Source organism: Peromyscus maniculatus, chromosome 3, assembly GCF_049852395.1.
Source record: "Peromyscus maniculatus bairdii isolate BWxNUB_F1_BW_parent chromosome 3, HU_Pman_BW_mat_3.1, whole genome shotgun sequence".
Lineage (NCBI taxonomy): Eukaryota > Metazoa > Chordata > Mammalia > Rodentia > Cricetidae > Peromyscus > Peromyscus maniculatus.
The window spans coordinates 169,271,955-169,416,133 of record NC_134854.1 but is presented as its reverse complement, the minus strand read 5'-3'; the positions used below and the strand labels follow the sequence as shown (position 1 = coordinate 169,416,133).

The 144,179-nt window shown below is 40.7% G+C and overlaps 2 protein-coding genes and 1 long non-coding RNA gene across 21 annotated transcripts; 2 read left to right on the top strand and 1 right to left on the bottom strand.

Moving 5' to 3' along the window:
* The first annotated feature begins 6,211 nt into the window (after positions 1-6,211).
* Caprin2 (caprin family member 2) lies at positions 6,212-53,132 on the top strand. Of its 17 annotated transcripts, none has more exons than XM_076568371.1 (19): positions 6,212-6,382; positions 7,194-7,409; positions 11,062-11,124; positions 16,655-16,741; positions 21,195-21,433; positions 22,834-22,916; positions 26,221-26,376; positions 28,664-28,707; positions 29,545-29,736; positions 32,506-32,640; positions 35,237-35,306; positions 36,510-36,574; positions 39,040-39,144; positions 41,083-41,217; positions 45,462-45,630; positions 47,898-48,083; positions 49,850-49,950; positions 50,841-50,904; positions 52,235-53,132. In XM_076568371.1, exons 2-19 carry the CDS (start codon positions 7,233-7,235, stop codon positions 52,801-52,803), a joined length of 2,640 nt encoding a protein of 879 aa, XP_076424486.1. In that variant the 5' UTR covers positions 6,212-6,382; positions 7,194-7,232; the 3' UTR covers positions 52,804-53,132. The 17 variants fall into 17 exon arrangements, with proteins under 17 accessions (XP_076424486.1, XP_076424481.1, XP_006986735.1 ...); XM_076568366.1 differs by having other exon boundaries at positions 29,545-30,201; positions 52,238-53,132; XM_006986673.4 differs by having other exon boundaries at positions 29,545-30,201.
* A 16,701-nt stretch (positions 53,133-69,833) lies between these two features.
* Positions 69,834-136,537, top strand: Ipo8 (importin 8). 3 transcript variants are annotated; one of them, XM_006986670.4, is made up of 25 exons: positions 69,834-70,146; positions 76,293-76,374; positions 80,170-80,326; positions 83,636-83,794; positions 85,098-85,254; positions 89,799-89,888; positions 91,463-91,557; positions 92,287-92,371; positions 97,470-97,604; positions 100,248-100,347; positions 104,606-104,682; positions 104,980-105,096; positions 105,772-105,861; positions 106,759-106,924; positions 107,852-108,012; positions 109,620-109,745; positions 115,772-115,838; positions 117,513-117,638; positions 118,276-118,373; positions 120,460-120,555; positions 123,654-123,874; positions 125,448-125,653; positions 127,476-127,673; positions 131,060-131,176; positions 134,426-136,537. In XM_006986670.4, exons 1-25 carry the CDS (start codon positions 70,063-70,065, stop codon positions 134,443-134,445), a joined length of 3,030 nt encoding a protein of 1,009 aa, XP_006986732.1. In that variant the 5' UTR covers positions 69,834-70,062; the 3' UTR covers positions 134,446-136,537. The 3 variants fall into 3 exon arrangements, with proteins under 3 accessions (XP_006986732.1, XP_006986733.1, XP_006986734.1); XM_006986671.4 differs by having other exon boundaries at positions 69,835-70,146; positions 134,429-136,537; XM_006986672.4 differs by having other exon boundaries at positions 69,835-70,146; positions 131,060-131,202; positions 134,429-134,920.
* On the bottom strand, positions 129,345-131,165 carry LOC121828179 (uncharacterized). Its single transcript, XR_006070703.2, has 2 exons — positions 131,027-131,165; positions 129,345-129,583 (listed from the first exon to the last, which is right to left on the bottom strand). It is a non-coding gene; the product is annotated as an uncharacterized LOC121828179 (long non-coding RNA).
* Positions 136,538-144,179: the final 7,642 nt, after the last annotated feature.

Genomic DNA, 144,179 nt, shown 5'->3' with positions numbered 1-144,179 from the left:
TCCGTATACCAAAGCTTCATATTATAAGTTCCCCAGAGGAACAATGCCAAACACAAATTCTCATTAAAAGAATACCACAGTGTTCTGTATTGTTCTTAAACTAAGTTTGCCTTGACCCCCTAGGAAAACTCTCAGATAAGACTTCCAACAGCAGGTAAGGAGACAGGAGGTAACAATCACAAAAGGCAGATCAAAGCTGGGTGCTAACACTCTGGAGTCAAAACAGTTGTAGGTCGGTGGGAATTCTCCCATCAAGAAGTTGGTACCACGAGTTGGGTACTGCTATGATAGGCTTGACCATGTGTTTGTATGGAGGAATTTGGACTTTGGTACTTTGGGTTTGGAAAGCAGTGGAATGCTTGAAGTGCTGCTTAAAGGGCTGTACAAGTAGCATGGAAGACAGTGTTGCTAAGAGTTATTGAACTATGTGGACTCGATCAAGAGGTTTCAGAGAAGAATTTTAGTATGTTGCCTAGAGATCATTTTTGTGATATTTTGGTGAAGAACTTTTGGACTTGTCTGAAGAGTATTCCTGAGGCTAAGGAGAAGAGTTTTGGATTAATTCTATTGGCAGAGGAAATCTCAAAACAGCCTAGTATAAATTCTGTCATGTGTTTTTTTTTTTTATTGGTAACTCTAATGAAAATTTATAATGAAGAGGAGCAATCTGAGCAGGATAAATTACAAAATGAAATTTTTGAGAAGAGCACCAGGAAGTGGAATAGAGCTAAATTCTATAGTCAAGGAGATAAGTAGATTAAGAAATGGAATAAAGGGAGTGGTGACCTCAGTACAAGATCCCACCCAGCTAAGTTTCCAACTTTTGAAAAGGAACTGAAGAAAAGCTTAGGGCCAGGTGTGGTGGTGCACACCTTTCATCTCAGCACTGGGAAGGCAGAGGCTGGCAGATCTGAGTGTGAAGCCAGCCCCTGGTCTACAGAGCAAGTTTTAGGACAGTTGAGGCAGTGAATGACAAAAAGCTGGTGAAGATGTAATTGAATGAGGGGGCCATGTTCCAGCCCCAGCAAGCAGCAGAATGTGGCAGCTTCTGCCACGTGGTTCTGGCTTTAGAATTAAGGATAGAAGAAAGGGGTTATGGGATGAACCCAGGTGTGTGTATGTCAGGAGTGTCCCTGAATGGAGGCCTAGTAGAGAGGCCATTGAGTGAAGCTGAGAAGTTGAAGCCTGGATTGCCTCTAAGAACCCAAGCTGTTAGAGATGCCAGAGTTTTGGGACAGCTGCTGAGGAAAGCTGCTAACAAGGAGTAGAAACAGCCCAAGAGAAAGACGTGTGTTGCAGTCAACAAAGCTGAATGGAGTTGGAGATCTGAAGAGCGTTTTGACATCAGACATGCAGAAGCAGAGTTTAGAGTTTTTGGGTTTGGTCTGGCTTTTGTCCAGTATTTCCTTGTTATGCTCCCTTCCCTGCCTTTTGGAATGGTAAAGTATAACCTGTGCCATTATATGTTGGAAGTATTGCCATGTATCTCAGAAGATACTTTGAACTTTGAAAGAAGTTTGAGACTGTTATAGACTATGGGAACTTTTGGAGTTAGACTGAATGCATTTTTTTTTTTTTTTTTGCATTTAGATATGGATATAAGCCTTTGGTGTTCAGGGTATGGAATGTGGTGGTTTGAAAGAAAATTGCCCCCAAAGGTAGCAGCACTATTAGGAGGTGTGGCCTTGTTGGAGGAAGTGTGTCAGTGTGGGGGGTGGGCTTTGAGGTCTCTTTCGCTCAAGTTTCCTTCATGTGACAGTCAGTCGATTTCCTGTTGCCTGCAAGATGTAGGACTCTCAGCTATTCCTCCATCACCACATCTGTCTGCATGCCACCATGATCTCCGCAATGATGATAATGGACTGAATATAGGGAAAAGGGGCCAGCTAAAGAAACCTACCCTGACCCTGGAACCTAGAACCAGTGAAAAAAACACAGCCTAGAACTGGGACCTGAGTCAGAGAAAGGAACATTTTATCCCCAAACCCAGAACCAAAGAAACATACTTTATCCCTAGAATCAGAGCCAGTGAAAGAAATATACCCAGGCCTTAGAATTAGAGCCAGAAAGCTGTCCCGGCAGCTCGAGGTATCCGGGATACCTTTCCCTCCAGGGCTGAGCTGTCCCGGCAGCTCGAGGTATCCGGGATACCTTTCCCTCCATCGCAGCTCAGTTGTCCCAGTTGTCAGAGCTGTCCTAGCAGATCAAGGCGTTGCCTAACTCCCCAGTCAGGTACCTTTCCCCCAGAGTTGCAACATTGCTAACACTGAACTGCCAGCCACCACTCAATTGAATGTATTCCTTATAAGAGTTGGCTGTGGTCATGGTGTCTTTTCACAGCAATAGAAAGTCAAACTAAGTGCCAGGCAGTGGTGGCCCATGCCTTTAATCCCAGCACTCAAGAGACAGAGGCAGGCGGATCTCTGTGAGTTCAAGGCCAGCCTGGACTACAGAGTGATTTCCAAAAAAGGTTCCTAAGCTATACAGAGAAACCCTGTCTCAAAAATAACAAACAAACAAAAAAAAAAACCCCAAACAAACAAACAAAAAACAAAAAACAAAAACCAAAAAACAAAAAACCAACAACAACAAAACAAAACAAAACCCCAAAAAACCTAAGACACATGGTTAGGTTCAAATCTATAAACACTTTGCTTCTGAATTGGCAAGACAAATAAAAGCTTTATGGAAATTAAGGAATGGAAGAGGGGCAAATAAAACATATTTTGAGAAATGAAATTCTAGGGGTATGTGTAAGCATTGCAACTCTGATGGAAAGGGATCCTGGCAGTCGGGAGCCAAGGAGTATCACAAAGTCACCACAAGCATAGCAGCCCTGCTCCAGGGAAAGTTACATTACAGCTCTTCCCCAGCAGGGGAGGGTTTCTCCAGCAAAGTTGTTAACCAGTTCTGCTCAGGTCCCCCAGAGTGTAACAACTCCGCTCTGCTCCGGGAAAGTTTCACCAGTGAAAATATTACTGTTATGTTCTGCCCTTTTCCATTCTGCTCGGTTCTTGTCTGCTCAGGCAAAAGATGCTACTTCTCTGCTCCCGCTTGCTCCATTCTGGCAAATGAAGGTCTCACCCAAACCTCATCCGAGAGATTTATTGAGAGGAAGGAATCCAGGAGGGCGGCTGCCTCTGCTGGGGTGGAAAAGGGCAGCAGCAAACTGAACAGGACAGGGCTTATATAGGACTTCTTAAGGGCAGCAGTTTTTCAGGGTGGAGATTTAAAGGGTGGGAGTTGGTTGGATTTCAAGCCCTTAGCTTGGACAAGCTCAGAGACTGGCTGGGTTTCATGCTCAGGAATTGGCTCGTGTCATGCTCAGGGATTGGTTGGTTTTCCTGATCAGGGCTTGGTTGTCTTTTGTACTGAGTTAGTCAGGGGCAGAGTGTGTTTCTTTGGCTCTGGTTTCAGGGCCAAAGTGTGTTTCTTTCACTGGCTCTTTTTAACCTTTTGGCTCTGGTTTCAGGGCCAGGGTGTGTTTCTTTCTCTGGCTCTGGTTTTATGATGAAAGTGTGTTTCTTTGGCTCTGGTTTCAGGGCCAAAGTGTGCTTCTTTCACTGGCTCTGGTTTCAGAGCCAGAGTGTGTTTCCTTGGCTCACTCTTTCACCCTACATTGTCTTTCCAAAATAAAAAGATTGATTGTTTTATTGCTTTGCAAGAGGGTCTCACTGCTAAGCCTTGGCTCTTCTGGAGCTCTATGTAGACCAAACTTGCCTTGAACTCACAGTGATCTTCTTGCCTCTACCTCCCAGACTGCTGGGATTAAAGGTTGCCCCACTACACCTGGCAAACTTTTTTTTTTAAATTTTAATTAATTTATTTTTTTATTTTTTATTTAATTTATTTATTTATTTTTTTGCCAGCATGTATGTCTTTGAACCGTATTCATGCCTGGTGTCCACAGAGGCCAGGAGAGGGAGTTACAAACAGTTGTAAACCCTCATGCAGGTGCTGGGAGTTGAATTCAGGTCATCTAGAAGAGCAACTTGTGCTGGTGATGGAATCATGGGCCTCATACATGGTAGGCAGGCAGTCTATCACTGAACTCCACCTTCACCCATCTGTTTGTTGTTTGTATGTAAGTGGTACAAGTTGGCCTGGAACTTGTGATTCTCTTGCCTCAGCTGCCTAAGAGTTGGTATGAAAAGCGGAGACCTTTGTTTTCCCTAAATTTCCCTTTTTTTAATTTTCAGGAGACATTGCTACATCATTGTGGGACATTCTCTTACCAGTGTTATTATAGGCTTATACAAACTATACCTTATTACACTTGAATTTTAATTATTTTTGCTTTTCTATTGTTTTGATTTATCCTTACAATTCATATTGAAAAATGAATTAGTATAGATTTATTAACAATTCTTCCATTGAGTAGTTAGGATTATAGCTGGATCTAATAGCCCAAATGCTAATTCTGGAAGCCCCCCCTTTTTTTGAGGGGATTCAGTCTCCTATGTAGCCCAGGTTGCCCTCCTACCTCAGCCTCTTGAGTGCTGGGAGGTACATGCCTGTAAAGGTATGTGTCTAAAAAAGTGTGTGCCACTATTCCTGGTTGGAAAATATTATTTTTAGGCTCATTATTAACACAGGCTAACAAAGGTATAAATGCTAATATAAATATGTCAGTTAAAGTTTCCAAAGATGTGCTCATCACAGGCTTCATGTCCATTCTGTGTGGCAAAAGGTGAGTATATTAGCTTTCCTTCTCTCAGTTCAGCAGTATGTTCTTTCTCTGGTTATAAATAAGGAGGAAACAGACAATGTTTGCCCCATGTTCAAGTTACTTATGGGGTTCAGAAATTCAAAGCTAAAGTGCAAAATTAAGGTACATAATAGGAGAGGGAGGAGAGATGTCTCAGTGGTTAAGAGCACCGGCTGCTCTTCCAGAGGTCCTGGATTCAATCACTGGGACCCAGGTGGTGGCTCACATACATTTGTCTGTAACTCCAGTTTCAGGGGATCCAACACCCCTTTCTGGCACCAGGCAACCATATGATATACAAACATATATGCAGGCAAAACAGCCATACACATAATAAAATAGAATAATACACATAATAAAATAGAATAAAACGAAGATGTATATAATACTACCAGGATGAACTCTAATGGTAAGTGGCAAAATACAGTATCAAGAAATGCCAAAACCAAGGTGATTTTTTTTTTTTTTTTTTGTGGTCTTGGCCAGACTTTAAAATAGCTGGGCCTTTGTTTATTTGATTATTCTTTTGACTGCCCTGTTCTAAATATTTATCATTGCCTCATGGATAGGACTAAAAATCTATTCTATTTGGTAAAATACTTGGACACAAGTTGGGGGCAAGTCATTGTTTTTTATTTATTAGTTTTATTATTTTGTCTGTTTGGTTTTTGAGGTAGCATTTTGCATAGGCCTGTCCCTGCCTCCCTAGGATTAGGGAGTAAGCCATCCCCCTAAAACTTCCATTTGATACAGGAAACACCACCAGCCCTTCAGAAGCTGAGTCTTTTCTACTAACTTTATGCAACTCAATAAATAATCTTACCAGCTCTTTCAGTGCCAAAGAAACGAGTTATTTCATAGCAACACATAGCCTTGCCGCACACCCTCCTAATCACAACGGTTGCAGCCATCTGTTCTGCTTTTATGGTAGGGCTGTCCCAGAGCATTCTGCTCTTATAGGATGAGTCCGGAGAGGAAATGCTCTTCCTCATTCTACAGTGAAAAAAAAAAAATCATCTGAGGGGGCAAAGATGCTCTTGTATTTTAAATGTCCCCACCTAAACCGTTAGAGCCTGGAGAGTGGTTTATCTGGTCATTCTGCGCACGACTTTTTGCCTCTTTTTCAGGGATTGGAATCATCTGCACAAGGTCAGGTAATCAGCTAATGCTGGCTGAAACAAGCAGGCTCATCTAGGCTACCAGGTGCAGAGCCTCAGGAACAGCAGAAAAGCGCGGGAAACGCACGAGCTTAGTGGAAGCCTGCGGAGTGGAGCTCCGGGAAGCGTCTCTCTCCCGCAGGTCCAGGGTACCGGAAGGGGGCGGGTCGAGGAGGCCCGTACCCGAGAGGGGAGGGGCGGGGAGTGGGAGGGGACACCGGAAGGCGAAGCTTCCTAAGGGGAGCGCGCTAGGGGGCGGAGCAGAGGACAGGAAGTAGGCGGTATCTGGGCGTGGTCGCTCTGTGCGCGGCCTACATAAGTTGCGCGCGCCGGGCTGGGCGAACTTGGGCGCGAGCGGCGGAGTCGGATGGGTGCTCTCTCGGCTGCCGCCGCGGGCTAAGCTGAGGAGGGCGGAGGGAGGGAGGGAGGGACGGGAGGAGGAGAGGGGAGTGTGGGGTGGCGTCGGCCTACGTCGCAGCGCGCCGGGCTCCCGCGCGCTTCCGAGGCAGCCGGGGAGGTGAAGCAGGGCGGCGGCGGGGTGGGCGGGTCTGCGCGGCCGCATCTGGGTGGAGAGGCGCGGCGCCTTAGCCTCCTGTGCTCGGGCTCTCTCAGCGGCCTTGCAGAGCCTCTGCGTCTGGTGGGCTGCGTGGGCCCGTGACCCCGGCTGAGGCGCCGCTGGGCTCTGAGGGCACTAAAGAGCAGTGGCATGCAGGGTCTGTCCGGCTGTGCTCCTTCAGGGGAGGACTCCTGGATGGAGCACTGGAAGGCTTGCCGGTATGGGAGTGGGTGGTTGTGAGTTGGTGTAAATACATCCGGAAGCCACCTCGGCGTGCAGTTTGTGAGAAGACTTGGTTAGCCAGCGTGTCCAGGGGTGATGCACTTGCTTAGGCTCTGGGCAACCAAAGAGACGAACATTCTTCAAGAAACTTGGTTCACTTAGACTCTGGGGGCTCTGGTAAAGGCTCAGGTAAAGAGGTGCTAATGTGGAAACTGGTTGTACCCCCACTTGGGTGATGACCGTAGAAACTATTGAGAATGAGGAGGAGTCAGAAGCCTTTGCTTGCTTGGCAGTTCTCCGTGTGGGAAATAGAACTTCTGGAAACGTTCCTATAGTGTAAATTTTGCCTGCGCATAGGCTATCGTTATTGGCCATTGCTTGCGGCCAGTGACCGCAGTAGGGAGTGGAAGTACGCTGTCTGAAGCACCATTGTATTTTAAAGAAAGGCTTTCCAGAGAAGTTAAAGGTTGCTGTGCACCTTTAGTTTACATTTGTACTTAATCTGCTCCCTCCCCCCAATCCTTCAGCGACCTCTGTTTTCGCTTACCAGTCACCTTCAGGCCATTCAGAGGAGAGAAGAGTGGGAAATATGAAGTCAGCCAAGTCCCATGTGAACCACAGTCAGCACGGGGAAAGCCAGCAGGCCCTGAGCCCCCTGCAGTCTACTCTCAGTTCTGCTGCTTCTCCTTCCCAGGCGTATGAAACCTATATTGATAATGGACTCATATGCCTTAAACACAAAATTAGAAACATCGAGAAAAAGAAGGTAACTTTTACCCCCTCCAAGCTCTGAATGTTCATGACCCTAAGCCAGGGTTAAGGTGCTGACATATTTTTTATCATCGGAGAACATAGGTCTTCCAAAAACTTTGACCGTGATACTTAGTTGCCTGCGATTAATTAAGCATCCAGGCTAAATGCTCTCTTCATTTACCAACATAGCTGAGTAACAATATTCTTCACAGTAAAGTTGTTACATACTGCTTTTTAAATATTTGAAAAATTTGCTATTTTAGGTCTGATTAATTTCTTGAGTTTTTTTAATTGTTTCTTAGATTAGGAATAGCTTGATATTTTAACTTCATTTTCCTTGTGACTGCATCAAATGATACGGCAGTACAGCTGCTGCAGTCATTGGAAGCATTTTATCATGAGCCAGAAAATATTTTAACGTTATTTTTTCCACCGCTAGACACTGGCTTAAGATTGGTTCATGAAAGTATTGTAGACAGCTTTGTAAAGAAACTTGGATTCTTACCAGACTAACATTACAGTAAGTGTTATGGTAAAGATTCAGATAATTTCTCATTTCCTGAGTCATTTAGCCTGAGAAACAGTCCCTGGGGATGCACTGTTGTGTTGTGATTCTCATTTGCTTTTGACAGGTAAGGCTGAATAAGTATCTGGACCTACATTCGCTTAAAATGTGTGTTGAAGACCTACTAAAACATTAGGAAAGTTTTTTTTTTCTTTCTTTTTTTTAGTGGAGGGATATGAGATTTTTGAGTTTTATTGACTATGTCTTCCTTGCTTCCCTTGGAAGTTAGAAGGGCCGGTGGCTGGTAGTTTCTGTTTATCTTTTTCCAGGCATCTTTTGGATACATGCATTTGATTGCTAGTGTCACAAGATGATTGTGCCTGGGTCAGCACAGGTTCCTTAACACTGAGAGCTAGCCAATGCAGGGTCTGTTAGTGGAGATTCATGAATGACTTTTCTAGTGGAGAAATTGAATATGTGTATTCCTGTATTATCTAGCTAAACCATTAGACTTCTTTAATTCTGAATGTCTGTCTGCTAGCATCAGTGCCTTTGTTTCCAGCTTCTAGGAAAGCATTTTAAGATCTAAAACCAATATAGGTGGAGCCTGTAAAATGCTTGTGGTTTATGACATGATAATGGGGCTAATAGATACAATTTATTTTTTATGTATTTTCTTAAATAGTAAATTTAGTATGAAAGATAGAATAATATCTTGGTGTTTCTGTTAGATAATTAACTATTATGAAAATGCCACACAGGTAACAATTAGTAGTATAAGTAAGTATGAATTGGTACAGAACTTGTCAGCCCTGATGCTACTGATCCATTGTGCTAGATCAGTGGTTCTCAACTTTCCTAATGCTGTGACCCTTAATTCAGTTCCTCATGTTGTGGTGGCCCCCCAACCATAAAATTATTTTTTTTGTTTCTTTATAACTGTAATTTTGCTACTGTTATGGATTGTAATATAAACATCTGAAATCTGACCCCCAAAGAGGTTGTGGCCCACAGGTTGAGAACCACTGTGCTAGATAATCCCTTGTTGTGAGAGGCTGCCCTGAGCATTGTGGGATATTTACCAACAATCTTGGCATCTGCCTAAAAGATACCAGAAGCACTGTCTACCTCCCCCAGACTCTGCAAGTTGTGATAACCTCAGATATCTCTGGGAATAATAATAATAATAATAAATAATATAAAAATAATAATCCTGGCAGAGCACCTCTAGGTTGGGGTATATGGTTGACTTTAGGCCCTGTTTAAGTAGACTGATCATAACTAGAAGCCATTAAGAGGAAAGAATCCAGGCTGTTAGATGGCTTAGCTAGTAAAGCTGCTTGCCGCACAAAACCGGCGACCTGAGTTCAGCCCCAGGATTCTGCAGTGGCAGATCATCAGCTCCCAAAAGTCCTCTGACCTCCACACATATTCAGGGCTGGAGATGGCTCAAAGGTTAATGTATGTACAGAAGCTGTGTGTGGTTGTGAATGCCTTTAATCTCTGCACTCAGGAGGCAGAGGCAGGCAGATCTCTGAGTTCCAGGACAGCCAGTGCAATGTAGAAAGACCCTGTCTCAAAAACAACAAGAAAGAGTAGTACCTAAAGCTCTTCTAGAGGACCTGGGTTTGATTACCAGCGCCCACATCAGGCATCTTACAAACCACCTGTAACTCCATTTGGTGGTGGTGGTGGTGGTGGTGGTGGTGGTGGTGGTAGAGTAATGTCCAATGATGACTCTGGCCTTACTTGCATAAACCCTCACAGATACACATAATTAAAATAAGTCAGGTGTGGTGGCCCATGCCTTTAATCCCAGCACTCATGAGGCAGAGACAGGCAGATCTCTGAGTTCTAGGCCAGCCTGGTCTACAAATCGAGTTTTGGGACAGCCAGGACAACAGAGGAGAGCTCTGTCTTGGAAAACCAAAAAAAAAAAATTCAAGCACTAGACTTATATACTAGTTTATAGTAATGAACTTATAGCATGCTGACAGCTCTGTATATCTTGCTAGTTTGCCACATATTCTTCCCGTAAAATATTTCTTCATTGCCGATATTTTTATATTCTAATTAGGTAGCTCCAATGTAATCCTTTAAATAACCTCTTTCATACCTTATTATACTACACACATTAAAAGCTACTGACCTGCTTTTGTGCTTCATTTTGGGAAACTTCAGGTTCAACAATGCTTTTAAATACAATGAGGCACTTACTTTTTTTTTTTTTTTTTGTGACAGTTTCTCTGTGTAGTCCTGGCTGTCTTGGAACTCACTTGTAGACCAGGCTGGCCTTGAACTCATAAAGATCTGCCTCTTCCTCCTAGGTGCTGGGATTAAAGGCATACATCACCACTGCCCAGCTGGGAGCTTATATTCTTAACAGTGCTACTGTAGTTTTTTTCCCCAAAATGAGCCTTAACTGTTGAATAATTTTTACTGGGATACCAAATTTCTAGGAATGCTATTGTTCATATGGAAAGTTATTTCTGTGAGGCTCTTTGAGTTAATACATGGCAAAGACTCAGTCCTCTAATCTGTTTTTTTTTTAATAGTATATATTTAAGTTGAAAGTCTAGTCCTTGTCTCAGAATTGTGAATATTTTAATGAGTGGGGAATGAAGCATCTGCCACACTGCCCTGTCACCATAAGCACTGTCTCCCTGCTTTAACTGCTATGCGGGTTTGCCTTCTGATATATGACTCTTCAATCTCTTCAGAGGCATTTTGCTATTTCAAGAGTAGGGAGATAATTGAGATAGTTGAAATACCATCATCAATGCATTCCAGCTACAGTGGTTTGTACCTATAGTGTTCAACTTATTCTTAGAGCAGCCTCAGCTCAGCCTCAGCTGCATTTTTTGAGATGCAGACAAATTTTTGGAGCACAAGGCAACCCTGGTTGGGTGGAAGTTCTTTTTTTCCATTGGTCAAGTGCCTGAAATAGCTACCAAGTTGTGGTAAGTTTATCTGGAATCTGCTGGACTGATTACATGGGACAAAGAGCAGACTGATACTGCTCTGTTTTGTTTTCGCCTGACTTGGAACTCAAGTACAGTTGTGAAATTGTAGTCTGGCATACTAGCTTATTTCAAGAATCTTGTTTGCTTCAGTTCTTTCTATCAGACTATACCATAAACTACATATTTCTCTTTTATAGCTCAAATTGGAAGATTATAAAGATCGCCTAAAAAATGGAGAGCAGCTTAACCCAGACCAGTTGGTAAGTTGAGATCTTTTGTTAGATGTACTGGTCTGCTTCCTTCCTTCCTTCCTTCCTTCCTTCCTTCCTTCCTTCCTTCCTTCCTTCCTTCCTTCCTTCCTTCCTTCCTTCCTTTCTCTCTCTCTTCTTTCTTTCTCTCTCTCCTTTTTTCTTTCTTTCTTTCTTTCTTTCTTTCTTTCTTTCTTTCTTTCTTTCTTTCTTTCTTTCTTTCTCTCTCTCTCTCTCTCTCTCTCTCTCTCTCTCTCTCTCTCTCTTTCTTTCTTTCTTTCTTTCTTCCTTTCTCTCTTTTTTCTTTCTCTCTCTCTTTCTTCCTCTCTTTCTTTCTTTCTCTTTCTCTCTTCCTTCCTTCCTTTCTTTCTTTTTTTTTTTTGAGACAAGGTTTCTCAGTATAGCCCTGGCTGCCTTGGAACTTACTGTGTAGACCAGGCTGGCCTTGAACTTACAGAGATCTGCCTGTACAGACTATTAGATGATATTGGTTGGATATGGGTTAAATAGAGCAAATTAGATTAGGTGAGTTACTATATACATTGAAACTTAATTTATGCTAGGAAGACTGAGTATACTCAAGTTAGTTTTCAACTCTTCACTGCTTTAATATAAACTTGACATCTTTTTGTTCTAAAATCTGTTTAATGTAGCTTTGTCTCATGATTCTGAGTTGTTCTCTTTTAATTTCTTTCATATTTGAGCTATGTCTGTAGCCTTTTAAAAACTTAACTTCACTATAAATATTGACTACAATTTTTCTTTTGATCTCATAGTGGTACTCTGTATCACCCTATGAAATTCTGGCATTACAGGCATATGAGGCACCATGCCCAGCTACAATTTTTTTCTTTCACATGTTTGGCCTGTTCATGGAATACCTGGTAATTCTGATGTTTATTTAATTTGTGAAGGAGAGTGTTTGCAAAATGGACTAAAAAAATTCTATTGTTATTTGCTGTTTTGGTCTGATCACATTTACTGCCTTTTAAGAAGGGACAAATGTGCTTGAAGTTACTTAAGATTTAAAAAAAATATATATGTGTATCCATGTATGTCTGTGTGTGGGTATGTTAGTGCAGGTGCCTGTGTTGGAAGAGGCTAGAAGAGGGTGTTGGATCCCCTGAAGCTGTAGTTACAGGCAATTCTGAGCTGCCCAATGTGGGTGATAGGGACCAAATTCAAGTCCTCTGGAAAGAGCAGCAAGTGCATTTTAACTGCTGAACAGTCCCTCCAGCCCTGGAGTTATTTGATCTGGCTCATGGGCCTGTTAACTTTTTAACTAAAATTTGGCTTTGTAGTAAAGATTTTAGGCCTTCATGGCATTTCCCTCCTTGCCGTACTGTCGTTGTCTCTGACCCAGAAGTTCTACGGTGTAGTAATTAGGAGTCCATTGAGGCTTAGCTTTGAATTGTGTGAGCTCTGAGCATGGTATACCTTCCAGCTAGTGAAGGGACTTGGCTAATCAGCCAGCATTTACTTCCTTGGTTTTGTTTTCATGCTCTGTCCATCAACTTAAAATGTGGAAGCTGCTCTTTTTGTAAGAATTCCAGAAATTCTGTTAGAGTGGCATCACTGAGGGTTTTTTGATCTGAACTCAGGTAAAGTGCATGTTGCATAAGCATGAGATCCTGAGTTCAGTCCCTGAGTCCAGGTAAAAACCTGGGTTTGGTGGTGGTGCCTTCTTGTAATCATAGCCCTGCAGTGGTAGAGACAGATCCCTGGAGCCTGCTCGCTAATCAGGCTAACCTATTTGGCAAGTTCCAGGCCAGTGAGAGAACCTGTTTCAAAAAACAAAACAAGGCAGGGCGGTGGTGGTGCAGGCCTTTAATCCCAGCACTTGGGAGACAGAGGCAGGTGGATCTCTGTGAGTTCGAGGCCAGCCTGGTCTACAAAGTTAGTTAGTTCCAGGACAGCTAGGACTGTTACACAGAGAAACCCCGTCTCGAAAAATCAAACAAAACAAAACACCCCCAAAACCAAAAACACAAAACAAGCCAACAAAATAAAAACAAAACAAAAACAATGGAGAACTATAGAGACTGTTTAGTGGTTAAGAACTCTTACTACTCTCCCAGAGAACCTGAGTTCAGTTTTCAATACTCATGTCAGTCAGGCAGCTCACAACTGCCTGTAACTCCAGCTCCAGGGGATCTGATACTTTTGCATCCTTGGTTACCAGTATTCATATGAACATACCAATATACACACATATATCTCATTAAAAATAAATGTTGGGGTCTGGAGGGATAGCTCTGCAGTTCAGAGCACTTACTGCTTTCCTAGAGGACCAGGCTCAATTCACATCACCCACATGGTGGCTCACAACCATCTGTAACTTCAGTTCCAGGGTATCTGATGCCATCTTCTGGCCTCAGTGGCCACCAGGTACACAAGTGATACAGAGACATACATATAGGCAAAACACCCATACACATTAAACTAAAATTAAAAAGAAAAAATCCTAACAAACATTAATGGGCTAGGCTTGGTGGTGCACACCTTTAATCCCAGCACTCTGGAGGCAGAGGCAGGCGGATATCTGAGTTTGAGGACAGCCTGGTCTGCACAGTAAGTTCCAGAAAGCCAGGCTACATAGAGAGACCCTGTCTTGAACCAAACCAAAACAACAACAAAAACACCAGTGTGGACAGTGCTTGAGGAATTACATCTGAGGTTTCTCTTTGGCTTCCATATATATGTGCTCACATGAGAACACACACACACGCAATAGTATTAAAGAGGAATCACAGAGTAAGGCTTTCTATGAAGGCAGAATTGGATTTGGTCTAGGACCCAGATAGAAAGACCTTTCATCACTGGGCAGAGAGAAGGAAGAATGTACACATTGGTAAATTGGTATAGTATCTGGCTAATTATTGCTGCCTCTTGAGAGAGGGTGTGGAATGGTATTCCTTCTAGTTTTATAGCCCTTTGAGGATTATGTGCTGTCATTTTCTGCCCATATAGCTGGAGAGTTTCTTTGTCTTTCCTATTATGAAATATATGGTTCTGACAAATGTTCCTCATAAGTCATAATGGATAGTAAAACAATTGTAAGTTGCCTGCATGTATGTCTGTTTGAGGGTGTCTGATCCCCAGGAACTGGAGTTACAGACAGTTGTGAGCTTTCATATAGGTGCTGGAAATTGAACCTCTTTCCTCTGGAAGAGCATCCAGTGCTTTTAACTGCTGAGCTATATCTTTAGCCCCATAAATAATCCTTCTATGTATGTTGACATATACATTTATGTAGATATGTTTTCTTTTGAGTAATACCTAGGAGTAGAATAATGCACTGTCTATAAATATATGTATGTGTTTTTTTAAATATATATTTACTTATTTTGTGTTCCTTTGCTATAGCATGTATGTGAAGGTCAGAGAATAACCTACAGTAGTTAGTCCTTTCTTTTCTCCTACTGTGTGGGTTCTAGGAGTTGAACTCAGGTTGTCAGTTGTGGCAGCAAGCACATTCATCCACTGAGCAATCTGTTGATCCTACTATACTATCCTAATTACTGAGACTCCAGTATATCTCTAACTGCTTGAATAAGTTCCTTAAGTTGTTCTGTTCCAAATGGACTTTCTTCTTCATTTTAAATTAAAAAGGGGCTGGGCATGATGACACACACCATTAATCCTAGAATTCAAGAGGCGGAGGCATGTGTAGATCTCTGTTAGTTTGAGGCCAGCCTGGTCTAAATAGTGAGTTCTTGAACTGCCAGAGTTACATAGTAAGATCTTCTCTCAAAAACAACCCTCCCAATCCCCAAAAAAGCCCAAAACAAAAACAAGGACAACAAAACAAACCAAAAAAGCAAAACATTTATTTGTTTTATTTGTATGGGTGTGGTGAGGAGGTCAGAGGATAGCTTGTGGAGTTAGTTATTTTCTTCCACCTTGTAATTCCTGGGGATCAAAGTTGGTAGTCAGGCTTGGGCAGCAAGTGCCGTTACCCACTGAGCCATCTCATCAGCTGGCCCCAGACTGACATTTGTTTTCCTCCACAAAGAATTCATTACCAAGACTAACTCATCTCTTCTCTGATTACTGGTTTTGTTCAAGTATGAAATCTTTTATTTATTTATTTTTTAATTACTTTATGTGTATGAGTATTTTGCCTGCATATGTATATGTCCATCTTGTGTGTTCCTGGTGCCTGTGGAGGTCAGAAGAAAGTGTTGGATCTCCTGGAATGGAGATGATGTGAGCCATGACACAGGTGCTGTGAAACAAACCCAGGTTTCCTGAAAGAGCAACAAGTGCTTTTACACCCTAAACCACTTCTCCAGCCCCTCTAGTATGAAATCTTTTTTTGTTTTGTGTTTTCATGATTTGTTTGCTTGTTTGTTTATTTAGATAGGGTTTCTTTGTGTAGCCTTTGTTGTCTTGGAACTGGCTCTATAGACCAGGCTGGCCTCAAACTCATAGAGATCTGCCTCCCTCTGCCTCCTGCACACTAGGATTAAAGATGTGTGCTACCATCTCCTGGCGTGGTATGAAATCTTAAAAGAAAAAAAAAATGCTTCTTTAATTTCAATAGGATAGTGCTTGTTATAATACTTACGCTGTCTGGTGCCAGGCGATGGTGGCGCACGCCTTTAATCCCAGCACTTGGGAGGCAGAGCCAGACGGATCTCTGTGAGTTTGAGGCCAGCCTGGTCTACAGTGTGAGATCCAGGAAAGACACCAAAACTACACAGAGAAACCCCCGTTTCAAAACAAACAAACAAACAAACAAAACCCCGAAAAACCCAAAACTTACGATGTCTGTTACAGGTAATTATTTACAGGTAATTATTTACACGTATTTTAGATATTTCACAGTTGCTGTTCTCCTGTTGATATGTATTATTCCTGTAGTGCATTTGAGTGGTGAATGATGTTGACTGAGGAATCCTAATGGCTTAGTGAGATGACAGCTTGCTGCAGTTGGTTCTCTCCTTCTACCACGTGGGTCCTAGGGATTGAATTCAAGTCTTCAGGTTTAGCAGCAAGAACCTTTACCCACTGAAACTTCTTGATGGCTCAGGGCTCTGATTTCTAATGTCAAAATTGAGGTCAAGCATGGTAGTATATCTAAAGATATGCTTGAGGGATTGAGGCAGGAGAATCACAAGATCATAGAGTACATACGAGTTTTAGGCCAACCTGAGATATAGTGAGAGCCTGTCTCAAACAAACAAAAATTCTAGCATTAAAATAGACTTTTTTACATTACTTTATATAACTTGTAGATACCTTTTCTTTCAGTAAGCACTTTTCTAGCTTATGAAGTCTTGTCTCCTTTATCAATTAATAATGATTTATGTTTATTTGTATGTATCTTATGTATGTGAATGTGTATATAGGTGTCCATGGAGGCCAGAAAAGGATGTCAGATCCTCTAGTGCTGGAGTTATGGAAACTCAGATCCCCTGGAAGAGCAGCATTGTGCTCTTAACAACTAAGCTATCTCTTCAGCCCTTTAGCAGTTTAAGGAACACTTATTTATTCTGAGCTTATCACTGATTTGCTGTTTTTTAATTCTATCTGGTAGGAAGCAGTGGAGAAGTATGAAGAAGTACTGCATAATTTGGAATTTGCCAAAGAGCTTCAGAAAACCTTTTCTGCACTGAGTCAAGATGTGAGTATGTCTTCATTACTTTTCTTAGAACCACTTTAACCACTGACCTTGAAGAATATGCCACTACCTAAAATAGTATTTGCTTATCGGTTATCTGATACCATGCTGATAGTATACTGAAGAAGACTCACTAAGTTGCCTAGGATATCTTTGAACTCACTATACAGACCAGACAAGCCTGAAATTTGTGATTCTCCTGAGTATCTGTGATTATAGGTATGTAACACTGTGCCCAGCTCTAGGCTATTTTTAATTTTTTGCTAAATTTAATTAGGTTTGTTCTACTTGACTATGAAGAGATTTTTCATACCTTCTTGTTTCGATAGGTAGAAATACCTTTGTATATATTTTCCATCTTCTCAAAACTGCTTTGTCATATTTTAGTTTCTACTCAGGTTTTTTTCCCCCCTCATCTATGATGTTCATTTCTTTTTCTTTTTTTAGATTTATTTATTTCATGTGTATGACCTTTGCCTGAATGTATGTTACATATACCATGTGCATACCTGGTGCCCACAGAGGTCAGAAGAGTGTGTCAGATCTCTGAGCTGCCATATGGATGCTGGGAATTGAACTCAGGTCTGCTGCAAGAGCAGTATGTGCTCTTAACTATTGAGCTACCTCTTCTGCCCAAGATTTAAATCTTTTAAACATAGATGCTAGGTGCCTGTGTAGTTCCACTCAAACAGTGTAGTTGGAGATATAATAGCCCTGTTTTATAGGTTTGGGATCTGAGGCTCATCTCTCCAGTCCTGAGCTTGCCCTCTCGAGTCAAGCCCTCAGGGTGTTTGTCATTACCTTCCTGTTCCCTTTTCTGGTAGTTTTTGGGCTGCTGTTAAACTTTTGTTGTTGTTACTTTTATAGATTGTGGAACATCTTGTTCTTTTATGCTCAGTCTAACTACGTTCTCCTTAGTTTCATGGGGTGATTTCTATCCTTAGGCAAAAATCTATTATATTAAGTAATGGCTTAGAAAATAAACTTTCATTAAGTATTGCTGATTGAATTGTTTATGTGTTCTCCTTTCCAAACTGATCAACAAAGCAGAAGAAAAAGGTCTAAGGTCTTCTTAGTTCTACATAGATAAGGAAAAGAAAGCTGTTAGTGGCTTCTCATGACATCTGATATGAGCTAGGAGATAGTGTACTTAGTTGACTTGATTTATTTAACAGACACTTGAGTTCCTGTTATGTTTCAGTCTCTGTGCTGGGCAGTGATGTATGGATGAATAACCAAGATATACATCGTTGTCATTATAGATGCAGAAAAATAAGAGAGATACCTAGGGACTGGAGGTGTAGCTCATTTGTGGTAAAACACTTGCATAGCATGTGCATGGCCCTAGGTTTGATTCCCAGCACTGCCAAAAAGTAATAAATACATACATGAATTGCACATATGACTATTTGATGTGACAAATACTTGGCTGGAGGACTTTCAGGTTGGCATAAACCCATAAAACACCTAATCTAATTTTGGGAAATAGGCTAAAGAGAAATATGAAGTGATGATGTGGTATGTATGTATTTATTTATATTTGTGTGTTGTGTGTGTGTTCGTGTGTGTATATACATGTGCATGTGTGTGGAGACCCAATGTTGACTTTGGGTTTCTTCCTTGATTATTCTCTACTTTATTGAGATAGGGTCTTAATTGAATCCAGAGGTTACTTATCAGCTAGTCTGGTAGCCAGATTCATCAGGGATCCAATCTTAGCCTTGTGAGTGCTAATGTTACAGGCAGCCACCATGCCTTTCTGGCTTTTAAGAGGATCCTGGGGATCTGAATTCTAATCCTCACACTTGCTCTTGGGCGAGCAGTTTATACACTGAGCCATCTCCCCAGTTCTGTGATATGGTATATGTGGATGTGAAGACAATTCAGATAATTATTTGCGTTTCTTGTATATACTAAGATGAAATGTCTCGGGGGTAGAAGTAGCACCTCTATCTTTCCTCCGTCAGGCAGAAACACAGAACCTGTAGCTTTGGGAAGTGTGACTGGTGCAGTCCATATCTAGGTCTCAGAAAAAGCCTTACTGGGCCTTTCCCATCTTTAGAACACAGCCCTGTTCACATAACCCCTTCCCATTGTCTCTTTTCTCCACTGGTAAGCAAATTTAGTAAGTTACTTCTGTACCCTTAGAAAGGAATCAACTGAATATTTTTTGTGTTTCTTTTTAATCCTCTAATCTAAGTTAATTTATGAACATCTGTCTTAGTTAGGGTTTTTGTTGCTGTGAAGAGACACCATGACCACAGCAACTCTTACAAAGGAAACATTTAATTGGGGCTGGCCTACAGTTCTGAGGTTCAGTCCATCATGGCAGGGAGCACGGCAGTGTGCAGGAGGTGTGGTGCTGGAGCTGTCAGTCCTTACATGGTGACTCAGAGGCAATAGGAAGTTGACTGACAGTCACACTGAGAGACGCTTGAGCAAGAGAAACCTCAAAGCCCAACCCCACAGTGACACTTCCTCCAGCAAGGTCATCCCTAATAGTGCCACTCCCTTTGTGGCCATTTTCTTTCAAACCACAACGTCTTTTTAAAATTTCTTTTTGTTTTGCTTCTTTTCTTTATACTTTCCCCCTTATTTTCTTCTTTATCTTTTTCCCTTTCCTTAGTCTTGCTGGGTAGACAAGGCTTGTTTGGAACTTGTCATGTAGTCGGGTATGTCAAATTTGTGATTCTGCCTTAGTCTTCTCAGAGCTGAAATCTTAGGCATGCTTCACCATGCCTGGCTGGATATATCATTATAAACTTTAACATATTGATACTTGTATCAGTAACCCATTTATTGGAAAAAAGTCCTGAGTTTTTTTTTTTTCTTTCTTTGCTGTTTTGTTTAAAAAAAAAAAAAAACAACCAATATTATAGAAACATGATCATAAAAACTGTGTGGAAAAACTATATTTTCTTAGTGGAAACAGGTACACTATTATTTAAAAAAAAATTTAGACTTGTTTTTTATTTTATGTATTTGAGTGTTTTACTTGCATGTATAAATGTGCACCATGTGTGTGCCTGGTGCTCAAGAAGTTCATTTAAAAGAGGGTATAAAGTTTCAAACTGGAGAAACAGGAAGTTGTGATCAACCTTGTAGTGTTGGGACTGAACCTGAGTCCTCTGCAAGAACAAATGTTCTTAATCACTGAGCCATCTCTCCAGCCCCTAATTATTATTATTTTTGAGATGGGGTCTTCCTATGTAGCCCAGGTTGTCCTGAGCTTCCTATGGACACCAGGCTGGCCTTGAACTCAGAAAAACCTACCTTCCTGTGCCTCCTGAGTGCTGAAATTCAAGGCATGTGTTACCATGCCTAGCAATACACTTTTTATTTAAATGGTGTATATACCTTGCTTATATAACATGTTAAGCTTCAAGGTATAGTTTTGAACTGGGCAGATCCCAGCACTCAGGAGGCAGAGGCAGGTGAATCTCTGAGTTCGAGGCCATCCTGCCCTACAGAGTGAGTTACAGGACAGCCAGGGCTACACAGAGAAACTCTGTCTTGGAAAAAAAAGGTTAAAGAAAAGTTGGCAAGGTTGATATGTTAGGGATGGGTAGGTGGATGAGGTGAGCTAGAGGGAAGGATTAGGAGATAGCTGTGACTAAGGTTCGTGTTGTATTATACATGAACGGACTTTTCAAAACATAAAAATTAAAGAAAAATCCCTAATTCAGTTAAAAACTTTAATGGTGGAAGTGGGGGGCACAACACATTTGCTGTGGGTATTTTTAGGAAAAGGTTGAATTTTTTGTCCCAAATACCTGTGGTTAGAAGTGTTTGGTTTTTGGAATAATTAATTACACATATAAAATGAACTATCTTGGGGATGAGACTTAATTCTAAATATGAAATTCACTTATATTTAACATAGCCTGAGGGTAATTTTATACACTCCTTTTAGTATACTTCTGTATTTAATTTTATATTTATTTATTTTGCGTGTGTGTGTTGGGTGGTGGTGGTGGTGTGTGCATGCCACAGCGCATGTGGAGATCAGGGGCCACTGGTGCTTCTGTTATATGGAGTCCAGGATTGAACTCAGGGAGGCAGGCTTGCAGGCAAGTGCCTTTAACCACTGTGCCATCTTTCTAACTCAGTGCACCTACATTTTTTACTGTGACCCATCACATGGGATTAGATATGGAACTTGCCATTTGTATTTTCACATTGGTACTCAATTCAGATTTCCTCCCCTCTCTGTAGCCCTGGCTGTACTGAAACTCACTTTGTAGATCATCAGACTGGTCTCAGACTCATAGAGCTCTACCTGCCTATGCCTCCCAAGTGCTGTGATAAAAGGCGTGTACCACCACATACAGCCTCTGTTCAGTTTTTCAGTTGCAAAATGTATCATCTAATTCCAGGTATTTGGGGTTAGATTGTGTTATATATGAATTGCTAACATGGGTGGTTGAGATATGTGAACCTGCATTTGTTTTAACAGCTACTGAAAGCACAGAAAAAGGCCCAGAGAAGGGAGCACATGCTAAAACTTGAGGCTGAGAAGAAAAAACTTCGAACTATACTTCAAGTTCAATATGTGTTACAGAACTTGACACAAGAACATGTACAAAAAGACTTCAAAGGGGGCTTGAATGGTGCAATGTATTTGCCTTCAAAAGAACTTGACTACCTCATTAAATTCTCGAAACTGACCTGCCCTGAAAGAAATGGAAGTCTGAGGTAAGTCAGTCAGTGACATGATTTTCCTGAAATAGAACTTGTAGCACTTTTAGCTTTTCTATTATAGGCAGTTAGGAATTAACTAAGAAAATGTTAATTTGATTCAATATGAAGAACTTAGATATGTTTGATAGGTCATTCAGGAATTCAGTAAATTTGAATGTTCTCATTAACATTGTCTTTAGTGTAACACTGATTTTAAAAATAATGCTTGGCCAGGTGTGGTGAGACCTTCTCTCAAAAACACAACACAACACAACAAAACAAAACAAAACAAAACAAAACAAAACAAAACAAAGCAAAAGAGCTTGATCATTGTCTTAACCCTATGCAGATATTAACTGTGATACTAGTTATAAATGAACTGATAATCTAAAACTGTGGCTGGCGAATTTCTTTTCAGCTCCTGCCAAGTCCTAGCAGTCCAACAGCCCACTTATAAAATAAATACACAGACGCTTATATTATTTAAACTGTTTGGCCTAATGGCTCAGGCCTCTAGCTATCTAATTCTTACATCTTAAATTAATCCATTTCTATAAATCTTGCCACGTGGCTCGTGGCTTACCGGCATCTTTACATGTTGCTTTTCATGGCGGCGGCTGGCAGTGTCTCCTTCCTCAGCCTTCCACTTCCCAGAATTCTCTCAATTGCCTGGCCACTGGCCAATCAGTGTTTTATTTATTGACCAATCAGAGCAATTTGACATACAGACCATCCCACAGCATAAAACTGCAAAATTGAGACTACCTAATATTTCCTTCCCCAGTTAGCTACTGTTTTTGTATTAGAATATATCAGCTAACAGACAGATCTTTATGCTTTTGCTTTGTTAATATGGATAGGTCCGACTGTTAGCTATCAAAACAGAATTCGGCTCCTACTAAAAACCAGCTTTGTGTAGGGAAAAGCTGGATAAACTCAGTGCACCCAGGAGAGCTGCGTGCCTCGCTCACTGCTGTGCTCTGTTCCATTGTCATCTGCTGGTTGCCTGCTGGTTGCTGCCTTCTCACTGCTGTTGGTTCAAGGAATGGAGCTTTCTTCATGTTGAAAAATAAGCTGCCCTCTGTAAAGTGGAGTTAAATGAAGCTTTGAGTGTTTCCATTTTATTTTGATTTCTGAGGCACATTTGATAACTAATGATACTACACTGGTAGCTTAAACTCTTGGTCTATTTCTTGATAGTTGTATTTGGTAAAATCTTTTTTTATTCCTTTTAAGGAAGACGTTTATTTTTGATAAATATATATAAAATTCAATATTTTGCTCCAAATAGTAAAAGGGTTAAAGTAGCGTATTTGACTATTGATGGATTATATTTCATATGTACATTGTACTGTTCCTCATGTATATGTGTATGTCTAAAGCCACTCTGTTCTGCTGCTGCTTTTCCTTGTCAGTGTTGAAGACCAGATGGAGCAGTCATCCTTGTACTTTTGGGACCTTTTGGAAGGTAGTGAGAAAGCAGTGGTAGGAACGACATGTGAGTTTTCTCTACTCTGGACTTAGGCAGTAAATAGTCAACTTTTTGTCTAGAAGTTCAGTGTGATATGGAGGGTCTAAACTGTGTCAGTCCATCAGAATTTACATGTCTGACAATGCTTTATTCCTTGGAAGAATAATCCTTTTATTTATATTAAAAGAAGCTATTTTACATTGCTGTTTACTGAAAGGCAACGAACAAAATTTTCAAGTGAAAACCCATATCATCTGGGAACAAAAGCTAAGTACTAGTTCTCGTGTCAATACTAGCTTAATTATTTTGGAGTTTAGTTTCCTGTTCTGAATACTGGTACATGTTCTATTTGAGAACTTTAAATCCCTACATTGTTAATATAAGGCTTAATTTAGTAGGTCATTGTAAGAAATGACAAGTGGTTTGTCTAGTCTTTTGGACAGTCAAATGACCACATTCAAATTGCCAGACATGAAATATGAAGTACACAGCTTAGGATCATGAAAACTCCCTATAAGCTAATAAATATTTCCATCCTTAGTTAATTTCTTCCTCTTTAGAAAATATCCAAGTCTAGGGCCTGGGATATGGTTTAGTAAAGTGCTTGCTGTATAAGCGTGAAATCTGAGTTTGATCTCCTGATACCTATATTACAACAACAATAACAACTGGGCATGCAATGGCTGAAATCCCATCACTGGGGAGATGAAGAAAGTAGGATCCTTGGAGCTTGCCGCCCAGCCAGTCTAGCTGAATCAGCAAACTCCAGGTTTAATGAGAGAGTGATTGAAGAAGACTCCTGATATTGACCAATAGCCACATGCACATACAACCACACACAAGTACATAAACCTACATTTTTGATCCAAGCATTGTAGAATGCACTCTAGTCCCAGTCAATCATGAGGTTGAGGTCAGAAGGTAGCTTGAGTCCAAGAATTCATGACCAGCCTGAACAGCATGGCAAATCCTGTCTTGGAAAATATAAAACAAAACTAAGAAGAAAGTGTTTTGGAAAAGGGTTTTGGCACTTCCTCATAAAATTAAGTATGTGCTTCTTATATAGCCAAATAGTTACATGTCTATAACCCAATAGAAATGAAAACAAGTGTGCACATAAGTACCTGTATACAATGTTTATACTATTTATTCATAGAAGTTCTTGATTAGAGTCAGTGTAGATGCACAGCAATAAATTGATAAACAAAGTATGGTCTTTTCATCCAGTAGAATTTTAGCATTTAAGAAATGTCTGGGTCTGGTAGTCCATGGCTGTAATCCCTTGGGAGGCAGAGGCAGGAGGATCATTACCAGTTTGAGGCCAGCCTGATCTACACAGTGAGTTCTAAGCCAGCTGGAGCTACATAGTGAGAGCTTATTTCAGAAAAAACAAACAAAAATCCAAACCAAAACAAACAGTAAAACCAAAAAAACATTAATACATGCTAGAGCATGGATGAATCTCAGAGTAATTATGCTCAGTGAAAGAAGCCGACAATACATGAAAATATATATATTGTATGACTTTATTTATATGGAATTCTAGAAAAGGTCACTAAGTTGCTAGGGGAGGGGACTAATTTGGGAGGGCCTTAGGGGATTTGTGGTGGGTGTTAAAAATGCTTTGAAATTGTGGTTCTTTTGGTGGTAGCATGATTTTGTATCTGTTAAAGCTATGAATTTGAAATAGGTGAAAAATTTTGTTTAAAAGTAATACCTCAAAGATGACTAAAATATAGCCATGGTGGTACATACTTGTAATCCCAGAATTCAGGAGGCTGAGGCAGGAGAATTGCTGTGAGTTTGAGGCCAGTTTAGGCTACAAAGTAAGAACCTGTTTAAAAGGAAAAAAAAAAAGCTAATTAAAAAGAGAGAAACAGAAGCCGGGCAGTGGTGGCGCACACCTTTAATCCCAGCACTCGGGAGGCAGAGGCAGGCAGATCTCTGTGAGTTCGAGGCCAACCTGGGCTACCAAGTGAGTTCCAGGAAAGGCGCAAAGCTACACAGAGAAATCCTGTCTCGAAACCCCCCCCCCCCAAAAAAAAAAGAGAGAGAGAAACAGACTGGATGGTGATGGTGCATACATTTAATCCCAGCACTCAGGAGGCAGAGTCTGGCAGATCTCTTGAGTTTGAGGCCAACCTGGTCTACAGAGTTATTTCCAGGATAGCTAGGATTACACAGAGAAACACTGTCTAGAAAAAAAGCCAAAACCAAACAAACAAAAAAAGAAAAGAGAGCGAATCAGAGTTACAATATTCCTATGAATAATAGGCACACACTATGGATGTTCTGCCTGGTTTGGAATAGGGTTTTATTGTACATGTAAAATAAAATATATGCAACTTTAACATTACTTCTACAATTTTTTAAAAACTGGAGTACCAGTTTGTTGGGAATGACATACAGCATAACTTGAATGAAATCTTCATGAAGGAATTTTGTAATTTAAAAATACTTAAGCCAGTTCTGGTAGCTTAGGCCTGTAATCCCAGCCCATGGGAGTGTGGGAGGGCTAAAGCAGGAGAATAACCAGTTTAGACTGCCTGGGCTATTTAGTGAGACCTGGGTTCCACTTAACCAACCAAATAGAACAACAGCAAAAACAGGAGTGTCCAAGATAAGGTTTCCTGTTGGTTATGGTGGAGGAACTAGCTTTTATTTCTGCACATCCTTAATTAATGGTCCACACAGAGTAGTGGCTAGTTATAATATCTTGGAGACAGATGGGGAAAATGTCTCAGTCAGGGAATATGTGACTTGTCATGCTCTTTGATTAGCTTCGTTGATATTTAGTTATTTTTCAAATGGTAAAAATAGAGACCCAGAGAAACTTCAGTAATTTGTTAAATATCTAGTCTTATTTTACTGTTTGTATTGATTCAGCATAAGTGTAAAGATGAATTACTCTTTATTTTCATGGCACAGACAGTTCCAAGTGTCCCCCATCCACTCTTGTGATGGCTGACTGTAAGCAGGATAACATTGAGATTCTTTTTTCTTTCTTTCTTTCTTTCTTTCTTTCTTTCTTTCTTTCTTTCTTTCTTTCTTTCTTTCTTTCTTTCTTTCTTTCCTTTCTTTCTTTCTTTTTTTTTTTTTTTTTGGTTTTTCGAGACAGGGTTTCTCTGTGTAGCTTTGCACCTGTCCTGAAACTCACTTGGTAGCCCAGGCTGGCCTCAAACTCACAGAGATCCGCCTGGCTCTGCCTCCTGAGTGCTGGGATTAAAGGCATGTGCCACCACCGCCCAGCAACATTGAGATTCATATTCTCCATAATTTTCAATGAAATCATAGGTTATATGCTAACTAAATCTTAATCACTCTTTCTTAGACAAACATGTGAAAGATCTGCTGTCTAAACTGCTGAACTCAGGTTATTTTGAAAATGTCCCAGTTCTCAAAAGTTCTAAGGAAAAAGAGGAAGAAATGCTAATGCAATCAGAAAAGAAGAAACCGTCACTGACGACTGAATCTATCAAAGAGTCAGGTTTGTTGTAATCTTTTAAGTTCTTTAGCTTGCTATTTTATTTTATTTTATTTTATTTTATTTTATTTTATTTTATTTTATTTTTTGAGACAAGGTATAACTAACTATGTAGCCTGGATTGACTGGATTTACTTTGTAAAGTAGGCTGGTCTTGAACTTGGATGATTGTCCTTCCTCTACATTCTGAGTGCTGAAATTAATAGGTTTAGACCAGGACTCCTGTTTTGTTTTGTTTTTAAATTTTTGCTTAGCATACAAAGAAATGGGTTACACTATGCCATTTTCATTTTTATACATCTATCATAATACTTTGTTCCTAATAACTCTGTACTCCCTCTTGGTGGTGCCTTTCTGCTTTCATGACATACATTCCATTATAGAGGTTGCATTTCTTACTGCATTTTAGGACCATCATCTTGAAATGACTTAGTTTGTTGGATTCTATATGAATGGAGGTTTTTATTTGTTGTAAGATAAGCCTAGGTTTATTTTGGAGCCAGCCAACGAGTCGACTAGGGTAGCTGAGTAGGGCGTGAGGCTGAGGAAAAAACAGAAGAATAGATGGAGACAGAAAATCAGTGCTGGGAAGACTTCTGGTCAGTACCAAGCAAGCCCTGAGTTTGTTTCACAGCAAGCAAGCTTTGAACTCTTTTGGGTCAGAATGGACTTCAGCTTCAAGCTGAAGTCACTGTGGGCTCCCACAGGCTTAGAAAACAGATTACTAGGGTTTGGAGAGATGGCTCAATGGTTAAGAGTATGTGCTGCTCCTATAGAGGACTCATGTTTGATTCCTAGCAGCTTGTAACTTCAGCTCCAGGGGAATCCAATGCCCTCTTCTGGCCTCTTTTGGAACTGCACTTTGACACAAATACACAAAAATTAAAAATAAAATGTTAAAGAGAGAGAGAAAACAGATTGCTGTAATTTACAGTTTAACTTCTTTTTGTTTGGTTGAGATAAGGTTTTCTGTAGTAAGGCTGTCCTGAGCTCTTGTTCTATTTTTCAGGTGCTGAGGTTTTTGTTGTTCTATTTGGTTGGTTAAGTGGAACCTAGGTCTCACTAAATAGCCCAGGCAGTCTAAACTGGTTATTCTCCTGCTTTAGCGCCCCCACACTCCCATGGGCTGGGATTACAGGCCTGAGCTACCAGAACAGGCTTAAATATTTTAAAATTACATAATTCCTTCATGAATATTTCATTCAAGTTATGCTGTATGTCATTCCTAACAAACTGGTACTACAGTTTTTAAAAAATTGTAAAAGTAATGTTAAAGTTGCATATATTTTATTTTACATGTACAATAAAACCCTATTCCAAACCAGGCAGAACATCCATAGTGTGTGCCTATTATTCATTGGAATATTATAACTCTGACTCAAACCCTGTTTGAGGACAGCCTAGAGTACAGAGTGAGTTCCTAGACAGCCAGGGCTACACAGAGAAACCCTGGCTAAAAAAAAAACCAAAAGGAAACTTGACTTCAATAAATATCTCATGAAATACTAGCTTCAATTACAATTATCCTTAGAAGCTATTCTCTTTTTTTCTTTTTGTGCTGAGGATCAAACCTCAGGCCTCAGTACATGCTGTGCAAGTACTCTACCACTGAGCTACAAACCTCAGACCCTCCACATCCTTATGACCAATAAACAGTTGGAATAGTCCTGCTGTGGTGATATTGTGTCCCCCAGTATATTGTGCACCCTAATAAATTTATCTGGGGTCAGAGAACAGAACAGCCACTAGGTAGACATAGAGGCCAGAAAATGGTGGCACTGGCACCTTTAATCCTATCACTTGGGAGGCAGAGATCCATCCAGATCTCTGATTTCAAGGCCACACTGGAAACAGCCAGGCATGGGGACACATCTTTAATCTCAGGAAGTGACGGCAGGAAGCAGAAAGATATATAAGGTGTAAGGACTAGGAACTAGAGGCTTTTAAGCATTTAAGCTTTTGAGCAGTTCAACAGAGATCCATTAGGATGAGGACTCAGAGGCTTCCAGTTTGAGGAGACATGATTGGCTGAGAAGTTGGTGAAATGAGGTTAGCTGTGGCTTGTTCTGCTTTCAGAATTCACCCCAATACCTGGCTCTGGGTATTTTTTTTTATTATTATTAATAATACCTTTTAAGATTCATGTTACAGTCCTGCTATGAATATGTTTAATTTTATTAATTCTTTGTTCTTCTGAGTCTTTTGAAATTCATTGCTGGAATGAATTACAGCTATAATCAGGCTAAAAACTTAAAATTTGTATTTATTTATAATTCTTTTATCTTCTCAGAATCTCCTGTGGAACTTGTACAGCCAGAGATACAACCGCAGGAGGTGAGAAGTGATCAGGTTCTTTGCTGAAGTTGTTTACAGTTTTTATCTGGTACTGTGGCTTTAGAGTCTGAGGTTTGGGCAGACAGACTGAACTTGAATCCTGCCTTGCAGCTTAGTGTCTGGCTGGATTGTTGTTTTCATCTATGGAGAGAAGACTAGAATGATATCTGGTGTAACTGTGAAGGCTAAAGGGGCTAGTCTGATACATAGTAATTTCTTTAGCATTAGCTATTGCTGTTTTAAATCCTTACCTTAGACTTTAAGGATGTATAGAATTTTGTTACCAGATTTACATTGGTAGCAGAAGAGAGTGTTTACTCTTTTTAAGTGACGTTGAAATTTGTGGAAGCTGAAAAGAATTGGAGAAATGGATGTGCAATATAATAGATATGTAAGGGAAATAGAGAAAACCTGGGAACTGAGGAGACATACAGCTAAACAGTGTAATTTTCTGTAATTGAACTATCCTGGCTGTGACTTTTAAAGGAGGGTAACAGGTGTGTGGAAAGACCCTCGGACTAGCAAAGACAAAATTGCTTTGGTAAAGGGACTACATAAAGTGATTGTGGTAATATAACGTGTAGTTCCTTCTAGTCTTAAATGGGTCACAGATTCCTACTTTTGAAGTGTCAAAGTTTACATTTCTGTTAAATGAGGAAGAAAGAGTAGATATGGAAATAGCCCAGTTTCTTCAAATAGGGTAAGGAAAGACTTTTGTGTCACATACTTTCATGTGAGACTGATAGACGTAGGAATACTAATAGAGTTAAACAGTACATTCAAAGTCTATGCATTACATTTAAAGCCTCAAGCACATTGTTTATTTCTCTGGCTTAGTTTCTTAACAGACGCTATATGACAGAAGTAAATTATTCAAGAAAACAAGAAAATGAGGAACGATCTTGGGAAGCAGATTATGCTAGAAAACCAAATCTTCTCAAATGCTGGAATATGCTTCCTGAACCAGATGGCCAAGAGAAGAAGCAGGAGTCTTTGGAGCCTTGGGAGTCTTCTGTTAAGTCCCAGGAGGTATCAAAGCCTGTGGTTTCATTAGATCAGGGGAATCTCAGGTCAACATTGCAGGAAGAGCAGAAGCAGCAGGTTTCTATGACACCTGTCAGTCAGTGGAAGTCAGAAACCCCTAAGTCCAAAGTGGGCAGCCCTCAAAAAGAGCAAAACATACAGGAAACACCAAAGCCATGGGTGGTTCAGCCACAGAAAGAACAAGATCCAAAGAAGCTACCTCCTGGATCCTGGACAGTCTCTGTGCAGAGTGAACAGAGCGGCAGCAGGTCCTGGGCCACTCCTATGTGCAGAGAACAGGATTCAACGAAGCCTGGAACTCTGATGTCCTGGGAAAACAACGCTGAGAACCAGAAACACTCCTTAGCACCACAGTCACAGATTTCTTTAAAGTCTTGGGGAGCAGCTTCGGCAGGCCTGTTACCGAATGACCAGCTCCTGCCCAGGAAGTTAAATGTAGAACCCAAAGATGTGAGTAGATTTCTATGTCTGCCTCATCCTGTTGATGATAAATCTCTCTCAGGATGTGAGGTTTGTAAGGAATGATCTTTGTCTAATCTCAGCCAATATTGCTTGTTCTTAAATTATAAATTATTTAATATTGCTTGTGAAGCAAACGTGTCATCACTTTGTTTATTAAAGACAACTCCTAAGGCTCTCCACCTTTAACCACCTGCTGTTCAGCCAGGAACTTTCTGATCAAGGCTTTGGTAATCTAATAGTGTGAAGAATCATTTTGTTTGGAGAAGTCAAAACATTGCGTTTTATAAATAAACAAACTACCTTTCAGTGCTGCCTTATAGAAAGAGAATTTTAGAGTTATTTGTCTTTTTTTTTTTCTTTTCTTTTTTGAGACAGGGTTTCTCTGTGTAACAGCCCTGGCTGTCCTGGAACTTGCTTTGTAAACCAGGCTTGTCTTGAACTCAGAGGTCCACTTGCCTCCAGAGTACTGGGATTAAAGGTATATGCTACCACACCTGGATTTTGTTTTTGTTTTTGAGACAAGATCTCATTATGCAGCTCTGGCTGACTTGGAACTCATTATGTAGACCAGTCTGGCTTTAAAACTCAGAAATCAAAACAAAACAAAACAAAAAAACCCAAAAAACAAAACAAAACACTCAAAGATCCACTGCCTCCTAAGTGCTGGTGTTGGAGGTATGTGCCACTACTCCTGGCTTTTTCTTTTTCTTTTACTTTTTCTTTTCTTTTCCTCTCTTCAAGTGCTAATATTTTATCTTATTCCTGCCCTTGTAGAAGATTGACAGCCATACTTCATTAATTTATAATATCTAGTAGTAATTGTATGATTGCTGTTTTCCAGGTGCATATTAAAAACCCTGTTTTATTATCCCAATAAAGCAGCAAGACAACAGAACTCTAATTTGAGAGTTTGAGGTCAGCTTGGTCTATACATAGCAAGTTCCATGCCAGTTAGTGCTACATAGTGAGAGCCTGTCTTAAAACAAACAACCCTCCCCCAAAACCCCAGAAAACCAAAAAAGCCCACAAGTCCCCCCTAATTTTCAAATCTGTTAGGTATTTGAACCTTTACCATAGTAGAATGTTGATCTCATGATTTTTGTTGAATGATACTAAAAACCAAGGTTGTTTAGTTATAGAAGGCCAAACATACTGACTTTGCTTTTATGGCACAGGTACCATTATGTTAAAGTTTTAGGCTCTTTCAGCAATTAAGATGGCACTCATTTCTCTATGAACAGCTGATCTCAGTTATAAAAATATGGCTAAAGACTAGAGAGATGGCTCAGTGGTTAAGAGCACTCACTGGCTGTTCTTCCTGAGGAGACTGTGATTTGATTCCCAGCACCCTTATGGCAGCTACAACACCTATAATTCCAGTTCTGGCTATCTGATGCCTTCTAGCCTCTGCAGGTACCAAGCACGTACATGGTATACACGTATGCACACACACACATACACACACACACACACACACACACACACACACACACACACTTGCACAGAGAAAAAACATCCATACACATAAAGATTTAAAAAAAATACGACAACTGTAAATGTTAATTAGGGTAAATTCAAGGTGTCTACCATTTTATCATGAGAGCCTCTAAACAGCAGCAGCCTCCAAGAGTATACTTTTTAAGTTAAATATAATAAAATATTTCCTCAATCCTATTGTGTGCATATTGCAAATGGATATTTGTATATGGATTGTATATATATTGTATATGGACATATATGTATTTATAAATATTTTAATGACTCTGAAGTCATATGTATCTTAAAAATGGGATGCATATTTAATAGCAATTTTTGCCTTGATGAGAAGCTGGTATGTGTCATAGTCAGTGCCTTTTTTCTTTTGGTTTTTTGAGACAGGGTTTCTCTGTGTAGCTTTGCGCTTTTCCTGGAACTCACTCTGTAGCCTAGGCTGGCCTCGAACTCACAGAGATCTGCCTGGCTCTGCCTTCCAAGTGCTGGGATTAAAGGCGTGCGCCACCACCGCCTGGCTCGTCAGTAACTTCTTATCACAGAGAGCAAATGGTAATAACTATCTATAATGAAACACTTTTAAAAGAAGGTCCTTTAAGAAAGAGAATATTTCATTTTTTTTAGAAAGGTTTTCATTAAAGTTGATTTGAAAGGGGGAAACAAATTAATTGGAAAATGGATTTATGTAAGAATTCTTACTGTGTTAAGTCTAATAAATAGTATTTCTATTTGATTTCTGAAGATGTAATAGTAAAGTGAGCTTCCTGATTGAGACTCACACATGGTGGGTTTGTCTTGTAGGTGCCTAAGTCCATGCCTAAGTCTGTGCCTCAGCCTATAGACTCTTCCTCTGCCTTTCCAAAGGATCCGCTGTTGAGGGAAGAAAAGCTGCAGGACCTCATGACCCAGATTCAAGGAACTTGTAACTTTATGCAAGTATGAGCTGTTTTGTTTTATTTTTTTTTAAGGGTAGTTTTAATTCTTTGATAATTTCTTACACGTATAGTATATCTTGATCATATCCAGTTCAAGTTCCCCCTTCCCATTGACTCTTGTAGCCGTTAATACTTCCCAGTCTACCCTTCATATTCTCATCCTGTTTTTAAAAATAAACCACAGCATTTAGTTAGTGCTGCCTGCATGTGTGTGAGTGTGGGACCGTTTACCCATTTACTAGAGAAAAAGCAATCTAGCAGTCACAAGAAAAGTGATGTGTTCCCTCCACCCACACCTCCAGCAGCTGTCAGTTGCTGATAACTCCAGAGGGGTAGAGCCTCATAAATCCCTTAATCATCCAAGTTGGGATATTGACTAGCTTGGATTTCTGTAGGTCACCATAGCTTCTGTGAGTTCACAAGTGCAAGAGCTTTGTCATGTCCAGATGAGAGCGTTTCATGGCTCTCCTCCCCATCTTCTGTGCTGACCTCTGGGCTAGTCCTTGAGCTTTGAAGGAGTTGATTTATATATGTCCCATTTAGAGCTGAGCATTCAATAGTCACTCTAAACACTGACCAGTTAGGAGTCTCTGCATTGACTGCTGCCCACTGCAAAAGGCTTCTCTGACCAAGGTTGAAGGCAGTACTAATCTGTGGGTATAAACATAGGTATTTAGAAGGTACTTTGATAACAAGCTCATTTAGCAAAACAACAATAGTAGGCTCTCTTCCTAGGTCCACTCCTCCCTGCAACCCTAAGTAAGTCATGGTCATATGACAAGGTTTATAGTACCAGAAATGAAGTTCTTCCTATGGATGGTCATAAAATTCAATTAGGAAATGGTTGGTTACTCCCATAACTTTCATGCCACACGTTTTACCTAGATCTATTTTAAAAATGAATCTTTCTTTCTTTCTTTCTTTTTTTTTTTTTTTGGTTTTTCGAGACAGTGTTTCTCTGTGTAGCTTTGTGCCTTTCCTGGAACTCACTTGGTAGCCCAGGCTGGCCTCGAACTCACAGAGATCCGCCTACCTCTGCCTCCCGAGTGCTGGGATTAAAGGCATGTGCCACCACCGCCCGGCTTAAAAATGAATCTTAAGTAATACTTGTGAAGCTAGCAACTTTTATATGAAACATTGTGGTTAAATTGCTAAGAATCTAGATCCCATTGTGCAGAATGTTGTCCTGTTTCTGTAGTTTCCTAGCTATGAGGGCAAGTTACTTACTTTCTGTCATGTTATTTATTTGTTTATTTATTTTAATGCAAAAGACATAGTAGTCTTCACTTTTAAAGTTTATGTAAAGACATTAATTAAACATATCAAAAGCATCATGTTTTTAAGTGTAGGGCTGCTGTGGGTCATTGGTAGTTGCCCTAAGACTGGGAACCTACTTGCTGCTTGGTCTGTCTGGTCCCACTATCTAAAAAATTATGAGACACTCATCACCTGCCTTTAAAACTATAGAAGATGGGAAACTTGTGTTAAATCAATAGTTAAATGTTAAATTGTATAAATGACTTTTTTCCCTTTAAGATGGGGTCTGACTGTGTAGCCTTGCTAGCCTGGTACTCAGAATGTAGACCAGGGTGGCATTGAATTCATAGAGATCAGCTTGCTTCTGCCTCCCAGATGCTGGGATTAAAGGCCTGTACCACCAATCCATCATGAAAGGCTGTGTTTAGTTAAATAGTGTGACATAGACTCTTGAGAATTTCAGAACAGCATTATATTACTGAGGCCTGACTACTCAAGTAAACAAAGCAAATATAAATGAAGATGATAGGTCTTGAGCTTTGGATTTAGGCCTGGGTATATACAATGTTCCTGTTTATTGCCTGCTGCATAACTCCAGTCAGATTCTTTAATTTCCAGCCCTAATCTGCGAAGTGAAAGATAATTTGAAATAAATGAAAGAACTAGGATGCTTCCTGAACATTTCTAGCTTAAGTAAGCACAGTCTGGGAGGGCTTCTTGAGAGAACACTGATATACAGATATGAGAAGAGAACAGCTCTCATCATAAAATGTTTATCAGCATGAAGTAGTAAGTGGTTGAGATAAAAATAAACAGACTTTCTCATTTGTGAGGTATAATAAAGATTTAAGTTCAGATTAGACTAGACTAACATTTTATGCTTAAAACTCACATCAGGAGTGCATTTCTAAGTTGGCCTTAGAATCCTCTTCTAGTTTTAATACTTGACCCAACCTTGAGGTTTGACAGTAACTTTAGGGTTTAGTTTTGACTCTTTAAGTTCTTATTTAAGAATAATTTGTTAACATCACAAGGTAGAGCTGGGCAATGGTGGCACACGCCTTTAATTCCAGCACTCTGGAGGCAGAGGCAGGTGGATCTCTGTGAGTTCTAGGATAGCCATAGCTGTTACACAGAGAAACCCTGTCTCAAAAAACCAAAACAAATGAACAACAACAACAACAACAACAACAACAAAACAACCAAAAACAAAACCACAAGGTAGGAATTCGCTAGATGCCTGCACCTTTAGTAAAAGTTGTGGTCAATACAGTGAGCTACTTAATCACTTTAAGTGAATCATCTGTGTTTCTTCTTGCTATTTAAAATCTCATTTTTAGGAGTCTGTTTTAGATTTTGACAAACCCTCAAGTGCAATTCCATCGTCACAGCCGCCTTCAGCTTCTCCAGGTAACCCAGTAGGAGAATAATAATTCTAAAGACTTAAAACAAACAGCTTTATAGCTAACAGTTATTTATTTATTTTTATGAATCATTCATTCCAGGTAGCTTAAATGTTTGTTAATTTATTCTGGTTGTATCCATCAGTCAGGAGAGTTGCATAGGGATAAATTATCATTAGGACATAAGTATACTGCATTAACATGTTTACATTTGTTAGAGAAAAGTCCTCAGATGGGCAAGTAGAAATGCTTAATAGTTGGTTTAGCAATTTTTCATGTTCTTTCTGGGGTGATTTCTGACTAGAACCTACTTGACCTTTGAACTGTGAATCTAGTGTGGAGCTTTTTCGGTCCTGATATTTAGAACAGTGAATACCATGGTATCTAATGATGGAGTCTGAATCTAAAACTGGTATGATGCCTCAAAGCTTAGGCCTCAGGCTCCATGCTAATTTCTCTCAGATAAGGAATGATATGATCAAGCCATAGTCCAACTGTGGTAAGCATTGAACACCTGCTAAAGACTGATGCTGTAATGCTGGGTGAAACAAACAGAATAGTTAACAGAAGTGACTGATATTAATGAGAGAAACCAAATTGAAAACTATGTGATTGTAAAAAGTGTATTAATACGTATAACCACAAGGGAAAAATCTAAACAAACAGATGACCAGCTAAGACTTACTATGAAGATTATGTGTATCAGGTAGCAATAACTTATAATGTCTTAGTCTTTGTCTTCTGGATTATTATCCCCAGTAATTTTTTGAAAGTCATAGTTCTTTTCTTTTGGAAGCTTTGAAATGCTGCGTTTACCCATATAACCTTAAGACATCACCATGAGAGATGGCTCAGTAGTTAAGAACATGTATTGTTCTTGCAGAGGACCTGATTTCAATTCCCAGCACCCACATCAGGCAGCTTATAACTGCTTGTAACTCCAGCTCCAGGGGATGGCCCTAACCTTGGGTACATGCCTATATACAAACACACATACATGTGCATGTAAATAAATAATAAAAATATTAAAAACAAGAATAAAAAAAAACCACATCACTATATACCACAGACAGAATTAGTGTTTCTAACTAGTATCCAGTCTATTCTCTTCAAAGTTGCAGTAGGAACCTATTTTCCCAGCTGATACTTTGTCTTGTCAAGTTGATATGTATTAACATTTCTCTCTCCTTAATTGTTTGATTTATTTTAGTCTCTACAGTATCTTCAGAACAAAACTTGTCCAATCAAAGTGGTTTTCTTCAAGAGCCATTACAGGTAACTTGTAGATTAATTTGAATTACACTCTTTGTTTCAAGGGGAAGACTTCTTTGGCAAGAATAACTGGAAAAATTTTTTTTCTAGATTTTATCTTAGACCTACTATAAGAGAATTTCCTGTGTGTGTGTGTGTGTGTGTGTGTGTGTGTGTGTGTGTGTGTGTGTATTACTATTATTTTAGAGACAAAGTCTCTTAATGTAGCCCAGTGTGTGTGTGTGTGTGTGTGTGTGTGTGTGTGTGTGTGTGTGTATTACTATTACTTTTAGAGACAAAGTCTCTTAATGTAGCCCAGGCTGGCCTTGAACTCACTCTGTAGCCTAGACTGGTTTAGAATTTGTGATTCTCCTGCCTTAGGAGTATTGGAATGTTGTCCTGTGCTAGGATGCTAGTAGCATTTGTGCTTTTTTTTTTTTTTTTTTTTTTTTTTTTTGGTTTTTTGAGACAGGGTTTCTCTGTGTAGCTTTGCGCCTTTCCTGGAACTCACTTGGTAGCCCAGGCTGGCCTCGAACTCACAAAGATCCGCCTGCCTCTGCCTCCCGAGTGCTGGGATTAAAGGCGTGCGCCACCACCGCCCGGCTAGCATTTGTGCTTTTAATAGCCTCTCTGGGTGAGTCTGCCTACTTGCATTTAGAACCACTGGTCTCAAACACCATGTTTACTCACCAGTACATAAAGCTACTTCTGGCTACTCTACTTAAGTGATAATTTAGAGGCAAGAGTGATTGCAACATCTGCAAACCTATTAAGTGAAACTTTTAAGTAAAATTTGTTATTTTGCTTGTATTTTGAGCCAGGTTTTGCCTTGTAGTCCAGGGTGGTCCTGAACTTGTGATCTTCCTGTCTCATTGTTCTAGCCCTGTGGTAATAGGTGCATTTCATGGCACTGGCTTTCAAAGTCTTTTTAGCTTAACTATTAAGTGGACAAAGGAAGATTAACTTATTATCTGTTGGTTTCCCTTGGGCACAAGTATAGTTCAACAGCAGCCAGTCCCAGCTGTGATGGGTTGGCATATTATTTTAATTCAAAGTACTAGAAAAAGCATAGTTTTAAAACAATCTCATAAATCTAATATTTTGATTACATCTAAATTGTGTGTGTTTAGTATATAAAATATTCTAAAGCATTAAAAAAAAATCCCTCTAAACTCTTTGAGGGTGGTGGTGAGATGGACAGGGTCTGACCCTGGTTGGCCTGGTAGACCAGGCTGGCCTATCAACTCTTTCTGATGCAAAAGTGTGTGTGTGTGTGTGTGTGTGTGTGTGTGTGTGTGTGTGTGTGTGTGTGTATGTGTGTATACGTACGTACACGTGTACACATGCATGTGTGCCTGTGCCTGTTTTTTTATTTTATTGAGACAAAGTCTTCTTATGCAACAGTACCTCAGGCTGGCCTAGAATCCACTATGTAGTTGAGGAGAATGACCTTGAACTTTTGATCCTACTGACTGCTGCCCTAGTGCTGGGAAGCAGGTTATAGAAACATAACCACTTTGATGTTTGGTTACCACTCATTGATTTCTGGTTTACCTGTGATACTACTGGAGCTTCTGAGAACCATGAAGAAGTATTGGATGCAGGATTGGATGCACAAGCACTTAGCTATCACTGCTGCCCCCTTTCTTTCCTTAGGTTTCTCTTACATTCTAATACCTTTTTAGTGCCATAGATTTCCCACTGAACTGCTCTGTGTGCTATTGTTAAGTTGTCACAGCCTTAGTTCCTTTTGTGCTTGTTTCTAGTTTTTATTTTATTCTAACTCTTAATTTTTTCTTAGAGCTTTGATACTGTTTTGATCTTTGTAGAGCTTGTCCATCCTTTTTATACTTCTGTCTACCTTGTAAGGCATGAAAAGTCTTCAGACCAGAAGCCTGATTTGCCCTGTGCCTAGCTTGCCAGCATGCACTGTGAAGTGCCAGCCTCATTGCAGATCTGGCACCAGATTTTTAGGGCCAAGAATCTTGGTCAGCAAGGTTGATGTTATGTGTGTAACTGGGACACAGTCTTGGAAAGGCAGTGTGTGAATCTAAGTGTTCTGATACTGAACTTTGTTCTATTCTTGGGCAGATTACTTCACCTTTATCTGCTGCTTCTTTTTTTGTTGTTATTTTCAAGACAGGGTTCTGTGTAGCTTTGGAGCCTATCCTGGAACTTGCTCTGTAAACCAGGCTGGCCTCAAACTTAGAGATCCTGAGATCAGTCTGCTGCTTCCTGAGTGCTGGGATTAAAGGTGTGCACTACCCCTGTCCAACTATTTGCTTCTTCTTGATGTCCCTAAAATGAGGATAATTGTGCTTACTACACAGGTTTGTTAGGATGAAGTGTGTTAATATTTGTAATGCACTTAGCATACTGCCTGACACCACTGAGTGCTAGTAAAAGTGACATGTCAAGGAGTCCAGCACTCAGGAAATATGAAGTGAACACAGCATGTGTTGACAATGTTTCTATCTTCCTGTGTCTAGGTGACTTCTTCTCCAGTTACTTGTAGCTCAAATGCTTGCTTGGTTACTACTGATCAGGCTTCTTCGGGAACTGAAACAGAATTTATGACCTCAGAGACCACTGAGGTAATGAGACCTGTGATCTTAATTTCTTTGCTGTCTCAAAGAATGGCAGAATGAGCTTATGAATTACTGGCATGATTGGTGGAATTACAGTGTTTGTATTTATTAATGCATTACTTTCTGTAGATGTCCTAGAACATACACAGGGCACTATTTTGGCTTTGCCGTGTATGTAGACTTAATAGTACTTATCTTACCTAATATAATAAATATATTTTAGAACTATTATTTTTAAGTTTTTAAATATTTATTAATTTTATTTTATGCACAAATACATGTGCACCATATGGTGCTTGGCGCCCAAGGAGGTCAGAAGAGGGCATTAAATCCCTGTAACTGGAGTTAAGGATGGTTATGAACTACCATGTAGGTGCTAGGAATTGAACCCAGGTCCTCTGCAAGAGCAACAATGTCTCTTGATTGATAAGCCATCTCTCCAGCCTCCCTATTACTATTTTTTGAGATGATCTCCTGTAGCTCAAACTGACCTTGAATTCCTGATCCTTTTGCTTCCATTTTTCAAATGTTGGGATTCCAGGAGACTATGGCTCAGCTTAGTCAATTTATTAATTTATTTTAATAAGTAGCATACAGGGCTGGAGAGATGGTTGGTTCAGTGATTAAGAACATGTACTGATTTTGGAGAAGACCTAAATCTTGAGTTCCCACACTCGAATCAAGGAGCTCACTACTACCTATGACTCTAGGCTAGGGAATCTGAGGCTTTTGGCTTCCATGGGCACTTGTACTCACATGCAGAAACACAGATATGTTCACACATACACATACTTAAAAATAAAGTATATCTTTAAAATAACAAAGTACTAGGTTTTCTTATATCATTTTTAATATAAAAAAGAAAAGCTTTAGGTAGGATTAGGAGAAAATATTTATATAACCGAAGATGTGTTTTTTATAGTGTTATTAGCACTGAGTTGGAATGAGTTACAGTCTCTCTGGCTCATCTTATCAAAAGCATTTTGACAAGTCGAAGGTGGTGACCCATGCCTTTAATCCCAGCACTTAGGCAGGCAGATCTCTGAGTTCCAGGCCAGCCTGGTCTATGAGAAAGTTCCAGGACATCCAGGGTTATAGGGAGAAACTCTGTTTCCAAGAACGAACAAAAAAAGCATTTTGACAGTATGTTTTCAAGAATGAACAAAAAAAGCATTTTGACAGTATGAGGTTTGTGTGTAGTTCTAAATCTCAGCCTTTGCTGTTTGAGCAAATCCTTGAGCTAGATACACATGGATGGAATGAATTTTGGGGCAATTCAATAACTCTTAGATTAGATTTTTGAGGTGAACTAATAAGTGAGAATTCATATAGACTGTAAGAAAGAATAGATGATTAGTTATTATAGTGCTCATTTGGTCTATATTTAAGATAGTTGGCTTCTTTATGACAAAGAAAAATTGATTTTTACCAAGTGACCTACAGTGGTCTGCTGTATAATCTTGTTGGGATTGGGTTTTGTGTCATATTAATTTGGCTTTATAGGTAAAGATTATTTAAATTATATCAAAGTTGTTTTATTCTTTAGGCAGAGGACTTAGAAATCTATCTTTTAAATAGAGAACTAACACTAAGGGACTAACTAACCAAAAGTTTTTCCTAAATTTAATCTTTGCATATATTTGGAATAATATTAGATTATTAGTTGGAAATAGTAATTCAGGGCTCTCAGAGAGCTTGGTGCCGGTAGGAAGTTGAGAGCCCCTTGTGTGGTGCTTACTTTGTCAGCACCCTATCAAAAAGCGAGTGCTAGTGTGCATCCTCAGCAGCCGAGATTTAAAAATTGTAAGCAAATGCTGCCCTTTGCATTCCTGTATTCCCGTGTCGTCCTAAAGAACTTGCTGACTTGTGTCAGCTTGGAGCTTAGTGCAAGTTAACCTCTTGTCATATGGCAAGTGTGGCTGATTCTGCATTTCTCCTCCATAGATGGCAGTTCCCCGGAGCAAGCCAGCATCTGCACTTGCTTCTCCAGAGCCTCCCTTGTCACAGGGTTTCCAGTCACCTCCTGCAAGTGGAAGCTCAGCAGCCGTTAGCACAGCGCCCTTTCAAGCCATGCAGACAGTGAGTGTGTAAGGGAAATGATGGCAATGGAAGATCTGTGGTTTCTCCCACACCTGTCTTTGGTACTGGATGAAAAGTATGCCTTCATGTTGCTCTTATTACGGATGCTGAGGTTTATATTTATATTACATATTTGTAAATAATGTTTGTGACAGAGTATTAAATCTACAACCTCCAGAATTTTCAAGAAGTATTTTTTCCTTTTAATGAAAGTAGATTTTTTTTCATACAATACATTCTGATTATGGTTTCCCTTCTCCCTCCTCTTCCCAGTTCCTCCCCACTTTCTCTCCTATCTGGATCCACACCGTATCTGTCTCTCTTTAGAAAATAAACAGGCATTTAAGGAATAATAATAAAGTAAAATAAAATACAATAAAAAATCAGAATATGACAAAATACCAAATAAGAGAAAGAGCCAAAGAAAAAGCACAAGAAACACTTGTAGATGCAGAGACGCACACATTAGCATACACAGGAGTCCCATAAGATCCCCCAAACCAGAACCCATAGTATATATGCAAAGGAACTGTAAGGTAGAAAAAAAAATGTCCTGACTTAACATGAAACAGAGAACCTCCAAAGATGTCATTGAATTTTATTTATGTTGTCCATCTATTGCTGGGCATGGGACCTACCCTTAAGAGTGATTTGTTCGGGCGGAAGAGATGGCCCAGCTGTTAAGAGCACTGGCTGCTTTTCCAGAGGACCCAGGTTCAGTCCCAGCACCCACATGGCAGCTCACAACTGTCTGTAATTCTAGTTCCAGGGGATCTGACACCTTCACACCAATGCATATAAAGTTTAAAAATAAAAATACAGTGATTTGTTCTAGGAGTATTTTTTATCAGAGTCTTATTTCCTCGCTGAAAATTAGTAGACAAAGCTTAGAACCCATGTGAAAATGTATGTGGTTGATCCCCAGCTCCCCTCCCCACAAAAGGAATATGTGGATGGTAAACATATTGTTTTGGTAATAGCTTATTATTAATAATTACTGAGGGTCCTAGTTTCAGTAACCTGAAGTAAGAATGCATATACGAGTTAGTTCTATCATTGTTGAAATATTTATTTAATTTTATTTTAGACTCATTCTGGTTCATAAAGATTTAGGTTTGTTCAGATTTGTGTGTGTATGTTCTCAATGTGTATTCCTCTATAAATTGTAGTCTAAAACTTTAAAAACATAACATTTCAGGGCCTGCAGAGGTGGCTCAATGGTTAAGAGCACTTGCTGCTTTTATAGAGGACCCAGATTTGGTTTCTGGTACCCACATGGTAGCTTACAGCTGTCTGTAACTCCTCTTCCAGAGGGATGATCCCACATCCTGTTCTGGCCTTTGTGGGCGGCAGCCACACACACGGTGTACATATATACATGAAGGCAAACATTCATACAAAAAAGTCTTTAAAAAAGAAAAGAAAGAAAAAGATAATGTGACTCTAGATTGGTGTATTTTCAGGGAGAGAAACCATTCAGTGGAGCAGTAAGCACCTTTCCTGTTGGTGCTTCATGCTCCATACCAGGCCCAGAGCAGGGCTGCTGAACTCAGTAGCATGAATTCATGGGCCCTCCTATTCTGGCTGCACAGTTTGAGGGTCTTTTCCTCTTTGCCTTTCTTCTTTCCCTGGCAGCCTCATAATATTGCCGCTCAAATTTATTTTCACTTTTGCCTAATTAAAAGCAGACAGTGGTTCATCACATGATGAAATAGAGTCCTTCACCTGAACTATTGAAGTCCTGTCTAACCTGTCAGACAAGGCCACTGGACTTGTCTTGTGTTGTTTTGTCATAGTGCTTCTTTGTTGATAGCTTTCTGTCTGCTCTGCCTCTTTGAAGCCTGCCCAGTTCAAGCAGATTCTCACTCAGTCACTTTATTTAACAGGAGATTAGGCACTATTTATTTTTAAAGATTTATTTTTGTTATCTTTGATTATTTGTATATGTCTGTGTGGGGATATGTACATATGAACGCAGGTGCCTTCAGAGGCCAGAGGCATTAGATCACTCTGTAACTGTAGACCTCTGCAAGAGCAGTACCATCTCTTAAAAGCTGAGCCTTCTCTCAAGCTATTTTAAAAGCATGTACCAGATTTTTGTTTGTTTGTTTGTTTGTTTGTTTGTTTTGGAGACAAGGTCTCACTATGTAACCCTGGGTGTTCTGGAACTCACTATGTAGACTAGGCTGACCCTGAACTCATAGAGATTCAGCTAGGTACTGATTTTTGTTTTGAGACAGGGTTTTTGTTTTTGTTTTGGAGACAAGGTCTTACTTTGTAACCCTGGTTAGTCTGGAACTTGCTATGTAGACCAGACTGTCCTTGGATTCAAAGAGATCTGCCTGCCTCTGCCTCCTAAATACTGGGATTAAAGGTATGCTTCACCATGCTGGGCTCAGGAATTATTTTTATTCACCAGAGGTATAGAAATGTAAAACAAAACAAACCACTAAAGTCTTTCTGACAGCTGGTCTTTGAGTATGGAAGGAAGAGGTCTAGAGAGATGAGATACAGTTACTGCTATCAGTTATGTTTGCTATTCACAAAAACATCAGAGTAGGGAAGGCAAAGGGAAACAGAAGTGTTAGCTCATGACTTATGGCTAGGTGTCTAAAAGTTTAATAACTGCTTTTTTTTCTTTTTTTCTTGCTGGAGATTGAACCTAGGATCTTGCATATAAATTAGGCAGGAGTTCTGCCTTTGAAGTTTTTGAAATCTCTTAAAAATTTTTTCTTTGGCCGGGCAGTGGTGGCGCATGCCTTTAATCCCAGCAAAGCACTCGGGAGGCAGAGGCAGGCAGATCTCTGTGAGGTCGAGGCCAGCCTGGTCTACAGAGCGAGATCCAGGAAAGGCACAAAGCTACACAGAGAAACCCTGTCTCAAAAAACAAAACAAAAAAAAATTTTTTTTCTTTGAAAAATTTATACATTTATACAATCTGTTTTGATCGTATCTATTCATCATTACTTCATATCCATTTACCCCCCCCAGCTTCCTCTAAGATCCTCATCTTTATCTTCTTTCTAACATCATGTTTCACTGCTGTTGTCAGTAATAACCCTGAGTCCACTTAATGTTACCTGTATGCACATGGTTGTGGGACCATTCATTGGGATGTGAGTAATATACTAGTGGTCACATCCCAAAAGGAGGGTGACTGTCCCTCCCTTAGCAGCTATCAGCTACCAATAGTTCCTCTGTCGAGGGTGGAGTCTGGGGACCCCTCCTCCATCCATGTTGAAATTTTGACTGGCTTAATCTTGTGTAAATTTTATGCAGGTGACCATACCTACTGTGAGTTGATGTGTGCAGCAACCATGTTATGTTCAAAAGTCATCATTCCACAGCTCCTATTCTCATCTTCCAGCTCTTAAATTTTATCTTCCACCATGTTCTCTGTGCCTTGGATGAGGGGAGGCTGAAAAGATGATATATCCACATCTGAGTGCACACAGTCACTTATACTTAGCTATTGTCTGCATTAACACTACCTACTGCAAAAGGAAGCTTCTCTGACCAAAGTTCAAAGCAACATAAATCTATGGGTATAAACAGAAATATTTAGAAAGCTGCTTGACAGAATAAATATATCATAAAGCAACAGCAGTAGCTTTTGACCAGATTTACAGTACCAGGCATGATATCCCTGCTATGGTACAGCATGCATGTGGAGGTCAAAGGACAATTTTATGGAGTTGGTTCTCTCCTTCTAGCTTGTTTCACTTAGCGTAATATTTTTGATATGTAGTATATATCATATTTTCATTCTTTTTATGGCTGAATAATATTTAAAGTATGTGTCTCATTTCACTCAGGTTCTTTTACATTTTGCCTCAGGAAGAATGTTGCTAAAGTCATATCATGTCTGTTCAAGTCTTGACTTTAACTTCTTTTGGGTGGGTACCTAGACATGAACCTGGTGGGATTGTGTTTACCTTTATAAGGAGCCATCGTCTGTTCTTCACAGTGCTTACACCATTTTACTTTCCTGTCAGTGATGTGGTTCCATCTTATGATAGTGGTGGTCCCAGTGGATGTGAAGTGGCATCTCACGGTGGTTTTAGTTTACATTTTCCTGATGACTGGTGATGATCAGGCTTTCATGTATTTATTAGTTGTTGTCTTTGGAGAAATGTCTGTTCGAATCCTTTGCCCATCTAGTGCGTTAGAATGTACAGATGTTATTTCGGCATTTCCTCTGAACCATACCCAGTGGTTGTTTTTGTTTTTGTTTTTTTAATAAGGTGTTTAATGTTAATGCACCTCTCCCTCCACGGAAAGAACAAGAAATGAAAGAATCTCCTTATTCACCTGGCTACAATCAAAATTTTACTTCGGCAAGTACTCAGACAATATCCCAATGCCAGCTCCCAGCTATACACATAGAACAGACAGCCCAACCTCCAGAGACTGGTAAGACTTCTGAATATATTCTGTATAAGTACCACATGCTAACTCAATGCTTTATTGTAGTACCCTCTGTGGCCCTGGAACTTTCAAAAACAAAAAATACTTTTTTTGTTTTTAAGATTTATTTTTTTTAAGTTTACAAATGTTTTGTTTGCATGTCCTGATACCTTCAGAGGTCAGAAAAAGGCATCAGTTTCCCTAGAATTGGAGTTATGGATATTGTGAGCCATCACATGTGTGTGGAAATGGGAACCAGGTCCTCTGTAAGAGAAACTAGTGCTCTTAAGTGTTCAGCTATCTCTCCAGTATCTTGAACTATTATTTTAAAGATCTATTTTTATTTATGTGTGTATGTATATACATGTGTATGGAGGCCAGAAGAAGGTATTGGATCTCCTTGAACTGAAATTCCAGTCAGTTGTGAACTGCCTGATGTGGGCCCTAGGGTCCTCTGAAAGAGCAGCAAGTGCTCTTAACTGCTGAACCATCTCTCCTGTCACCTAATTTGAACTTTGAAGAGGTAGAAAAGAACTTCAGTGGCTGTTTTAGATTTGTTGGCTCTTATTTTTAAGTCTGATTGCTTTGGTTACCTAGACAGTGGTTGAGATAGATGGGAGGCACTCTAGCTGCTCTGGTGAAGATTTTGAAGCTATTGTATTACATTGTGTTACCATAAGTACAGATGATGGCTCTTACAGAAACTAAAAACCAATGTGAGGAGATAATGTAGAATGTTGTTGTACTGTTAGCTCAGAGAATGGGGACAGTTTTGGTCTTTTAAAGCTGTTTTGAATAATAAAAGCATAGGTAACCTTTATTCTTTTTAAAAACTTTAAATTTCATTTACTTTTTTTTAACCTTCCTTCTTAATACAGAAACACTGGTAGGTTTATAGTGTTGGTATTGCAGCCTTTAATGTACTACATAAATAAACTGAGACTCTGGTTGCTTTCTTCTTCAGTGGTAAAGAGTATTATTAAGTAGAGTCTTAGATCTCGATGTGGAGGCACTCATTCTGTTGTTACTGTATTGCTGAAATATAGGATACTTTATGTAACAGATGCTGTGGTTATAGTCCTTCTCAATTTTGAATGTTAGTAAGATTAGGATTCATGTCATGGGGATGTAGCTCAGCTATAAAGTGCTTGTCTAACATGCAAGAGGTTTCATCTTCAGCACCGGCATAAACTAGGCATAATGGAAGATGCCTATAATCCTAGCAATAGGGAGTTGGAGACAGCAAGATTAGAAGGAGTTCATGGTTATCCTTGGATATCTAACAAGCTCAAGACTAGTCTGGGCTACATGAGACCCTGTCCTCCCCTCAAAAAAAAAAAAAAAAAAAGATTAGGATTAATTTTCTTTTACTCCTTGATCTAGGATATTTAGCTTAATATTTTTATTTGTTGTAAAGTGTATATAAAGTAAAAATAATCATTTTAACTTTTTTTGTTGTTTTTGAGATGTCTCACTATGTAGCTCTAGTGGATCAGGAACTTGTAGTGTAGACCAGTACGGTCTCAAACCCAGAGAGATTCATCTGCCTGTTTCCAAGTGCTGATTTAAAGGCATATGCCTCCATACCTGGTGTCATTTTTAACATTTTTACACATAGAGTTCTGTAGTATTACATCTAAGTTGTTGAGTAGTCATCACCCCATCACTCACTGACAATAACTCTGTATCTGTTTTTTTGTTTTTTTGTTTGTTTGTTTGTTTTTTGGTTTTTCAAGACAGGGTTTCTCTGTGTAGCTTTGCGCCTTTCCTGGAATTCACTTGGTAGCCCAGGCTGGCCTCGAACTCACAGAGATCCTCCTGGCTCTGCCTCCTGAGTGCTGGGATTAAAGGCGTGCGCCACCACCGCCCGGCCAACTATGTATCTGTTTATCACTAACTCCTTTTCATTTCTTACCGGCCCCTGGAATCAACCATTCTCCTATGACTTTGAATTTGACTACCCTGGCTACCTCATGTGCGTTGGCATCATATACTTGTTCTTGTTGTAACTTAGTTCATTTAATATAACACCTTCAAGGCTCATTCATACTGTGCCAGATTTCCTTCCTCTATAAATTGAGTAATATTCTGTTTCTCATACATGCTTATATATCATAAGTATGTTTTTAAAGGGAGAAAATATAGGTTTTATATATATATATGTATATATATATATGTTACATGTATATCAATATATATTTTGAGATATATATTGATAACATGGGGCCTTTATTACCATTTAACTCTTGGACTTTAAATTGTTTTCTCTTAAGCTGCAGGTTACCATCCTGATGGAACTGTTCAAGTAAGCAATGGCAACCTTGCCTTTTACCCAGCACCCACGAGTGTGTTTCCCAGACCTGCTCAGCCGTTCATCAGTAGTCGGGGGTCTATGAGAGGATGTACACGTGGTGGGAGGTTACTAATGAATCCCTATCGGTCTCCTGGTGGCTACAAAGGTATGTTTTGAATCTAGTGTACTAAATTATTTTAATGTATATATTTTTTCTGACTCATGCTGGGCTCAATTTTGACTTTGTTCTTTTGGTCATTTCCATTTATAATTGTCTATTAGTAGGTAATAGAGTGCTTCAAAAATTTTTTACTTATTTTTTTGTTTATGAATATTTTTCCTGAATGTAAGTACAGTGCCTGCAGATGCCAGAAGAGGTTGTCAGATCTCCTGGAACTGGAGTCACACATAGTTGTGAGCTACCATGTTGGTGTTGGGGTCTGAATCCTCGTCCTCTGCAGGGGCACAACCTGTGCTCTTAAGCATTGTGTTAACTCTCCAGCCCACCAGTATTTTTATTATACTTGTTCTCTACAAGAGACCTAACTTGCTATTTGCAAAACAGATTAATTCTGTGATTTGCTGAAGAAGAGGTTAATCAGCTTGGCTTTCAAGGGGGATTTTGATTTTCATATTTGAATGGTATTTTTTACTGATTGATTTAACTCTTAAAATGTATCATAATTAGATAAGACTCATTTTCAAGTTACTTTCAAAGTTTATTGCAGATAAGAACAAGAGAATCTGAGTCCACATAGTGGCCTCTTAATATTTAGTTATAGCTTCAAGTATTGTGATGGTAGCTTGATATTAGCAAAAGGACTTGATGCTGAGGTTTTAAGTACCTAATTACATTGGCCCCATCCTCACCCAACCCCAACTCATATTTCAACAGTATTAGAAATCAGCAGAAATGCTGGGTGTGTGGTGGTACATATTTTTAACCCCAGCACTTGGGAGGCAGAGGTAAGTGGATTTCTGAGTTTGAGGCCAACCTGGTTTCCAGAGGGAGTTCTATGACAGCCAGGACTACACAGAGAAACACTCTCTCAAAAAACCAAAATAAATAAATAAATTGCCAGCAGAATTATGGCATTTTGCTGTAGAAACATTTTAGTATGTCTTTACTTAAAGAAGACATACATGTCTTTCACTCTGGCCCATGGTGCCAACAAGATAGACAAATATTGTGATCTCCTTATGCCAGTCTCTGACAGGACCAGAAGTGGCATGACAAACAATATAAGAAAGCCCACTTGGGCATAGCCCCGGAGGCTAATCCTTTTGGAGGTGCTTCTTACGCAAAGGGAATTGTGTTGGAAAGAGTAGGGATTGAAGCCAAACAGCCAAATTCTGCTGTCAGGAAGCATGTCAGGGTATGGCTCATCCAAAATGGCAAGATTATCACAGCATTGTGCTCAGTGACGATTGCTCGAACTTGACTGAGGAAAATGATCAAGTTCTGGTTGCTGGATTTGGTCAAAAGGTCTGGCTAGTGGAGTGGTGGTGGCTCACACTTTTAATCCCAGCACTCAGGAGGCAGAGACAGGCCTGGTCTACAAAGTGAGTTCCAGGACAGCCAGGGTTACACAGAGAAACGCTGTCTTGAAATTACCCCCCCCTCCAAAAAAAAAGGTTATGCTTTAGGTGTTACTCTTGGAATTTGCTTTATGATTGTTAAAGTAGCCAGTGTTTCTCTGTTGGCCCTGTACAAAGACAAGAAGGAAAATCCAACCAAGTCCATAAATTTTGAGAGGGGGAACATAGTAATAAAATTTCATACTCTATAAAAACAAAAAAAGAAGACATATATCTAATGATGACATTGTAAGATCTGTCCAACTTTTCCCCACCAGTTTAACTTTTAGAGCTAAAGAGTTCAGTGAGCTTCATTTCCCATCATTTTATGTGTGCTGTTTGTTTATTCATTAGGTTTCGATAGTTACAGAGGACCCTCTTCAGCTTCCAATGGGAATTACAGCCAACTGCAGCTGCAAGCTAGAGAATATCCTGGAACACCTTACACTCAAAGGGTAAGTAGTTATTGCAACTGAATTGTGGAACAGTTGTGGATGTTATACTGGTGAACATTTTTCCTATCATCAAGGGAAGATGAAATTTAAAAGGTATAAAGAACCTGACATGTTCACATAAGCTCACTTACTTTTCCACTTTATAGGAAAAGGGTCCAGAGGTTAAATTCCTTGTTTGTGGTCACACAGCAAGTAAATAGATAAAAATTATATTGCAAATTTTTTTTTTAAACTTTAGAGCTTATATTCCTTAGTTTCACTAAATTACCTTCAACTTAACTTACTTGTTATATATAACAATTCATCTTTACAAGTTTAACTGTTTTGTTTATTCCAATTTGATCACATAGCAGTTTTTTCCCTTGTGTCTGACAAAACTGATTGGGGTTTAGACATTGCATTTTAGCAAACCTTATAAACTTTCTGTCATGGTTATATTTGGGTTACACCAGTATTTTTCTTTTAAAACTTTATTTACTTTTGTGTGTGTGTGTGTGTGTGTGTGTGTGTGTGTGTGTGTGTGTGCATGTGTGTGTACCATGGCACACGTATAGAGGTTAGAGGATAATTTGTAGGAATTGATTATCTCTTTCTATTGTATGGGTACTAGAGATTTAACTCAGGTCAGTTAGGCTTGGTGACAAGTGTCTTGTCCACTAAGCCTCCTCGCTGACCCTAGTCTTTACATTTGATTTACAAACTGGGTCATATTGAATAATTTATGTGCTCTTCTTACTTTACTGTGCCCTTTTATATTAAGAGGAATGACTGAGGCCATCTCTGCTTCTGAATTTCCATTATTACTCAGCACTGTATTTTTTACATGGTGTTCCCATGCTAATTAATCTGTATTTTTGGTGCCAAGTTAAATATTCATGTATTCATTTTAGGATAATTTCCAGCAATGTTATAAAAGATCAGGGACATCTAGTGGTCTTCAGGCAAATTCAAGAGGTAAGGGTAATTATATAGATTTACCCAAAGCATGCTTGTACTTCACTGTATCCTCTGTCAACTTCTCTTTAAAGCACATTACTTTCAGCATTTATCTGTCGAAGTTTCAGTTTGTTTAACTGTAATTCTAAAGTATTGAATGAGGCAGTAGACTAGCAAGAACGATATGGAAACTGTCAATTTAGTTGTGTATGTTTCCTAAAAAATTCTCTTTTGTTCACGTGAGCATAATTCCCCATGCTAAATTTAGGCCGAGTCTGGTTCAAAATAATGCCTTTTTTTTTTTTTAAAGATTTATTTATTTTGTGTGTGTGTGTGTGTTTTGCCTGCATGTATGTCGGTACACCATGTGTATGCTTGGTGGTGCCTTTGAAGGTCAGAAGAAAGAATCTGATCCCATTGAATTGGAGTTACAGATGCTTGTGAACAACCACATAGGTGCTGAGAACTGAACACAGGTCCTCTGCAAGGGCAACAAGTGCTCTTAACCACTGAGCCACTCCTCCAGCCCCCAAAATGATGGCTTTTAAAATAATTGGTACGATTTACACCATTGATATATGGTATAAATGATATGGAGCAATGGTAGATTTGAATAAGCAGCAGTTAAAACACAGGGCAGTGTACTTAATCACACTTGTTAAAAATGAGAAGAGACCATTAAATGATTCAGTGTAATTGAAAAAGAGTTATTAAAGAGACATTTTTCAAAGCAAAGCAGCCTTCCTATTTTGAGAAATGGTCAGAGTCTATAATACTCTTTCTCATATTGAACAGTGTTTTTACATAGCACCTAAAACATTATTTCAAGTCTGAGGAGATGGCTGTGTTAGGTATAGTGCTCACCATGCAAGCATGAAGACCTAGGTTGAGATTCCCAGCATTCACGTAAAGAGCTGGGTTCTGTGGCAGTTGCCTGTAACCCTAGTGGTAGCGGGCAGATTTCAGAGGCTTGCCAGGCCATTCTCTCTAGCTTTTGGTGAGCTCCAGGGTCAGTGAGCTCAAAAAAAGAGGTAAAGAGGGACTGAGGAAGCTCTCTGATGCCAACCTCTGGACTTATTATGCATGTACATGGGCACCTACACCCATATGTCTTTGTTAATGAGTTTTGGTAAATTACTCAATTTGGGGAGGAAGGCACAATTTCTTGACCTTTAAAAAAACAGAAGCAAAAAAAAAAAAAAAGCAATCAATACAAGATTTTCTAGGACCTTCTGGCTACATTTTATTGTTTTTGTTTTGGAATCTTGTGTTTTCATTAGCTGACTAATGTTAAATGTCTTGTCAAAGCTAAAGGCTCACTGAAAAACTCACTGTTATTAATGAACAGCAGGGTGGAGCGACTCCTCTCAGGTGAGCAGCCCAGAGAGAGACAGCGAGACTTTTAACAGTGGAGATTCTGGGCAAGGAGACTCCCGGAGCATGACCCCTGTGGATGTGCCAGTGACAAGCCCGGCAGCTGCCATCCTTCCAGTACACGTCTATCCTCTGCCTCAGCAAATGAGAGTTGCCTTCTCAGCCGCCAGAACATCCAATCTGGCTCCTGGAACTTTAGACCAACCTATTGTGTTTGATCTTCTCCTGAACAACTTGGGAGAGACCTTTGATCTTCAGCTTGGTAGATTCAATTGCCCAGTGAATGGCACGTATGTATTCATTTTCCACATGCTAAAGCTGGCTGTGAATGTACCACTGTATGTCAACCTCATGAAGAATGAGGAGGTCTTGGTGTCAGCCTATGCCAATGACGGTGCACCAGACCATGAGACGGCTAGCAACCATGCCATTCTCCAGCTCCTCCAAGGAGACCAGATATGGTTGCGCTTACACAGGGGAGCGATTTATGGAAGTAGCTGGAAATACTCTACATTTTCAGGCTATCTTCTTTATCAAGATTGAAATTTAATTCAGAGTGAAAGAATGAAGTTCTCACTAGTGGATCTAAGGAGAAGTAGTCCTTACCCAGTTGGGGAAAATATTTTGTTCCTAGAGGAAGAAAGAGGTCCTTTTTTGTTTTTCTCTTTATGTAAAAACTTTGAAGCAGAATGACAATTAGCACTAACCTGGCACTTTATTAATTGTGATATAGCCTTGCTAGTCACACAGTGAATGTGTATTGTTTGCACTTAACCCTCAACTGTGTTAAGGGTCAGCTTCCTGAACTGACTGCCTCAACTTCAGACAAGTTACAATGCCTTTTTGTGCCTCAATAAAAAACTTAGACTGCACCTCCAGTTGTTTGTTTTCATAAACGTTTGATTGAGAGGTAGGAATTACTCACTGACAACTCTGGAATGATGGTTGTTTCATGGGCTCATGGGTTATTTTATTTTATTTTATTTTTTGAGACAAGGTTTCTCTGTGTAGTTTTTGGTGCCTGTCCTGGATCTCACTCTGTAGACCAGGCTGGCCTCGAACTCACAGAGATCCACCTGGTTCTGCCTCCTAAGTGCTGGATTAAAGGCATGTGCCACCACTGCCCGGATCATGGGTTATTTTAAAAGAAGATCTTATATATGTACTAGATCTTTCTCAGGTCACTTTTCTCTGATGCATATCTATCTCACTTATTAAAAGATGGATGTTTTCCAATGGCCAAACTGCACATTCTCCTTGAACCTGTTTTTACTTCCTTGCCATAGAGTATATTCTCCCTTCATTTAGCTATATTTTGTTGTCTGAATGTGTATTAAAACAAGGCACAGTAAGATATGTACATATGTACTCTGCTTTTAGTGAGATGCTGGGTTTAATTTGCATAGACAAAATGCTGAGTAATCAAAAAGTTTAAGAGTTATGTTTATATCCTGCCCCTGCTACTCCTAATTAACCTTGGGTTAGCCATTTTATCTCTAGGATTGAGTTCTCTTTTCTTCCCTCCTTGTTTTTTAAAGACTGTCTTCCCATGTATAACTGGAACAGTGTGATGGGATAGTTGTGGAATTCTACTAAAGACTTATCTAAACATGTAGCACAGTGCCTGGCATATAAATATTATGTGCTATCATTTCCCTCCCCCCAATTTTGAAAACTAGGGTTTTGTGAGTATGTGTTCACTGTCTTAAACAGTTCAGCAGCCAACTGGTATTCATTTGAGACAGCATTTTCTCATATTTCATAGCTTGAACTTAAATCTCTTAGTTGTTTTTAAATATTTTATTTCTCAGTTTCTATAACAAGTTATTTCCATATTGGGGACTAGTGGGGTCTAGCCCCTTTATAGTCCCCTCCCAGGGTCCGGGAAGAATCTACAACCAGCTGATAATTTAATCTTTGATGAAAATAAATGAATCTATGTACACAAAACTCCTTAGTCCATACACTTTATTATTCTGTGTCAGTTCTCTTTCTACACAGCTTCTGTTCTGCTCTCTTGCCTAGCTCCTTTCTTGCCTGATTTGACTCTACCTTTATCTATTGTCTCCTCTAAGTTCTATCTTAATTCTCTTATCTTAGTTCTGCCCCATCTAGGTTCTCATCCATCTAGTTCCTTCCCATCTTAGCTCCTCTTTCATCTCCTTTCTCATCTTGTTCTTCCCCATCTGGCTCTTCCTCATCTCCATCTTGTTCCTCTAGTATTCTCTTTTTAGCCCTTCAATCTAGTTCTTCCGTTCTCTTTTTTTCTCTCTCTCCTCCTCTCTGTCTCCTTATTATCTCCATTCTCTGTCCTCAAGTTCTCCACTCCTCTCTTCCTCTCCGTCTCCTTATACGTCTAAGTTTCCTCAAGTCTCTGAGGTGTTCATTTATAAACCCAAGCAATAGCGATCCTCTGCCAGAGCAAAGTCACCAGGCTTGAATTCTTATGGGGTCATAAAGGCAGGTAAGAGTTTTCCTCAGGCAGTGGCCAACAGGCTTTCTTTTACAACCCAAAAGGGGAGTGGTAGAGGAAGAGTTCAATAGAGAACTAACGATCAGTTAGTATATCAAGAAGGGGATCTGTGTGTGCAGTCTACATTCCTAGAAGTAGTTAGGTAAGAAGTTAGGACTCTATAAAGTTAGTAAGACTGTATAAGAAAGGAGGGTCTCACCTTAAATTGCACAAGAAATAAAACTATCCTCTTGACCTAGGAGACAGGTGTTGTTTTGTTTGGCTTTGGATGCTTGATAGGTATTTTAGATAAATATACCGTTAGGAGTTCTAGGAAGCACACATAGCATTACAAGAAAATCACTGTAGGAACCAGCTAATATACATACAAAAGCTAAAATATCACCAAGACTTCTTAAGCCTGGCTTGACCTTTGGAGAAGTCCTTGACTTTTCCAAGTAATAGCTTTTGTGATAGTAGCTGAATTCTATTATGTTGCCTTGTGGCTTGCAGCATTTCCAGAAGTAGTTTGTTTCAACATTCTGGAATATATGAAGGATTAAAGAAGGACATTTTAACCTATTAACTGATGCAACTCATCTGCCAAGGCAGAAAGTTATTTTGATTTTTGATTTTCATGTCCGGAACACAAAGTACATAGAACAACACTGATACCGTTAAGTGACTGAAGGCAGAGCAGTGCTCAGAGCAGCTCGTTATCAGGCAAGGGAGGCCTTTCTCAATTGCTAAGCCTTAGCTTGATCTTCGTTATCGCCACGGCAGTCAATGTATTTACAATATTGCTGGCAACTCTATCCTCTCAGGTTAAGTCCTATAACAATAGATTTACTGACTAGGTTGTTCCCTAGCTGGCTGGAATTTCCTATGTAGACCAGGCTGGCTTGAAATTTACAGAGATCTGCCCATTTTTGCCTCCCAAGCACTTGAATCACAGGGGTGCACCACCATGCCTGGCTACTCTCCACCTTTAAAAAAATACTTTGTGTGTGTCACATGTGTGCCGGAGCCCCAGGAAGTCAGAAGAGAGCATTGGATCATCTTGTTAATGCTGGGAACTGCCAGAGCAGTAAGTGCTTTTAACTACTAAGAATCTCTCGCTTCCCACTTTCCACCTTTTTTGAGTCAGAGTTTCTCACTAAACTTGGACCTTAATGATTTGGTTAGGCTGTTTCCCCTTGGCACTGGGGATTTGAACTGAGGTCCTCATGACTGAGCAGCAAGCACTTTACCCATTGGCCATCTCTCAGCCCAGATCAGGGATTTTAAAATGCCTTCTTTAATCCGAAAGTCTGACATTCTTTTGGCAAAGGCTCCTCAGGGCTTCTGGTTACTTGTGCTATTTTAAGGGATGTTATCACTGACATTAAGATTTATTTGTTGGTTTTTGATCAGATGAGATCAAGTACATTCTGGATGTTGTGCCTATAGACTACTGTTTTTTTTGAGACAGGGTCTCATGTATCTTAGGCCGGCCTCAAACTTGCGATGTACCTGAGTCTGGACTTGGACTCATGATCCTCCCATTTGTACCACTTTAGTGCTGGGATTATAGACTTGCACCACCATGCCTGGCTCTAGGTAGTTTTTAGGTCTGGGCTTTCATTTTTCTATACCATATGAACTACTAACAGATTAGTAGAAGAGCTACTGTCTACAGATGGGTGGGCAGCTGTGTAATATTCTGTTTGGACAGCCAAGGTATTAAGTCCTTAAAAAGACCATAATGGCAGTGCCTAGATAAAAATTACTTGGATATTTCAAGCCATAATTGTGCCGGTTATTCTCACCTTGATCCTTATCCCTGGCAGTGTTGTCCACGTGACATCCCTGGGTATAGAGCTGATTTATTTTATGACTTTAGCCCTTCATTTATTTCTTTTCCTCTGCCAGCTCTTGTGAGTGGGAATGTCGGTTTTCCAGTTGTTCAATGAAAGTCTCTAGTTGAAGAAATTATAGCACTCAGCTGGCATGAAAAGCAGTCTCCATAACCCAGTCCCCCCTACCTTGGGGTATTGAACTTCCCATCAAAACTAGAATTTTACAATCATTCTTGTCTTCCTTTTATGCCTACCTAATCACGTGATCCTGTTGATTCTATCCATGAGATGTTGCATGCTTTTCTCACCTGTACTCATATTGTGGCTATCCTATTTAAGACCTCTATCACTCATGCATTCATTTTCTTTACTCAGTACTTACTGATTGCTTATATAAGATATAGTGTGATCCTGTGCTAAAGATAGAGTAAGGTTGCTTTTCTGTTAAACAGACAATATTTGTAACAATCAACACTTACTGGGTATGTCTGTGTTTATCTCATTAAGTCCTTATAACAGCTCTTGGAAGAGGATGGAGAAAACAGGCTTAGAGGTAAGGTATATGTGCAAACCATAATAAAAGACAAGATAGTCAGGTCAACAAAAGTGAAGGTATCTGTAAACACAGATACTGTCTTATGCAAAGTAATATAAAAATAGGGATGCATAATGAACCATAGGAAAGTTATAGTTTAGGGCAAGCCATTTAAAATGTAAGAACATTTTGAGAGCAACGTTTGAGCTTACAGTTTTATGCTGACTTCCTGTTCTTTGGTTACCTTTAATAACATTGTCTTTAGTGAGTATTCTAAGTTGCTTTCTACTGCTGTAACAAAAATTCTGACAAAAAGCAACTTGGGGAGGAAAGGGTTTATTTTCTCTTAAAACTCAAGGTTAAAAAAGTCCATCATGAAGTTAAGGGCAGGAAGTCAAGGCAGGAACTTGGAGGTAGGAACTGAAGTACGACCATTGAGTAAAGCTGCTTACTGGCTTGCCCTCATAGCTCACTCAGCTTGCTTTTTTTTTTGTAGAACTCAGGAGCACCTGCCAAAGGGTGGCACTACTCACCATGGGCTCAGCCCTTTGGTTTCATTACATTAATCTTTAATCAAGAAAATACCTCATAGACTTGCCTACAAGTCAGTCTGATAGATGCATTTGAGGTTCCCTCTTTCCAGATGACCTGAGCTTGTTTCAAGTTGATAAAAAGCTAACTAACAATTAAGTCTGCCCAAAAAGTAGGGGAAATTGGCTTTTAAATTATGTATTCTAAATTATTTATTTAGAGACAGTTGTAGGATCACATGTAGTTGTAAGAAATAAGATGGATTCCATGAAATCTTACCCAGTTTCCTTCAACTGATCTTGCAAAACTATGTCCATTATTACAGCCAGGATGCCAACACTGATAAGATAACATTTTCATCACCACAGAATCCTCAGGTTACCTTTTTATAGCTCTACCCACTTTTTCCTTATGCCCTCTCCCATGTTAATCCTTAAAAACTTTTGATCTTTGAATTTTTTGTTGTTGTTTGTTTTTTGAGACAGGGTTTCTTTGTATAGCTTTGGAGCCTTTCCTGGAACTCACTTTGTAGACCAGGCTGGCTTCCAACTCACAGAGATCTGCCTGCCTCTACCTCCCAGGTGCTGGGATTAAAGGTGTGTGCCACCACTGCCCAGCTGATCTTTGAATAATTTTTAAGGCATTATATAAATATAGACAATCTACATCTAGTACTCTGCACATTTGTTCAGGTTGTTGCCTGTTTCACTGTGTCTTAGCTCTTTCTGTTTCTGTGATAAAATACTCTTGACAAAAGCAACTTGGTGGAGAAAGTGTTTATTTACACTCACAGTTCCAGGTTATAGTCCATACAGCAAGGGAGTTGGCAGTAGGAGCTGGAATATCTAGTCACATTACATCCATTATCAAGAAGCAGTGAGGAACAATTCGTACATTCTTGTGCTTAGCTTGCTTTCTCTACTCACACAGTTCAAGATCCCCTATGTAAGGTAATATTGTCATTCATAGTGGGCAGGGCTTTCCACCTCAAAGAAAGTCCCCACAGACATGCCCGCAGGCTAGCCTAATCTAAACAGTTCCTTACTGAAATTATCTTCCCCAGTAATTCTAGATTTTGGCACATTGACAATTAAAACTAACCACAAAACATTCTATCTGTAGACTTCACAGTTCACTCACTCACTGAAGGACAACTGGATTGTGTCCAGGTTTAGGCTGTAAGGAATCCAGTGCTACACACACCCATGTACAGGTTTTTTTCTTTTTTTCTTGAGACAGGGTTTCTCTGTCAGCCTCTGCTGTCTTGGAAGTTGTTTGTAGACCGGCCTGGCTTTAAATTCACAGAGATCCACCTGCCCCTGCCTCCTGAGTGCTGGGATTAAAGGCATGCACCATGCCTGCCTTTATGTACAAGTTTTCTATAGCACCGAACTCCACACTAGAGAAAATGCTGGAAGTGTAACTGCTGGCGCATAGGCTGTTTGCATGTTTTAGTTTTTTAAAAAAGAAACTGATAAATTATTTTCTATAGTGGCTGTACTAGTTGGCATTCTGACCTTTGGCGTAAGTACTCACTTCTTTGTATCTTTACCAGCATTCAATGGTGCCACTGTTTTTGTGTGGCTAGTTTTCCTGCCTTGCCCACAGTCAGGACAAATCTTTGTCACCTGCCAGTCCCACAGCCACTCAGACCCAACCAAGTAAACACAGAGACTTATATTGCTTACAAACTGTATGGCCATGGCAGGCTTCTTGCTAACTGTTCTTATATCTTAAATTAACCCATTTCTGTTAATCTATACCTTGCCACGTGGCTTGTGGCTTACTGGTGTCTTCACATGCTGCTTGTCATGGTGGCAGCTGGCAGTGTTTCTCTGCCTTAGCCTTCTGCTTCCCAGAACTCTCCTCTCTCCTTGTCCCACCTACTTCCTGCCTGGCTACTGGCCAATCAGTGTTTTATTTATTGACCAATCAGAGCAATTTGACATACAGACCATCCCACAGCATTTTTGCTCTCTCTTTATATTGAAATAATTGCCATAAGTCTTTTCCCTACTCAACAATCTTCTTTAATGAGAAAAAATATTATGGTAGACATGTAGGCATTGGAACACATTTAGTTTAAGGAAAGAGGACGTGGTTAGAATTTTGTCACTTGTCTGTTAGGTTGATTCTACTGCTGTGAAGAGACACCATGGCCACAACAACTCTTATACAGTTAAATTGGGGGATTGCTTACAATTTCAGAGGCTTAGTCCATTATTATGGCGGGTAGCTTGGTGGCAGACATGACAAGCATGGTGATGGAGATTAGCTGAGAGCTACATCCTATTCCGCAGGCATGAGATGGGGTCTGGAATTGGCTGTTGAAACCTCAAAGCTCACACACTCCCTGGAGACTAAGGTTTCAAATATATGAGCGTATGGGGGCTGTTCTTATTCAAACCACCACAATTAAAGTTATAGAAGTTCTTAAATGACTGAAGCAGAATGGGTGAAAGAGAGAGTAAGAAAATAACTGAAGATAGAATCCCAAGCAGAATATGTGTGTGAGTTGGGAAGAAATGTGGTCAAAAGGCAAGGAGCACACTGTAAAATCAACCTGTCTATCTCTATTTATTGTCTTTTTTTTTTTTTTTAATACAGAGTCTCACTCTGTAGGTCTGGCTGGCTTGGAACTCACTATATAGCTCAAGCTGGCCTTGAACTTGTGACAGTCCTCTTCCACTTCCTAGTGCTGAGATTACAGGTATGAGCTATCATACCCAGCAACAGATTTTCAAAAAATAGGTGCTGGAGAGATGGCTCAGTGGTTAAGAGTAGTGGCTACTCATCCAAAGGATCTGGGTTTGATTCCAAGCACCTGTATGGTGGCTCACAACCATCTGTAACTCCAGTTCCAGGGATGGTATTTTTGACTAAATCTCAATGGTTACATTTTACCAATAAAGACTCGAGAGCTAGATGCTGGGGTGAAACCCTGTTAGCTCAGAGAGGCAGAGAAAGTACCAGATGACCTTCCTCCTCAGCCAACATACTAGGAAAAACAAAAACAAAAACAAACCTCCCTCTTGTAGGTGGAAGTTTCTGTCCTGCCAGCAGCTCCCAAATAACTGACATGGAGACTTAAACTTACTTATAAATGCTCAGCTGATAGCTCAGGCTTATTAATAACTAGCTCTTACAACTTAAATTAACCCATTTCTATGAATCTACATTCTGCCACAAGGCTCATGGCATTTACCTCCCTTGCATGTCTTTCTTCCTCTCCATCTGGCTGGCGACTCCTCAGACTTGCCCTTCTTCATTCCAGCATGCTTAGTTTGGTTGTCCTGCCTATACTTCCTGCCTTTTATTAGACCAATCAGCATTTTATTAGACCAATCTGAGTGACAGATCTTCACAGTGTACAAAAAGATTATTCTACAGCACCCTTCTCCTCTGCTATCTCAAAGAAAAAAATACCCTCAAACCAAATGTCCCTCCCTTCTACTTCCTGTGCATCTCTCTGTCCGTCTTCCTAACTCCCTCTTACTCTCTGTTTTTTTTTTCTTGTTCACTTCCTGTTCACTGGTTGCTTGCTCCACCTCTTTACGTATGGTTGACTTTAATCCTGTTTATGATAAGCAGAAAGCTCTTGGATTAAAGATGTATGCTAGGCCCGAGCCACAACACAACTAGAAGAAACAGATTTTTCCAGTAAATAACACAATTTCAAGAGTCACTGTGATCAAATATCCTGCAAAATTCCACCCCCCTTTTTTTGTCTAAATTAAAAGAAAAGGTTTTTAATTCTAACAGTAAAAATATTTATAATAACGAAGCTATTTCTGCCACATTTTCCACAATGTCCATTTTGGATGTATTTGGCAGTTTTCGGATTAAGTATTTTTGAGTTCAAAGTTTTGTAAAATGTTTGTGTGAGCATCATATGAACTCAGCAATTTGAATTTACTAAGCATTTTAGTCCAAAGCTGATCTTTGGGTGGTGTTTGTCAACTTAGTGGCAGTCCTGGCTAGGTAGAACACAGCAGTCAACCCACAGATGTCCACTGTTTGCATAGAACTTGGTGGCAGAAGAGGCATGTTAGTATTACCACAATCCAGGTGGATTCATTGTTGAGGGGCCCCATCATCTTCTTGGAGACCTGAAAGGTTACTGTTAGGAATAGTCATGGTTTATTGTAGAAAACTTAAACATTTTGAATGCCAGATCCAGCAGATCTCTGAAAGGTTTGACGACCACACTCTATTAAGTACACCTGAGGAAGACAAACTTAGTTTCTAGTTACCTGCTTCGGACTTAAACCTGAAAACATGTACAGGAAGCTAGATGAAGCTTATATCTAGAATTATTTAGTCTTCATTATGACTACTAGTATCACTATATAATGTTTATATATACACAATAATCTTATAGATTTTGAGATAATATTTATACCATAAGAAAAGTTTTAAAGAGTCAAATGAAAACTCAAAGATTATGAGATTAATGGCAATGGGATAGTCCCTTTTCCCCCTCTCTGTCCCATACCAGGTGGTTCTTCTGATAGGAAACAGAGATTTTGGATTTCCTGTTAACAAGCTTGTGTGAGTTTAGAGAAGGAGAGAGCTTATTCTTTCTTATGAATGCCCAGCCTTAACTTGGCTTGTTTCTAGCAAGCTTTTTAAAACTTATATTATCCCATCTGCCTCTGGGATTTTATCTTTCTCTATTCTTTATACCTTTCTTTATTTCTTCCTCTGTATAGGGTTTGCTGTGTAGCTGGATGGCTGGCCCCTAATGTCTTCCTTTCCTCCTTTTTTTTGCTTTCAATCTTCTCTTCCCAGATTTCTCCTCCTCTTTATTCTCTGTACCTGCCAGCCCTGCCTATCCTTTCTCCTGCCTAGCTATTGGCCATTCAGCTCTTTATTAGACCAATCGGGTGTTTTAGATAGACAAAGTAACACAGCTTCACAGAGTTAAACAAATGCAACATAAAAGAATGCAACACACCTTTGCATCATTAAAAAAATATTCCAAAGCATAAATGAATGTAGCAGCCTCTGTTTTCTGCTAGCAACAAGCATACCCAAGAGAGGACAGTCACCAGGAAGCTGTGTTTGACTCTGTATTCCAAACCTTTTAATTTTTTTTAATTATAAAAGTTTGGCTGATAGCTTAGGTTTATTATTAACTAGCTTCTGCAACTTAACCCATTTCCATTAATTTATGTGCTGCCACATGGCTTATGGCTTGTTAATTCATCTTACATGTCATGCTTCCTCCATGTCTCCTTGTGTCTCCACTCATCTTCCAAGCATTCTCTCTGAAAATCCTGCCTAGCTATTTGCTGTTCAGATTTTTATTAAACCAATCCAAGTGATGAATCTTCACCGTGTACAAGAAGATTATTCCACAACATTTCCTTCTTTTTGTCGAAATAAAAAGGAATTTTTAAAAAGATTTATTTATTTATTATATATACAACATGTTTGACTGCAGGCCAGAAGAGGGCACCAGATCTCATTATAGATGGTTGTGAGCCACCATGTGGTTGCTGAGAATTGAACTCAGTACTTCTGGAAGAGCAGTCAGTGCTCTTAACCTCTGAGCCATCTCTCTAGCCCAAAAAAGGGAAATGTTTTAACTGTAACATTATAAAACTATAAATAATAAGAACAGTTGTAGTGGAATCTTAACAGTTCTTATTAATAAAATCAAACTCGAGGCCAGTTATTGGGGTGAACACTGGAAGATCAGAGAAACAGAATAAGCCACAGCTAACCTCACCTGGCCAATGTTTCCTCAGACTGGAAGCCTGTGTGTCCTCATATCCAAATGGCTCTCAGCTGAACTGTGCTGCTCAAAAACCTAAAAGCTTAACCAGCCAAATGCTTCTAGTTTCTGGTCCTCATGCCTTATATACCTTTCTGCTTTCTACCACCACTTTCTGGGATTAAAGGTGTGAGTCACCATGCTTGGCTGTATCCTTGAACAGATGGATTTCTGCCTCTGGAATGCTAGGATTAAAGGTGTGTGCTACCACTGCCTATCATATGTATCTAGTGGCTTTTCTGTTCTCTGACCCCAGATAAGTTTATTAGGGTACACAATATTTTGGGGAACACAATATCACCACAAACAGTTATCAAGTAAGAATTACATTTACAATGTCCAGTTTATTTGCATTTATATTGAGTCTTTCTCTGTACTGCCAGCTCCCAAATAATGACACAGAGACTTATATTAATTATGAAAGCTTGGCCTTTAGCTTAGGCTTGTCTCAACTAGCTCTTATAACTTAAATTAACCCATTTATATTAATCTATGTTTTGCCACATGGCATTACTTCTCTTCTATCTTGTACCGCCTGTTTCATCTCCATGTTTGGCTGGTGACTCTGCCTTTGCTCTCCCCAATGATCTCTCTCCCTTTCTGCAAGTCCCGCCTATCCTCTTCCTGCCTAGCTATTGACCATTTAGCTCTTTATTAAACCAATGGAAGCAACACATCTTTACAGTGTACAAAAAGATTGTTCCACAGCACAAAAGCCAAAGATTTGATTAATATTTGTCTGAATTCTGGATCTGATACTATTCTATTTATTGCTGAAGTCAGACTTTGCAAAAAATCAGTGAAGGCATTTTTTGGTCCTTTTGTAATTTTAGTAAATGACTCAGACCTCTTTACTGATTTATTAACCTTGTCCCAAGCATTTAAAGCTGCTAAAATGACATAGTGCCAAGGTCTGGCCATCACATTCAAGTTGCCTTTGTAACTCAGCATATTGACCTCACCTGGAAACGGATACTGGGAACTGTTAATAACTCTGGCCCTATTTCATTGTTCTATGGCCCTAGCTTCCTCTTTCCACCATTGTAACTGAGGAGCAGCTTCCAATATTGCTGCTGCCAAATCTTTCCAGTCTTTGGGCATAATTCTATTCTAAGTTGCCCATGAATTTAATATCTGCTTCACATAGAGTGAATGCATACCATGTGAAATGATCATTTCCTTAAATATAATATTTCTAAAGGATTTAATTTAACTTCTTGATAACCTTGCAGGTGCTTATCATCTGCTTGTAGTTCTTGTATAGTAACTGGATAAACTAAGTTTGGTTTTCTAAGAACCTTGGCCTGCTCCTCTTCAGTTTCATGGTAGGTTCCTGTCTAAATTCCTCTCTCTGTGTCTGAGTAACTTTATTTTCCTTTATAAGCTTTTCTAAGACTTCCATCTTATCAATCCACTTTTCATATTTGGCACAAAAAAACCACTATGGTTATTAAGGATAAAATATGGATTTCTAGACTGATAGTAATTATAATCCTTATGTCAATCTTAGTTAAGTCATTTATCTTTACATTTTCTGCTTCTATTTTTAAGCCATCTAAAGTAGCATTATACAGTATCCTAACTCCCTGCATTGTATTTCTAATCCTTAACATGGGAAAGGTTTCCTTTTAGTATTATTTAACTCCCTCCTTGAGGACTTTCCAGGTGTCTTACCAAATCTGATAGCTCCGTGGTTTGTCTGCAGCTGGCATGATTTCTCTGTCTGTGTGGTCATGTTACATGTTGGAGTGCCAAATGTTTTTTTTTTTTAATAATCTCAATTGTTTGATTTTACCAACAAATATTTGGGAGCCAGATGCTGGGGTGAAAGTCTGCTAGCTCAGAGAGAGGCAGAGAAAGGACACAGCTGACCTTTCTCCTCAATCTATATCCCTGAAAAAACTCCTTCCCTTCTCCACTGTTGTGGAATAATCATTTTGTATACTGTGAGGATGTGTCATTTTGATTGGTTTAATAAAAAACTAAATGGCCAGTACCTAGGCTGGATTTTTGGAACAGAGAGACTGCTAGTAAGAAGAAGGCAGAAACAGAATGGGAAAAGATCTTCACCAACCCCACATCTGACAGAGGATTGATCTCCACAATATATAAAGAACTCAAGAAACTAGACATCAAAGTACTGAACAGTCCAATTAAAAAATGGGCTAAAGAGCTAAACAGAGAATTCACAAAACAAGAACTACAAATGGCTGAAAGACATTTAAAGAAATGCTCAACATCCTTAATCATCAGAGAAATGCAAATCAAAACGACTCTGAGATACCACCTTACACCCGTTAGAATGGCTACGATCAAAAACACCAATGACAACCAATGTTGGAGAGGATGTGGAGCAAAGGGAACACTCCTCCACTGTTGGTGGGAATGCAAGCTTGTACAACCACTGTGGAAATCAATATGGCGGTTTCTCAGAAAATTAGGAATCAAACTACCTCAAGACCCAGCCATCCCACTCTTGGGCATATACCCAAGGAATGCTGATTCATACCATAAAGATACATGCTCAGCTATGTTCATAGCAGCACTATTTGTAATAGCCAGAACCTAGAAACAACCTAGATGCCCATCAATGGAAGAATGGATGAAAAAAATGTGGTACATATACACAATGGAGTACTACTTAGCAGAGAAAAACAATGAAAGCATGAAATTTGCAGGCATATGGATGGAACTAGAAAAAATCATCCTGAGTGAGGTAATCCAAACCCAGAAAGACAGTCATGGTATGTACTCACTCATAGGTGGATTCTAGATATAAAATAAAGAACAATCAGACCACAACCCATAGAACCATAGAGGCTATATATATATAGCATGGAGGTCCCTACGACGACTGTGGCTTATAATAAATTTCAGTTTTACTCAATTCTTGAAAAAAAAATAGCCAAATGAATGGAAACACATGAACTATGAACCAAAGGTGGAGGGGCCCCCAGCTTGATCAGGTGCTCTGAATAGGTGAGACAGTTGATTGGCTTGATCAGTTTGGGAGGCAACTAGGCAGTGGGACCAAGTCCTGTGCTCATTGCATGAGTTGGCTGTTTGAAACCTGGAGCTTATGCAGGGACACTTGGCTCAGTCTGGGAGGAAGGGACTGGACCTGCCTGGACTGAGTCTACCAGGTTGATCGCAGTCCTGGGTGGGGGAGGACTTGTCCTGGAGGAGGTGGGGATGGGGGGTAGGCTGGGGGTAAGGGGAGGGGGTGGGAGGGGAGAGAATAGGGGGACCCATGGCTGATATGTAGAACTGAATGGTATTGTAAAATAAAATATATATATATATATAAAAAAAAAGAAGGCAGAGACTCCAGGAGACACAGAGTAAGCAGGATGGGCACTGTGTAGATGAGGTAATGAAGACATAAGGCAAAAAGTAAATTAATATAAATGGGTTAATTTAAGTTATAAGAGCTAGTTAGAAACAAGCCCAAACTATGAGCCAAGCTTTCATAATTAATCATAAATCTGTGTGTCATTACCAGGGAGCTGACAGTCCCACTACATATAGTGCCTAACCTGGGGCTTGAACCAATGACCCTGAGAGAGTCTCAAACTCTACCTACTGAGCTAGCTGTGCTTAAGTTATAAGAGCTAGTGGACAAGCCCAAGCTATAGGCCAAGCTTTCATAATTAATAAGTTTCTGTGTCATTTTTTGTGAGCTGGCAGCCCAAAGAAAAATATGTCTACACAGGTTTTACAGTAAATAATGCAATCTCAAGGTTTACAATGTGATCAAAAATCCTGCCACACAGAGGAACTGACATTTTCTTCTGACTTCTTTGGGCACTGTGTGCATAGACATACATCCAGGCAAAACACACATGTGAAATAATAAAAAAATTAATAAACAGAATAAAGTACAGCTCCAAACAGAGGGAGACAATTTAATATGAGAAATTAAAAAAAAAAAAGTCGGGGTTGGGGATTTAGCTCAGTGGTAGAGCGCTTGCCTAGTAAGTGCAAGGCCTTGTGTTCAGTCCTCAGCTCTGAAAAAAAAAAAAAGTCTACTGCATTTGGTCTCTGAAGGGACCAGTGCTGATCTTTACTTGTCGGCTTCAAGAGAAACAAGGTCAGAGAAGCTTGGGTACACCTGCTTGCAGCATGAATGGAAAGAAAGAGGAGAAATAACAAATGAAGAGCATTCTTTGCAACAAAATCTTAAGTTTTTAAGCCCCACCCTTTTTAAAATTTTTTGAGATGCGATCTAGCTATGTTGTCCAGGCTTGTGATCCTTTCACCCCAGCCTTCTACCCAGCTAGAAAGACTGTTTTAGGGTGAACTTTAGTTAGTGGGGAGAAAGAGGCTGGATATCTAGGGGAAAAATCTTACAAATTGTCAGCAAAGAATGTGTAATAAATACCCAAGATTTATTTTATTTTTATGTTAAAAATATTTTTGTATTTATTTTACACATCTTAGTGTTTTGCTTGCATGTACAACTGCACCATGTGCGTGCCTGGTGCCTGAAGAGGTCAGAAGAGGGCATTGAATTCTCTGGAACCTGTATCATGGATGGTTGTGAGCCAACTTGTGGGGGCTGAGAACCAATCCTGGGTCTTCTCCATAAGCAAGTGCCCCTAACTGCTGAGTCAACTCTTCAGCCCCCCCCCCCCATTTATTTTAATGAAAAAATATGCAAAATGGAGCCAGGCTCTGGAGAATATGGGAGAGGTTCTATTCAGAATGTAGGGAAGGAGGTGCAGAGGTACGCAGAGGTGAATTTGGGGGTGGGTGAATACTGCTGCCAGGGGCTTTCCTTATTTTTGTAGGGCTCTGTAAGATGGAGTAGGGTACCTGTGAATATGGTCCAGAACAGCTACTGAGGAATGAAAGGTAGTGCTGGTTAAAGAGAAGGGACAGGACTGAATACTGGATGTGAAGAAAAAGCAGCACTACAAACAGGTGTTCTTTCCTTCAGACACATAGTGGTGTCAGCACAGTAGCTCAAAGGCAGTCTTGAGTAGTTGAATTGGGAGACAAAAAATCAGAAAAGGATGTGTAGTCTGGAATAAATAGTTCAAGAACTATGGGGTAAGTGAGTTGGAGAACAGGTGTAGAGTTATTAAGGGGGAGACAGAAGAATAGATTTTAATTAGAAAAGAGTACATGGAAGTGAGGCTCATGACTGGAATATCAGCACTGGAAACACTGAAGCAGCAGGATTGCCACAAGTTTGAGACCAGCCTGGGCTATGAAGAGAGATCTTGTATCAAAACACAGAGAAAAAGGCTCTTAGAGTAAAGATTTCACAAGTAAAGGAAATTAGGGGTGGGCATAGGAAAGGCACCGTTTTAAATTGAAAATGTGTTTTCATTCTGATGGACTGAAATGGGCAGTGCTGGAAGCAGTCTGTCATACAGCACACATTCGGTCTCATTTTGTATCCTTTTCTTCTGGTTTTTCAAGACAGGGTTTCTTTGTGAAGCCTTGGCTGTTCTGGAACTCTCTTTGTAGACCAGGCTGGCCTCGGACTCACAGAGATCTGCCTGCCTCTGCCTCCCAAGTGCTGGGCTTAAAAGCATGGGCCACCACCGCCAGCCTTTTTTCCCCCTATCTTTTTCTTAAAACCCAGGTAATTGAACTAATATATCTTGATTATATGCTCCTGGGAGGATTACAACCACTCAGCAGCATTTGCTCACAGCCAGCTTTACTGTGTGTATTTGGAACCCTCTTTTGGGTTCACCAGAGGAAATTTTTGCTGATACTTGTATGCATTGCATTCCTGGATGGAAACAGTGTAACCCTTCTTGCCTTTCACGATGGAAGTCAGGACATTTTTGGCACTCTTAGTCATAGTTTTTCTATATATGTATATTTAATTGCCTTTCTATTAGATTATGAGTTCTTTCAAACAGACTTGCTTTGAATTTCATCTTGTTATAACATAATACTAAAAATTATAGTACTCTGTTTGAAAACACATTTTAAAAACATGTTCAAAAAGTGAATGGCAGGATAAAGGGTGGCTCTCATACACTGAGGAACCCTCTTCTGTAGGCTGCATATTTCAAGGTCCCAGCAAGTATGCCTTCAAACAGCTCAATTGTGATGCCCAGAGATCTTGAACAAATGGTGTCACTGCATTTAGATATGCCTAATTTGCAGCATCTGTAAGTAGATGCGAGGCCAGCTAACTTACTTTGCTTACACTGGTGGGTGGACAGGTTAGGGTTTCCCTACGGCATCAAGGCAGCCGTCTGCGGGAGTTAAGCTGGTGGAACAAATCAGAGCGCCTTTCCTACAAAACCATGACAACTTCCTACAGGAGCCCTGCTATGCAATGCCGGCTCCTGAGACAAACGTAGAGCGTTTTCCGTAAAGCATCATGGCGTCCCCCGCAGGAGCCGCTCTGCGCAACACACGCCAAGGGGAAGAGGCTGTCGTAAAGGAGTCGCCGCTTCCTCTTCTCCCACCTCCCACCGGCTGTCGTAAAGGGTGAATGGAGAGAGTTGTGAGGGGGAAGGAGGGAGGACAGGGGGCGCGGAGTCAGAGTGGCGCAGCTAGTAGCTGCAGGCGGCGGTGTCGGCGGCAGGGGGTAGGGGTGAGGTGGTTCCCCGTGGCGGACGGAGCCTAAAGGGGCCAGGAGACACCCCGGGTGCCACCCGGCCTGCTGGCCCTGGGGCCGGAGTCCCCGCCCGGGGACATGGACCTCAACCGGATCATCCAGGCGCTGAAGGGCACCATAGACCCGAAGCTGAGGATTGCGGCCGAGACCGAGCTTAACCAGGTGAGCAGCGGGCCTCCTCTTCTCGCTTCCCTCTCTCCCTCCCGCCACCCCAGCCTGAGATTCGGACCCCTGTGGAGCAGCTGGAGCACCTGTTGGCCATCCAGCCCTTTCTCGGTGCACTTGTCCAGCCCACTTGGACAGCACAAAGGAGCAACGAAGCCTTTGCCAGTGTTCTGTGGGTGTGATTTCTTTTCCGTAGCGCGCTTACGCGAAGACGCGGTGGGAAAATTCACCAAAGCTGAGCTAGCTTTTCTCCGGACCCGCCCTTTTCAGGTGTTGCTGTTGGAAACCCTGCCTCTCGCCTGCTTCTGGCGTTGGCAGCGTGGATCGTGGCAGAGTTTTGCTGGAGCTGGGCAATGCTGTCAGAGAGGGTTCTAGGAGCACGCGGTTTCCATGTACCATGTACCTTTTCAAAGACCGCTCTAATAAAACGTATTTGAGGCATTTCTTTTCAATGCTGAAATGTGTGTGACTTTCCCTTAACCTCTCTCCATTCTTCTAACCAGTCTTGACTTTGTTCCAGTGTTACTCCCAGTATTTTTTGTCTGTTTTTTTTTTTTTTTTTTTTTTGTCCCTACCTTGCTCCTCCTCCTTTCTTTCTGTTTGTCTTTTTCTTTCTTTTCAGGGACAGGGTCTCACTATGCAGTTGTGGCTAGCCTGGAACTAGCCTGCTGCTTCTGCCTCTGCCTCTAGACTTCTGGAATTAAAGGTGTGTGCTACCATATCTGGCACAACATTTCAAGATTGTAATAATCGTAAGCTCTGTTTCTGCACATGTAAGAGGGACACGGGGCCCTTACTAAAAAGTACAAATTAAAATCTCCTCACATGGCTTGACAATTGTTTGAGGTCTCTACAAGTGTGAAGGGGTATTACTTGATTACTTAAGGGTTGCCAGAACCAGTGGCCTCCTCTGAGAACTATTGGGCATGTAAATAATGGGACTTCATCCCTGATGTCAAGAATCTGAAAAGCTGGGAGTGGGAATGTTTGTATTTTAACTGCTTCCCCAAGGCGATTCTGTGCCTCCTAAAGGATAAGGATACTTCTTGGCCAGTGTATCTACCCTAGTAGAGTTTTAAAACTAGGTGTGTTTTGAATCTTTGAAAGTGATAATACTAACTGAAAATCTGTGTGGAGTTTGAGGTACATGTGACTCCAGGATCCCCAAGAGGTAAGAAGGAAAGTTGAGACCCTGTTACTACCCTTTCGGCTCTGCTGTAGAGCGTTCAACCAAGAATTCTTGAGGCCCTATTTGATTTCCAGGCCTGCTCAAGCCTGTAATCCTAACACACACAAAGTTGTGTTGAATGAAAGGCCAAAAAGGATGCTTTGACATTTCAAAAAGAAAAGGACTGTCGCCCTAGAGTGAGAGACACTTAAAGTCAGAGCCTGTCCCAGACTTTGTAGAGTGCTATCTGGAGTAACAGTCATTAGGATTTAGTAAGAATGCCATAAGGGCTGGACTTGCAACCTGCCGGTGTGCACAGGGGAGGTTTCCTGTTTGACACTGCTCTCATCAAGGAGATGTCCCTTTGATAGTGATAATAGGGAACATAATTTTGATGCCATGTTATACTTTCTGCCTGTAGCCTAACCTTGCTTTCTTCTGATTTGTCAGCACATAATTGCAGTTTATATTTGGAAGCAGAAAAGGCTTGAAGCCTGCAGAACCGGGAGAGGTTCAATCCCATGCTCTCTTCATAGTATTTTAATCCAAGTTCTGTCTTTACTCTTCCCTGCTTGCTATCTTTTCATCTCACCAGAGACCGTTTTCTTTGTTACTTATGTTTTAAAGTGTGAGGCCCTAGGCTCATTCCTAGTACCACAAAAATCAAACCAAAACAACAAGGTAATATTGCTGTGTCATTCATTTAGTGTGTATATCTTGTACAATGTTTTGGATTGTAATATGCTTTCAGTAAGTTTTTGTACTTGAAGTAGAAAACTAGATATGATGTTTTTATTATCAGTAAGATGTGATTTTGGTATTGGGTTTTGCATGCTCATCCCTTAGCACCCCTATGTCGTCCTGTCTTGTTGCATGAATGAATAAGTATCTACTGTCAGGGATTAGAGCTTAGCTCCTTTATATTTTGCCCCCAGAGGGGTCTCATGTAGCCCAGGCTGTCTCCTCTTTACTGTGTAGCTGAGAATGTTCTTGTACTTCTGATCCTTCCGTCTCCATCTCTTGAATGCTGCACCACTGTGTGTGATTCGTGTGGTGCTGATTATGGAGCTTGGGGCTTTGGGCATGCTAGGCAAGCACTCTGCTAACTGAGCAACATCTCTCCCCATCTTTTTTTTTCCTTGCACATTTATCCCACTTATTGCACAAGATAGTGTCTTGCCATGTAGCCTAGTCCTCCTACCTCAGCCTCCTGTGTGCTGGGATTATAAGTGTGTACTGTCATGCCCAGCTTTTTATTTCTTTTGGTAGTACAGAGGATTGAACAGGGTTTTGCTCATGCTAGGTCAATCCTTGAACTCTTATTTTCAGTTCTTATTCCCTTAAGACATTTATTTTCATTACCAAGTTCTGGAATCCCTACTTTATGTATAGATGTGTGTATATATTTTTTATCTTTTTGTGGTGGTGCTTGTTGGACCCAAGATTACACATGTGAGGCATGCACCCAGCTGTATCCTTAGCCATCCATCATTTTCTTTGCCCTGTAAGAGAGTCTGCTTTTAGGAATGAGGAGTTATTTGCTGAGTTGTGTTCTAGGTATTGGTGTGAGACTCTGCTCATGGAGCTCACAAGCTAATTGAGGGAGACAGGTTATGAGTTCTGTAGAGAGTAGCTCACAAGTGTGTTGGAATAAATAGATGGGATGGTCATTTTCTAACAGTGACATTACTGGAGACCTGGATGTGGAAATGAGAGGCAGGCCAAGCACAGGGCAGGAGCAGAGAGGAGCAAGTTGAGAAAAGCTTCATCCAGCCCACCAGCTGGGGACTAGAGGGATTAGCTTGTCAGAGACCAGGAGTCTCAAGTCTTGGCATTGTATGAGTTTTCATAAAACATAGAATTTAAGTATGAAACACAACAGTTTATTTTCAGAAAGCTTCACAGATACAAAGCAAATATACCCACGAAGTCATTGAGAAATGAATCATCTTATTTGTTAGAAACATGAAGCCCAAAGAGGAACAATGATGGGGGATTATTAGTGAGGGAAGTCTCAGGGAGTATATCTGCTTTTACCCTGAAGTTTTAGCTTGCCAAATTAACATAGGCCAAATCAGCAAAGAAGTCAAAGTTTCAGAAGTTCCCTAAAATGGCCAACAGTTGCAAAACAGGAGTTCCAAAATGTGTACAATGGCAACAGTTTAATAAGTAGCATTAGTTTAAGTGTGCAGGTTATTTTGTGTCTATATAAGAATTTTAAAGAACTGAAGTCAATTTTTATGATTATAATAAACTATATGTTTATTTTTGATTTACAAGATCTTTCACTATTTAAAAAGCTATAAATCTAAATTATTTTTATAATATATATGTTGTAGAAGACTGAGTTAAATCCATATTAAAATTTTCCCCATAAAAACCACTGTTAAGCTGGGTGTGGTGGCACATGCCTTTAATCTCAGCATCCAGGGGGCAGAGGCCTGGATCTCTATGAGTTTGAAATCAGCCTGGTTTATAGAGAGAGTTCCAGGACAGCCAGGGCTACACAGTGAAACCCTGTCTCGAAAAAACAAAAAACAAAACAAAACAAAAACCCCCCAAAAAAACCAAACAAAAAAAATGCTGTTAAAAACATTTTTTTTTTTGAGACAAGGTCTCACTGTGTAGCTCTGGCTGGTCTGAAACTTGCTATATAGATCAGGTTGGCCTTAAACTCAAAGAGATCCACCTGCCTCTGTCTCCAAGTTCTGGGATTAAAGGCATGTGCTGCCATACCCAGCAAAAGGATTTATTCATATATATAAAACTAAGAATACATATACATAAGTAATGTGTGTGGGTATGTACACACGAATGCGGGCTGTGGAGGCCAGAGTCACCAGACCTCCTGGAGCTTGAGTTACAGGCATTTATGAGCCACCTAGTGTGGGTTCTGGGAACTGAACTCAGGTGCTCTTCAAGGGCAGCTAGCACTCTCAATGGCTGAACCATTCCTCCAGTTATCACATCTGTTTATTTTAGACAGGATCTCATGTAGCCCAGGCTAGCAAATCTGCTTTTATTTAATTTTAATATGTTTAATTTTTAAAAAATTCTGCGTATGTATATGGGTATACGCAGGAGCCTGTGGAGGTCAGAGTCACCAGAACCCAAGAAGTTGGAGTTACAGCCACCCGTGAATGGCTTGACAGACATGCTGGGAACTGAACTGAGATCCTCTGAAAGAGGGGTAGATGCTTAACTTCTGAGTGCTCTCCAAAGCCCCTGGTTTTTAAACATTTATTTTTATTTATGTGTATGCCGTGTGTGTGTGTGTGTGTGTGTGTGTGTGTGTGTGTGTGTGTGTCTGTCTGTCTGTCTGTCTGTCTGTCTGTGTGTCACGCACGTACCTGAGGAGGCCAGAAGAGAGTTGGATACCCTGGATATCCACTTGATGTGGCTATTGGTGACTGAGCTTGTGTCCTCTAGAAGAGCAGCAAGTGCTCTTCACTACTGTACCACCCTCCAGTTTCCCACACCTGCTTTAAAAAAAAACTACTTTAACATTTTTGTGGTTTCAATTATGGATAAAAAGGAATTTACCGTTTTTATTTTATTTTATTTTTTTAATTAGAGGAGCCCTCCCTGGCCTGGAACTCTGTTTCTAGACCAGGCTGGCCTAGAACTCACAGAGATACCACCATGTGAACCCTGAGATTGCGTTATTTACTGGAAAAACCTGTTTCTAGTTGTGGTGTGGCTCAGCCCTAGCACACACCTTTAATCCAGGAAGCTTTCTGCTTGAATATTGTAAACAGGATTAAATAAAATCAACCAAAAGTCAGAGACAGAACAAGCAACCAGTTGACAGGAAGTAAACAGGATTATTAAGAAAAAAACATGGAGAGTAGGAGGGAGTCGGGAGGACAGGTAGAGAGGGGCACAGGAAGTAGAAGGGAGGGACATTCAGTTTAAAGAGTCGTTTTGAGAGAGGTTTCTGGGACTTTGGCTGAGGAGAAAGGTCAGCTGGATGCTTTCTCTGAGCTAGCAGGCTTTCACCCCAGCATCTGGCTAGGGTCTTTATTGGTAAAATTGAACGATTGATAGTTTGTTAAAAACAATAAGGAGCATTGGCTGCTCTTCCAGAGGACCTGATTTCAATTCCCAGCACCCACATGGTGGCCCACAATCTCCTGTAACTCCAGTTCCTGACTCCCTCTTCTGACTTCTGTGGAGACCAGATGTGGTGCACAGACATCCATGCAAGCAAAGCACTCATACACATGAAAATAGATTTAAAAAAAGTGAGTGGGCTGGCAAGAGGGTTTAGTAGGTAAAAGTGTTTGCCTCCCAAGTCTGGTGACCAGAGGTTGATCCCTAGAACTTGTGTAAAGATGGAAGGAGAGAATAGACTCCAAGTTTTCTTCTGACCTCCACATGGGTACACACAGACACACACATCGCAGTTAACTCAACTACAGATTCCTTCACATACATGTCCAGAGACTTGCCTCAGAGGTGATTCTAGATCTTGTCAAGGTGACAATATTGACTATCACAGAGGCCAAATAAAAGGTTGAGATTGTAAAATCCATTAGTAGCTCTTAGAATTGATTAGTAAAAAATGAAATATCCCCGTTCAAAGGATAAAGAGTGTAAGAAATTTGTAGAAGAAATGAATGGTCAACAAAAAGGACCTTGAGTAACAGGTATCATTTAAAATAGTAATAAGATTTTAAAGTTTCAAAGGTTCTTGTGTTAGTGAATGAACCCTCATGTGCAGGTGTTAGAGAGCTACCTAGAATACTTTGTGGAGAGCGTTTGGGAATATGTGTCAAACATCATAAAAGTATTCACATTTTTATTTATTAGTAATAAGAATTTCTTCCCCCACTTAAAAGTATTTTCATTTTACCTCAGAATTTCTCTAATTGTTTACAGTTTTTCTTTCATTTGGACAGTAATGTATTCTGTAATGGTGCTAGTAGCTATTCAGAGTGCCCTGTTTTTACAAAGCATTTCTTTGTAATTTCAGTCCTACAAGATTATTAATTTTGCCCCCAGCTTGCTTCGGATCATAGTCTCCGACCATGTGGAGTTCCCAGTGCGTCAGGCAGGTAAGTTGCCTTTTCAAGTTAATGAGAGTTCTAATTTAATTCTTAATAGTTAGAATGTACTTTGCAAGACCTGTACAATGAAAAAAATTAATTAATAATAAAAAAAACCTTAAGGAAAAAAAGACCTGTACAAGTTCCTGACAGTCAAAGTTCCAGGGTAGATGCAGGATGACCCTGGAAAGCCCCACCCCTCTTGGAAAAGCTGCTGGCAATTGATGGCTGCTAAAGGATAGAGTCATTCTCCTTTGGGGATGTGGCTGCTGGTAAGTTGCTCACGCCTCGTGGATGGCCACACACCCATGTTCATAGGGCATCACTAACTAATTCAACTCGGGGCTATTAATAATAACAGCAAAAAATCAAGAGGACATGAAGATGGGAGGGAGATGCCATAGCTGTCACTAGGGGAGTTGAAGGGAGGTAGTGGTGGATGGATATGATCAGTATACATTATCTGTTGTCAAATTTTCTTCGTTGGGGACCATCAGCTCCCCAATTATGACCTGGAGACTTATGATGAATTGTGAAAGCTCGACCCATAGCTTAGGCTTGTTTCTAACTAGCTCTTATAACTTAAACTAACCCGTATCTTTTAATCTATGTTGTTTTATGTGGCTTGGTTACCTTTACTCTGTACTGCCCATGTTGCTTCCTCTTTGTTTTCTGGCATCTCTGCCCTTCTTCTTCTCAGTGTCCTCTGTGCCTGGAAATCCTGCCTAGCCATTGACCATTCAGCTTTTTATTAAACCAATTAAAGTGACACACCTTCACAGTGTACAAAAAGATTATTCCACATTTTCCCCTTTTTGTCTAAATAAAAAGGAAAGGTTTTAACACTAACACAGTAAAACTATATACAATAAGAACAATTATCAGATGAGAATTACATTTGCAATATCTAGTGCATTGCATTTGGCAAATTCAGAGAATGTACTATATTAATTATCTAAATGTGTGGAACATTCAAGCAATGAAAAATATAATTAAAAAATAAATGTCAAAAATCTCTTGAAAAATTAGCAAGAAATGCTTCTAAGGCATAAAAATATTTCCTTTTCTCTTGGAAGGTTAGCAGTAGGTACTGAGTTCTCACATCTACCCTAGTTTTGTTGTTATTTTAATCTCTGCTGTCATCCATCAGTCCTGTGCCTCTCAAACATTGCTGTTTTCCATATTAATTTCCCAATTAAAATAATTTATCTCTGTAATTTCTTATGATCGGTAGTGTTATTACCTTAGGTCACTTATATTAAGACTGCAGATTTATATATCTGAATTCTAGCAGCAGTTATGTCAAGTCACAGATGTAGTGCATTGCATGATGTTTGAAAGGGGAGCAGGACTTTTCTTTGCCTTCCTTCCTTCCTTTCTTTCTTCCTATTTTTTTAAATAGTGCCAGGAATTAGACTTTTTGTTTTAAATATGAAATTTATTTTTTTGTCTGTGGGATCTTATGCAATTCCATGATGTGATATCTTCCCTCCTTATCTCCTACATGTAGTCTAGGTTGCTTTTGAATTTATGGTCATCTGGTCTCAGCCTCCCAAGTTCTGGGATTATAGGCACATACTACTATGTTGAGCTTTTTCTATTATTTCATGATTACTCTTACCCAATCACATTATAGAATATGATAATTGCGCTGGAATAAATGAGATACTTAGTTCATAACCTGGTTTAAATTAAAAAGCCCTTTAGCACTTATGTATACTCCCACATAAATGCATACTTAGATTGCTGTAATTTTTATTTTCACTCAAATACATTGAAATCATAGGTGCATCAAAATGTATGAAAGGGGACTTATAGGATATCAAGTCCATAATTTAATTAAATTTCTGTCACATTTTAACCAATACAGAACATGTTGTATTTTCAATGGCAAAATGCTTTTAGCATCCTTTTAGTTTACATTAAAATTGGAGTGGAAGAAACTTTAGTTTGGGGAGAGGGGAGAGAGAAAGCTGAGGGAAAACCTGGGGTGTTCTTCAGAAATGTGTCTGTCCTTATGCACATTTGAGAATATGTGTTTATATTGTGTCCAACTGGAATGGTTAGAAAGCTTCATATTCCTTCCTTTTTCTTTTTTCTCTTTGAGACAAGATCTTACACTGTCATTCAGGCTAGTCTTACATTGATTATGTAGCTCAGATTGGCCTCAGATTTGAAGCCATCTTTCTGTCTCAGGGGGATTAGAGGTGTACATTACCATGTCCAGTTTCTATCTTGGGGAGATAGCTTGGTGGATAAAATGCTTGACCTGCAAGTGTGAGGATCCAAGTTCTGATCACCAAAACCTATGTAAAAGCCAGCTACATAGCCGGGCAGTGGTGGTGCACATCTTTAATCCCAGCACTCAGCAGATCTCTGTGAGTTCGAGGCCAGCCTGGTCTACAAAGTGAGTTCCAGAAAAGGCTCTAAAGCTACACAAAGAAACCCTGTCTTGAAAAAAACCGAAAAAAAAAAAAACAAAAAAAAAAACCAACCCCCCCCAAAAAAACAAACAACAACAACAACAACAAAAAAAAAACAACAAAAAAAACAAAAACAACCTCCCCCCCCCAAAAAAAAGCCAGCTACATGTGGTGGCCTTCTGTAATCCTGTCACTTGAAAGGCAGAGGTGGCATCCTAGGGCAAGATGATTAGCTGGATTAGCCCAAAGTTGGTGACCTCCAGATCCATTTAGAATCCCTGACTTAATAAATAAGTTGGAGAGTGATCAAGGAAGAAACTTTAGGCCTCTACCCATGCATGCACAATCCCCCTCCCTCATATGTGCCAACACACATACATGCACATACCACAAACATCCTGTTAAAAAAACCCAAACAAACAAGTCTTACAGCAATAATTCAAATAATTCTTCCAAATGTTGTTTTTGTTTAATAGAAGTAGAAAAAAGAATAGAAACAAAGTAATTGATTTATGTATTTTGATAGACATAGATACAGATTTCTTGAGATTTTCCAAGCATATTTGAAAGTAGATGTCTATTTCTTTATGAATTACAAATAATAAGTATCTCAGAGGATTAAATGAAAATCACCAATGCTGTAAGAGCACAGATACTTCTGAATGACAGTGCAGGATGGCAGGGGACAGGATCAGCATCAGACAGCAGCTTACTGTTAGGTTTGAGAAAAGGGAAATTTCCTATAGGTGGACTTTTCTGTTCTGCCAGCCAGCTCCCAAGTAAATGACATGACAACTTCTTATTTATTATGAAAGCTTGGCCAATAGCTCAGGCTTGTTTCTAACTAGTTTTTATAACTTAAGTAATTCATATCTTTTAATCTGTGTTCTTTTACATGGTTTGATTACCTTTGTAAAGCCTGTGCTGCTTGCTCTGTGTCCCTGGCGTCTCCTCACAGCTTTTCCCTTCTTCCCAGCATCCTCTATGCCTGGAAATCCTGCCTAGCTGTTGGCCATTCAGCTTTTATTAAACCAATCTGAGTGACACATATTCACAGTGTACAATAAGATTATTCCACCACAGTTTTCCAATGTCACTGTGGTTGTGCTCAGTTTGAGAACATGTATATGCTTTCCAGGTCATTTTGTGTCATTTAAGGTTGTCCTCCAGTGTGGTGCAGTGTTCCTGCTTTGACTCTCATATGAAACTCTTTGAATTCTTCCCATTCCCTCTTCCCAAGTTGACTTTTTTTACCTGTAAGGTTTTCCATCTCTGTTGGGCATTGCATTCACATGGAAGGCTGTTTAGCCTTTGAGCTCCGTGAGATTGAGTTGAAGTGGTCTTCCTGATTCCAACACATCTGTTTTTCTTTTAAACTCAGCTGCCATCTACCTGAAGAACATGGTGACACAGTACTGGCCAGACAGGGAGCCTCCACCAGGAGAAGCAATATTTCCATTCAATATCCACGAGAATGACCGACAGCAAATACGTGACAACATTGTGGAGGGGATAATTCGGTCTCCGGATCTGGTGAGGTAGGCTGTGCCCTGTCTGTGTGATTTGAGGAGGTAGTTGGCCTTGGCTAGGCCTGACTGTTGGGTGTAATCTTCAGCTTTGTTTATGTGTGTATATTTTCTTTTCTTTTCTTTTCTTTTCTTTTTTTTTTGAGATAGGTCTCTTGTATCCCAGGCTGGTCTTGAGTGTACTATGTGACCAGTGATGATGTAGAACTTCTAGTACTCCTGTCTCCATTCTCAAGTGCTGGGATTACAGGTGTATACCACTGTGATGGATAAATGTGGAGTCGGAGCTTAAACCCAGGACCTCATGCGATCTGGAGAAGTTTTCATGAACTGAGCCCAGGAAATAAGTTTTTGGTTCCAAGTATTGACAGCATAGCTGTGGAGTCAAACATTTTGCAGTCTTAAAATAGAAACAAATGTACTTCAACATATTATCTAGTAATGAAGTTTTATTTGCAAATGGAGGGGAGGGGCAACAGAGGAAACGGTGGGGTGAGATTGTTTAATATCATATATTAAGTGCAATTATGATGAAAACAGGAAAAGAAAGGAAATTTGAGGGAGGTGGTAACAGGAAGAACAAGTGCTAAATTGTGTAGTTATTTTTCTTAGCTAGGAGAACACAGGTGTATGCACTGAAGAAAGGCACCCTTATTCTCACTGGTTGCCCACATGCCAATTGAGAGGTTCCAGGAATCTCTCAAAACCATTGTATGTTTGTCTGTGAAGATGCTTGTTTCCTGATCTCCTGAATCTCCCAGTGTTTCTACAGTAACATGGGAGTAGCTTCTCCTGCCAAGTGTTGTGCTTGGCTTGGAGCGAGAAATGGGCCATGAGGCCAATTTCAAGATGAAATATTAAAAAAGGACAAGTTTTAGCAATACTTTATTTCAGTGTTGTATAGGAAAAGCTGTGGTAGTAGACAGGGGATCCCTGTTTATTCTGAGACAGAGTCTGGCTTTGCTCTTCCCATGTCCTATAGACTCCTGAAGACACTTCTTATTGTCTGATTTTGTTAAAAAGTATTGCAGAGAGAAGTGATTTGGTTCCATAAGGAAGATACAATATGCTGTTTAAGTTTTTCCTGTTTTATGGATCTAAGTTATTGGGTATTCAATTGAACACTAGTTTATTATTTACTTATTTTTTTTTTTACAATTTGGAATCCTAGGACTGAGGATGTAGCTCAGTTGGTACAGTGCTTTCCTAGCATGAGACCTTGGGTTCATTTCCAGTGTTGCATACAATGGTGTAGTGTAGTATGGGGTAGTGGTCCATGTGTGGATCCCAGTTCTTGGAATGTAGAAGTAGGAAGACTAGAAGTTTAAGGTCATCTTCAGCTACATACTACATTGGAGACCAGTCTGGACTGCCCAAAACCTCACAAGTAAATACCCCACCAAAAACTGCAATTTGGAATTCTAATTTTGTCAGGTTAATTTTCTAATCAAATAACCTCATGTGGACATACTTGGTAATAACAGTGGTAATTTGTAGAAGAGATATTTTTTGTTTTCCCTTTATTATCTTTCCAATCTTGATTACAGATGAGATCCCACTGAAGAAGTGATGCCTTCACTAATGCTGTGGGATAGCATCTTGCATCTTTTTGCTAAAGTGGGGAAGGTACTCCTCTCTTTCTGTTTTATTTTTTTGGTTGTTTTTTTTTTTTTTTTTTTTCCCCCAGTTATTTCTTTGGCAACAGTTCCTAGCTTTTCCCTTTTCAGAAATGCCCTAGCAAATCTGTAGCTAGAGTTTTCCTGCCTTGCCCACAGTCAGGACAAATCTCTGTCACCAGCCAGTCCTACAGCTGCTCAGACCCAACCAAGTAAACACAGAGACTTATATTGCTTACAAACTGTATGGCCATGGCAGGCTTCTTACTAACTGTTCTTATATCTTAAATTAACTCATTTCTATAAATCTATACCTTGCCACAGGGCTCGTGGCTTACGGGCGTCTTCACATGCTGCTTGTCATGGCGATGGCTGGCAGTGTCTCTCTCTGCCTTCCTGTTCCAATTCTCCGCTCTGTTAGTCCCGCCTATACTTCCTGCCTGGCCACTGGCCAATCTGTGTTTTATTTATTGACCAATCAGAGCAATTTAACATACAGACCATCCCACAGCACAAACCCATATTTGTTTTATTCAAAGTACAAAATTAGTCCGTGTTTTCACTGGTATAGTATACCGTACTATCTCTTAAATGAGAACTATGTTTATCCATTTGATAGATGTGTGTATGTATACATACACCTTATACTTAGAGAGATGCTCTACTAATGAGGCACACACCAGCTCTAGGCTTGCTCATTTGGTAGATATATGTGTATGTGCCTACATATCTATATTTGTGTGCCTGTCTGTCTGTCTATCATCTATGTGTTTGCATATCTCTCTGTATATATTTATGTGTGTTTGTATGTATGTATCTACTATGAATGTGTATATATAATCTATATCTATCTTATTAGTCCTTCTCTCTGTGTGTCTCTGTCTCTGTATCTGTCTTTCTTTGTGCGTATGTGTGTGTGTGTGTGTGTGTGTGTGTGTGTGTACGCACTATAAATCAAACCCAGGACCCTATACATGCTTGCTGCTCTTTCTGGATATGAAGACCCAAATATAAAATAAGTAATAATTTTTACAGATTTGAGGTAGATTTGCTGTATACTTTGAAGTTTTTTGACAATCTTTGAATCTATCTATCTATCTATCTAATTTATATTTTATGTAATGAGTGCTCTGCATGCCAGAAGAGGGCATCAGATCCTATTATGGATGGTTGTGAGCCACCATGTCGTTGCTGGGAATTGAACTCAGGACTTCTTGAAGAGCAGCTAGTGCTCTTAATTGCCAAGCCATCTTGACAGCCCTTGAATATATTTTTAAGTACATTAAAAAAATATCTTTAGGATAAGATGAAAGTTTCATATATTGAGGAGTTCCCCCATTCTGTTTATTTTCAGTAGATTGAGCCACTGAGAAGGTTTTTAATAGGATCACTTTTCCTCATGCCCCACATGTATATGGTCTTTTGCTGCAGAGGTTAACAGTATATACAGTGGTGTCCCATGTGATTACATCCCCTTAGATGCAACTAGATGAACATCTTAGGTTATAAAGGTACACTCTGGTGTTTACACAAATTAGAACTTACTAATGACACATTTCTCAATGTTACCTATGCTCAGCCATGCCTGACTGGAGGTGTATAACAAAGGTAAAGAGAGTTAGAGAACCTTATAACAATATTGTAGTTCTTTCGTGGATGATACTCTTCACTGCTTGCATTTGGGTATTTCTTTCCCACCTTACAGAGTCCAGTTAACAATGTGTCTCCGAGTCATCATTAAACATGATTTTCCTGGTCACTGGCCTGCAGTGGTCGACAAGATAGACTACTACTTGCAGTCACCAAACAGTGGGAGCTGGCTTGGCAGTTTGCTATGCTTGTATCAGCTGGTGAAGACCTATGAGTAAGTTCACTTCTCCTGGCCAAAGAGAGTCCTATGGAATCAGGTTCATAGAGCGGTCTTTTGTGGGGTTTGGCAAAATCAGGTCACTGTGGGAAATGCTGAATCAAACATGGTTAATGTGTTCTTACACTGAGCTGCAATTGCTCAGTGGCACTCAGGTTTTCCGGTGTACACTGCCGATTTTTGAGGTGGTGAGTGACATACTATGTGGTATAACAACATACTTCTTTCAGCTGCTGCTGCAGATATACCTCGGATACAAAAATCAGGTACTTTTCTAGGAAGAAAAGTAGAAAATGTAAAAGTTCATTGGGATGTTTGCATGAAAATTACTGTTGAGGTACAAGACTTGGCTGGCAGTTAATCATATTTTTTGGGTTTTAAGATGAGTACTACTTTTGTATGTGCAGTCCTGTAGTTTTCCTTTGTTTTGAGACAGGGTGTTACTTGGTAGCTCAAGCTGGCCTTGAACTTAGAGCCATCCTCGTCCCTCAGCTTCCTGAGTGCTGAGATTATAGCCCAGGTAGTTTTCCTTCTTTAAGATGATAGTTCAGACAGTTTTATAGGATTTCTATTTAGAAAATCTTTTAGATTGGCAGCAATAGAAGTGATCAGAGAGCACTCAGGCTTATAAAGTACGTTCACTCTCAATGTAGGATGATATGAGAAAAATTTTCTCTATGTTATTTGCTATACAATATGATGTTTAAGCTAGCAGATCAGCTTTCATTTTATAGAATGAATTATGGTTTGATGTGAATTAACTTAAATACTAGAAAACTTCCCAAATAAAACTACTAGATAGTCTTGGACTTTTCTTTCGTTTCTTCTTTCTTCCTCTCTCTCTCTCCCCTTCTTTCTCTTTCTTTCTTTTTTCCTCCTCTCCCTCCCTTCCTCCCCACCCCTCTTCCTTCCTTCTTTTTTCATTGATAACACAGCAAACCAATCCAAGGCCTTTTACATGAGTTACATTTCCAGCCCTTGGCATTTTGAGATAGGTTTTGCTTTATAAGTTCAGGCTGGCCTTGAAATCATGATCCTTCTGACTTAACCTCCTAAGAACTGGGATTGCTAGTGTTCAGTTTTGGACTCTTAAACTAGTTTAAACCTTTTAAGAAAGATTTTGTGTCTGTCTGAACCAGGCTTTATTCTCTCAAAGTTCCTTCCAACTTTATTATAGCAACTACATAGAAAATTTAAGCCTGCATTTTGGGTGTTTCTGGTATCATGTGGTTAATCATTGTTTATAGCTCATTGGGAAGGAGAGAAGTCATCACTTTCTTTATTCTCTGTCTTTGCTTAGATATAAGAAAGCAGAGGAAAGAGAGCCTCTTCTGGCAGCCATGCAGATATTTTTGCCTCGAATTCAGCAGCAAATACTGCAGCTACTTCCTGATGCCTCCTATTATTCTGTGTTGCTGCAGAAACAGATTCTGAAAATCTTCTACGCACTCGTTCAGGTCAGTTCTACTTCAGAAGACAAAGAGCTTCATATTTGTGTCTACTCTGTAGAAGTGTCATTATTTAGAATCATGTATTTTTAAGATTTATTTGTTTTTATTTCATGTACGTTAGTGTTTTGCCTGCATATGTCTTTCTGAGGGTGCCAGATCCCCTGGAACTGGAGTCACAGACAGTTGTGAGCTGCTATGTGGGTGCTGGGAATTGAACCTGGGTCCTCTGAAAAAGCAACCAGTGCTTTTAACCACTAAGCCATCTCTCCAGCCCCTACAATCATATATTTTTACCTTAGGAGAATTAGGCTCACAGAAATTAATTTAGTTAGCCATGATCACTGGGCATCCAAGGTTCAGTTTGGTGTTTGTGCTGCTTTCTCAGTCTCAAGTCCCAAGTCATAAAGAACCCGGTGTTGCTTGAGCTTAAATTCAAGGTCCCTGTGTGCAGGTCAGTTGTGATTATAGGAAGAGGAAAGAAACCAAGAGTTCTTCATGGGAAATCACACTGATGGTCTTTTCTCTACTTCAGCCAACTTTAAGCTAACGTAGATTTAGTGGCTCATTTTTGTGGGAGGGTCCCTGCAGGCTTTACTGCCGGCAGGGGAAAGCGAACGTGGTAAAGTAAGAATGAAGCTTGGCTCAGCCGGATTTTGGTAACCAGTGCTGGGCCAAGACTTCTTGGAGTCTGACCCATTTCATTTACTTCAGCCATATTTAAGCACAGCACAACTTTGGAAAAAGTATTCAGGCAACAATTAGCTCAGCCCTTTGAGTACAACAAAGCTTAAGACATGTTTACATTGATGTTCTTAGCAAAGTACATATGGCTTCATCCTTAAGATGGTTTCTTGTTGTCTTAGAAACAGTGCTCAGGATAAGAGTCTGTGAGGTAAACATAATGCCTGTGGGAGTCAGGATTGGCCTGGCCCTAAGATGGCATAGATGTCACTTAGGCTGTTGTAAAGTACAAATGACATCTCTCATAAGGATGAGTTTCATAGCCTAGAAGTAAAGCTCAGGGTTTTAAGGGGAAAAGTCTGGGATCAACAAACACCATATTCTGGGGGATATGGGTGGAGCCTGGCCCAACAGGGAGCAAAGGATCACCAGGTTGTAAACTGCATTTGCCTCTAGCATTCCAGGAGAAACAGCTAAATATTTTCTCCCTTTGGAGAGATCAGCTGTATGCGTAACTTTCCCTGAATTTTCCAGTGCTTATCCGTGTTCACAAGGCCTTTTTGCCCTCTATGTATTTTCTTTGATTGAAGCCAATCCCCTTTTCTTATGTGGAAACTATAAGGGATACTAATATAGCAATTAAAAAAATAATTAGAAGATAGAGATGGAATGTCTTTAAAATTTGAGAATATTTAACCCTGAATCCTTGAAAGACTTGAGTAGATGATTTCAGCCTGGGAAGAAGAATCGGGGTCAGTCTAAATGTGATGATGGATTAAAGCTCTTTTCTGTGCTTTCTTGATAATTCTTTGTGCGAGGAGGATGTTTTAGCTGAGCTAGGGAGGCAGGGGAGTTGTGATGTGCTCTTGTTTCATTTTGACTTGGGTGTCTTTGGACTATTTTAGGGTTATAATAAAGTCTTCTCTCACAAACTTTTTTTTTTTAGTTTTCTGAGATACAGGGTCTCTCTGTGTAGCCCTGGCTGTCCTGGAACTCACTATGAGACAAGGCTGGCCTCCAACTCAGAGCTCCACCTGTCTCTGCCTCCTGAGTTCTGGGATTAAAAGTGTGGCCACCACACCTGGCCTCATAATTGTTTAATAAAGGCAGTTGAAGGCAGATTTTTTTGGGGAGGGGGATAAAAGGAAGGAAGGAGATCTCACAAGAGAGAAGAAAGTAGAATATCAGGGAAATGCATTGCTCTACATTCTCTGAAATATTTGGGAAGAAAGCTGCATGTCTTTTCTTATAGAGTTAGTATGAGAGGTCTTCCTCAGCAGGCCTACTTTACACTGGGGCATCGTAACAACAGTAGCCCTGTATTTGGGGTTAGGCTAGCCTTTCTTGTTGTTGTTTGTTTTTGCTCTTTTTTTGTGGAGCCTGCTACCCAGCTCCCAAATAAATCACATGGAGACTTATTCTTACTTATGAATGCCCCGCCTTAGCTTAGCTTAGTTTCTTGTCAGCTTTCCTTAATTTAAATTATTCCGTCTACCTTTGACTCTGGGTTTTTCCCATTCTCTTCTGCAAACCTTACTTTTATTCCATGGCTTGCTGTGTAGCTGGGTGGCTGGCCCCTGATGTCCTCCTTCTTCCCTGGCTAGTTCCTTCTTCACTCCTCCATTTCTTTTCTTCTTTTTCCTCCCAGATTTCTTGTTATAGTTATTCTCTCTGCCTGCCAGCCCCACCTATCCTTTCTCCTACCTTGCCATTGGCCGTTCAGTTCTCTATTAGACCATCAGGTGTTTTACACAGGCACAATAACACAGCTTCACAGAGTTAAACAAATGCAACATAAACAAAAATAACACACCTTAAAATAATATTCTACAACACTTTCCTACTGGGCAGACAGAGCCCAGGCACTGGTCAGTAACATGAAGGCTCCTGGCCTGAGTTTTCTGTGGTTTCTTTATCTATTTGGCTCACTAACAGGGAAGCAAATTCTTTAAACACATTAAAAAAAAAAAAAAAAAAAAACCCAAAACCCAGCAACCCAACAACAAAATTAAAAGATGAATTGCTCTAGCATCTTTAACTGTTCTGGTAATCTTTTGTATATAAATACAGTAATGTGCTCCTTTGGAGGCAAAATTTAAAAAAAAAATTTGAGAAGTGAAACTGCAATCATGATGCCTGGCTAGGGTACAGAAGGCCCAGTCAAACTGCTCTTAAATGTCTAATTAATTCAGTGAGATTGGTTTTGTCTTAAGGAGCATTTATCTGTGTCTAGAAGTACTTGGTTTCTTCAAACATATGCCAGGAGTCACCACTTTCTGCCTAACTCCCTGCCTACTCCTCCTCTGGACCCGGACCCTAGTTCAAGCCCAAATGCCTCACTCACATAAGGCACTTAGAAGAAAGTATGACCTTTCTCAATTTTTTTTTAAATGGAGACAGAGTCCCACTGTGTAGTCTAGGTGGGTCTCAAACTCACAGTAGTCTTCCTGCCTCAGCCTTCTGAGTGATAGGATTCCATGTGTGAGCCACCAAGTCTGGCTTGTAGGTATGACCTTAAGTCTCCCCTCTGTGGGGATATATTGTGTACCCTTATAAAAAACTTGCCTGAGGATCAGAGGACAGAGCTAGCCACTAGATTAGACATAGGGGTTAGGCAGTGGTGGCACACACCTTTAATCCCAGCACTTGAGATCTCATGCCTTTGCTTGGGAAGCACACACACCTTTAATCCCAGGAAGTAATATGGCAGGGCAGAGAAATGTATATAAGGTGTGAGGAAACAGGAACCCACTCTCTTTAGTCTGAAGATTTTACAGAGGTAAGAACTAGTGGCTGGCTGTTCTGCTTCTCTGATCTTTCAGCTTTCACCCTGATATCTGGCTCTGGGTTTTTTATTAAAAGACTAAGATTCGAACAGCATCTCACCACACCCCTCCTTCACTATTTGCCCTTCCGGCTCTTGAACTTAGGTTTTCCAGCTGCACTGTGACGCTGTGAGACAGCAGTGGTGTCCCTTAGGGTTATGTCATTATCTCGTAGCTGGGGACAGGAGAACAGTGGGCATGGAGGCAGCTCCCTGCAGCTCATGGTGTGGCAGGGGCGATAGAACCTGAGTAATAGTCATTGTAGGTATTGAGCCACACACAAGAGGATGGGAATTGAAAAAGAGCTTCGTGTGTGTTCATGAGGTAAAGATTTTTATCTAAGTGCTTATAATTGCAAGTTTGATACACGAAAAGGCAAGTTGTAAAATAACCCAAAATGTATGTGAAATAAATGGGACCTTATTGATATGAAATCTTTCTTTTTAAAGGTAGACAAGAGAAACAGCTAATGGCATGTATATTTCTTAATTTAAAAGATTTACATATAAAAGCCAGAGGTAGGTTGTACATGTTTTTAATCCTTATGCTTTCAGATAGAGATGGGCAGATGAAGATTTCAAGGCTATCTTTGGCTCCATAGCATATTTGAAGCCTGCTTGGGTTACAAAAGACCCTGTGTCAAAACATACCAACCAATCAACCTGACAAAGAGGCTGGGGAAGTAGCCCAGGGTTAGAGTTCCTACCCAGAATGTATGAAACCCTGGGATCTATCCTCCGTGCTATATAAAACTGGGGATAGTGGCAAACACGTGTAATTTCTGTAGGCAGGTGGATCAGGAGTTCAAGGTAATCCTTGGGTAATTTTGAGGCTAGCCTAGGATATGTGAGACCTTGTTGCATCCCACCCTACAAAAGTATATATTTACTTACGGATTTTTTTTTAAAGTTAAATTTTAGGTTGAATCATGAATTGCTGTTTCTTGCTCAAATATTAGCTCTTTTGTACATTTTAACCCTCTGATGCGAAGTGCTGATTTCCATGGGCAGGAGGGTGACTTCTCACTGCCTCTCTGTTTTCTAGTACGCACTGCCCCTTCAGCTGGTGAGCCACCAGACCATGACCACATGGATGGAGATCTTTCGGACCATCATCGATAGAACAGTCCCTCCGGTACGTCAGGGCTCCGAGAAAGCCTGCAAGTGGGTTGGAGTACTTATGCTGATTCACTGTCTGGTTTGCTCTTTGGAAAACAAAAAAACCCACTATCCTATTAACTAATAAAATAATGTAATACATAATTAATAATTTTAAGCAAGAATATTAAAACAGTAACTATGCTTAACTTTACTTAAGCTGGTTAAAACATTTTAAACCTTGCTACATATTTCTCTAGTCTTTTTTTCCTGAATGTATTTTTAGAATTTTACTTATAAAAATAGTACATGTAGCTATATCTTCATTTTTTTTCACCAACAATAAAATATAAATATTACTAATACTTTTCTGGTTATAACTTTTTAAAATTAATTTTTATTTTACATTTACAATTTCTTTTTAGTGACTGTGTGTGTTGTATAGGAGTACACCATGGTGTATGTGTAGAGGTCAGAGGACCCTTGTGGTTCTTTCTTTCCATAATGTGGATCTTGGGGATCAAACTCAGGTCATCAAGGTTGGTAGTAGGCACCTTTATGTACTGAACCATCTTGCTGGCCCTTGACTGTTTTTATACTGTCATTTTAATGTAGTGCTTTATTGCTGGATGTTTGGGTAGTTTTAATATTTAAGCTTTTATCTCTAAGAATGTGGTTTAGTGCTTGGCTGGGGTGGAACTCAGTTTCAGAGTGGTTGCTTCCTGAAAGTGTTGGGCTTTGATAGACCTTGCAAAGCAAAGACAGTGCTCAGGTATGAACTTGAATACAGTGGGTAAGAGTGTTTGCTGCAAGGGCACACTTGGTTGTAAGCCACCTGTTTTACAGGTAAAAGTATCTCAGTGTGATTTGTGGTAGCAACAATAGTGCCTTTTCATCTGTCAAGTTAACTTTTTTGTTTAAAAACTTGAGTTGGGGGCTGGAGAGATGGCTCAGAGGTTAAGAGCACCGACTGTTCTTCCAGAGGTCCTGAGTTCAATTCCCAGCACCCACATGGTGGCTCACAACCATCTGTAATGAGATCTGGTAGCCTCTTCTGTATACATAATAAATAAATAAATCTTTAAAAAAAAAACAAAAAACAAAACTTGAGTTGGCCCAAAAATGTCCACTATTCTTTTTGTGTCCATATCTTTTATTTATTTATGTATTTGGGTGCAAAGGTTGAGCCCAGGGACACTTACGTGCTAATCATACTGACCTCTGTTGTCCTTGTCTTCTCCATTGTCTATATTTGAAACAAATTATTTCAAGTTTTAATGTATCTATATAGGCAATAAACAGTTCAGTGATTTTTGCCAACATCAGAACTCAGAACCTTCTCATCCCCTCAGAGTTCATCAAGTGACTTGGTGCTTATGCTTTGTTTCTACCTACTTGCTTCCCTTGAAGATCAGTGTGAATACCAGCACAGCCAGGAAAGATTTGCTTAACTTACTTAGTTCTTAGCTAGCTACCTGTAAAGTAGAGTGTATGTTCACATGGCAGTCTCACTTCAAATAGCTATGACTTAATCTATACCAAAATTTATGCTGTTTTTGTAAACCAACTTAGGAAAAAAAAAATCTGATTTGGGTGTTTTTCCCCTCTTAGGAAACTCTTCAAATTGATGAGGATGACCGGCCAGAGCTGGTGTGGTGGAAGTGTAAGAAGTGGGCTCTGCACATCGTCGCTCGTCTCTTTGAGCGGTATTACTCCACTTGCTATAGTAACGATGTTGCAGTGGGTGTCTTGGCATTGGGTGTGCTGGAGTTGAGTGGCTCCCTGGTGTTGTACAGAATAAAGCTTCATAGAGTAGCTGGGCATAGTGACGTATGCTTCTGTTTAAGCTTAGGGAAGTGGAGGGAGGAGGATCACGGGTTCAAACCCATTCTCAGCTACATAGTGAGTGTGAGGCCAGCCTGAGCTATAGGAGACCCTATCTCATACAGCCGAAAACCAAACCAAACCAGGCCAAAAAACCACAGAGGGCAGGCTTGTGCCCACTGCCCTAGAAATCATAACAACGTGGGTAGCCTTCTCTGGCTCTTTTCTACTCTGTGCAAAACATGTAAAGCTTCTCATTTTTTTCCCATTGGAAATACCCATAAATTATGTAAGAAGGAACACATGGATACTTGGCTCCATAAGAAAGTCAAATTTACTTTTAAAAGCGTTTATTGTAAAGCATGCCAGGTATAACATTTTTATTCCTTTTAGGACTTAATTGGTTTAGAAGTTAGAAGTTTCTGTCCAAATGTTAGCTGTGCTGTAGAGTCTTTGAGTTCCTCCTGATTCATATTGTGTCTTGTGGAAAAAGAGAACGTGTTAGTTTTCTGGCCCAGTAGAACATACCTTCTAATATCTGTCTTTAAACTAGCAAGGATGCTTTGTTTTTAAACTTCACAGTAATTAGAGTTTCTTCTTTGAATTTTAAGGTATGGAAGCCCAGGAAATGTCACAAAAGAATACTTCGAATTTTCTGAATTTTTTTTGAAAACCTATGCAGTGGGAATTCAGCAGGTATTAAACTTATGCTTTTAAAATAGAAGAGTAGTTATTACTGAGTGCTATTTCTATCTGTTTTAAAGTAGATTGCTTATATGGTACTTCACTGCACACTTAAAGAGGATGAAATAGCAGCTGTGGGAGTCTGGTCCAAGGGCAGCTGGCTTGAGAATCCAGTGTCCGCCATCTGCTTCCACCAGAAATGCCTTCATGACTGCTAGACGTGGAAGGGCCTCAAATGATGACGCAGACCTCGCTGTCTTCCTATAGGTTTCTTATTTCTTTGAGTTTTCCCTTGTTTGTTTGAAGATTTATACACTATGAATAAATCTATTTCAAGACTAGTCTAGCTTAGATATTAAAGAGGACTTTCAGGTAAGAACATGCAAGTTGGAGTATCCATTCTACATAAGGAAAATGTGGAATCCATGAGACTTTATTAATATTTAAAAACTTTAAAAATTGCAAAGAACAATGGACTCTGATTGGTCCGTCAAATATTGCCAACTGAATCATGATATGTTTGCTACTTTTTTTTTTTTTTTTGAAGTGAGAGTTAGTAATTAATAACTAGCTGTGTCAGGGCCTTCGTAGGAAAGCCAGGACTGTTTAATCAGACGTAATTCAAGGCTTCAATGATACAGAAGGTGTTTATAGATTTTTCATAAATCCCTCAGTAATGTGAAATTAAATACTTAAGTAAGGTAAAAGGGTTTCTGAAAAGTACTCTGATATGGTACCCATGAGATACTCTATAGGGGAAATTAGTAAATAATAAGTGAAATTATCTGTCCAGATATTCAGAGCAGACACCAGCCTAATCTAGAAACGGATCGGTTGTATCTTTGGCTCTGTTTTGCTGCTGTTAAACTCCAAGAAGTGTCTTAATGCTGATGTCTCTTGAGTTGTGTTTAGAATTTTCTAGTGTTGTTAAAGCATGCATGTATATATACATGCATAAACTTGTATTAAAAAGTAAATGCCATGTCCATGTGTCTGTGCCAGAAATGTTACCTAAAGACTTATAATCTTGATATTTAAAATTAGTTTCCTTGCCAAAACTGTCATCTGCTGCTGTCTGGAATCTTCCCTATTGCTGCTGTGAGGACCAGCCTGCAGCAGCTCAGGGATTGAGAGGGATCCAACAGGGTCAGCAGACTATTGTATCTGAGGGAGTAAACTTAATTCTCTGGGACTGGCAAGGTGGGCAGAACTTAACTCTCTGGGACCAGCGAAAAAGAGCAACACACACACACACACACACACACACACACACCTTCGGCATGTCAGGATCTCACCTGGGGTGCTGATGAATGGCAAGCCTTTATTAAATCAGAGAAACTGAAGAGGAGATGCAGAGTAGGCGAACTACTGGACAAACAGACACACAAAGACTGTTCTGAGGACCAAAGCTTAGTTCTTCATTTTATTGTTCTTACTGTCATTTCTCTACTCTATTCCCTTTTTGTTCTGTTTTTCTACCTTGATGATGTTTTCCTTCTACATCTTTTCTGGTGTTTTCCTTCTCTTGTGTCTTTTTTTCCTTACAGATTATATACCCTAGTAGAATCTTTCAAGCAATATAAAAATTGCAATGTGGTTACATACTCTTTTTCAAGTGAATGATTACAGTGAATACAAGTTAAAAACAGTATGTTTTTCATCTCCCTTACATGATTAAACATTTCATATTACAGGTGAAAAACAAGTTGTCCCAAGAACCCATATACATTCATGTCCAAGTAACTTGTTATAGATTAACAGAGTGTCAGCAAGCAAGGTATTTTTATCAGCCAGTTCTTTTGTGGGCAGGCTGCATTTTGTGGTTTCAAAGAAAGGACCAAATATTTTATTATTTGTCTCAAAAGGTGATCTTATAAAAAATCTTAAAGAAATCATAAACCTAAACTTTTATATATGATAAACAATCAGTCAGCTCTACTTTAAATCCTCAGGGTGCATACCCACTCATTAATAGTTTTTATATCAGGAAGCTGAGGGCAGAAATGTGTACAGGGAATTAATCATCACGCTTGATCACCAGCCCATCCTAGCAAGAAAGGTCTGTCAGCCAGCAATAGCCAGACCATCATTGTTCCTGTTCCCTGACCTCAATGAGTGCCTTGCTCAGCTATTAAAAGTGTCTTTAAATTGTTTTCCAAGATTTTTTTTAACTTCAAAACCATTAGCAAAAACATCTTAATCTAAACTTGTTATATTTAAAGCTTTGTTTTAGCTATGATGCATACTGAAACCTGTGACCACACCTCCCAACATTGAGATTGAAAAGAACTTGAGCTAGCTGGGCTTCTGGGACTCAATTGTTTTTCTTAATCATTAACCTAAGCCACAGTCTATATGACTCCTCAAGGAAAACTAGCTGTGTGACATTTACTTGCTTTAATTTTCTATCCTCAGCAGGCCCTACTTTATCGGGGCAGGGGAAATACCGTATCTTGCGTTTACCTATATTAGGTTTCTCACTAAACTAACCTCTATCATAATCCCTTACTATATTTATTAAAGACCCTCAATCATTAAAATCTTATTTAAACTAACACTATTGTATAAATCATTGCTTCGGTTAAGCAGTACAGCTTAGGAGGAAATCATTTTCATAGTAGTCCACAGGAAAAATGCCCAGGAGAGAGCCCAGCAGTGGTGACATATGGTGATATTGTGTTCCCCAATATATTGTGCACCCTAATGAGCTTATCTGGGGTCAGAGAACAGAACAGCCACTAGATAGACATAGAGGCCAGAAAATGGTGACACACACACCTTTAATCCTAACATTCCAGAGATTCAGATCTCTGTGAGTTCAAAGCCACACTGGAAACAGCCAGGCATGGTGACTAATGCCTTTAATCCCAGGAAGTGATGGCAGGAAGCAGAAAGGTATATAAGGTGTGAGGACCAGGAACTGGAGTCTTTTTAAGCTTATAGGCTTTTAGCAGCAGTTCAGCTGAGATCCATTAGGATGAGGACTCAGAGGCTTCCAGTTTGAGGAAACAGGATTGGCTGAGAAGTTGGTGAGGTCAGGTTAGCTGTGGCTTGTTCTGCTTCTCTGATCTTCCAGAATTCACCCCAATAACTGGCACCAAGTTTTTTTTTTTTTTTTTTTTATTAATAAGACCTTTTAAGATTCGTGTTACAGTGGCATACACCTTTAATCCCAGCACGGGGGAGGCAGAGGCAGGCGGATCTCTGTGAGTTCGAGGCCAGCCTGGTCTACAAAGCGAGTTCTAGGACAGGCTCCAAAGCTACATAGAGACACCCTGTCTTGAGAAACAAAAAATAAATAAAAATAAAAAACAAAACAACCCAAAAAACAAAACACAATGCCCAGGAGAACAGGATATTCCCATGAGATAACCCCACTGCGTTAAGGGCAGTGGGGATCTCCCCACACCCACGCACACCGTGCCAGACACCAGAGGAAGACGACAGCGGCAAACACGCAGAGACACAGCAGTGGAGGAGACATCGGGGCCGAGGCTCTCGGGGTCTTGCCCATGAAGACTCACCCATCAGTGCCTTGCTTCCTGGTGGGCTGATGCCCTGGAGTCGGTTGCCACCTGCTGCTCCTCTGACATGGCCACCACACTTGTTTGAACCCCAGCCATGTTAGGACAGTCTTGCTCAATATCATCCTCTCAGCTGCCATTGCAGGAGTTTCTAGATGGTAATTGGACTTCAGATCAATTTTATTAACCTAGATTTTAGATAAGTTGTATAAAATTCATATTCTGATTTATAAATTTTATACATGTTCTGAAAGATTTAGCAACTCACTTAAGCTTGACACAATGAAGTGATGGGGACCAGGAAATGGGAGGCAGGAGTCTCGTGCTCTCTCTGAAGGCCCCTGAGCCAGTCACAGCTGTTCTCCAGGGTTCTTTCTTATAAGCAGGATTGCAACTGGCCCATAAGAAAAGTCAGCTGTGTGTTACGTTACAGAGATTGTCGGGGGCCTGAGATTATAAAATACAAATACCCTACATTTTCTTCTAGGAACTCCATGCTTTAGGATTTTTAACTGTTAAAGTATTTGCCTATCTGGAGCTCATTTTGGTGTGGAGGTTAGTTAGGGATCTAGTTTAATTATTTCAAAGAATAATTGGTAATATCAGCACTATTTTTAGAATAATGTTTATCTTCTGATTAAGGTCTAAGCTTTGGTGCTGCTGGTTCTATGTGAACATGTGCTGCTGTGTGATTATATAGAAGTTTTGAAATGTTTATTTACTCCACCAGATCTGTAATTTTATTGAAAATAGGAGAAGCTAGTTGTCTTAATCAAAGTTCTATTGTTGTGAAGAGACACCATGACCATGGCAACTCTTATAAAGGAAAACATTTAATTGGGCTGGTTTACAGTTCAGAGGTTTAGTCCATTATCATCATGGCAGGAAGCGACAAGGTGCTGGAGAGGGAGCTGAGGGTTCTGCATCTGGATTGACAGGCAGTGGGAAGAGAGCAACACTGGGCCTGGCTTGAGCATCTGAGACCTCAAAGCCCATCCCAGTGACCAATTCCTCCATCAAGGCCACACCTACTCCATCAAGGCCACACCTACTCCAGCAAGGCCACACCTCCTAATAGTGCCACACCTATGAACCTATAGGGTGCGGTTTTCATTCATAGCAGCACACTAGCCATGGACTAGGGCATAGACTTATTCTGAGTAGCATATAGGTTAGAAGAACAAATGCCTAAAATTCAGTGACATATCTCTTAGCTCAGTGTAACACACAAACCTATCTAAAAAGTAAAATGCACCGGGCGGTGGTGGCGGTGCACGCCTTTAATCCCAGCACTCGGGATGCAGAAGCAGTCGGATCTTTGTGAGTTCGAGGCCAGCCTGGTCTATAGAGCGAGATCCAGGAAAGGTGCAAAGCTACACAGAGAAACCCTGTCTCGAAAAACCAACAAGCCAACCAAACAAAAAGTAAAATGCCTGCATGAGCTTTTTCCCACAATATCTCCCCCAAATCTGCTTGTGTAGATCACTGACTATAGTATTTTATGTCATGCCTCAAACTCCTTTGCTTTTTAACGTAGTAATTGTTAACATGTTCATCCCTCCCAATCCCCACCTATTTTCCTGTAGGTACTACTAAAAATTTTAGACCAGTACAGACAGAAAGAATATGTAGCTCCCCGTGTTCTTCAGCAAGCATTCAACTATCTCAACCAAGGGGTTGTTCATGCTGTGACCTGGAAGCAGATGAAGCCACATATACAGGTTAGTGTTGGGGTGGCTCTCTAAACCATTGTCGGCTAAGTTGGGTTTTCTAGAGAAACTAGGTGTTGTTTGATATTTTATATTTATGTTTTATACTTAATCTCTGTTTCCACTAACAATAATTTCTAACAAGTGCAATCTTATATTATGAAGGGCTTCCAACGTTTAAGCATTTGAGAAGAGAGAGATCTTCAGGATTGTGAGTTGGGAGGCTTGGAGTCAGGTGTCATTCAGTTGTTGATTTAGCCTTGGAGGCTGTTCTGTTAAGGCAGATCATGTTTTTTTGACCCTTGTGTAAAAACATTTTGAAAGCTGCTAGCAGGCCTTTACAAAGAGAGTGTTATTTTGCAGAAGATGCAGTCTGATAAATGACTTTCCTTTTGTGGATATACACCAAAAGGACAGCCAGCCTTCCTTCCTTCCTTCCTTCCTTCCTTCCTTCCTTCCTTCCTTCCTTCCTTCCTTCCTTCCTTCCTTCCTTCCTTCCCTCCCTCCCTCCCTCCCTCCCTCCCTCCCTTCCTTCCTTCCTTCCTTCCTTCCTTCCTTCCTTGGATTCAGTTCTTTAGCAGAAGTTGAAGTTTTGTTTTATTAAAAACAGCTTTATTTATTTTTATTTTTTATTAAAAAGTTTTATTAAAACTGCTTTATTAACACTAACCCTGTTTTTAATACCAACTGGTTTTTTTTTTAAAGACAGAATTCAGCATTGTTATTTGTCATAATTAAAGAACAAATCAGAATGGAAAATGATGGACTAATAATATATACATTTTATTTGCACATAAATATCTGGGTAATTTAAAGTATTAAGAACTGACTCTCTGCTTCCAATAAACTGTGAGTTCTCAGTGTAAAACATCTTTTTTCATTTTGAGACAAGGTCTCTCTGTGTAGCAGCCCTGGTTGTCCTGGAATTCACTATGTAGACCAGGCTGGCTTTGAACTCACAGAGCTCCACCTGCCTCTGCCACCTGAGTGCTGGGATTAATTCATGTGCCACCACACCAGGTTTAAATTTTTTTTTGTCATCTTTTGAGATAACAGCCCAGACTGACATTGAACTTCCTGTGTGGTGGGGATGACCCTGAGCTTCTGATCCTCTTGTCCCTACCTCCTAGGCTGAGGTTGCAGGCACGCACCACCGCACCTCCCATGTCTGGTTTATGGGGTGATGGGGACTGAACTAAGGCTTTTAAGAACCTCATGCATGGTAGGCAAGTGCTCTGTCAACTAAGCTACATTCCCAGCCTGTTGTTCTTAAATTCTGTAAGTTGGTATGTGACAAGAAAATCAGTTGCTTTACTGTTCATGGTATCTAGGATGGAGTTTAGGTAGGTAACAATATCTTGCTATATAGTCTGGCCTTGAACTCAACCATTTTTCTTCTACTTTCTGAATACTAGGATTACATTTACTACCAACCCAGCTTTGGTTAGCATTATCTGAACACAAGTCTTACATATGTAAGACTTTTTAAAAAATAATTTATTTGACTATATTTTATATGCATTAGTGTGAGGGTGTCAGATCATGTGGAACTGGAGTTACAGACAGTTGTAATCTTCCATGTAGGTGCTGGGAATTGAACCTGGGTCCCCTGGAAGAGTAGTCAGTGCTCTTAATCATTGAGCCATCTCTCCAGCTCCATGTAGTATATTTTAAATTTGTCAATTGTGGACTCTGTAACTATTTGCCTACTTACTATGATCAAATAGTGGTAATTTTTTACAATTAGTAAAGATACTGTTTTCATTTTGTTTATACCTGTAAATGTAAGGGTGACATGAAATACAAAATAACATCTTTTCCTTTGGCATTATTTTTATATGGCTTTCACATAGAAAGTTTCAGGAAAATATTAACCTTTAGGCTGAATTTCAACTAAGTGATAAGAAATAGTTCTCTCTCTCTTTTTTTTTAAAGATTTACTTATTTTTATTTTATATGTATTGGTGTTTTGCTGCATATTTGTCTGTGAACTGTGTGCATGCTTGGTGTCCAAAGAGGCCAGAAAGTCTTTGGCTCCTCTAAAACTGGAGTTACAGATGATTATGAACCTCCATGTGGGTGTTGGGAATAGAACCCAGGTCCTCTGGAAGATAGTGAACCACCCCTCTAGCCCTCGTCCTGTTTCTGTGTGAGTAGTTATTGAACACACAGGGGCCTACTTGAGCTTAACTGCTGTTCACAGGCTGCTTAGGGAACTTCCTCTCTGAAACACACAGCTGTGGAGTAGAGTACTAGTGTTTTGGAAATGGAAGCAGAAAAGACACAAATATTGTTGATGTATTGATGATTAGGACCAGCATGGACACATGAAGCATTTTAAAAATGAGAACTATAATAGTAAATATAACCCTGGTGGCATTTTCCGTACAAGAAATCAAGGTGTGTTTAATGTTGATCTGTTAGTGAAGTTCTGTTGTTCCTGTCCTTTCTTCAAGGAGCATCGCTTGCACTGGTCTTTTCTGCTTCTTGCCTCCAGCTTCTAAGTGTTCCATTTGTCTGAGCTTCAGCTATTGCTGTCCTCTCTGAATGTGAATGCAGGCTGAGAAGGATTACTGTAACTGGAAAAACTAATGTGACCGACCAGTGTTGTTGGAATGGCCTGTACCCAATTATTTTGTTTGTTTCTCATCTTAGAGCATCTCTGAAGATGTAATTTTTTCTGTGATGTGTTATAAAGACGAGGATGAAGAGCTGTGGCAAGAAGACCCGTATGAGTACATAAGGATGAAATTTGGTAATTGAGATGAGTCTTCCCTCTGCAGTTCCTAGATATATAAATGCAACTGAATTTATATTTCTAAGCAGTTCTGCTCTGTATGATGAACTCTGAAATTTAGAAAAGTTTGATGTTATTTTTCAACAAGGAGCTTGATGCTTTGGGTACAGGAGACAAAAGAAGCCTTATTCACTCTTCTGTCAGAGATAAGGCACTTGCTGAGTGGTTTGTTACCCAGGCTGTGTGGCTGAAATGGAGGGACCACCTTTTCTTTGCTGTGTTACCACATAGCACTCATTCTGGGATAATTTTGGGTTTCTGCACATTCAGAAGCACCTCAGTTTAATTTGCTTTCCCCTCCTTTGGACTACATATTCCACTAGGAATAGGATTTCCTTCATTGGCCTCAATGTATGTGACCCAGTTCTGTAACACGAATCTTAAAAGGTCTTATTAATAAAAACACTCAGGAGCCAGATATTGGGGTGATAGCTGAGAGATCAGAGAGACAGAACAAGCCACAGATAACCTCACCTCGCCAACTTCTCAGCAGATCCTATTTCCTCAAATTGGAAGCCTCTGAGTCCTCATCCTAATGGATCTCAGCTGAGCTGCTGCTAAAAGCCTAAAAGCCTAAAAGCCTCAAGTTCCTGGCCCTCATGCCTAATATACCTTTCTGCTTCCTGCCATCACTTACTGGGATTAAAGGCATGTGTCTTTCTCAAGCAAAGACATAAGATCTCAAGTACTGGGATTAAAGGTGTGTGCCACCACATCTGGTTCTGTTCCTAGTGTGGCCTTGAACTCACAGAGATCCACACAGATCTCTGCCTCCCAAGTGATAGGATTAAAGGTGTCTGTGCCACCATTTTCTGGCCTCCATGTCTAATCTAGTGGCTGTTCTGTTCTCTGACCCTCAGATAAGTTTATTAGGGTGCACAGTATATCAACCACATTTCCCCTTTTTTTGTTTAAAAAAAGTTATAACTAATATAAGAAAAAGTATATACAATAAGTATATACAATATATACAGTCAAGAATTACATTAACAATGTCCAGTCCATTAACATTTGACAAATTCAGACAAAAAATTTCATTATTTATCCTATTTTGGTGAGTCCAATACAAAATTTATATATAATATAAAAAAATCCTATCCAATGTAAAATATTTAAAACAAGTAGTTCCTTTTAAAAAGTAGATTCAATAATCTACCTTTTTATCTTATATCCATATTCTCTCTTTTTTCTTTTCTGAGTAGATTCAAAAATCTACCTTTTATCATTTCTATATCTTCCCTTTTTTCTTTTTAAAGTAGATTCAATAATCTACCCTTTTATGCTATTATTTCTATACAAAAAAGATCTTTGGGGATCTTTTTGACTTGGATCTTTCTAGAAGCTGTTGAACTGAGTAGGTTGCCTGATAATGACTCCCCCTTTCTCTGGATACAGCCCTGTGCAGATGCTACTATGTGTAAGTCTGTATCCCATAGCTAAGATATATCAGAGCAGGAATGTTAACATATTTATTTACTTTATTTTATATTCTTTTTTCCTTTCTCATGTCTGTTTCTCCTGGTCTTTATTGACACCAATCTGCCTTCAGTAGTGTTGAAGTGAAGATTGCTAGTTGAAGGTGCTGTGAGAAAGTTGTTTTATTTGTTGAGTCATTTGTCCAGAGTTCCAAAGTTCAGCTTAAACTCCTGCCAGGGCCCACCTTGTGGGACCCGAGTTACCGAGCTGAGAATGCTTTCATTCCAGGAGGAGCACTCTTTCCTCTCAGGAAAACAAGGGAAGGAGTGACATTGGCCATCTCCATTCTCTCTCCACTCTGCCTTTTCCTTTGAAGGCCATCGTCCCATGCAGGATTTGTTTTCCTCTCTTCCTGTGTCTGCCTCTTGTTTGCTTTGGCAGAGGAGTGAAGTCGTTCTTCCTCCTGTTTAAGGCTTTTTGAAATAGGGTCTCACTCAGTTGTCCAGTCAGGCCTCGAACTTACTGTGTAGGCTGGTCTCAGACTCCTGGCAGTTTTCATGACTCAGCTTTCGGAGTGCTGCATTTATAGGTCTGCACCATCTTGCCTGGAAAAGTGTGCTGGGATTGAGTCCAGGGCTCTGTGTGCTAGGTAAGTCATCTACACTGAGCTAACCTCCAGCCCTACGGCACTCTTCAGATGGTTAACATTTTTTTTTTTTTTTTAAGACATTTTTATTTATGTATGTGTGGATGCCCGAGAAGGTCAGAAGAGAGTGTTGTATTCCTTAGAGCTGTAGTTAGAGGTGATTGTGAGCTGCCTGATATTGGTGCTAGGGAACTGAACTTGGTTCCTCTGGAAGAGCAGCAAGTGTTCTTAACCACTGAGGCATCCCTCCAGCCCCAACTTAACTGCTCAGCCCTCCCTCCAGCCCATGTTAACTGCTCAGCCCTTCCTCCAGCCCATGTTAACTGCTCAGCCCTCCCTCCAGCCCATGTTAACTGCTCAGCCCTCCCTCCAGCCCTTGTTAACTTCTCAGTCCTCCCTCCAGCCCATGTTAACTGCTCAGCCCTCCCTCCAGGCCATGTTAACTTCTCAGCCCTCCCTCCAGCCCATGTTAACTTCTCAGCCCTCCCTCCAGCCCATGTTAACTTCTCAGCCCTCCCTCCAGCCCATGTTAACTGCTCAGCCTTCCCTCCAGCCCCAACTTAACTGCTCAGCCCTCCCTCCAGCCCCAACTTAACTGCTCAGCCCTCCCTCCAGCCCATGTTAACTGCTCAGAAACCTAACTGAACACCAACATGATTTAATTAATTCTTTGTTTTGGAAAAATGATATCTTTGTTTTTTGTTTTTGTTTTTAAATATAACAACTAGTAGTTCTGGCATCTTTATGGTATATTTATAGTACAATAATAAAAAAAATCTCTGTCATGTTTGTTCTCAACCTAATTGCTATAGTGGGTATCTACACATTTCACCAACTGTGGCTGGAGATATGACTCAGCAGTTAAGAGAACTGGCTGCTCTTCCAGAGAACCCAGGTTTGATTCCCAGCATACACAAAGTGGCTTACAACTATCTGTAACTCCAGTTCCAGGGGGTCTGACACCCTCTTGTGGCCTCCCTGGACACTGGGCTTGAATGAGGTATACTGACATTCTTAAAGGCAAAATCTCATACACATATAATTTTTTTTTTTAAATTTACAAGTTGGTGAGAAGAATATTGGTAACTGAAAAAAATCATTGAGGAGCTTTTCCCTTGTCCATTTTCTGCTGGCATGATCGAGTGGTCCTTCCAGTCATTTGACCGCAGGGAAGGAAGGATATTACTGCATTCCTGTCTTAAGTATATTGATTACTATTAAAATTGATGGTTTTATCATATTCTGTAATCATATCCGTACCAGTTCCCAAGAATAATGTTTTTAGATTTGGTAAAAGCTGAACTGAGCTCAGGCTTTGATGCTGTGGAAGCCTAAAGTGATGCCGCAGCAGCATCCCTGTGCACCTGCGCCTCGGCAGCTGCAAGGTGCAGCTGTGAGCAGGGTGCGAAAACAGTACTGTGTAGTGTGTAGTAGAGTGCTCAGCACGGAGCAACTCTTTTTCCAGGCGCGGGGGAAGGGACTTTGGAGACAGGGTTTCTCTGTGTAGCACTGACTGTCTTTGAACTCACTCTGTAGACCAGGCTGGCCTCAAACTCACAGAGATCCGCCTGGCTCTGCCTCCTGAGAGCTGGGATTAAAGGCGTGTGCCACCACTGCCTGGCTAAGTTTTCAAATTCTTAATGAAACAGCCTGTTATGAAATGGTGGAAGTTTTCATGGTATTAAGTAGTGTTTAAGTACTTTGGCATTCAACACATAATCTGTTGAATGCTGTAAAGTGCCTTCCTTAGAACTCTTCCCCTGCTGTGGTACATTCATGCAATCTCTATTTCTTAGTTCTTGCCATGTGAGCTTCTGTGTTTGAGTTTTCATTCCTAGAGCCTAGAGCAGTTTCTGCACATGGAACACTCTGAGTAAGTTTTGTTGCATTTTGATAGGGGTGAAGTACATTCTCTGTGTTCAGGGAAATAGATACCTGAGCTGTATTTTTTTTTTTGTTGTTGTTGTTTAATCTTGTCACTTGAGAGGTTGAGCACATGGTGTTTGCTAAATGTGCTAAATCATCAATTAGATTATGCATGAAAAACCCCGAGACCATGACCTAAGCATCTTTATTCTGTAATTCACTGGCCAGGTTTAAAGTCTATATAATAAAGTTGTGTTTTTATTAACAAGATTTATTTTGACATTTTAGATATTTTTGAAGATTATGCTTCTCCTACCACCGCAGCCCAAACCCTGCTGTACACAGCTGCGAAGAAAAGGAAAGAGGTATACAGTTGTCTTAACTGAAAAGCAGCTTGTGTTGAGTTGATGTCCTGATGTCCTCAGTACTTAACAATTTATATCTGCATTACTTACAACCTATCACTTCAAATAGGTTTTTTTTTCCAAGTAAAAGATTGAAGTATCTTTGATACCTTTCTTCTTGAGTTTATAGTTGATGAATAAAATACAATAAAATGGCTTTAATCTTGAAAATTGAATTGAAAATGCACATCGTATTCAACATGGTGGTGACAAGATGGAGATTCATGCAGATTGAAATAGATTTTTCTGTTCCTTTAGGTGTTGCCAAAAATGATGGCGTTCTGTTATCAAATACTAACAGACCCGAACTTTGACCCTAGGAAGAAAGATGGAGCCCTGCATGTGATTGGTTCCCTGGCTGAGATTCTGTTGAAGGTTAAGACTATTAATTTCTTTTTCTCATATCTTGGAAGGTATTTGTGTAGTGTATGTGTGATAGTGTGTGTGTTCATGTGTATACACATGTGTTTTGGAGGCCAGAGTGAGGTGTCTTCTGTTACAGCTTCCCACTTTATTTATTTTTGTTATTTTTCCCACTTTATGTGTGTGGGTGTTTGTCTGTGCGTGTGTCTGTGCACCATGTGCATGCCTGATGCCTGGAGAGGCTAGAAGAAGGTGTCAGAGTCCCTGAAGCTGGAGTTAGAGATGGTTATGAGGTACTGCATGAGTACTGGTACTGAACCTGGGTCCTCTAGAAAAGTAGCCAGTGCTCTTAACTGCTGAGCTGTCTCTCTAGCTGCTATTTATTTATTTTTAGACAGACCTCTCATTAGCTTAGAACTTAGCAATTACTAGACTGGCTGGCCATTGAGCTTTGGGGATCTGCCTGTTGCTGTGCTCCCCACCTCCCCCATGCTTAGATTATAAAGATTATTCCTGACTCGTTTGAAAGATGCAATGTGTAGATCAAACAATTTTACAAAATTGGGTATTAAATGCAAGTCACTGTAAATATACTTTTGGGAAAGTGGCTCTCACATACGATGGAGTCATTGGTCACTGAAATTGACTTTCTGTTCTTTTTTTTTTTTGACTTCCTGTTCTTAACAGAAGAGTTTATTCAAGGACCAAATTGAGCTGTTCCTACAGAATCATGTATTCCCATTATTATTGTCTAACCTGGGATATCTTCGAGCTAGAGTAAGTTTTGGTTACATCTGTTATAAATATTAAGATCTCACCTGTAGGGTAGTTTCTGAAGTGAATGTGATGATTTGTTAAAAGATTTCATGTGTGACACTGTCACAGGGCGCTGCCATCTCTGGTGGCTGCCCCCCGACACAGCGGTGTCATCGGTGGCTGCTCCCCCCCCCCCCCACACAGCGGTGTCATCAGTGGCTGCCCCCCCCCCCCCGACACAGCGGTGTCATCGGTGCCTGCCCCCCCCGACACAGCGGTGTCATCGGTGGCTGCCTCCCGACACAGTGGTGTCATCGGTGGCTGCCATCGGTGGCTGCCCCCCGACACAGCGGTGTCATCCGGTGCCTGCCCCCGACACAGCGGTGTCATCGGTGGCTGCCCCCCGACACAGCGGTGTCATCCGGTGCCTGCCCCCAACACAGCGGTGTCATCGGTGGCTGCCCCCCGACACAGCGGTGTCATCGGTGGCTGCCCCCCCCCACAGCGGTGTCATCCGGTGGCTGCCCCCCGACACAGCGGTGTCATCGGTGGCTGCCCCCCCCCCCCCCCCCCCCCGACACAGCGGTGTCATCCGGTGGCTGTCCCCCCCCCACAGCGGTGTCATCGGTGGCTGCCCCCCCCAACATAGCGGTGTCATTGATGGCTGCCCCCCGACACAGCGGTGTCATCCGATGGCTGCCCCCCGACACAGCGGTGTCATCGGTGGCTGCCATTGGTGGCTGCCCCCCAACACAGCGGTGTCATCGGTGGCTGCCATCGGTGGCTGCCCCCCGACACAGTGGTGTCATCGGTGGCTGCCATCGGTGGCTGCCCCCCGACACAGTGGTGTCATTGGTGGCTGCCCCCGACACTGTCACAGAGCACTGTCATCCAGTCACTACCCCTTCTTTATTGCAGTCTTGCTGGGTGCTGCACGCATTTAGTTCTCTGAAGTTTCATAATGAGCTCAACCTCAGAAATGCGGTTGAATTAGCCAAGAAGAGCCTGATTGAAGACGAGGAGATGCCCGTCAAGGTCGAAGCTGCCCTTGCTCTGCAGTCACTGATCTCTAACCAGACTCAAGGTGATGATGATTATGTCTTTTTTTTTTTTTTTTTTTTTTAAATAAATGGCCTTACATAATCTCATTCACTTCCTTCCTTAATGGAGATTTCTAAGCCCTAGGGTCCAGAGTTTAGATTCCTTGCCCCCTTCTGGATTTTATAGGTACTTATTCTGCCTGTTTTAGGAGCTCTGTTAATTGTGGTTTCCAGTTAACAATTGCTGGGTACTGGGTTAAGCTGGGCCTTAAGACACATGGACCAGCTTTGGTGCTCTGACTAGCCATATAGGGCCGGGAAGGTATCCAGCAGCTTCTCTCTGAAGCTTAACAAAGCTGACAAGGCTCTAAACCTGTCAGGCCTTCATTTTCTGTCTCTGTTTAAGAAGTTAGATTGGACAGCACCAAGATTCAACTCCAGAGTCTCTATGGTTCTACCAGTTCAGAATGTAGTATTTCCAGTGGGTAGTGACACAGGTATTTTGTTTGTTTGTTCAAGATCCAAATAACCTTTGCAAGCAAGTACAGCTTTATGATAACATGGAGCTTGAGTCCTGTTTTATGGGGGAGATTAGATGAGGTGTAAAGATTTGCTCGGGGGTGGGGTGGGTAGAGATGGTCAGGATGGGTCAGCCCCCGTCAGTGCTGACCATGGTATCTGTAGACGGGAGTTCTCACACCTGTCATGGGGATCCACAGTCAGGCTGATGACACAACATTTGTACAATTAGAATTTCTCAGGGTGAGGGTGCAGAGCTATTGTACTTTGGGGTAAGACAGCTCTTGCTTAGGCAGAACACCACACCCTGATGCTGTGTGTGTGACTCTAGGAGGGTTACTTAATACAGCTTTGTAACTTGCTCATCACAGCACAACATCTAGAGCCTTATCTAGGAGTTACAATGTGTGAGTGACCAACTCTTGCTGATTTCGTTTATCTGACTGCCTTAGCCAAGGAGCACATGAAACCACATGTGAGGCCTATCATGCAGGAGCTGCTACATATCGTCAGAGAGACGGAGAATGATGATGTCACCAACGTCATCCAGAAGATGATATGTGAGTACAGTCAAGAGGTGGCCTCCATCGCTGTTGACACAACCCAGCACTTGGTAAGTGTTGGATGACTTCTGCTGGAGAGATGTAACAAGCCTCTTCACCCCAAATAAATAGGTCACTGATAACAGACTGAAGAAATGATTCTCTTCAAGTCTAGCTTAGTGAACCAGTGAGTCAAGGCAGCCACATCACTGAAAAGCCTGTTGTAAATGGGTGACTCTAAGAACTGCATCCCTGGAGCCCTTGCATCATTTTAAGGCAACTTACTCTCTCCCCAAGCACTTGCTGTCTTTATAACTTGGAGAGGAGCCTTGTGAATCTCAAGAACTTTCTGAATTCCCTTTTGTGAACCTTGTAAGTTTTATTTGCTCCCTGAGTCTTATAAGCCTTCCCTTCCCTCCACTTCCTTTAAGAAGAAATAGCCATATAGCAACAGTAAGAATGAGCTAAGTGTATACTAGTTTGGTAAAGAATCCTTAATGGGGCGGGAGAAATGGCTCAGTGGTTAAGAGCACTGTCTGCTCTTCCAGAGGACCTGGGTTTAATTCCCAGCACCTACATGGCCGCTCACAACTGTCTGTAATTCCAGTTCCAGGGGATCTGATACCTTCTTCTGGCCTCCACGGCATCAGCCATGTGTGTGGTGTACAGACATATATGCAAGCAAAACACCTATGCATATTTTAAAAAAAGCACCCCCCCTCCCAATTAATTAAACTCCAGAATTTGGAGTTGAGTTTTATTATAAACAAAATCTTAATATGATCATATTTGCCTTAGTCATTAAGATATTCCTGAGGCTGGGTTGATGAGCCTTAAATTAGCCCCGATCAGGGTAGTCCTTTCACCTGTAATACCCTGCAGAGCCGTAATGACGCTCTCGACGCGAGCCTTCTGAACTCTTACTTTTGCACTTGGAAATGGAGTTTCATTTCCCTTCTTTAGAAAATTTAAAGTTTATTTTTATTGTATATGAACAGTGTGTGTGTGTGTGTGTGTGTGTGTGTGTGTGTGTGTGTGTGTGTGATGCAGAATGTGGAGGTGAGAGGACAACCCTGTGGAGTTGTTTTCTCCTTCCACCTTTGTGTGTATTCTGGGGATTGCACTCCTGTTACTTACCTTGTGTGGCAAGTGCCTTTTCCCACAGAACCATCTTGCCAGTCCAGGAGAATGTTTTTTGTTGCCTCTTTGATAAAAATTTTCCTATTTTCTCCCCTCTTCTATACTTCCAGTGGAGTACCAGACTGAACTAAGTCCTGCTCCTGGACCTTTTCTTCTCTTTTTGTCTATGTCTGTTTTTGTCTCATTTTCTGAATGATCTTTGATTTCATCTTCTAAATGTCCTATCACATCTTTCCTTTTAGAAACACTTGTTTTCAGTGTTTCTAGATTTTGATTTTGTCTAAAGATAACTAGAAGTTAAATAAATGTTAGTCAATGGCTGTAATAGCTAATATGTGTTTCATGTCGTGACTATAATAAATGCAGAAGGATGTTTATATAAGTGTGGCATGATCTGTCATTGCAAGAAAAAAGATGATTTAGCTAACAAAGTGTAGAATTAGTGTCTGAGAAATGCTAGCATTTTGGGATGTGGCACTGCCTCTCTGCCATGGTGCAATGGTACCAGCTAGTGAGTATTCTAATGTAATTTTTACAGGCTGAGATTTTTGGTAAAGTTCTTCAAAGTGATGAGTATGAAGAAGTCGAAGACAAAACTGTCATGGCTATGGGAATTTTACACACTATCGACACTATCTTAACAGTTATGGAAGATCATCAAGAGGTACGATTCTTTGTGTTTTATTATAATGGTTATATTAACTGAAATTTATATGACCAGTGGTTCTGAATTCTTGTCTGTTTAGCTTGGTGTGTGTGTGTGTGTGTGTGTGTGTGTGTGTGTGTGTGTGTGTGTGTGTGCGCGTGCGCGCGCGCACGTACTTGCCATGGCATGTGCGTAGAAGTTAGAGAACAACTTTTGGGAGTCTGTTTTCTTCTTCCATCATGGGTTTTGGGGACTGAACTCAGGTGGCCAGGCTTTTTGTGGCAAATGATTTTTTTCCCTTTAATTTATTTTTTAAATTTATGTATTTGTTGTATGTATATTGAATGTATGTGCACATGTATGTGACTGCCCTTAGAGTCCATAAGAGGCATTGGATTCTTGGAATTGGAGTTTTACGCATTTGTGGGCCACCTGATATGCTGGGATATGAACCCAAGTCCTCTGAAAAAGCAGCAAGCACTCTTAACCACTGAGCTTTTTCTCCAGCAATATGACAGCGAGTCTCACCAGCCTAAAGTCTTAGTATTAAAGATTTATATTTAGTTATATTGATAAGTTTTAAAAATTGTCCTTACTTCAGCATTTATGCAGGAAGTTTACAAGTCCATGGCCAGTCTGGGCTAGGTAGTGAAATCCTTTCTCCAAACATACAAACAAATTGAATTTCTCTCAAATTTTAAAGTAATATATTAAGATGATCGAGGAGGGATGTTACACATTTATTGAAAGTTAACGGCATAAGCCTTTGTATTAATCTGAGTCCAGGTCATTGTATCTACTGTGAATTCCAGATTGAACAGAATAAGGGACTTGCCTTCTAGGAACCCACAGTCTAATCTTAGTGGAGAAGAATGGAACTTTCAATTACAGTGACAGGTTTTAGAGTTGTAATGCAAGAGTAAGGACAGTAACAATGGGGAGGGGTAAGCAAGAACTTGAAGACACCCAGATTCCAGAGGAACATTGATCTGTAGAATTAATTTCTTGAGACAGGGTGTCATGTCACCCAGGCTGACCCCAGACTTACTCTGTAGCCAAGGATGGCCTTGAACTCCTGATCCTCCTGCCCTTACCTCTTTCCTTTGTGCTGGGACAAAGCAGGTATATATCATCACATTTTTTTATGCAGTGCTGGGGGATGAAACCCAGGGCTTCAGGCATGCTATCACTGCACCAACTGAGTCACCTAAGGCCCAGGGATAAGAATTTAGACATCCTCTTTGGGGCTCACCCCTTAGTTGGCTGAAGAATGCCAATAGGTAATGGAGTCTCCTTTGCAGAGGCAGAAATGAGGGTCAGGAGGTTTAGGGTTATTGTACTTGTCAAGCTGGTCAGTGATAGGCTATTCTGGTCACATATCAGCTTTTCCAACCCACAGTCTACCTGGGTTCTCCTTTCCAAGTGGAACATGGCCTTTCCTTAGTAAAGATTAGCCATATGTTCATTGCATTTTTGAGCACAGGCTGCTGTGTTCAGCAGTGACAGATTTGCTCAGTAAGTGAAGGTTTGAGAAGCAGGTACCAGCTCTTTACAGTGTGCTGTTAGCCATGTGACTGCAGGTTCATCTTGTGTTTGTGAGGCACCCAAGGGAGATTGCTGAAATAGTGCAGTGTTACTCTGCTGGACGCTCCTGCACCTTAGGGCTTATGTGAGGTTTTAATTTCCATATTCAATATTTTATTTTTCTCTTTTCATGTTGAAACTCTGGTCTTCTTGATAACAGTGAGTTAGACCAAATCATCTTAGAGTAGCTATACTTAAGCTAACTATACTTCTTTCACCTTGTATTTTCAATTTCATGAGACCTAAGAAATCACTAAATTCAGTTTTCCCAAGTATGGGTATGGTGAAGAGAGCAAACTGCAGGATTATTTTGAAAAATAGCATTTTGAATGTGGTGATAGTATGTTCCCCAAAATATTGTGCACCCCAATAAACTTATCTGGGGTCAGAGAACAGAACAGCCACTAGACAGACATAGAGGCCAGAAAATGGTGGCACGCGCGTGTGCGCGCACACCTACACACACACACACACACACACACACACACACACACACACACACACACACACCTTTAATCCCATCACTTGGGAGTTAGAGATCCACCCGGATCTCTGTGAGTTCAAAGCCACACTGGAAACAGCCAGGCTTGGTGACACACGCCTTTAATCCCAGGAAGTGATGGCAGGAAGCAGAAAGATATATAAGGCGTGAGGACCAGAAACTAGAAGCTTTTGGCTGGTTAAGCTTTTCAGCTTTTAGCATCAGTTCAGCTGAGATCCATTTGGATGAGGACACAGAAGCTTCCAGTCTGAGGAAACAGGATCAGCTGAGGAATTGGCAAGGTAAGGAAATTGTGGCTTGTTCTGCTTCTCTGATCTTTCAGTGTTCACCCCAATACCTGGCTTCAGGTTTGATTTTATTAATAAGACCATTTAAGATTCATGCTGTATCTTGCCTTTTACTTTATCTTTTTGATCTTGATATTAATTTTTTTTTTTTTTTTTTTTTTTTTTTTGGTTTTTCGAGACAGGGTTTCTCTGTGTAGCTTTGCGCCTTTCCTGGAGCTCACTTGGTAGCCCAGGCTGGCCTCGAACTCACAGAGATCCGCCTGGCTCTGCCTCCCGAGTGCTGGGATTAAAGGCGTGCGCCACCAACGCCCGGCTAATATTAATTTTTTTTTTTTAGACAGAGTTTTCTCTGTGTAGCTTTGGAGCCTTTCTTGGAACTCACTCTGTAGCTCAGGCTGGCCTTGAATTCACAGAGATTCGCCTGCCTCTGCCTCTAGAGTGCTGGGATTAAAGGCGTGTGCCACTACTGCCTGGCTTGATCTTGATATTAATTTTTTTTTTTAGCTTCAAGTGATGTTGGGCATTCAAAGTTAACTATACTTATCAAGGGAAGCATGAGTTAAAGTTGAGACACATTAAGCAAATCACATCTGACTTCCTGCCTGGAGATGAAAATGTAAAACCTTCAGCATAATTAGAGGCAAACCTAGCCGTAGTCTGGCCTCCTGGTCACCTGTTCTTACTTTTTTGAAGTTTAAAAATTTTTGTTTTAAAAATTCTTTCTTTCTTTTTTTTTTAAATTTTAATATAATCACATTGTTTCTCTCTTCCTTTTCTCCCCTCCAAACCCTCCCATATACCCCTTTTACTCTTTTTCAAATTTATGACCTCTTTTTTCATTAATTGTTACATACATATATGTATATTTTAGTTATATATGTGTGCATGTGTCTATATGTGGGTATGTATGTATGTGTGTGTGTGTGTGTGTATATGCCCTTGGAAGGCGCATCGTATGCCCAGGAGCTGGAGTTACTATGGATAGTTGTGTACTGTCCAACATCTGTGCCGCTAACTGAACTGGGGTTCTTACACACTCTTAACTGCTGAGACATCTCTCCTACCCCATTTGTTAACTTTATACTTCTACTTAGTATAAGTGAACTCTGGAAGCCATACTTCTTTCAAAGAAAAACATACCTATGGTTACTTAGGGCAAAATTGGAAATCAAAAATAGATACTCAAGCAGGTTCATTTTTATCTGATGTTTTAAGGATATTGGTAGAATATAGATTTTGGATCATTTGAACTTCAAAATAATAGTTTAACATATATCAAGTTATCAAACTGTACCTACAAATTATTATTTCAATTAAATAAAAAAATACCCCAAATAAAATTAAAATTGAGTATTAGACTATGTTATAAGGTTGAATTATACAGTTACCTGAAAGTGTATCTCACCACTGATTTTAACTTTTATTCATTTAAAAAATACCTGATACAAAAGCCAGGAATAGTGTCATACAACTTTAATATCATCACTCGGGAGGCAGAGCCAAGCAGTTCTCTGTGAGTTCAAGGCCATTCTGGCCTACAAAGTGAATTCCAGGACAGCCAGGGATACACAGTGAGACTGTCTTGGGGAAAAAGAATCTGATATAGGAGCTAGTCTCTGGAGGCAAAGGCAAGAAGGTGTATCTCTATGAATTTGAGGCTAGCCTGCCTACTATATATCTACTATGTAGATAATGAGTTCTACTCTATCTGGGGGTGGGTATGTGGATGTGTTGAATATTGAATAACTCAAGTCATGAAAAGATAGTTAAACTCACTGCTTACTCAGTTCTCCATTTACCAGATTCTCTTCTCAGAGATGGTAGTTTTCATCAGTTTTTTATTTTTTATTTTTTATTATTTTTTTAATCTGAGATTTTCCTTTTGCCATACTAGCAAAAAGTAAGTGCATGTATATGTATTTCATGAAGATGATAATATATTTTGCTAAAATTCCTTCTCTGGGGGAGGAGTGTGAACAACATTTACCTCCTTCCATCTAAGGTTTCAATGACAAACCAGAGTTGATTCTACCACAGTTACCCTGGAGAATCATTGAGTTTATTGAGCTTAGATCATATGTTGTGGAATATTTCTTTATACTGTATAAAGATGTGTCATTGTGATTGGTTTAATAAAGAGCCGAATGGCCAATAGCTAGGCAGGAAGAGGTTAGGCGGAACTTCCGGGGACAGAAAGGACTCTGGGAAGAAGAAAGGTGGAGATGCTAGGAGATGCGGAACAAGCAGGATGTACAGGAGGAGAGATAACAGCCACAGGCCATGTGACAGAATGTAGATTAATAGAAATGGGTTAATTTAAATTATAAGAACTAGTTAGAAACCACTGTAAGCTATAGGCCAAACTTTCATAATAAGAAGTCTCCTGTGACATTATTTGGGAAGTGGCAAGACAGAGAAAGACTCGTTACAATCATGGGTGAGCCCAAAGTAGCTACACTGGAATGTCTTCACACAGCATGGATGTTGGCTTCCTCACAAATGAAGGTCCTCTTCGATTATCCCTCCCCCTACTCTAGCCTGTATACTTTAGCCCCTGCCCCAGCACCCCAAAGCCATGTGCATTTGGGGCAGAAGTGAATATATATGGCTGGGAGGATTCTCAGGTTTGGGTCAGTGATTCTCCCCATACTCTCCTTCTATGAGGAATGTCAGTAGTTGACTGGCCTGCTCCTGATGGACTTTGGACTCTTGTAGGCAGTCACAGCTGATCTGATGAAGGGGGCAGTTGTTCTGCTCAGAAGGAAGAGCTGCATAACAATGCAGTAGGTTTAACTGACATATCAGTCAGAGTAAGCATAGAGTTTTAATAATATTCTCTTGTACATGTGTCACATCTAGACATCCAGTTGTAAGTAGACACATTCCCTGTTAAATGGATATTTGGTTGTTACTGTCACAGATATTATTGCACTGAATGGCCTTATCCAGGTCCTGTTACTGGAGTGAGAAGTGTCTGTGGGTGAATTCCTTGAGGAGATGTTGTTGGCTGAGATTACATGTGAGTGTGTAATCCTGAGGTCAGAACACCTGTCTTTCTACCCTTCACTTCTGACACAGCCTTAGTGTGTCTATTCAGTTATGTGTGAGAGTGACCGTCTCTTTATGAGCTTGAGGCTCATTTGTCTTTTTATAGGCGTAGCTGTTTTTCTGTTGAGTTGTTAGGTTTCACGTATAAGGGGTAAGGGGAACTGATGTGGTTTGTGATACCACCTGGCAGTATTTCAGTCTTGGCTGTTTGTCTTGATCTGCTCCTGCCCTTGTGCAGGAATACTCGACAGTTTTGTGGTCAGGTGGTTTCTGTGACTTTCTTTACTTCCTCATGGCTATATAAGAATTCTTTTACTTTTTCTGGTATTTTTCTATGTTACAGTTTCTTACATAGAAATCTTTGATCCATTAGGAATTCATTTGGTGTAGAATATGAGGTAAGGAAGTATCTAATTCTAAGTTTCCATGGATTTAACTTCCATTCCTATCATTGGTCTACTTTTCAGAATTTTTTTGTATTTTTGCATATTTAATTTTCACATGAAGATTGCAACTTCTCCTCTCAAAAATATCTGTAGATATTTTATTGGGATAATATTAGTTTATATAATAACCTGAGAATGATCATAGTGAATTTTAGACTCTTTAAAATTTGTCTTTAGATCACACAGCAGTTGGAGAACATCTGTCTAAGAATCATCGATCTTGTTTTACAGAAGCATATCATTGGTAAGTTCAGAGGTTAGATAAAAGGTAAACTGGGTTTTTTTTTTTTTCAATTTGATGAACTCAAAAGTACATTTTTTTAGCTCTTTAAACTTAGTGAGGTACACAGTTTTAAGAGAGGGGAACTTTTTTAAAACTTGAGGCTCATATTTCTGATATTAGCTAGGTATATTTTCATTCAGTGGTGAACCCTTAATGTGTCTAGAGAAGAATTTTTGGTTTTAGGAAATTTAGAGGATGGAGAATGTAATATCTACATTTTAAGCAGAACTGAGCTGGGGCTGGGGGTACAGGTCAGTTGGTGGAGTGCTTGCCTGGAGGGCAGGAAGCCCTGGGTTTTGTTCCCAGCTCCAGCTTACACTGACATGGGTAGGACATGCCTGGATTCTCAGCACTTCTCAGGAGGTGGAGGAAGGAAGATCAGAAGTTGGCTACATAATGAGTTTGAGGCCAGCCTGGGCTACTTGAGACCCTAGTGTGGAGGGACAGAGGAAGAAGAGAGGCAGAAGGAAAGAGGGGGAAGGAAAGAATTGGGGGGGGGGCAGGAAGACAGGGAGGAGGGAGGGAGGGGGGACTGGGATGAAGTTTATCTGGGACTTGTAAAGTGCATAAAACTAGACAAGTGTTTCACCAGAAGTATAAATCAGCAGAAAAGCTTTGAGTTTCTAAGGTGTGTACTACCTTCTTCATGAGAAAAAGCAGCATTTAGAAGTTAGATATCTTTGCTCGGAGATAAGAACTGTGCATTTTCAAATGAACTATTTAGATACAGTTTTCTTTTGACTGAGAGTAATGATAGTGTGTATAGATGCAGAATGTCTCTTTGGGCCTCCTTACTTACAGTGGGTATAATGTACTCTGAGGTAAACCGGAGAACGCTGCTGAAACTGCAAGTTCTGTAACTTGAAGAAAAAGCTCTGTCATTTATAGATGATGGTAAAACCATAAATGAGATAGTAATATATATTATCTCTGTATCATTAAGCTCCCCAAAGAATATTACTAATAGTTTATTCATTTTAAACTACATGTAGAGATATGCCAATATAGTTCTCTTATACATTTCAATATAAATTTATAGACAGAAACTCTATTTTACATTATAAAATAGAAATTTGATTTTTTTGTTATTGTTGTTGTTTGTTTGTTTGAGACAGGTTCTCACTATATAGCTCTGGCTATCCTGGAACTCTCTTTTTAGACCAGGCTGGTTCCAGAGATCCTCCTGCCTTTGCTTCCTTAGTGCTGGGACTAAATGTGTGTACCACTATGCCTGGCTGAAATTTGATTTTGTTTTTTCTCCACAGGATTTCACTATGTTGCTTTGGCTTTGCCTGGAACTTGCTTTATATACCAGGCTGGCCTTGAGCTTAGAGATCCGCCTACCTCTGCCTCCAGAGTGCTGAGATTAAAGGCGTGTGCCACTACACATGGCCTAAAATAGAAATTTCAAGGTTTTTTTTTTTTTTTTTAGTACTATGAGCAGATGGTTGCCTTGCCTTGTTGAGTAGAGGATAGATCTTAGTTAGTGTTGAAGGCAGCCTCTCTGGCTGATGCCACTGAGGAAGGTGTTCAGGGAAGCATGTGGCACATGAAAGGAATGTGTTTGAGTCCTCTGTGTGGTCCCTTTAATCTTTCTGTTTCCTCACATTCTAACCAGAGGTTTTTCCCTTCTAGAGTTCTATGAGGAAATCCTTTCCCTGGCATACAGTTTAACCTGCCATGCCATCTCCCCGCAGATGTGGCAGCTTCTGGGCATTTTATATCAAGTTTTCCAGCAGGATTCCTTCGAGTACTTTACAGGCATGCAATGTTATCCTACAGTTTTCCTTTCTGTCTAGATATACTTCCCATAACACTTGATGATTCAGTACTAATCAGATGTTTTCATTTCACTGTCCAGGGAAGGGTGGGGTGAGTATAGCAGTGATTATTCCATCCCTCAGATAGGCAGAGGAGGTGGGTCGTATGTCTCGTTTCTTAGGTTAGTTTTCATCCAGAGCATGTAGCCATGTGTTAGTTGAGTAAATATTTTCTGAACACAGCTTTGTCCTAAGCACTGTTCTCAGCCCAGCAATCCAGCAGTGAACAGCTGCAGCCCTTCTGTAGTTTTCATTCTAGTGTGGGGGGTGGGGGGATGGCAAGGGTGTACTAAAGCCCACCAGTGAGAACTTGACAGTATGTCATATGGTGCTGAGTGCAGTGAGGGAGAGAGACAGGGACAGATCATACGTGTTGTTTTGATAAACAGTGAGCATTTTAACCTTCTCAGTCTGCATTTCCTTCAGTCGTAAATAGAGTAGGTATATCATGTCCATTTCTAGTTTGTGGCTGCTAAGGGAGACAGCATTTTAGTGCTACAGAAATGTGGTTTCAATGGGAATCATTGATTTCTGCTCCTGTTGTGCAAGTCTCATTGGGATTCTGGATCTTTTCCCAGACATGATGCCTCTCCTGCATAATTATGTGACAGTAGACACCAACACTCTGCTGTCAAATCCAAAGCACTTAGAAGTCTTGTTCACAATGTGCAGGAAGGTAAGTGCATCCTGTTAGTTGTCATGTGATTCTTAATAATGTTTGGATGTTTATATTACTTTATCTGAATAGATTTATCAATTTTATTTTAAGAATGAGTTTGTGATTGTTTTAATTTTAAAGTTTCACACTATGTGTTATACATGTCACTTCAATATGTATGTACTTTGAAATTTTTTCAGTATATACATCCATCCCTCTGTATCCATAGAGACCCTTCCAGGACCCCTGTGGATATCAGACTCCATGTGTCCTCCAGTCTCATAACTAGCAAGTGTGGTATTTGCCCATCTCACCATGCATTCAACCCACTTTTATAATAATATCTAATCCAATAGAATGTTATGTAAATAGTTGTTAAGCCAGGTGGGCCAGAGAATAACAACAAGAAAAAGAATCTGTACACATTTAGTATAGATCCACGTTTTAACAAAACATTTGGTTTATGGTTGGTTGAATCCATGGATAGAGAATCTATGAAGATGGAGGGCCAGCTCTCTACTTTTCTTTCCATTTTTTTTTTCTTTCAAAAATATAAACTTATGGATGCTGGAGAGATGGCTCAGTGGTTAAGAGCACTTGTTGCTCTTGCAGAGAACTCAGGATTGGTTCCCAGTACCCATATGGTGGCTCATAACCATCTGTAACTCCAGTTCCAGGGGATTTGGATACTCTTTTGTGGCCTCTGTGGGCACCAGACTTGTACATGATGCATATACACACATGGAAGCAAGACACTTTCCACATATAAAATTAAATAAATTTAAAAAGAAAACTTAAAAACATAAACTTGTTACTAATTAAAATGCTGGGAAAACTAACCATACAGTTTGCCAGTCTATGACAGAATGGTACCAATCCTTTTATTTTTAATTGATTGTATATTAGAAGCCACCTATGTACCTAGATGTAGATCATTTGAACATAAGCAACTTAAAACAATGATAAGGGTTACAGAAGCAATACTTATTTCAGTATGTGATGATTCTTTGATGCATTTATGCACAGACATGATTGTCCACTATGTTATCTTAATCCTCTATTGGTTATATCTTAAGAATTTTTTGATGACTAAGTCATATTTTTTTTTAAAATTCTGTTTGAGACAGGGTTTTACTTTCTAGCTCTGGCTAGCCTGGAACTCACTTTGTTTACCAGGCTGGTTTGGAACTGACAGAGATCTGCCTGCCTCTGCCTTCTGAATCCTAGGATTAAAGGCATGTGACACCATGTCAGACTCTTTTTAAAACGTTTTTGTTAACATGTATTAATTATATATAATAATGTTTCATTATAAGGTTGTTTTCTTACATATACTTTTATATGTTGATCATATTTACTCATTATTGCCCTCTCTTGCCCAGCTCCAACTCCTAGTGATTCCTTCTCTCCCAAATTAGGGTCCTGTGTCCTCCTGCTACCCCCATTCTATGAATGTTCATGCCATGCTCCCCTTTTTGTGACCCAATCAATTTCCTTAGGGTTGGTTACAGGAGTACTGGCATCTTGCCAATGGCTACACCTATGAAGAAAATATCTCTTGCTTAGCAACCATTCTGAGCTTTCTTGACCTTATTTAACCCTAAGACATTTGAGAGCCCTACTTTTATCACACTGGACCTGCTGCTTATTAAATTGTTCCAGGTTTCAGAGCTCCTGTGTTGGAGCCGTGTTTGAACTCAGGTGTGTGGCTCCACAGCCCATTTGTAAATTACAAGGTATGTCTTGTTTTTTTTAACCTTTTTGCAAACCAAGATCAGACAGGCTTTGGGCTCAGAGAGAACTGTCTGTCTGCCTTCCAGTGCTGTGATTAAGGTATGCACCACCATACCTGCTCGGCCCGTTGCTTTTCTAAAAGCAGTGATCCCTGCTGGGTTGATGGCACAGGCCTTTAATCCCAGCACTTGGAAGGCAGAGATAGGGGGAGTTCTCTGAGCCTGATGCCAGGCAGTCCACACAGTGAGTTCCAGGCCAGCTAGGGCTACATAGAGATCCTGTCTCAAAAAACTACAAAACTTATTTCTATGACTGAATTCACGGGGTTTGTTCCCTCTGGCACTCATGCTGAGCTAACTTGTTGCTCTAGGTACTGTGTGGAGAGGCGGGAGAGGACGCTGAGTGCCATGCTGCCAAACTCCTGGAAGTCATCATTCTTCAGTGCAAAGGAAGGGGAATTGACCAGGTGATACATATTAGAAAAGTCTCCTCCTGGACACTTACATAAAAAATGTCCATGCCTGATTGATATTCTACTTATATTTTGATGGAAAAGTAAAAAGGCAGCCATAGCTTGTACTTGCTGGTGCAAATCCTATTTGAATAATAGGAAAAGAAAAAAAATACTCATAAACATTCATGGCAATGGTAACAATACCAGAATACAGACAGGAGCATGTGCAATGGAGGTCATATGTGGCTTGCAAAGTAAAAATCGTGTGTGCTAGATCCTACTCCGAGCAATTAAACAGAGAACCCTCGAGCAGAGAAATGACAAGATCAAAGGCCAGGGTTTTGGTTGCTGAGTGTGCGACCAATGAATGGGTCTTCTACAGATGAACAAGGAGGCTGTGGCTGGTGGGGGTGTGAGGAAAGCAGTGGGAAGGAAAGAACAGGATTTATAGTAGGAGATTTTGTAGGAAGCATCAGAAAAGAGAAGGCATTAAAGGAGAGAGCCAGGTAAGAGCAAGAACCTGGGTTTGCCTACAGAACCTTCCCTGGAAAAGGAGGCCAATGGGCATGTGGGAACAGAGTCATGCCACCCACGTTTATTACCTACAGGTGGTAATAGATGTTCATAAAACAAAAAAGTTTTCTAGGGTCAAATGTAGAGGAAAATGGGACAAACAAAAGTCAACAGATTCCATTGTTGTGTGACTGGAGTGGGTCTAGGAAGCTACATATTGTTCTCCAAGTTAAATATGGAATGGTTTTGCTTTCTAAACCCTAGGGCTGTAGTGATTGTCTTGAAAGGGCTGTTTAGATAATGCTAGTACAGTGACTTGTCTTGATATAGAAAGAAGGAATGTGAAAACTTACGTTTGATGACTTTATCTCATCATCGACTTTGGAGAGTTGTATGAAGTTGGAAAAGGTGACCACTTCAGTTTGGAGGGCTGTGGTGAGTAGGAAGGAGCTGGATACTTGTATAGTCAGTAAGAGTCCACAGTGTTTGTATTAGACTTGGGTTGCAGAGGGACTGAGAAGCTCAAGGCTTTGTGTTAAAGAGCTGAGGACTGTTAGTGATCAAATGTTAGTGTGGACACCACATAGAACCCTCAGGTATAGCCTGGACATAATGCCTCTCTGTTTCCTGTCAGCTAGAGGAATCAGGTTTGACGTTTTAGTTGAGAATACTTCAGAGGTCTCTGTGAGTTATTTCTACCAGGAGGGCTGGTATATCCTATCTGTGATGTCACTGTTGTTGTTGGTGATCTGCCATTTATTTATTTATATATTTATTCATTTCTTATTGAATAAAATATTTCTATGAATATATTTTCCTAAGTCATCAGTGTAGCCAGAAGTTTCTTGGTCCTACCTGGCCCTGTAGTCCCGCAGCTGTTTATAAAATAATCACTCAGAGGCTTATATCAATTACAAACTGTATGACCTATGGCTTCAGCTTCCCACTAGCTAGCTCTTTCATCTTAAATTAACCCATTCCTATTCATCTACATGTTGCCACGTGGCCGTGGAGTTACCGGTCTGCTGGCATCTTGTTGCTCCTTTGGTAGAGTCTGGCGTCTCTCTCCACTTCACCCTTCTCTCTGTATCTCTGCTTGGATTTCCCGCCTGGCTGTAAGCTTTCTTGCCATAGGCCAAAACAGCTTTATGTATTATCCAATGGGAGCCACACATATTCACAGCATACAGAAAAGACATCCCACAGCATATCAGTCTTGTTTTAATTTAACAGAAAGGGATAATTGTTATATTAATTTTAAAACTTAAAGGTTCTTTTAGCTCTTGGTGGCTTTACATATAATAGTAAATATTTATTAAACTTCAGTTTTGAAACTATCAGAAAGAGGGTTTGTTTTTTTTTTAGTGGGGGGGTAGTGGTGCTTGGGACAGGGTTTCTCTGTGTAGCCCTGGCTGTCCTAAAACTTGCTCTGTAGACCAGGCTGGCCTCAACTTAGAGATCTGCCTGCCTCTGCCTCCTAAGTGCTGGGATTAAAGGCGTGCACCACCACAGCTAGCTCAGGTTAATTTTTCCTTTTGACTTTACTGATTCTTAACTAATTATTTCACCATGGCTCGTGATTTTTAATGTAGATATCAGACATTATGTGACACAATCCACTCCAATCAAGAACATTAAGTATCTAAATGAGAAATAAATGCTGGAGTTTGTAGATGTAATTCTAAACGGTTCTTAAATAAGAAATACAGAGCCCCATATTTGGGTGAATGCTGAAAGGTCAGAGAAACAGAACAGGCCACAGCTACATCACCTTGCCAATTCCTCAGCTGATCCTGTTTCCTCAGACTGGATGCCTCTCAGCTGAGCTGTGCTGCTCAAAAGCCTAAATGCTTAACCAGGCTATAGTTCCTGGTCCTCACACCTTACATACTTTTCTGCCATCACTTCCTGGGATTAAAGGCTCTTGTTACCATGCCTAGCTGTTTCCAATGTGGCTTTGAACTCACAGAGATCCAGACAGATCTCTGCCTCTGGAATGCTAGGATTAAAGGTGTGAGTGCCACCATTTTTTGGCCTCTATATCTAGTGGCTGTTCTGTTCTCTGACCCCAGATAAGTTTATTAGGATGCACAATATATTGGGGGGACACAGTACCGCCACAGGAGTTAGCATTGTATTCAGAGGACTTGAGACCCACAGTTTTGTTTTTTCTCAGCATTTTTGAGCTTTTGTGTGTAGTGGTAGGATTTTGTTTTTCAAGAGACAAATGGATCATGTCATAGTCTCATTCATTTATTTCCAAATTGACATCAATCCTATCTTTGTCATTTACCTTAGACATGGAAATGGCTGAGGGAGTGAGCTGTTTGGAAGGAGGAGCCCACAAGCAATCTCCAGCTGGCTCAGTGTGGACAGGAAAGGGAGTGAGACTTCGTAGACTGTCACTTTCTGTTTACTTAGTCTCTTGGTCTCTCTGAGTTTGATGGGAATGTAGGGCTTTAAATGTCTCCTACACACAGTTGAAGTAAGCACTATTGTCACAAGACTCATTTATTGGTGACACAGCCAGCATCAGCCTTCAGGATGTCTCTGGGCTGCAGTGTGTGGGTGACTCTTGCTTCTGTCCCATCCTCCAGTGTGTCCCGCTGTTTGTCCAACTTGTCTTGGAGAGATTGACCCGTGGTGTCAAGACCAGTGAGCTGCGCACCATGTGTCTTCAGGTGGCGATCGCTGCGCTTTACTACAGCCCTGAGCTGCTCTTCCACACGCTGGAGCGAGTCCAGCTGCCACACAACCCCGGACCTGTCACTGCACAGTTCATCAACCAGTGGATGAACGACACCGATTACTTCCTGGGGTACGTGCTTTTCTTGGTTTCATGTTGCTTCAGTGTTTGGGAAGTTTATGTTTTAGTACAGTGTTCAGAGATGATATTTATATCTTGGGGACTATTTTTAGTATATTATTTAAATTTTTGAAAATTAGGGATATTTAAAAATTTATTTATTCTGTATCTGTGCCAGTGTATGTGTGTGGGCACAATTGTGTCATGGCATGTTGCAGAGGATGTCTGAGGACAGCTTTCAGGAGTTGGTTCTGTTTTTAAATCATGTGGGTCCAGCACCTTTACCTGCTGAGCCATCTCTTTAATCCAAAAAATTAGAAATATATTTTGAAGTATAACCTGATGGTAAGATTCATTATACAGTAATTAATATAGTTGTTTTTAATTTTGTTTTCAAGACATATTTCACGTGCTCAGGCTGGCCTTGAATGCTTGATCCCCCTGCCTCTACCTTCTGAGCACTAGGCTTTTAAGATTTATTTTTATTCATGTATATGTGTGTATCTCTGTGTGAATGCATACCATATGTATGCTGTGCATGTTTGGGTAACCTCGGAGGCCAGAAGAAGTGTTGGATCTCCTGGAGCTGGTGTTGTAGGTGATTATAAGCCACATGTGGATTCTGGGAATCAATTTCAGGTCCTCTGGAAGAACAGAAATTGTTCTTAACACTGAGGGTTTTTTTTTCCCTAGCTTTTGTCTTTTAATTTTTGATATTTTTAAACAAAGGAAGCATTTCACAGAAAAATATGTCTAATATAAAATAACCAATTATTTTTCCTTTGGAATTAAAATTTTCTTATTCTGTTACAGCAGAGGCTGATGGTAGATGTGTGTGTAGCCAGTCAAGTCAGCATGATAGATGCTGACTTTTTGAAGTATTTTTTGGCACCCGGGGTTGGTGTGGATGGAGCATATCTGCCAGAAAAGCTGAGGACCAGGCCAGGAGAGCATGGTCTGAAGAGCTCTTCATTTTCCCATTGTGTAGAAATCTTATGCTGCCAAATAGGCATTTCATCTCTAACAAACCTCATTTTGCTAATGTTCAAATACAGCTCTTTCATTAATCATAAGTAGTATTATAGCAAAATTCAAAATGCTAATTGCAGACTCCTATAAGCCTTTTTTTTCCTCCTGAAACCAAGTCTTGTTATAGAACCGAGGCTGGCCTTGAAATTGCTCTGTAGTCCAGGTTTACCTTGAATTTACAACCCCCCTGCTTCAGCCTCCTTGGTGCTGCAGTTACAGGTGTGAGCCACCACACCTGACCTCCCTCACAGGTCTTTGTGGGTAAGAGTTGGTTTGTTTGTTTGTAGAATTTGATTTATATAGGATTTCACTTGCTTTAGTCTTTCTAGAGCAGTGGTTCTCAACCTATGGGAAGTGACCTCTTTGAGTAACCTCTATCTCCAGAAATATTTACATAATTATTCATAACAGTAGGAAAGTTACAGTTACGAAGTGGCAGTGAAATAGTTTATGGTTGGGGGTCACCTCAACATGAGGGGCTGTGTTAAAGGGTCACAGCATTAGGAAGGTTGAGAACCACTGTTCTATAGTTTGTCCTTTGTGACCACATCTGCAGACACCATGACCGGAAGATGTGTATAATAGGACTGAGCATCCTCTTGGAACTGCAGAACCGACCTCCTGCTGTGGATGCCGTGGCTGCACAGATCCTGCCCTCCATTCTCTTCCTGTTCCTTGGCCTGAAGCAGGTCTGTGCTACACGACAACTGGTAAACCGTGAAGATAACTTAAAGGCAGAGAAAGCCGACATGGAGGAAAGTGGTAACGTCTTCTACTTACGATTTTTACTATAGTTGATTTTGCTTTTTAGATTAATTTATCATTAATTTGTTATTATAAAAATTAAATTATTATTTTATGTACATGACTGTTTGCCAGCATGCATTTTTGTGTGCCATATGTGTGCCTGGTACCTGTAGAGGCCAGAAGAAGGTGTTGAATCTCCTAGAACTGGAATTCAGATTGTTGTGAACCACCCTGTGGGTTCTGAGGACCTGGGTCCTCTGCAAGAGCAACCACTGCTCTTAACCACTGAGCTATCTCTCCATGTGTTTCCTTTAAATTTTAGTCTGTTTGGAATCATTAAACAAAGTGTCTTTCTTTGGCCTGTGACACTTGATTGACTTACAAATTTTATCATGTGGGGTACATTTAGATTCCTTAGTACTTAAACTTTCAGTGACTTCTAAGTGGAGCCCAGTAGATGTGGTTTTGCCTTGAGAAGCATATGTGTAAGAGAATCAGATGGTCTTGACTATGGATTAGCAACTTAAGACTTACTGTTTTGTTTATACTAACAAGCTCAGTGAAAGTAGCTACCAATAACTGAGTGACTCCTTAGATTAAGTGTACACTGTCAGTATAAGAGTTCTATAGAGATGGATTTTTAAAAGAATGGTTCTTGGGTAATTTATCCTCAAAAATTATAATTTGAGATGTTTAAGGTTTAAACAAATTTAGAGTAAAATGTATGAATGCAGGCAGTTTAGTCAATCAAGAATCACAGGGCTGGCTAGATATTTTAGTGGGTAAAGGTGATTGCTGCCAAGCCTTATGACCTGAGTTCAAGCTCCAGAACCCACATGTCTGATGGAGAGAACTGATTTCTGAGAGAACTGTTGTAGGAATTTAGCAGAGTTGCTGTATCTGGGATAGACTTTAGAATGAATAGTTGTTTTCTAGAAGTACTTTGATCTTGAAGAATCACTGTGGTAAACAGTAAAGAATCTTTGTGGAAAACAGTGATTGTTTTCCTTCTGTGATTTGTAAAATTGTTTTTCTGAAGCAGGGACGCAGCCTTCGCATGACTTTGGTCACAAGATGCCTCTGGCACACCGGAGGCTCTTGGATTATTATGTACTGCGAACAATGCACAGTAAAGGATTAAAGCCATGAGGACAGTCTCGGGTGTTGCTCCTAAGATGTTATCTACCTTGACTTTTTGTTGTTGTTTGTTTCTGAGGTAGAATCTCTCATTAGTTTGGAGTTTTCAAAGTAGGTTAGTCTAGATGGGCAGGGAGCAGCCCGAGGGATGCACTCGGATTACAAGTAATGCCATTGTACTTTGAGTTTTTTGTTGGTTTTGTTTTCTTTTTAATTTGGGTTCTGGGGATTGTCCTCATGCTTGATGCAGACACTCCAGTCATTCTCTTAACTTTGTAAGTTACATGTAGCCAACCAGTTTGTTTTTCTTTACATATTTGTATTGTTACTATTTGTGAGCAGAAATGACCTCTTGGGGGCATTTCTGAGCACTTCATAATTGTTTCCTTAGTGTTTAGTGTTTAGGAGAGTTGAAGTCATTGTTGCTGAAAATACACATGAATGGGAACCATTCTGCTTTTCTTCCAATGAGAAGAGTGTGGGAGCCTGCAGTTAAATAGTATTCTTAATGTGAGTAGGTGGCCATGGCAGCTTTATTAATGTTCAGTCTGGGCCACTGAGTTTAAGAGGGTGAGGCCAGACAATCTACTACAGTAAAGATACAGTTTATAATTTTAGATAGATCCTGTGGTGGTTTCATATTTCAGATTTATTTCATAATCCTCGTTTTTCATTCTTTTACATCATTAATGGTCCACAGAGGAGATTTCCAGTGAGGAGGAGGAAACAAATGTGACTGCTCAGGCTATGCAGTCGCACAGCAGCAGAGGTGACGAGGACGAGGACGAGGACTGGGATGAGGAAGTGCTGGAGGAGACAGCCCTCGAGGGCTTCAGCACCCCGCTGGACCTTGACAACAGTGTGGATGAGTACCAGTTTTTCACACAAGCTCTCCTGGGTATGTCTTCAGCTCCCCCCCCCCCCCATTCCTCAAACCTGAAGGTGTTTTTAAACATCTGTAATTTCTTCCTGTTAGAAGTTGTTTTGGGATCTGCCCCCATATTGGTATAGACTCTTTAAAATTTTACCTTTTGCTGTAGAAGTATCCAAACATACTTTAAAATGAAAAAGGTCAGCACACTAGCACACTCGAAAGTCCCCTAAACTCCCATCGCTCTAGCAGCAGCATCAGGGTGAACCGCCAGCCGCCTTCACAGACGTCATTTTATGCACAAGTGTCTACCTGCTGTGCTTGGTCTCAGGCAAGAATAACCTATTTTTTTTCTCTTTCACAACTGAGATTTTGTTGGTTGAGGAGCAGAGTACACAGTCATTTCAATTCTTAACACATGTACCCAAACTCTGAAGAGTTACACATTGTGTTCACATATCCGAATGAAGAGCCATCTGCTGTTTCTCCTTGAGCTTACTCCAGTGATGTGCCAGCTTCAAACCTGGCAAGTTTTCCCTAAGACCTCACGTGACACTCAAAGGCTCACAGTCCTCAATTTCACTGACTCACAATTTTATGCCACTTACAGTACATACTTAAAATGTCCATCTTTCACAGCACATTATCACAATTGTTAGGAAAATTGACTGCCCTGACAGTTCTGACAGGGCAAGGACCTAGTAGTGCTTTTTAGAAAACGGTTCTACTAGAAACACAAGACTAGATATAACTGAAAATATTCTAGACACAAATGCAGAACTGAGATTCCAAATTACCATTTAGTATGCTTTGTGTTGTAGGATATAAAACTAGCCGCCTCTACAGAATGTTATGGTGACCCCCGAGACAGTCACATCCTCTCCTGATTCAGCATCTTGCTATTTTTCTGGTTGTACCAAAAAATAAACAACCAGCATGTGATTTAACCTCTTAAAAAAATCATTTATGCTTAAAAAATGGGGTTAGGTGGGACTTCCTCCCACCTTTTAAAAATGTTTCTAGAGCCACTAAAAAACTTGCATTTACAAAATAGTTGATAAAAATACCCCTCTGGATTGTAGAAGAAGGGAGGCGGGGACACTGACTGACATGATGGACGGGGCCTTTTTCGGCTTCATGTCCACTCTGGGAGGGGTGGGCTTAGTAACAGCCTTGTGGAGCAGTGCTTGGGCTCCACCTTTGCCACTCCGTCCGCGCTGACCTTCCACTTGGGCATCGTGGTGGCCCAGGATGGGAGATGCATGTGATGCTGAACTTGTCACAGAGTTGCACTACCTAGCTGCCACTGCATGAACTCACAAATGGCCATTTTGACATTTGTGAGTAAAGTGGTCCAGGTATGTGATGCTTAAACACTGTGGCCATGCACCTATTAATTATTCCAAATATGGGAAGAAACAGAGGGTAAGACCTGATGAAGGGATGCTTTTCCACATTAACTGTACTGATTTTGTACAGAAAGTAACACTTATAAGTTATAAGACTCCTTAAAGCCACACGTGTCCAAAGGCCTTGCCAAATGAGTAAGAGCAGTAGACTTGTATAACAGTGGGAGATGGACTGGAGACCTCACAGGGTAAATGCCACTGCAAGGGGGTGAAGAAATCATAGGCACATGGCACTGAAAACGCGGGATCAGGTGGGCTGGGCTCTCTAATTAAGATGCTGCAGCACCCCTGAAGCTCACTGAGTTTATTGCAAACAGTTGAACAGGAGCAGGTTGTAGATGCAGCTATAAACACTGGGTGGCAGGAGTTGGGAGGAGCTATAGTGGACATTTTCTGCACACACTGTCAATATTTGCACATGGACCCTAGGAAAGCTTTACCACTCCCATGGGGCTGAGGCACTGGGGTCCTTGACATGGCTGTACTCATGTCAACAACATACATTCAACTCAGGACTTCACTTGCTTCCTACGATAAAAATAGAGAATAAGCCAATGAAATACTTAGCAAATTAGTATTCTAACAGTTGTACTGAAAAAAAAAAAAACTTTAACTAATGTCTATTATTTGCTTTATGGTTAAATAGTTCTGTGGTTGTGTTATCATTTATTTCTACTATTAGATGTTTAAAATTCTCATGTGTGTGTACTGTTTTTGCCAACTAGGCAATGCCAACATTACATACCACCATTATTTAGTTCCAACACAAGTACAAGAGTGCTCTGAAAGCCAGCTGTGGAGATAGAAATAGGAAAGTATGCTCCAGGATGGTCATCTGCAGACACAGCATGCATCCTGAGTACTGCAGGAGCTTTTGGGTCTCGCGTACAACCTGAACATGCACAACAGTCTAGAAGCTCCTCTGCTGGGGTTGCACAGCCATCTGTGGACAAGCTTGGACAGACCACTGGGAAAGAAGCCTCCGAGGCATTCCTGGGAAGGATGGCATAGAACTAAGGGTGCTGCCTTGAATATGGGCCCTTTTTACCCAGTGCATAGTGGAGTGTTTTCCTATAAGCTGTTGACCTGATATGGCAGTTTACTTTTGGGAGTAATTAGGTTTGAAGTACACGATCTTCAGGATCCTAGGCAATGTGAGGTTGTTAGATCAAGAGTACAGTGTGGACTTTGATGGGGAGAGTATGTAAGTAGAGGACTTTAAGAGACAGGCAGAGGTGATGTGGGCTGGCCATGGTTACACATGGGAAGGGTTTGTAATGGTTTCCTGAGAGACCAATAGAAATGGGAGGTTGAGCTGGTGGGTGGTGGCGCATGCCTTTAGTCCCAGTACTCGAGAGGCAGAGACAGGCGGATCTCTATGAGTTCGAGGCCAGCCTGGTCTACAGAGTGAGATCCAGGACAGGCACCAAAACTTCACAGAGAAACCCTGTCTTGAAAAACCAAAAAAAAAAAACCCCAAAAAACAAACAAACAAAAAAAGGAGATTGAATTGAGAGCATTCAGAAAGAGAATGTTAAACTTTGTTTCAGTTGTGTTAAGTTTGAAGTATTTAGCTGGAAAAGTCCAGGAAGAGAAGGGGAAGATTTTGCACAAGGGTGCAGACTTGGGCCCTCAGTGTAGAGACAGAGCTAGTATGGAAGGTACTAGGAAGATTCCCAGGAGGATGGTAACAGGTGAGTCCAGGTGTTCCCCAGTGTCAGTATTTTAGGGAATATATATAGTTGGGGAAACTTCCAGAAGAAGAAGATAGAAAAAGACAGAATTAGGGAAACCACAGATTTGTAAAAGGGACTTTCCTTGGGGTTCCTTATAGTTGGGTAAATGGGCCCTCAGAAATGACTGTCGGGATCAGTTTCATCACCCTGTCTCTTACTGTCTAAAATAATGTCATTGAGATCTGATCATACCACTTACTTTTCCTGAGATAATAATGGTCACTGGCTTTCTTACCTTTTTTCCTCCAACCCCCCTGAAATGCTATAGCTGTACAGAATCGGGATGTTGCCTGGTATCAGCTGCTGGTGGCACCACTCAGTGAGGATCAGAAGAGGAAGCTGCAGGAGGTGTACGCACTGGCGGAGCACCGGAGGACAGTGGCAGGTCAGCCGTCCTTTCCACAGTCATATGTCAGAGGGCCACCACCTGCCTTACTTGATTGAAATGGCTGAAGAGCAGCCCCTCCATTGTAATGAAGAATTCCATTGTCATACGGCTCTTATTTTGTTTTTAAGACAGGGTCTTTCCGTGTAGCCTGGGCGGACCTGCACTTGTCATCCTCCTGTTTTTACCTGTATGTGCTGGAGTTACTGATCTGTGCTGCTTCTCCTGGGCTGTATGGTTGTTCTTTCTCTCTTTTTCTCTTTGAGATGCTGGGGTTTGAACTCAGAGCTTCACACATCCTGGGCAAATAATTTACCAGTGAGCTACGATCCTAGTCCCACTGCCCACCCGTCTCTCTGTCTCTGTCTCTCTTTTGAGTTAGGGTTTCACTTTGTGGCTGGCCTGGAACTCATTGTGTAGTCCAAGCTAGCTTCAAACTGACTATCCTCGAGCCTCAACCCTCCCGCGGGCTCAAATTACAGGTGTGTGCCACTGTGCCTACCTTTTTTTCGTCTTTTTTTTAAAGATGGAATGTTGACTAGCCTAGCCTCAAACTTAGAATCTTTGGGCTTGTTATCCTCCTGCTTCAACCTTCTGAGTAGCTGGGACTATAGACATGTCCCTGTGCCACCAGGCCCAGTTTGGTGGTTCTTTTTAATCATAATATTCTATCTCTATCAACACCATTTCACAGGTAGGGGTTATTAGTGTTTTCCCTCGCTGACATCTTCCTAATGCTTTTGTGTGTGTGTGTGTTAAATTTTTATTTTATTAAGTAATAAAACAGTAGAATACAGCTTTTACATGATTAAACCAAATAAAAATTTCAAATTAAAAAACCGAAAACACTGCAAAAATACCTGAAGAAAAAGCAGTGGCTCAGTGGTTAAGAACCCTTGCTGCTCTTCCATTGGACCCAAATTCAGTTTCCAGCATGCTAATCGCAACCACATGAAACTCCAGCTCCAAGGGACAAGATAGGCCTCCCTGACCCCATAAACACACGCAAATGAAAATCAAACAAATCTCAACAAAACAAAAGTCAACCTTAGCATAGTGACGTCCTGAGGATGTACTTTAGTTGGTAGACTGCTCACCTAATACGGATAATAAACCCTGGGTTTCATCCCAAAGCACTGCATAAAAACCACATGTGGTGGTGCAGGCTTGTAATCTGTGCACTTTCGAGGTGAAGACCGAAGGGTCAACAGTTCAAGGTCATCCTCGGCTGTGTAGTTTCAACCAACTATGGGGTGGGGGACAACGACGCAGTTGCCTTTCTGATTCCAAGCCTACTGAGTGGCACTACAGGGCTGAGCCAGAGGTGGCTCCAGTGAAGGTGGCTCTTTTCCTAAAGCCGGCTGGAGGTGGATCCTTTGGAAACCCAGCCCGCTCACACATTTGGTCACCGTGTATCTTAGGCTTCTTCAACTTGTGGGAACTTTGGAAGTCACCCGGTAGTCGCTACTCTCATTCCCGTCCTTCCGACAGTTATCCTCGTGAGGAGCGCGCGGATGCCTAGGACCAGGGCGGCAGCAGCCTCCAGGTCCGGGGTTCTCCACCGCCCTCGCTTTCTATAGTGAGGCCCGGGGCTTCCCGTCCTTCACACCCGGCGTTGCTAACTGGAGGCCAGCTGGGTACTCCCTGCCGCCCTCCTTAAGGGGGTCTGTCGGGGTAGCGCACCGTTATCTCGATAACGTGCCCTGCAAACCCTACAGCGCTGCCCACAGCTGAGGGGGGTCGGACAGCAACTCCGGCAGAGAAGTCTCCTCCTAATGTTTTAGAGAAGTTAAGGGTTGGGACAGATCTTGTTCAGAAAGACTTAGTCAGTCCATTGCCCACCTAATGTCTCAACCATAGATGGACTAAAAAAACTCTGTGGATCTTAGAAGGAGCTCGTATTCTTGAAAATGAAATGCCACATTACTCAGTTTACCATCGACGTTACCCAGTACCTAAGGAGATCCACTTAAGAGGAGGAGACTTTATTTTATTTTGGCTCTTGGTTCAGTCCTGGCCACTTGGCCCCCTTGGTTTTGGGCCTCTGGTAGGAGTGTGAGGTAGAGAAAATGGGCTCGTGTCAAGGGACCTCAGAAGCAGAGAGAGAATGGGGCTGAAGCGGGGGCTGAGCAATTAAGAGCACTTGCCACTCTTGTAGAGGACCCCAGGTTAGGTTCCCAGCACCCACATCAGGTGGCTCACAACTATCTGCAACTCCAGTTCCCTTTTCTGATGCCTTTTTATGGCCTTTTGGATACCTGCATACATGTAGCATACACACACACCCAATAACCTCACTTCCTCCCAGGAAGCCTCTCCTCTTAAAGGCTCTCCTACCTCCCGGTAGTGCCAGAGGCTGGGAACCAAGTTCATCATATGGACTTCAGGGGACATTTATGACCCAAATCAGAGCAAGTTCTCATTTATATTTGTTGGGATTCATATGTTGGTGATGTCAATTTTCTGCTTTTAAGAAGGAAAGATTGTTTAATGTTGGGATTTTGAGCACACTCCTGGGTTATTAGTGGGAAAAACTTTTTTTTTTTTTTTTCTTTTTTTGGTTTTTTGAGACAGCGTTTCTCTGTGTAGCTTTGCGCCTTTCCTGGAACTCACTTGGTAGCCCAGGCTGGCCTCGAACTCACAGAGATCCGCCTGGCTCTCCCTCCCTAGTGCTGGGATTAAAGGCACGCGCCACCACCGCCCGGCTGGGAAAAACTTTTTGATTACAAAGTATTTCAATGGGAGACATGAGCGTTTTAGGTGAGGACTGTTCTTCAGGGTCCCAGTTTTTGTCGGCATCCTGTGCAGAGTGTAGCCTGCAGCTATTAGCTCCAGCCTAGAACTGTTTACATTTCACCTATGTTAGTTAGCAAATGGTTTTTTCATGATAAACATAATTGCTTGTGAATGTGGTTTTGTTAAAGGCTGGCATTCAATTAGGTGACACAACAGATTCCAGGAATCACATTCATTTAGAGTTGTAAATCCATAAAAAGAGCCAGGCATGGCAGCAAGGCCGGGAGGGGAATTGGTGTCTGTAATCCCAGCACTTGTGTTGTGGAGGCAGGAGGATCAGGAGTTCGGGGCCATCCTCAGTTACATAGCAAGTTAGAGGCTAATCTGGCTACACGAGACCCTGTCTGGAAACAAACCAAACAGTCCATCATCATAAAAGTCCGCTTCTTCAAAGTTCCGTTCCGTGTTCTCACCTTCAGCATGCCTTGTTTTCCCTCTCCTCTTTTCCAATAGCAGGGCGGCTGCACATTTGAGGACAAGGGCATCTTCTCTGCGTTTAACTTTGGGGTTGTGCCCAGCAACAACAGAAAGGCGCGTCTACGGTTCACGACCAGCAAGCATCACCGCCGCCGCTGTTCTCACGGGATGCGTGAGGGCCAAGAGGGGAACAAGGGTCTGTGCCGTCGGCACCAGGCAGCCATGGACTCGCTCGCCTTTCCCTCGACCCTTCTTAACCTGGCAGATATATTTTTCAACAGCTACTGTAATGTACGAAATTAAAGAAAAGCAGTCATTGACTGGAAAGGACAAAGCGTCCGCTCTGAAGGCTGAACGCTGAGGGGTTAGAGTTAGGGATCGGCGCATGCGTCTCAGGTTTTTGCCATGAAGAATCAGTGGATTTATGCGGATAACAGTGCCTTTTGTTGTACATGAATTATCAGAAAAATTTTTTTGGAGTGTGTTGCAATTTTTTTAAATCATAAAACATATTTCTAGATATCCTGTAAACCTTGGTTATATGTCATTTCATTCTGCATTTTACTCTGCATTGACTGTCTGGCAGTTAGTGCAAGTCTCTCTCTGGTTTCAGAAACATCCCCGCTCCCTTTGACCACCCTCTGCCCAAAGGCTCTCTTCATCAGACTTCATGGCTTTCCTAAGAACTGTCGTGCTCCCTTTTCCGTCACGTGTTTCCTCTTGAATGGGGTGGTGTTTCTTCAGGATCGCAAATGTGTTGACTGCGTTGGTAACCTGCCAAGTTCAGGCTTTACCCACTTGTTGGCGCCAGCCGCAGGGGCCTGTTGGTCACTGGACTCAGCAGCAGGACTGAAGAAGTTCTTAGGAGTCATGTGTTTAATTATACTGCAGGGGTTGGGGGCGTCCAAAGTCGAAGACACATTGAAGTTCTAAGCAGAAGACAGTTTCTGGGTGGGGACTTGGTTGGTAGTTACCATTCCAGCCATGTTGGACAGGGCCCAAAGCATCTTACATTTTTTCCCTCTTTTTTCTTTTCTCCTTCCATGCCTCCCTCCTTTCTTTTTTGAGGTAGAATCTTGCTCTGTATGCAACTCAGGCAGGCCTCAAAGTTGCAGTCCTCTTGACTCAGCCTCTGACTGCTGTTAATATACCCAGCTGATTTTTAACTTGTTTTTTTTTTTAAGTTAGGGTTTTGCTACATAGTTCTGGCTGGGCTGGAACTCTCTGTGCAGCTTGGTCTGGCCTCAGACTTGTGGCAATCCTGCCTCAGCCTCCCAGGGATTGGAGTTAATGGCCATTACAGAATTTTTTTTTTTTTTTAATTTAGTAAAAAGTCCTAACAGATCCAACTACCTGCTTTCTCACAGTCTGAAATTTCTCCAGCTTGATTTATTATGGCTCAGTTGTTTTTTAAAATTCTCCAAGGTTTGGTCTCTTGGTCAGCTGGGTTTGTAGGTGAATGATGTCAGTATGCAGATGAATTTCCCAAACCATTCAAAAGCAGAGTATGAACCACAGTGCTTTCATTTAGCAAAATGAAAATATGTCATCAGGACTTGTTGTATTTCTGGATGTGATACAGATTTTGTTTCTGTGAAATGCCTGTAGTTTAAACAGCAACTGGCAGAATTTTCTAGGTGCTTCCTGAATTACCAACTCTTACTATTTTTTAAATATTTAGGTTATTTAATTTTTTTTCTTTTTTTGCAGACGTATCTTGAAAAGCCATACGTTTCAGAGTGAAATGACCTTGTATTTTCCAATCCCTCATTTTTCAGGGCACCAAAGCTGCATGGCCTCCAGCAGTTAGAAAGGAAGGATTGCACTGTGGGGGGTTCTAGATCTCTGAAGTAGTTTGGTTTCTCCCATGTCTCGTGTGGTTTAATTGTAACAGGGGTAATTTGCTTTCACACTGGATCTTGGGGGGAAGGGTTCTGGAGATGAGACTTTGTGGTGAATTGTCACCTGCAGTATTAAAGGGAAGACATATTCCTGCATACCACCACACCTTGTTTTTGAAGCCAGAGTCATTGTATGGTTTTGTTACCAGAAGTGCTAACTGGAATGTGATCTGGTTACCTTGGAAATGCAGGAACTTACACGAATGTACTGTAAAATAAAATGTGGGCTGATATCCCAGGAACTGAACTCTGCTAAATGGAATATTTTCTGGAGTGCACAGGTTATAACTCATCGGCATGTTTCCCTGACTTCCAGGAACCTGGAACAAGAGGGCTGATGGTATTGAGAGGACAACAGGAGAAGTCAGAACCAGCAGGTCTGACATGAACAGTGAGAGCGTGGGAGTACTTCTGCAGGTCATGGTAGTGCATCCTGGTAGGCAAGTGCTAAAGAAGATGAGACAGGAGGAGCACTGGTTTGAGGCCGACCTACACAACTTTTAGAGCTGGGAAGGGTGAAACACACCTGTAGTTCCAGCACTTGGTAGTAGGAGGATCATAAGTTCAAGGCCATCCTCATCTACATGGTGAGTTGGAGGCCAGCCTGTGTGATGGATGACTATCTCAAAAATAAATGTATAAGAATTTAAAATATTAAAAACTGAATTGAATAGCACGTCAGAAAGGATTATACACTGTGGTCACACGCAATTTATCTTAAGGGATTTGAGAATGATTCGACACATGTAAATTAATATACCTCTGGGACAAAACCATCATCATTTCAATAAACATGGTAAAAGTATTTGATAAAATTAGCATCCTCCAATAATAAAAACTTCAAAAATCAGGTATAGCAAGAATTTGCCTCAACATAGTTTCCTATGTAATAAATTCAGGTAACACCATATTAAATGGAAAGTTAAAAGCCTTTCTTCAGAGAACTAGAGTAGACAAGGGTTTTAACTTTGGCTGTTATAGTTCTGGAAGGCCTAGCTTGAGAAATTAGGGAAGAGAAAGAAATAGAGGGCACCCAAATCAGAAAGAGGTCCCTTTTTTAAAAAAGTCTTTTAACTTTCTTTTTATTTATTCTTTGTGACTTTCACATCTTGCATCTCGATCCCATTCATTTCCCGTCCCTATGTATCCGTCCTCTGCCCTTGCAACCTCCCCCATCACCCCCACCAGATAAAATAAAATTTAAGAGAACAAAAAGGAAACAACAACAAAAGAATAATCTCGTTATGGAAACTGTAGTGTGACACAGTAAACCCTTTTACCCATAGATCTTCACTTGCAAGTGTTCATTGTAAAAAGTCGTTGGTCTGGTTCAAGGCCTCTGGGACTCCTCTTGGATATCCTGTTGTTGCCGTGTGTCATGGAGATCCTGAAGCTTTGGGTCTGCAGGACCAGCCCCTTCACATGCTCCAGCAGATCATAGATGGGATGGATGTTGGGGTGAGCCAACTCATAACCCTGGTTCTGGCCCTATGTAGTTGCAGGATTGATCAGCCCACCAGCTCTCCCTCATCTTCATCACCAGGTGAGCTCTCCAACATTGCCTCAGCCAGCTCACCCCTTGCAGGGATGAGCAAGGGGTGGAGCCAGTTCTGTTTTCATGCCCCTGGGCTGGTTCTCCCACACCTACACTTTCAGGGCCAGCTCTACTGTGTTGCCCAGGCGAAATACAGGGGCCATTCTCTGGAGTGCTGCATGTGGTGAGGGCAGGGACAACTTTCCCACCTGCCACAGGAGGCGAGGGCCAGGGTGGGAAGGCATCTCTCCCCAGTTCACACCACCATATGCAGATGAGGGGTGGGGCCAGGTCTCCCATGCTCACATTCTAGGGGCCAGTTTACCTTCTCCCTGTCAGTAGGGTCACTTGTACTGTGCTACCCAGGTGAGGTGCTGAGTCCACAGAAAGAGGACTCTCTATCTCTGTTTGCAAATAGCATGATTTTAAATTTTATTAATTTTTAATTTTACTGACAGAATTTTTTTTATACAGTATATTCTGGTTATGCTTTTTACCCTCCTTCAATTCCTCCCAGATTCTCCCCACCATATTTTTTGTTACATTTAGTGTGTAGTATGTGTGTGTGTGTGTGTCCTGCCATAAAGGTTCTAGGATCAAATTCAGTTGTTCAGGCTTGGCAGCAATCACCTTACCTGATGAGCTATCTTGGGGGTCTAGCATGATAGTACATGCAGAAAAATCTAAAGGTACAACTAAAGACCTGTTAGGGATAAAAAGTTCCATTAAATTGCAGAATATAAGATTTACCTATCAAATTGGCATATCTATACTAGTAATAAAGTAGTTGAAAAACCAAGAGAATAATAATGATGTTCCTTGATTCCAAGATGGTTTCAATGATTCCAAGATGGCCCTAATGACTTCAAGATTGCCTCCATGACTCCAAAATGGCCCCTGATCCAAGATGGGTTTCAGTGATTCTAAAATGGAGCCCATGCCTCTAAGATGACTGCCAATGATCTTGTTCAATTGTCTTATGTGTCTCTGCGGTAATGATGATGGCAAGCAGGAGACATTGTAGTACAACATTTTAACATTCCATCTTGGATGGATGCTTTCTCTGAACTGTGCATGTAGTAACAAGCATGGGCAAGAAGTCTTGCATTAGATTTCAGCAGAGGCTGACTTGTGTCTCTGCAGTGTTTAATGCCATCCTCAGCTCTACTAGTCTTCCTGAAACCACAGGGACTTTAGAAATTCAAATAGACAAGGGACTCACTATATATCAGCCTTATCAAGATAGATAGGAACCCATAAGATGAAGCCCAATACTTATGAAATCTGTATAATCACTTCTATGATTCTCATACATGCTTATGACAATCTTGAGGATAAGCTCATGATGGAATGCTTAATAAAGTATTGTAAGCATTCTAGCCAGGTGTGGTAGCTTCCATGTTAGTTCTTGAGAGCTGGAGGCAAGGAAATTGCCAAGAGTTTGAGGCCAACCTGGGATAGAAGACAGACAGTCCTGATAAGATACTAGGGGAAGCCAGGTGGTGGTGGTGGTGGTGGTGGTGGTGGTGGCGCACGCCTTTAATCCCAACACACAGGCGGCAGAGGCAGGCGGATCTCTGTGAGTTTGAGGCTAGCCTGGTCTACAAAGCGAGTTCTAGGAAAGGTGCAAAGCTACACAGCGAAACCCTCTCTCGAAAAGCCATAAAAAAAAAAAAAAGATACTAGGGGAAGTGAGGCAGTTTTTAATATACTGTTTTGCAGAAAGGAATGACAACAGCATAGAGGATTATTTTAAAGATCATGAGAAACTCCTATTTGCTCCCTGCTCCTTTTTTTTTTTCTTTTTTGGTGTGTGTGTGTGTGTGTTGTGGTAAAATGTACATAAAGATAGGGGCTGGAGAGATGGCTCATTGGTTAAGAGCACTGGCTAGTCTCAGTGGACCCAGAGTTTGGTTTCCAGCAGCCACATGGCAGCTCACAACTTTCTAAAACTCCAGTTCCATGGGATCTGACATCCTCTTTGTATTTGTTGGGTTCTCTAGAGGAACAGAACTGGTAGAATGAATTATGTATATTAAAGGGGGATTTATTAGAGTGGCTTACAGGCTGTGGCCTGCCTAGTTCAACAGTGGCTGTCTCTCAGTGGAAAGGCCAAGAATCTGATCGTTGTTCAGTCCACAGGCCGGATATCTCAGCTGGTCTCCAGTGTATGTTGGAATCCTGAAGAAGTAGGTTCTAATGCCAGCAAAGGAGTGCCCCAGCAACAGGAAGGAGAACAGCAAGAATGTGGGCAAACATGCAAAATGCAGAAGCCTCCTTCTTGTATGTCCTTTTATGTAAACTGCCACCAGAAGGAGTGGCCCAGATTTAAGGTGGATCTTCCTGATCACTTTAAATGATCAAGATTTAGGGTAAATCTTCACCCTTCAAACGACCCAATCAAGAATAATCTTTCACAGGTGTGTCCAGCTGATTCCAGATGAGGTCATATTAACAACCAAGATTAGCCATCTCCACAGGCACCAGGTATGCATGTAGTACACAGATATACATGCAGGCAAAACACTCATATACATAAATAAAATAAAGTAAAACAAATATACATAGAGACAACCCTCTCTCTCAAGGAGCCCATGCCACACTTAAACTATTCTATTCCTAAGTGACCCCTCTTGAGTTTAAATCTATGTTAAAAATCTTTTCATAATAAACTGTTTGCTTTTAAAAATACAATTTACCATTTGTGATGGTCTGAGTGACATGTCTCCCATAATCTTATGGCTGCGCGCGCGTGCGCGCGCGCACGCACACACACACACACACACACACACACATACACACACACGAGGCGATGGTAGTAAGCATGGCTCCAAGAAACCCACAGAGACAATTTCTGCTTTTAAATAAGCAGTTGACTGAATATGTCAGAGCCTGACTGAGCCACAGAGCTGAAAGGGTTTGTTTTCAGCACACAGTGCACTGACAAGAACACTTCTGAATTGGGCTTGTGAGACTGCTCAGCAGGTAAAAGTGCTTTCTCTGTAGGTCTGGTGATCTGAGTTTGATTTCCAGAGCCCACAGTGAAAGGAGAGAAACAGTTCTGAAATTATCATCTGACCTTTGTATGTACACATCACACACAGACACACACACACACAAATAATGATACCAATACTACTAATATTACTACTAATAAATAATAGAATAAAAAGTCATGTTAGAGCCGGGCAGTGGTGGCACATGCCTTTAATCCCAGCACTGAGAGGCAGAGGCAGGTGGATCTCTGAGTTTGAGGCCAGCCTAGTCTATAGATCGAGTTCTAGGACAGCTAGGACTACACAGAGAAACCCTGTCTTGAAACAACAACAAACAAAACAACAACAACAACAAAAAAAAAGTCATGTTAGCAAGGATATGGAGAAAGTGAACCCCTGTGCTTTTAGTGGAAATGTAAAGTGTTACTGTTAGAAAGTTCAGGATTGCAGAGTAAAGAGACCACCACTCTTGTCTGGACAAGGCAAATTTTACTCTTGATCAGGAGGGTGTACTTAGAGGAGTGAACACACAGAGACAGGAGGTGCATTTGGTTTTTATTCTAGCTCAGGTGGTAACTGTTTTTCCCCACTGGCTGGGGTCTAACTTTGCAGTCTTCATTCAGTTGGCCAGTCTGAAAAAACTGGCACACAGGAAATGAAAGAATGGGAAAGGAGTCAGTGCTCCAAGGAGAGAGGGGGTCACTGTTCCAAATTCCTGGCATCGGGCTTTTGTGTGTGAGTGAAGGGGGATTAAAATATTTGCATAAATGTCTTACAAGGTATTTGATAGAAAAGACTCATGTTTGATATTTTTTTACAGTACCATGGAAAATACAGAGGTTCCTTAAAGAAAGATAAGCTAGAATTATAGATAATGCAGCAACCCCACTTCTGGGCAAATATTAAAGGACAGACACCACCTTGCTAAAGTGATGTGCAATCTAGCTGCTAATGGGAATCATTGGCCAGAGTCAAGATATGAAAAAGCCCAGTTATATCCTTGTGGATGAACACAAAGAAAATGTGGTATTGAAGGAGGAATTCAAAGTAATAGAATTGGTGTTACAAATGACTTACTAATAGGTTTGTTTAAGAGACATTAAATCACACAAAGTAGGATTTAGCTGAGGGAACACTGCCCCACAAACACCCCAAAGATAAGTAAGTAGTAATCATCTGCTGTTAGAGATAAGCAAAATTCATGACGCTAGGATGTAAGTGTTTGTTCACCAGGACTGACCAGCCATTAGGCCCATCCCCGAAGAACAAGCCTCTAACAGGAAGCTGAAGGAGGCAGCTCAGGGTCACAGCCAACGTTGTCCTGGGCGTTCATAAAGGCTCCCTTTCTCTTTGAGAAAAGCATAATTCTGCCTGATGGGTAAGATGACCCCAGGTAGCAACTATATTCCAAAAGAACAACACTGGTGTTATCTTTGCTGTGTAATATCTCCCATCTGACCAAGTGGCCAGTCTTGCAGTTTCCTGTCTCTGTTTAAATTGTTCAGAGTGTAACTTGGGGCTGGAACCTAAAAGAAATTTAAGGATGACAGCATATGTAAAATGCATAAGCCTAAGGTGTAACACCCTGCAGATCCCACTTAACTGTGGAAATTAAAAGCATGAATCTAGAACTAGAGAGTAGTGTGATGGTTTCCAGTGATGATCCAGGGGAGGGCTGGATGTTGGTCAAGAGACACAAAGTTTCAGTTACTCAGGATGAGTATTTTGGAGACTTTAGCATGGTGCCACTAGTTAACATACTGCATTCTCAAAACTAAGAGCAGATCTCCAGTATTCCCACTCCAAAAACAACAAACCAGAGCAGCAGTAGCTCTTGGAGGTAACGGACGTGTTAATTAGGTTGGTTAAGTCAGTCACTTGACCTCATGCAATACACATTACATATAGTTTTTGTTGGTTATCTTTCCATAAATCTGGGGAGATCCCCCCCCTCTTGTGTGTGTGTGTGTGTGTGTGTGTGTGTGTGTGTGTGTGTGTGAGAGAGAGAGAGAGAGAGAGAGAGAGAGAGAGAGAGAGAGAGAGAGAGAGAGAGAGAGAGAGATTGAGATTGTGGGGCACTCAAGTTCATGAAGATTACGGATAAGGCTTTTTTCATTTTTCTGACTGCAACATTTCCACATCCCTATGCTGGCAGCACACTGAAATCTCTCTTCTTGAAATGGCTCCTGCACCCCCACTCCAACCCTGCTCGGGGCAGGACACAGGTCCCCAATGGACCCACTGAGTGGTGTCGATGTCCCCACTGTGTGCACTCTGGCATTGTCGCTGTTAGCTTATGTGATAGGTATTGATGTGCATTACTCCAGGAAGGGCTGAACCACGATCATACTGTCTAGGTCAGAGAGTACACATAAACAAATATTCTGTGGTTAGTCTGGCTTGCAAAAATGAATTAACATTTTAAAATCAGTTTCAAACACTGAAATTTTTGCATGGAGCTAGCTTTTTGACTCATTTTGAAAAGCTGGAAGATTTGGCATTAAAGGACTTACAGTTGTTTAATAGACACAGTGAGCTGGGCTGTTAGATGAAGCCATGCTCTTTAGCTCAGTTAATTAGCAGCCTGGAGGCATCCACATGTGAAACTGGGAGACTTCACCAGGCTTTGTACCCATTGCTTCAAACTCATTGTTGAATGAACCACCTAACAGCAAAGTAAGCTTGTCTTCTTGCTTATAGACTGCCATGTTAGTTCATAGTACCTACCTGTGTCAGGGCTTTTCCCAGCCTAAAAAGGCACAGGACAGCACTCAATCTCTTCTAATTCAAACTTGGACCCTCACACATTAAACAGAGAACTTGGCCCACCACTAACCCAATCCTTGGTTACGATTATGCAGGTGTCAAGAGTGGCCTATGCTCACATCCTTTTAATCGTTGTCTCAGGAGTGTGCCACCCCTGCTGATTAGTTCACTTCGAAGTGGTTTTCTTTTCTTTCCTTCCTTCCTTCTTCTTCTTCTTCTTTTTTTTTAAAGATTTATTTATTTATTATGTATACAGAACAAGGTGCCAGATCTCATTACAGATGGTTGTTTGCCACCATGTGGTTGCTGGAAATTGAACTCTGGTCCTCTGGAAGAGCAGTCAGTGCTCTTAACCTTTGAGCCATCTCTCCAGCCCCCTTCTTTGTGTGTGTGTGTGTGTGTGTGTGGCAGGGAGCCGGGGTTTTCTATTAATTATTTTCTCATTGCTGCAAACAAATACCTGAAAAGATAATGCAGGAAGAGTGTGTTCTGGCGCGTGGTTTGAGCAGATAGTCTATTATGTTGGGGAAGGCAAAGTGGCAGGGGCTCCCTGGCAGCAGGATCACGCCTGAGTCCTCACATACTGTTAGAAC

Coding starts and splice junctions, on each gene's coding strand:
- Ipo8 (XM_006986672.4), top strand. CDS start 70,063: ATGGACCTCAACCGGATCATCCAGGCGCTGAAGGGCACCATAGACCCG. Junction 106,925..107,851: donor GATCTCTAACCAGACTCAAG/GTGATGATGATT, acceptor TGACTGCCTTAG/CCAAGGAGCACATGAAACCA. Junction 109,746..115,771: donor TTATGGAAGATCATCAAGAG/GTACGATTCTTT, acceptor ATTTGTCTTTAG/ATCACACAGCAGTTGGAGAA.
- Caprin2 (XM_006986673.4), top strand. CDS start 7,233: ATGAAGTCAGCCAAGTCCCATGTGAACCACAGTCAGCACGGGGAAAGC. Junction 7,410..11,061: donor GAAACATCGAGAAAAAGAAG/GTAACTTTTACC, acceptor TCTCTTTTATAG/CTCAAATTGGAAGATTATAA. Junction 39,145..41,082: donor TGACCTCAGAGACCACTGAG/GTAATGAGACCT, acceptor TCTCCTCCATAG/ATGGCAGTTCCCCGGAGCAA.